Genomic DNA, 135,214 nt, shown 5'->3' on the forward strand with positions numbered 1-135,214 from the left:
TAGAAGCATTCTAGAGTCTTCCATGTTAGGTAGGAAATTATGGAGAATTCTAGAGAATCTCTCCCTACAGTAGGATCAAGTCAATCTCCACCATCCATTGAGGAGGTGTGAGGCTATAAATAGATGTAGAATCCTTATTTGTAAATCATCCAAGAGTTGTAAGCTTTCAAGCATATCAACAAGTTTTCTCTCAAAGTTCTTTCCTTTCTTGTTTCTTTGTCAATCCTTAGCACGAGTTTAAGGGAGGTTGACTTAGCTATCGCGAGGGGCGAAAATGAGCTAAGGCCGCACGAGGCTTATTGAGAGATTAAGTTCGTGATAGTTCGCTTTGGCAGGTTCAGTTGAAAATTAATCATAGTTGGGCATGGAAGAAAATTTTGGGTTTAAGGGATGACTATGCTCTTGTGGGTGGTTTAGATGGGAGCTTTCAAGCAAAGAAGGTTTGGGAATTGATTTGGTGCAAGTAGGATAAGGTTCCTTGGTGCAGGATTATCTGAGATGATTTGTTTATCCCCAAGCACTCATTCATTTTGTGGCTGGCTCTTCTTGATCGCTTGCCAACAAAGGTTCGCATGCTCCGTTGGGGGGTCATATTGATTCCTCTTATATTCTTTGTGGTTATAGTTTTGAAAGTATGAACCATTTGTTTGTTGAATATAATCTTGTTAGGCAGGTTTGGTCTAGAATTTTACAAGCTTATCATGTTAGTTAGTTTAGGGTTTGTTGGAGTGATATGGTGTAACACCTCCAACCCGTACCCGACCCGGATACGAGTTTGACGTGTCACATTGACTTTTCAAATCTTGACTCTTAAGAAAAATCCCGGGAAATTTAAAACTTTATTTAAAACAAAATACAGACTTGATCAGAGTGCTCGTACTTAATGACTTATTACATGCCAACACTTTATACATAACCAAATACATACTTTGTCAAATACTTCTGATCTGATCTTTTAGTAGTGATACTGTCTTTGCCACTTCTATTCTTTCACTTCTCGTTCTTGGTACCTACGTGTAAATCACTTACACGCTAAGTCATAGACTTAGTGAGGCATATAAAACATATAATATAACCATATATCATTTCATATAAATAAAAGACATACATATACAAACACTATCAATAATCCTTTCCAGTTACCATATATTCATCATATAACACATATAATTCATGTATGTGCATTCATATCATTGAATCACTACATATCAATATGCATGAATCTATGGTATGATAACAATATACAATCAGGTCATGCACACATGCAACTTACCTTCTTTTATCACTTTCACTTTCATTTGTCTTTCAATTTCATTGCCCATGTATATTATTGAGAATAGAGGTATGTGAGTACATTGAGGTTGTGCACTAATGCTGTCACCACAGCTCGTATAAATGTCCCGAAGGACCTATCCAGAGGTCACACAGACCCCGGTAACTATCCAGAGGTCATAAAGAACCTCGGCAACTGTCCATAGGTCCTAAAGAACCTAGGTAAACTGTCCATATGTTCCTTAGAACATAGGTATACTGTCCATATGTCTCGAAAGACATAGGTAAAACCCTCGACTCTTGGCATGCCAACTATACCTATAGCTCTCGTATCATATACTATGGGCATTTATTTATACATTTCGTATCACTTGTTCTTTCTCTTCTGTCACATATCACATGTATGTGTAACCATATATCTCATATCATATCACATGTATTATATATACATGTATTCATGTAAATCATTTCATGTAATTCATATCACGTATATCACATGTGCATATAAGCTTATAGCTTCTTTCACATATACATGTAGTCACATAGCTTTCTTTCATGTAACCATGCATGTCATGTCAACTAACATATATCATATGTTGCATTTTCACTTAAGCATATAATTCATATAACATAGCATCCATCTATTTCTATGTATTAATGCATACATGGTAATCACATAACAATTTAGAAGTTACTTCTTACCATAGTAACTCCATCACTGGCTCATCACAAGCCAATGTTAATTCAATAAAATAAGTACAAAATAAATTGCACTCACCTTAGCTTTGCTTTGATTCGTTTCTAATTCCTCAATTGTCCTGAAATGGATCACTTTCTATCTCTACATAACAATACACAGATTCATATCAATATTCCAATTGATATATTCTAAACTGTCACTTCTTAGGTTAAGAGAAAAGCCCATTTCCTCTTTCAATGAAGGTATGCATCGATGCACTACTTGTGCATCGGTGCATAAAATGCATTCGATGTTTTTATTTTAAAAGGATGCATCGATGCATTAGCTATGCATCGATGCATCAAAGGCATTCGATGTTCTTTCTTTTAAAGGAATGCATCGATGCACTTATGAATGTGCATCGATGCACCTTGTCCAGAAATTGCATTTCAAGCCCGAAATTCATCAATTCTTCATTCAATTCTTCTATTTTAATCCCCTATTATGACTTTAAACTCAACTATCATTATTGAAACCAACTTATGTCCATATAAATCATATTTATCTTTCATATTTCATCAAGATTCTTAAAATTAAGAATCTTACTAAACTTTCAAATTTGTTATAAATCTTTTCTAACTTCATAAATCTCTTATTCTTCTTGATGACAAGTCAAATTCCATCTTAAAAATCTCTTATTAACTCTTTTCCAAAATTTCCTTTAAAAACCCATTTTCTTTAATCTTTCATAACTTCTTTATCTTTCAATCTTAAGATAACCTAAGCTTTCCTTAAGCTTAGTTATTATCTAATGATCAAAACCCAACCATAAATTTAGCAAATAACCAACTAACAAAGAAACTCACCTTTGCAAGCTGGCTCTTCACGTTTGAGAGAAGATGAAGATGAAGATGAAGAAGATAAGTCTAAAACTTATCTCTTCAATCATACCTCTCATATATTATAATACCCATTTATTAATATTTAATATTATCTTTGTTCAATGACCATTTTGCCCTTCATCTACTTTAATAATTACTAACAACTTTTAGGAATTATTTCCAAATAAATCATCGAATTATTCCATTCTTCTACTTAATTCATCAAATTCTTAAACTTTACAATTTAGCCACTAACCCCTAGTTTGGGATGTTACAATTCTCCCCTCCTTAAGAAAATTCGTCCTCGAATTTTCACTTTATAACAATATGAAGCAATCCTTATATACCGTCCTCTTAATTACTCAATACATATCTCTTTCACTCATGCTATAAATAATCTAACACACTTATAACACTTATCCTACTTGATTCTTTAAACTCTATCATTCTCATATCTTTCTCTATTTATTCCTCATTATCAAGATTTCCTTATAGCATAACTAAACCATATATTTTCTCATGTTCTCATACGCTATTTAATCCACTCAAGTAACCACAAATCTTATTTACCTGAACATTATACCTTAATGGGTTTATATCAATAAAACTACTACAATTAACTCATAACTAAAATTAGTACTTCTCTCATCAATTTACTGTTCAAATGTAATTATGCTAGCCTAAATCAACCAATATCATAACGCATTTACTATACAACCGAAAAATACCTGCTAATAATTCTGGGTCCTCACAGTCTTCATTATCATTAAGATTATATATTCTAGCAGTGGAGCGCATCTCCTGTTGAGTAGAAGATTCTGTTTGATTTCTTTCTCTGCCTCTACCCCTACCTCTTTGAGACATCAAAACAGATCATTCTGATTGTGCAAGCTCTCTGTCCTTCAATGGACAATCTCTCATGAAATGTCCTATTTCCCCACATCGGAAACAAGCCAGATTTAATTCTACATATCCCACCATGATATCTTCCACAATTCTAACAATGTCTCAATTGCGCTCTTCCATCACCAGACTCTACAAATCGAGTCTGTCGATTTCTCATCTGACTTGATCCTCTAGCGGAGGATGTCATCGACTCTGATCATGCTTGAGATCGAAAATCAGAATCTCTACTTCTTTTGGGTGATACTAAACTCGATGAAGGCCCCGTTCTTTTAAAAGATTGAACTCTTTGATCCCCATAACGTTCATTTTGAGCTCTTTCAAGAGCTTTTGCACGATTCACTACCTCTTGAAATGAGGACAGATTTAACACAATCAACATCTCCTTTAATCTCGGGCGTAAGCCCTCCACAAACCATTCGCATGCATCTTTTTCTGTTGGAACTAACTCAGCCGCAAAACGACTCAACTTATTGAATTCACACTCATATTCATATATAGTGTGATCCAATTGCTTCAGATTCAAGAATTCTTGTTTCATTTGCTTGATGAACTGGTCTCCTATATACTTGTGTTTGAACTCTTCTAAAAACAAGAACCAGGTCACTTGGTCACTTGTCATTCTTAGAGTAACGTTCATCCACCATATTCTCGCTTGTCCACGAAGCAAGGAGACTACTCCGTCTAACTTTTCCATATCAGAACAATGAAGTCCATCTAGCATAATCTTTACGTCATTGAGCCAAAAGTCCGCTTCAACAGGAATCTCATCAACTTCACCTTTGAATTCAGGAGCTCCTAATCCTTTTAAATCTTTTGCTATATTCCTTCTCGGAGTAGAAGGAGCAGGAGATTGGAAACGCATCAACACCGCGTCTAACGTTCTAAAGAAAACGTATTGGTCTTGCACAGGCACTCCAGAAAGTGTCTGTCCTTCACCTTGCTTGGCCAGGGCAGGTGAATTACTACCTTAAGCTAATCTATCATTTCCCGCTACGTCTCGGGAGTTGTCTTGTCCAGACATCTAATAAAATACAATCATATCATTCTATTAGCAAAACAATATACTTACTTTCTATCATATCAGAAGTTTTCACTATTTTGTTGGCATGTATACTTTTTAAAACACTTTTGACTTCGTTTTTAGCCTAGAATCGGCTAAACCGTAGCTCTGATACCATTAAATGTAACACCCCCAACCCGTACCCGACCCGGATACGAGTCCGACGTGTCACATTGACTTTTCAAATCTTGACTCTTAAGAAAAATCCCGGGAAATTTAAAACTTTATTTAAAACAAAATACAGACTTGATCAGAGTGCTCGTACTTAATGACTTATTACATGCCAACACTTTATACATAACCAAATACATACTTTGTAAAATACTTCTGATCTGATCTTTTAGTAGTGATACTGTCTTTGCCACTTCTATTCTTTCACTTCTCGTTCTTGGTACCTACGTGTAAATCACTTACACGCTAAGTCATAGACTTAGTGAGGCATATAAAACATATAATATAACCATATATCATTTCATATAAATAAAAGACATACATATACAAACACTATCAATAATCCTTTCCACTTACCATATACTCATCATATAACACATATAATTCATGTATGTGCATTCATATCATTGAATCACTACATATCAATATGCATGAATCTATGGTATGATAACAATATATAATCAGGTCATGCACACATGCAACTTACCTTCTTTTATCACTTTCACTTTCATTTGTCTTTCAATTTCATTGCCCATGTATATTATTGAGAATAGAGGTATGTGAGTACATTGAGGTTGTGCACTAATGCTGTCACCACAACTCGTATAAATGTCCCGAAGGACCTATCCAGAGGTCACACAGACCCCGGTAACTATCCAGAGGTCATAAAGAACCTCGGCAACTGTCCATAGGTCCCAAAGAACCTAGGTAAACTGTCCATATGTTCCTTAGAACATAGGTATACTGTCCATATGTCTCGAAAGACATAGGTAAAACCCTCGACTCTTGGCATGCCAACTATACCTATAGCTCTCGTATCATACTATGGGCATTTATTTATACATTTCGTATCACTTATTCTTTCTTCTGTCACATATCACATGTATGTGTAACCATATATCTCATATCATATCACATGTATATATATACATGTATTCATGTAAATCATTTCATGTAATTTATATCACGTATATCACATGTGCATATAAGCTTATAGCTTCTTTCACATATACATGTAGTCACATAGCTTTCTTTCATGTAACCATGCATGTCATGTCAACTAACATATATCATATGTTGCATTTTCACTTAAGCATATAATTCATATAACATAGCATCCATCTATTTCTATGTATTAATGCATACATGGTAATCACATAACAATTTAGAAGTTACTTCTTACCATAGTAACTCCATCACTGGCTCATCACAAGCCAATGTTAATTCAATAAAATAAGTACAAAATAAATTGCACTCACCTTAGCTTTGCTTTGATTCTAATTCCTCAATTGTCCTGAAACGGATCACTTTCCATCTCTACATAACAATACACAGATTCATATCAATATTCCAATTTATATATTCTAAACTGTCACTTCTTAGGCTAAGAGAAAAGCCCATTTCCTCTTTCAATGAAGGTATGCATCGATGCACTACTTGTGCATCGGTGCATAAATGCATTCGATGTTTTTATTTTAAAAGGATGCATTGATGCATTAGCTATGCATCGATGCATCAAAGGCATTCGATGTTCTTTCTTTTAAAGGAATGCATCGATGCACTTATAAATGTGCATCGATGCACCTTGTCCAGAAATTGCATTTCAAGCCCGAAATTCATCAATTCTTCATTCAATTCTTCTATTTTAATCCCCTATTATGACTTTAAACTCAACTATCATTATTGAAACCAACTTATGTCCATATAAATCATATTTATCTTCCATATTTCATCAAGATTCTTAAATTAAGAATCTTACTAAACTTTCAAATTTGTTATAAATCTTTTCTAACTTCATAAATCTTTATTCTTCTTGATGACAAGTCAATTCCATCTTAAAAATCTCTTATTAACTCTTTTCCAAAATTTCCTTTAAAAACCCATTTTCTTTAATCTTTCATAACTTCTTTATCTTTCAATCTTAAGATAACCTAAGCTTTCCTTAAGCTTAGTTATTATCTAATGATCAAAACCCAACCATAAATTTAGCAAATAACCAACTAACAAAGAAACTCACCTTTGTAAGCTGGCTCTTCACGTTTGAGAGAAGATGAAGATGAAGAAGATAAGTCTAAACTTATCTCTTCAATCATACCTCTCATATATAATACCCATTATTAATATTTAATATTATCTTTGTTTAATGACCATTTTGCCCTTCATCTACTTTAATAATTACTAACAACTTTTAGGAATTATTTACAAATAATCATCGAATTATTCCATTCTTCTACTTAATTCATCAAATTCTTAAACTTTACAATTTAGCCACTAACCCCTAGTTTGGGATGTTACATATGGTGTTTGGGTAAGGAAAAATCTTATTGGGAACCATCATTTGGGTTGCTTGATGTTGTTATATTTACCATATTTGATAGAAGAGCAATGATAGATGGCATGGAGTTAGTCATAGAGGAATTTAGGGTATAGTTTCACTGATAAAGAGTAATGTTACGTTGAGATTAAAGGTGTGTACTCAGGGCAGGTCTTCGGTGCTTGGTGCTGAATGGGATCTATTATAGGATTTGTTTTTTTATTTCCATTCTTTATTATGGAGTTAGTCATAGTGGAATTTAGGGTATAGTTTCACTGATAAAGAGTAATGTTACGCTGAGATTAAAGGGGTGTACTCGGGACAGGTCTTCGGTGCTTGCTGCGGAATGAGATCTATTATAGGATTTGTTTTTTATTTCCATTCTTTAATATGCAGGATCTAAATATTATGTTAACATTTTAGTAATCACAAGAAATAAATGTAATCTAAAAAAGATAATGCTAATTTGGAAATATATAAATATAGGGTCACATTGATCAATCATAAATAATAATAGGGTTAAATTTCATTTCGACTCCAATTGTATCAGGTGGCACATAGTACTATATGTTTTTTTTATAAATATGAGGTGAATAAAATATAGTATATGTTAAAAGATAACTCTCAATCATTTGACAATGGACGTTCATACTCTTAGTATATATGATGCTCGAACCCGAGACTTTAAGATAATAATAAATTCTTAACTATTTAGTAACGAACGCTCGTACCTCTACCACATATTTAAAAGTTTTAAAAATATAAAAAGTAAAAAACAATCCAAAAAAATCACGAATTGTTTATTTAATAAATTGAGTTTTTTTTTTCGAATTTTAGAGTTCTTTTAATTAATTTTCTTACAATTTTTCAAATTCATTATATAATGTGTTACATGGCACATCCCTAGAGTGTCATGTGAGTTTTTTGTAATGGGAAATCGATTAACTTAACGTGCATCGTGATTGAAAAAGTTTAGTGGTTAAATTATACATAAAATTCTTTAAGTATCAAAATGATAATCAAATGCAATATTAAAGGCCAAAATGACATTTAACCTATAATAATATATGGAGTACATAAATAAGTATTGTCGGGTGTTTGGAGTGAGAAAAAAACAAGAGTTGATTGCTGAATACGCTGCGGAGACGAAGGTGAAGAGGAAGGAAAAAGAAGAGTGAAATGAGGTCGGAATCAAATTGAAATGCAAATCCCAAATGCAAATCCCACGCGTTAAGATGATTTAGATTACGTGCATCTCATGACCCATCTTTTTCCCAGACTCCAAATCTTCCCCCGTAAAAGAGGGCTATTTCGTTTTTCTACAGTGAGAAAACAAAGAAACAAAACAAAAAAGCGTCATTTTTTATATTCTGTTCTTTTTGTCAAAATATCTAGAGCGAGAAAACACTGGGACAATACCATCAACACCTTTATCTTTATCTTTCTCTTATTTTGCCATTTTGTTAATGATTTCATGATTTATTCTCCGAGAAACAAAGAGGGAGAAGCATTCTGTATTGTGTGTTTATGTGTGAGACAAAGAAGGAGCCTACCGCTAAATTTGGCTGAGATTTTCAAGGTACTTGAAACACACTACTAAATGATCTCAATGAGTTTCTTTGTTTATCTTCATTTACTGTTATCTTGTTCTAATTTCGGTTGGTTTGTACTTTACTTTTGTTTTCTTTTTGTTTTTTTTTGTATCTGGGTTTGATTTTGTTGAATTGTTGCTTGTTTTGGTTTGAACTGAAATGGGGATAAGCTTGAATTTGCTGAAGTTTTATCCTTTTTGAGTTTTTTTTTTGTATAGAAGGTATGATATTTATATTTTTGCCGTGTTTTTATTGGTAGGAAAAAATGGGTGATAGTGAAGAAAGTAATACTGATGTGATGCAAAGGATTCAATCTTCATTTGGAACATCATCATCTTCAATCCCTAAGCAGCCTTTATCAATGAATCACCTTGAGATACCTCAGTTGAATCCTAATCAAATGAGGTCTGCTAGCCATTTCTCTTACTTTGGCCAAAGCTTTAATGGTAGCGGCGGCGGTGGTACTAATAAAAGAGTTGGTATCCCTCCTTCACACCCTAACCAGATCCCACCCACTTCTCCTTATTCACAGCTCCCCATGTCCCAGCCGTCGATTCACCAATTGGGTTCTCAGAGTTTTAGTCCGGGACCGACTCATTCCCGGTCTTTGTCGCAGCCTAATTCGTTTTTTTCGTTTGATTCATTGCCGCCTTTGAGCCCTGCCCTTCTCATGATTCTTCGTTTATGGCAGTTTCGGACCGGATCACTGATCTGTCTATGGAAGATAGGGATGTTGCTTCGCATTCTTTGTTCCCACCCTCGCCTTTTTCCAAGGGTAGTTCTCCACGGGTTGGAGAGAGTTTACCTCCTCGAAATAAACATAGGCGGTCTAATAGTGATATTCCATTTGGATTTAATACCATAATGCAATCTTCGCCTCCTCCGCCCGTTGCATCGAGGGGTGTTGGTTTGGAGCGATCACTGTCTGGTATGGGGAATTCGGGGGTGCCTAGGCCACTCAGTTGTGAAAAAGGAGACGAGCTGGGAAAGAGGCAACAATGGCAATGCGGAAGGAACCGATGAGTGGAAATCGGAAGGGGAAGTTGTGGATGATTTGTTTTCTGCATATATGAATTTGGATAGCATGGATTCCATGAACCTTTCCGACAATAAGAACAACGGTAATCATGAAGATTTGGACAGCAGAGTAAGTATAACGAAGACCACCGGAGGTGATAGCAGTGATAACGAAGTGGAAAGCGGTGTGAACGAGAGTGGGAATAGTGCATCACGAGGCGGAATGTATTCTACGGAGAAGACGGAAGGGATCAAAAGGAGTGCAGGAGGACATAGTTCCTTCTTCTAGACATTATAGAAGTGTTTCCATGGATAGTTTCATGGGGATGTTGAACTTCAGTGATGAGTCGCCAAAACTACCAACTTCACCCGGAACTCGTCCCGGACAACTCTCACCAAGCAATTCAATTGATGGAAATTCACTTCCTTCAGTTTGGAGCTTGGAAGTGGGGAGTTCAGTGAGGCTGAAATGAAGAAAATTATGGCAAACGAGAAGCTTGCGGAGATTGCAATGGCTGATCCAAAGCGTGCAAAGAGGTATCCTACTTTTCTAATCTGATAACTTTCTTGATCATGCTAATGCATTGCACTTAACTTATTGGTTGATCCTTTTTAAGGATTCTGGCTAATCGTCAATCAGCTGCCCGTTCCAAAGAAAGGAAGATGCGGTATATTTCGGAATTGGAGCACAAGGTTCAGACTCTGCAGACTGAAGCTACCACATTGTCTGCTCAACTAACACTTCTACAGGTGGATAATTTTGGAACACAAAATATTATTTATATTTCCTATTCTTCTTTACCTTATCCTCAACTTTAAATCGATGCAGAGAGATTCTGTCGGCCTTACAAACCAGAACAATGAGTTGAAGTTTCGTATTCAGGCCATGGAGCAACAGGCACAACTTCGTGATGGTACGATCTGATTTCATTTTCTTAAACTTCAATCTTCTCCTTTTGACAGAAAAAGTAGTTAGATTTTTCAATGTAATGTATGCAGTTACCGAGATCAATTGGACGTATATGGCAATTTAGGTCTTGGATCAGCATGCTTTATTCTTCCAAGTCGTAGTATTCCATTTACTGTTTTTCGTGATACTGCGAATATTCATCTTCTACTTTTACAGTGCCATTGAGAATGAGAGATTCTTGAGACATATTTATGCGTGTGCAAGTATATAAGATATTTTTATCTTTTATAGGAAATGTATGGTTCTTACTTCTAATCCTTTGTTGCTACTCCTTTGCTGTTTGATTTTGGGATCAACTTACTGCATTATATTTCTTTGCCTCCTCCATCATACTTATTGTAATTGTCGTCGAGGGACAAAAATTTCGAAGACGGGAACCGGGAAGTGAAATCGTCAATGTTTATTATGCTTGTTTGTAAAACTCTATTAAGATGTTAGATTGATATTTATCTTATCGTGTTGCATTTGGACAGCTCTAAACGAAACATTAACCTCTGAGGTCCGGCGGTTAAAGCTTGCTACTCGAGAGCTAGGCAGTGAAGCTGATCAGACTAAGGGTATGGCCTCGCAGCGACTTCCGGTTAACCAGCAGATGTTCCAGCTACACCAGCACCAGCAGTCTTCCCAGCTTAACATTTGCCATCAGTTCCACCAGCAGCAGCAATCCCAACAGCAGAACGGGAACACGATGACGAAATCCGAGTCGAATCAGTAGCTCGTGACTTCTCGGAGAGTTGGAAAGTGACGCCGCGTATTTCACTATGTTATTATTTCTGGTTTACATGATGTAGTAAAACGCTTTGCTTTATTTTATTTTATTTTCACCCGTGTTAGATCTGCTTATACTATATAAAACTAAAAGTTTTACATCAATTTAAGTTCATTAGATTTAGATAAATAGTTTAGATTTAATTAAAATTTATAATCCATAAATAAATAATTTTTGTTTTTTATTCTTCAATTGTATACTGAACTATTCATTCTCAGCCGTCTTCTTGTCCTCCTATTAAGTATTAACTAGATAACAGGAGGTCAAGGTCGCCCATGTTACATGTTTCCTGTCATTGTTTGACAGATACATATGTCTCTAATGCAGCTTCTAACATCAATACCTAAATAGTACCATTCTTTTACAGGTCTCTAATCTAGCGTTTTATCCATCCATCCAGAATAGCAATGGCGATCCGCCTGCCTCGTATTGTGAGCTCTTAGAAAGTTCCCAAGGGCCACATCGTGGTTTATGTCGGAGAGAAACCGGAAGAGGTTTTGATACCGGTGTCGTTCTTGAACCAGCCTTTGTTTCAAGATTTGCTAGGCATGTCTGACGAAGAATTCGGATACACTCATCCTACTGGCGGTATCGGAATTCCCTGCAACGAAGACACATTTCTTGATGTTGCCTCTCGCCTGAACCGATTGTGGGAGAATTAACCCAAATCAACCAATACAATTTTGTAAAGCAAACATCTAATACTGTGTATACACTTTCTTCCATCCATTTTTCCTTGGGGAAAAATTATAGATGATGATTCTGTAACTATTACCAGTACGAAGATTTCATTTCTTTTCATAATTGCCTCTGATCTCATTCTTCTTGCTAGTTTCATATTTAATTCAAATTTAAATGAATAACATTGTTCCAAAATTTGTTTCCTTTTCTGTTTTTCTTTTCATACTTGGCATGTCCAGTTAATAAATCAAACTTTTCTGTCAAATTTCTGACCAAATTATAAGGGTTATAATTATTGAATACTCATCTTTTGTCCACATTATTGAATTATAAGGGTTATACTTTTCTGGCAAAAGTTGTTGGAGGCATGTTTTAATCTCATTTGTTGTTGTCTCCAAGGCTTGCATCCTCTGCTCCAAATCACGTTGTTGATGAAGCCACAAAGTTGGAATCGTTTCTGCTCCGGAGGACCCTTCTTGATCAGCAGGAATGATCGGCGGTGGATCATTGCGAGTCATTTGCGGTGGTTTTCGTGTTTTACCCAATTTGAAAAAAAAATATTTACTTTCGGATCAAAATAACATTGCTCTGGATACCAATTGTACAGAATAATGTTGAAATCTAAGAAAGAATTGAAGAAATAGAGTAGAATAGATTTGAGGAAAAAGAACTTTAGTGCATTTTCATCGATGATTTTATTTGTTGATTACAACCGGTATATAATTGAAGATTGCTCAAATAAAAGATTTCCAGTTGTATTGTCCTTTTCTAACAACTTAGATTCTTCTTAACCGTTGCTTCTTCTTCTACATTCATTTTCAAGCTATTGGGCTTGTTCCTCCTCCGGTCCATGACACCCATCTGGTCCTTGATCCCATTAGGTATGTTCAGTGCCTGCTGATCTTTGCTCCCATTAATTCCTTTTTCTCCAAAATCCCTAATTCGATTCCCCTTTTCTTTTCAATTGAAATCCCTAATTCCATCGTTTTTCCTAATTGCTCTTCATCATTTCTCATTTCCACCTCGTGGGTCATTACACTAAAGTCCATCTCCAATACCCAAATTCTTATCTCAAAATTTTCATTTCTTCCTCCAAAACAATCATTTCTTTTCCTTTTGTCCTCCTCCCTTTTCTCTTCCAAACCATTCTTTTTTTCCTTTTCTATCTATGTAACACCCTTAACTTGTATACGTACCCAAATACGAGTCAATAGCTTTACATACAATCTAAAGTAGAAAATCCAGTAAAATTTTAAAATTTATCCAATTTAATACTTTCAATAAATAATGTAATCACACAAAATCATATTATAGTATTTACGCCTTCAAATCAATATCAGCTTCAGACAACAACTAAACTACTCTATATTCTTCCATATCATAAAATAAACTGTCTAAATTAAAATATTTCTTTACTCTATCAAAATATAATTTTTATTTAAAACACATAACTTAAATTCGTGTTTATATCAATAATAACACATCTTAGATTTTTCTTATTCGTAAACATGCTATCTAGAAAAATTAAAATATTATGATGTCATTATTGATGTCTTAACTTTTTCTTTATTGATTGATGTCAACTCAACTCCTTACTTCACTTGCAGTTCTTTACCTACACGTGAAAATCATCATAAGCTAAGTATACACTTAATGAGGCATTATAAACAAATTAAATTGATATAAATATCAAACAACTTAACAACATCTAAACAACATATTCACTTATATAAAACTTAATAATATCATAACAATTTAAAACATCAACTTAAATTCCAATAAAATCACTAAATATCCAAACCGATTTATTCAAGCCATTTATAAGTTCATATATTCCTAAAATTTTAGAAGTTTGTTCATTAACATAAAATTATGCGTCCATGCATAGTTACAATCGAAAATATTATATTACGATGGGTTTTAATATAAAATATTATTTGTCTACTCTAAAAACGTACACAATTGATAATAATTTCGATTACAACCGATAATTTAGAATAAGTTATTCCCAATTGAGACATTATAATCAAAGTGTATCTAGTTCAGCCTTTTCGTTGATAATAGAATAATCGACTCATTCTGTCAATATTTTTCATTAATTAAACAAATTGATAGTTAATTAATAAAAGAATCAATACAATAATATCACGTGATAACTCTGAAGGTATCACATTATAAATTTTAAAAATTATAAAAAATAATTTCCTAAACATCAAAAATCTATTCAAAGCAATTTCTTTTTTAGAGAGTTTAAATTTTATTTCATCTGGTGAAGTTTCGATTCTATATTCGAATGATTGAATCAAATATAATTTAAAATTTCTTTAAAATATTAATCACTTTTGATATATCAAAATAAGTTCAACATAAACTATAACTTGTAAGTTGTAATAGAACAGATAAAACTTATAATCACCTTAGCTTAATTAAAAAAAATTGTAAATTGTAATCACACTGGATTAAAAAAAGAAATAGATAAATATACAATTCTTCCTTTTACATATTAATCTCAACATTAGATTCATGGAATTTATGGTGTTTTCACGTTAAATAGATACATGAATTCGTGTTTTGGAGGGTGCAAAAAATTTGATGAAAAAATTTGAGATCCATCAATCTTCGGTGGTGATTGGAATGACGAACGACACGTTACTTAAATTTAAATAAATTTATAGACAGAAAAATATGAAAGGAAACAAAAATAAAATAAGAAAAATACAAAATAACTTTGGTAGGAACACAAAACGACGTTGTTTAAAATACATGTGAAATTAAAATGATATCATTTTAGCACGTATTAATATATCGTTCGTTATTAACGGTAGAATGAGCAAAAATAAGTATAATTTGAAAGTTTTTATTTTAAATGATTAAAATAAGAGTGAGAAATAGTTGAATGGTAACATTTGTAATTTACCCTTAAAAAGGAACAACGGCACTCAATTAGAGCCCCAAGAGTGAAAAATCTTTAGTCTCATCCTTTCTCGTCATCAGAGCTTGTTTTCTCCGTCCGTTGCCCAAGTCTACTTACAAATCAAGGCAAAGTGATGGCGCCGCCGCCTCCATGTCCACACCCGACCAGAGATCCCCGCCGTCGTAATTTCTTTTTGCTCTGTTCGTTTGGCGCACAATGTTGAAAATTCATTTTTTAAATGTTTTTTTAAAGAATAATTCATCCACTTGAGATTTTTTTTTTACATCTGTCGAACTCCTGAAGTGTTACTCCATTTTTTGTTCGAACCGAATTCCCGGTTTAAAATTCAGCCATGGAAGGACCCGAAACGAGCTTGGTTGAAGTAAGAGAAGAGCTCATGGTCTCCCCAGGTTTCGAAACCCTAAACGCTTGTTCAAAAACAGCCCATTTCCTCAAACCCATTTCCGGTTCCCTCGAAACCCAACTTCCCAAGCTTCCTTCGCAATTCCTTTCGGATCTGGAACGATCTTCTTTTGAACCCAAAGATCCGCCCTTGAGTATCGGTTTCCATGGGTGGAGATGCAGGGCTAGTAACTGGTCCATCTGGGTCGACAAGATGAGGGTTTTGCACGAACCGACATGGAAGAAAGCTGGAATCTTTGATGCCATCTTGAATTCGACTTATCAGATTAAGCGAAACAGTGGTTTAGTTCTCGGGCTAGCTGAGAAATGGTGTTGCGAAACCAAAAGTTTCATCTTATCTTGGGGTGAAGCCAGTGTTACACTCGAAGATGTGATGATTCTCGGGGGATTTTCCGTTTGGGTTCCCCTGTCTTCGCCCCTCTGGAAACCGAAGAATCGAAGCAAGTCGAAGAGAGTTTAAAGAGTGCAAGGATCGAAATCGTGAGAAGCAAAGCTAAAAGGCCTGCCCTCGTTTGTGGATGCAGAGATTCATGGACAATGCCGGCGAATTCGAGCACGAAGCGTTTCTCGCCTTTTGGCTCTCGAGGTACGTTTTCACCAATGCGCACGAAACAATTAGGGAGCATGTTTTCTCCATTGCAGTTCATTTAGCTAGAGGGACAAAGCTTGCTTTAGCACCTGCTGTACTCGCTAGTATTTATAGAGACTTGTGTCTGTTGAAAGATGCAATCACTGCTTCCACCAAAATGGGGAAAGATGAGGTGTTCAAGCTTACCCTTTGGTCACCTTTTCAATTAGTTCAGGTTTGGGCTTGGGAGAGATTTACAGAGCTGAGACCTCAACCGAATCTCATAGCAAAAGGCGAGCCGAGGCTGGTTCAATGGCATGATGTGAGCTGCAAGGTTGAGAATGTGAGGTTAGCTCTAGAGTCAGCTAGTGGAAGTTTCGAATGGCGTCCTTATACCAAGCAGATCGATAACTGGAAACAACCTAAGTTTTATAGAGAGAATGAAGTTTGTATATGGACCACAGCTCGACTTGATAAAGAACTAGAGTCGTTTGTTCGATGCTTGAAGGTTAGTGAGCTAGTGGGACTCAATTGCATAGAACAGTACCTTCCTCATCGAGTTGCAAGGCAGTTTGGAATGGATCAGGATGTTCCTGGTTGTGTTCCTCAATCGAAAAATCAGACTCATGAGGTTGCCTGGCTTAATTACTGTGAATCACTTACTGGTGTAAAATTATACATTCCATCTCGGTTCTATAAAGCTGGTGTTACGGCGCGGTACTTGAAGTGGTGGAAGGATTCGGTTTTGGAGAGCAAAAGCACAGGTAAGCGTTTGAAGAAATCAGCAAAGAATCCTAAAGGGAAGCGACGGGAAAGTTCTTCAGGTTGCTCTGGCTTTCATCAGAAAATAGAGTGTTTCCATGGAAAGATGGAAGCTAATGATCCATCGGTTTCTCCTAATGGTGCCATGAAGATCTCAAAGAAACAAGGAGACGGTGTCAACAAGACTAAGAAATCTAAGAGTGTATCCCAGATTTTGGAACAAAAGCAAATTCGCGATGACGACTCTACTTCTCCTGCCTCTTGTAGAAAGAACTCTAAGAAATCAGTGAAGAATCCGAAAGGAAACAAAAATGGAAGGGAAGAATGTTCTTCTCCTGATGTTCCTTTGGGAAGTTCGAAAGAATCAGCACAAACTCTGAAAAGAAAGAAGAGAGACAACGGCGATTCTGCTTCTTCCAATGTTCCTTTGGGAAGCTCGAAAGAATCAGTACAGACTTTGAAAAGAAAGAAGAGAGACAACAGTGATTCGGCTTCTCCCAGTTTGAGTGAAAAACGCATGAAAAAGTCCACAGAGAAATCTAAAGGAATAAAGAAAGATGATCCTGTGTCTGCCTCTTCTAAACCTGCTTTTGGAAGCTCCAAAAAACCAGCATTGGCTATGAAAGATAAGGAGGAAGGTAGCAGCTATGTCGCCTCTCATGTTTTACCTTCAGCGAGTGCAAAAGAATCACCATGTACCCTAGAAAGAAAGAACGGAAATAGTTCCTCGGACCCTATCTGTCTTGAGCACAACGTTAACAGAAAGGAAGCGGAGGATTCTACTGAGGATTATAACCCGACTATTGCAGAAATTATGAGATCCTGCAAGAAGCGTCACGATATTAGAACAAAAGATTCCGATGATGATGGAAACCCATCAGGCCATTCTCAAGGTCTTTCGTCGACGATTGCGGACGACGAAGCTGTTAAATATTTTGAGCCGTTGGCAATGTTGGCAGAAAAGGTCATCGAGGACGAATCCATGCTAAGAGTAGGGGAAACTTTCGAAGGTCCCTACAGAGATCAGAGAACCAGAGATGGTGCAGGAGGAAGCTGCGATGGGAGAATCAAAAGAACAGCAGAACGTGAAAAGGAGGACAACCCCGAACAACCAGTTCACGAGATGCTAAGCATCAACGGTGTTGAAGGAGAGTGCAGTTGCTATGCGGTCGACATACCGGGATTAACGCTCGAAGCCCGGATCAGCAGGCTTGAGAAACTGGTTGAAGAGCTAAAAGCAATGAGATCGGCTTGCAAGTAGTCTCTTGCCATTAGCATTAAGATGTACTTTACTCATTTTTAATTTATATGATTAGAATGATGCTTATGATTTTCTTCGGTTGGGAAGAACAGAGTAAACTTGCGAAGCGCTGCTTTGGTTTTGACCAAACATTGTAGTAGAGTAAAAACATGTGTTTATTGATTGGTATAAATTATGACTGCTATGAATGTGTCTGATTATTGTAGTTTTCATCTACATTTTTACTATAATTTGATCAGTTCTTTTTACTTTTTGAAATTATAGTTTCTTATTCTACTGATAACATATATTATGACTGTCCACATGGTCTCTTATGATTAAGTCCGTTTCGATTTGATCACCGATTTAAAAGAGTGATTTCAATTTCTTGTATTATCGGTTCGTTCAGTTTTTGTCTTTCAATTCCCGCTAATCCATTAACGGAAGTATGAGTTGACAATTAAAAAGTAAAAAATTCTCTTGTCCATGTTTTTTTTTTTTTTGCATCAGAACTAACAAACAAAACGAGAGTTAACGAAAAGAAACTAAAATTACTCTTTTTCTTAGCGAATGATCAAATCGAACAAACCGAAAATATAAAGAACCAAATAAATTTAAATGATCAGATTATAACATAGACTGAAACCAGAAAACACAGTTTAATAACCTTCTGTAGAATGGGAATTGAATTTTTCTAGCATAAAATCATCAAATACAATAGCTGTCTGATACCAAAATATGGACCCATCATTACCCTAGCAAGCATTGCCGGTACTGTTTACAGTAATTATCCAACACTAACTATTAAAATTAGGGGTGCAAAAAGATCTGACCAGATCAGGGGATCCAATTTGAAATTTTAGATATCTGATTTAATTTTTAGTTTTCGGATTATTTAGATCAGATAATCGGATCAGATATGGATCAAATAAGTTTTAATTTTGGATTATTCAAAAATTTGAAAATATAATGGGCTTTTAGATTTTTCATACTCTCTAGCCCAATAAATGAATAATCCACTTACATATTAAGGCTTTAATCCAATAAAATTTAAGATATTTAATTATTTATTATGTGTGAGTAATTAAATATATATGAAAAATATAGTAGAAGTATCGAATAAGTTATATTAAATCATAAAATTTAAATTTTAAAATTTTTTTTTTGTCAAATTAAATTTTAAGTCGGATTTGGATATCCGATGCGAAAATTCGGATATCTAATTTTTTGGTATCAGATACATATCACTATTTTAGTATCTGAGATTTTTGGATATCCGAATTTCCACTAGGGACAGATCCATAACTAAATATTGACAGAGGCCGAAATATTAGAATATTTAAGAAAAATGTAAAGATGTATTAGTATTTAAACTCAAAATTCAGCATGAATCAAGTGACCTTAGTGATTAAAAGATTGTTATTATCATTGAGGTCTTGAGTTAGAGCACTGCGCATGTAGGGGTATGAGCATTCATTGTCAAATAGTTGAGAGTCTTTGTACAAATATTACCTTGTATTCTCCCTATATTTACAAATAAAAAATTAAAAAAAAAAACTCAAAATTCACAAGATAATACCTAATTTGTCTAATATTTAAACTTACAATGACTTAAATTGTTATTAGACCAAAAATTTGACAAAATCTTTTCATTGGTATAATCGAGCATTCAAAGAAACATCTTTATTTAATTATTACGAGAAACTTAAAATTAATATTTTCTTTAAATTTAAATTTAAATTTAAAGTGTACAGTTAACAAATAAGCGATCATTTTTTTCATCACAAAGGTCCATCAAACAATCTCAAATTAGTAATCGATTCTATGTTTGCGGAATCATCTTCAAATTACCTTAAATCATACTACCTTTTTTATTTTTATATTTTTTATTTATAAAAAATTGCTAATTTTACTAAAAATAGAAAATATACATAATTATAATAAAGATTTACGAGCATAATTGTAAACGTAAACTAAATTATAATTAGAACATTTTCCTATAAACATTAACACAAAAACTAGCCACCTAGATCATATAAGTACCATAAAAGAAAAAAGTTAAAAAACCTAACCAATACTCGAATAAAATAAATATATGAACAAATATGACTGCATCGGAAAACGAACCACAAAAGGGATGAAACTATTGAAAAACCACCGATAAATCGTAAATTAGAGTCAAGCGACGTGAGAAAACTATTTACGAGCACAAAACGTGTATCCAAATCAATCCGAGAGTCCAAAGCAAGGAAGATCAGTAGGATAACAAATAAGCATCTTCTTGATCAGTTGTAATGATGTCAAATCTAACCATGTGAAAAAAAATAAACGAAAAAAGGTAAAAATCCGTAAACTACCAAAAGGCAGAGAAAAATGTGTCACAAAGACAGAGATAAATGTATCATAAAGACATACAACATGTTACAAATACATAATTATTTTTTTTTAAAAAAAATTAAAAAAAGCAAAGAAAAAAGATAATTGACGGGCGACAACCTGCATCAAAACTGATGTTGTCACCAGTGAAATAAAATTAAATAAGAAAAAGTTGAATTGATCAATGAAATTGACATAAATTATAAAGAAAAAAAAAGGAGAAAGAGGAAGAGGAAGAAAGTGACTAGAGTTTTTTTTTATGTTTATATCTAAATATCAATTAACTAGCAAGGACGTAAGATTTTATTATGGGACGTGGATTTATAAAATTTTAAAATGAGTGAATTTATAAAAAAAATAGGAAAAAAATATACTATCAATAAAAAATATAAAAAAAATATTTAAAATACATGAGAGTTTAAAATTTCTAAAGACGATTGCCCGTCCACCCTAGATGATTGGGTCCATTCCTATTTCGAACCATTCTTTCTTTATAATCGTTGTAAAAATCATGGACCTACAACATTACATTTCTAAAGATAAGTTGTTTTAAGTAAAACATTTTCAAAAAAAAAATGTTTCATTGTTTTTCACTGTTTAATTCACGGAAAATAAGTTAGTGAATTTAAAATATTTTTCTGGTCAACTATTTTGAATTTTTTGAAAAATAACTTACGATCTAATTTTTCGAAAGTTATTTTTTGAATTTTTCATTTCAAAACATAAATACTTAAAATAATATTATTTCATGTATTCAACGCTAATATAATATTTTAATAGTGTTTTAATAAAAATATTATTTATTAAAATATTTTAAAAAAATATTTATTCATATTTTTAATAATTTTATATAATATACTAAATTATATTATAATAATATATGATTTTAATAATATATAATTTTAATAATATATAATTTATTATAAATTTATATTATTTATTAATTTCATAAAAGAAATGCACGAATTAAATTATCTCAGTAGTTACATGAATTGTTGTTGTTTTTAGAGGTTGCGAGTTTGAGCACCAGTAACTATAAGGGTGGTTAAGCGTTCGTTGTCAAATGATTGAGAATACTTATAACATATACTACTTTATAATCACATTGGCTTAATAAAAAATTATAAAAGAAATATTATTGAAATATTAATAATGAATAATATTATTTATATATTTAATATTAATATAATAATCTAGTAATATTTTAATAAAAATACTTCAAATATATTTATTTATAATTTTTTAAATATAATATAATTTTTTAAAAAATAATTAATATAATTTATAATAACTTTATTTGACTATAGTATACTATTTTAATATGTTTATTTTTAAATTTAAAGAAATATTATTTTAATAATAAAGTTGAAATAAATAATATTAAATAAAACATTCTAATATTTTAAAACTAATAATATTAAGTTTTATAATAAATAGTATTTTTTATTATATTTGATATTTTTATTGAATAATTTCTAAAAATACCAATTAGTATAAAATGATTTACACAACATCTTTCAAATATTGAAATATATTTTTCGAAAAATGTATCACAATATTTTTCGAAAAATATTTTCAATAAAATAAATATGCTATAAAATAAAATAAAAAAGTTTTTTCAAATTCAAATATGATAATTTTTACTTGCATTTATATAGAAAATCAACTTTTAGTCCAATATATTTGATAAATTACCCAAATATGGACACAATTTAATTGTAATTAAAGTAAATTACTTAATTACCTTGAGACTAAAAAGCCCTAGAACACTTGATTTTAAGAGCAAAAGCTTTGAAAACCAGACATAATCATTTGACAGCAGATCTTATGCCTCTGGTGATGACAGATTCAGCACGCTCACTTCTGTCAGATTATGAGTACCTGAAAATAGGGGTGTTCAAATAATCGAACTAATTCGGTTAACCGATCGAACCGAATTAGTTCGATTAATTCGGTTTGGTTGGTTAACGGTTAAGAAAATTTTTAAAATTCGATTAACGGTTAATTCGGTTCGAATTCGATTAATTAATCGAATTAACCGAAATTAAATTTTAAATATTAAATATATTATATATAACATATGGGCTCAACCCAAATCATTTAAAACCTAATTAATAATTTAAGATCCAATAACTTTTAAATTTAAATCAATATTAATTAATTAAAAAATTATATAAATTTTTTATTTTATAATTATATATTATTTAAATTATTTGTAAACTGTTTTTTAATTAAAAAATATTAAATATATTATATATAACATATGGGCTAAGCCCAAACCATTTAAAACTCAATTAATAATTTAAGATCAAATAACTTTTAAACTTAAATCAATATTAATTAATTAAAAAATTTATCTAAAATTTTTATTTTATAATTATATATTATTTAAATTAATTATAAACTTTTTTTGAATTAAAAAATATTTAATTTTTATATAAATTTGAAATTTTTTAAAAAAAATTCGGTTAATTCAAAATTAACCGAATTAACCGAAATTTATTCGGTTCGGTTAATATGTTCGAAAAAAAATTCGGTTCGATTAACGGTTAAAGAAAAAAAAAGTTTGATTAATTCGGTTCGGTCGGCCACCGTTTTAACCGAATGAACACCCCTACCTGAAAACAGCAGTAGGTCTTTTTTAATTAGCACATTAAACAAAAATAAATAAAAATTATGCTACTACTCCATGATTAAAGATCCAGGACCTTTCACCAATAAAAACAAAGATCCAGGACCTTTCACCAATAAAAACAAAGATCCAGGACCTTTCACCAATAAAAACAAAGATCCAGGGACCTGGTTTCAAAAGTTGTTTAACTTTTTATATAGAATCAAGTGACCTGGACATAAATAAAAAAGATTGCATAAATACAGATAGATGAATTTATTTTTTTATTCTTCACTAAGAAATGGGCGTGATGATTGCTTTGTAGAAATTGGGATTATTTTACGGTATAATTTTTCTTTTGGTCCCTGTATTCTTTATACATTTGAAATTTAGTCTCACTATTTTTAATTTCAAGAATTTGATTCAATACATGGACACATTAGTCACACAATAAAAAAATCACTCATTAAATTGAATCAAAGAAGCAGATCTAGGGTGTGTAAAAGTTCATTTTTAATCGAATCAAACTAACCCGATTAATTAATCAATGATCAAAATGATTAATTTTGAATGCCTGTTAAAATTTTTTGAATTTTTTTTATTTATTACTTTATTTTGAAATAGATTAAATAATCAAATTTTGAATATATAACTGATATATTTTAATTTTAAGATAAAATCTCGTCAATAATCCTTAACCTTTAAACCGATATTTATACTTTAATCTCAGTATTAAATCAACCCAAAAGGGAAAATCAAGATCAGAAGTAAAAGAATATATAACAAACGAAACTAACTTTGAATTTATTGATGTTTTGAATCAAAATTTAAAAACATTTAAAAAGTTGATTGATTCAAAAATCGTTCGAATTAACTGAAATTATTTTGGTTCGATTAATGATTTTCACAAATAATTTAATTTGGTTAACGGTTAAGTATTTTGAAAATATGATTAATTTAATTAATGTCTATTTGATTCAATTATTAACTGAACCATCCGTTTGAACACCCCTTAAGTAGGGCTAAATTCATAGTATTAGAAGGGTTAAATTTTAAATATGCAAAGGGTACATATACTAAAATTGTAATTATACCCAATTTTATATATGGAAATACTTATTAAAGTGATATATTACTTAATAGAAAGCTGTCAGTTTTATTTAAAATAAAAAAACATCCATAATTATAAATGATATTTACAAGCATAACCGTAAACTAAAATATAATTAGGACATTTTCTTATAACTATTTACACATAAACTAGTCACCTAGATCTCACAAGGATCAGAAGAAGGAAATGTTAAAAAAATCTAACCAAAAAACTCCATCAAATCTGACTGCATCGGCAAACGAATCACATAAGGGAATGAAGCTAAAGAAAGACCATCGAAAAATTACAAATCAGAGTAAAACGACGTGAGAAAACTATCCACAAACGCAAAACGTGTATCCAAATCAATCTGATGGTCTAAAGCAGAGAAGATCAACATAATAACAAATAAGCGTCATCTTGATCAGTTGTGGCGATGCCAAATTCAACCATAAGGAAAAGATAAATGAAAACAATAGACAAACAATCGAAAACTACAAAAGACAGAAAGCGTGCTATAATGACAGAGATAAACATGTCAAAGAGATATAATTATTCTTATTAAAAAAATTTATAACAGACAATTAATAATCAATATCAAAATCTGTGCCTTCGCCGACTAAAGAAAATCAAAGAATACGAAGTTAATTTATAAATAATCTATTTTGTTGGACGAAATATGATGGAATCTCAAAAACTGGTCTTTTCTTCAGTTCGTTATCTTCCTGTCAGGTTTTTGTTCTGGTTCTTTTTGTGTTACAACCAGACTTAGAACTGGTTATTCTATCTTGCCTTCACCACAACAAACATCAGTTCCAGTTCTGCTAAGGCTTAAAACCATGATTAAATATACGAAATTAAAGAACACGTCCTTTATTAGATTTAAGGGGATAAAAGCAACTTTTTAGTCTTTGAACTTTGTAATATTTTCAATTTGGTCCTTACATTTTTTCCATGTCAATAATATGGACAAAAAATAATTCAAGTGCTAAGTTGGAAAAGGTTATCACATTTTGATGACTGAAAATTACTTTGTCCTTATATCGGAAATTATAAACCAGCCATGCCTGCATCATAAACTTTTCAGATCATAAGCATGTAATGAAAATAATAATTAGTTACGCATGCATGTTTTAAACTAAATTTAACGGCTACAAAACATTTTATGTCCATGTAAAAATAATAACAACGTCTTTTTACTAATTGCATTTCATGTAGAAGAAATAAAATTCATAACATTTTCATATTCTTCTTGCATGTTCTATAATTTATATTCGATGCTTGTAATTATTTATCTTAAAAGTGTTGACTTCAACATATATGTACCCTCCGTTGAAATATACACACTTTGCAGACGCAGTTGCTCAAATTAAAAAAATTTATAAATATATATTCATTTTTACGATTGAAGTCCCTTAATAAATTCAATGTACCGATAATTTTAAAAGAAGAAAAAGTAATTTGGAGGAAAAATTATTATTGTCGGTTAGTCCCCTTTTATAAGAAAGGAAGGAAATAGATAAATTTGCATATTTATTTTTTTTATATAAAAATTCTGGTTCAAACTATAAGTCTATAAAATGATATTTTTATAAGAATAAATGAATAATACTCTATCATTCACTAACCGTTCACTTTTAGTTTTTAAAATTGTTTCGTTCAAAATATATTATTAGAAAAATTAATAAATAACAACACTTGTATTTTTTTTTTGTGATCTTATATGTCTCACTCTCTTACACCCATCAAAATAAATCTATCAAATATATCAATTACTTTTTAGTGACGATTTTATCGTTTTATTTGATCAAATATATATCCTAAAATTATATGCATAGTTAATATAGGACCATGGATGGACTGAGGGGAGACATGTAGGGGAAGTCGTCCTCTGAAATTTTAAAATTACTATATACTTTAAATTTTTTATGCATTTTTTGTTAAAATTTTGTTTTCACTCCTTAAAATTTTACAAATTCAAATTCGACACCTATAATTTTAAAAGTTTAAGTTCGTCCTTAAAATAAAATATTATGCCTGTCCTTGTATAAGACAAATTATGAGAAAGATGAGTACTTATTTTAAAATTCATTTGGATAAATGACATCCTTCTAATAAAAACGCATTATGTAGGTTGCGCTTTTTATCATATACTATTTGTAAGATGTGTTATTAATGTGATAATAATTTTGAATGTAACTTTTTTTTATTAATACGAGGTTAGTACAAAATAGGATATGTTGATAATAATTTTGACTTAATTTCTTTGTTAATACGAGATTAGTATAAAATATGATATGTTCAAAGATAATTCTTAATAAACGTAATTTATGAGAAGTGTGGCTTACGCAGTTACTAAAAAGATGTATTTTTAATATAAATCTTTTAAATATTATTTACTTAAAAAATTAAATGATTATTATTTTCATAAATAACCATGTCTATAACTTACTAACAACATACATCACATGGTCATGGCACAATCTCGTAATTATCCTAACACCAATGGCATTTTCTCTTATCCTTAACTTTATAATGCTTCCTTTCACTTCACTCTAAATTGAAGTTAACAATTCGTTCCCACTCGTTCACTATTTTTCCCGGCTAGTAGTTCATACTATTTTTTTTTTCTTTTTCTGTCACTCTCTCGGGAAAAAAATGCCTAACGGGGTAGGAAAGTCCCAGAAAATCAGTCACGTTGTCCGAATCCGACACATGCTGAAGAAATGGCGAAGGAAGGCCGACAACAACAGAAAAGGACAGGCGCCGTTCGATGTACCAGCCGGACACGTGGTTGTCTGCGTTGGGACCGGTCTCAGGAGATATCCGGTACGAACAACGTACCTGAACCACCCAATCTTCAAGAAACTCCTCGTACAAGCCGAAGAGGAGTACGGTTTCAACAACGCCGGACCGTTGACCATCCCATGCTCCGAGCCGTTCTTCGAAGAGATTCTCCGACTCGTGTCCCGTTCCGACTCATCATCGAACTCGGGTCGTTCGAGTTTCTCCACTTTCGAGGATTTTCAGAGGCGCTGCCGCCTCGGCTCGAAAAACAAACGCGAGAGTTTCAGCGGACCTCAACCTGTGTTTCAGCCGGCGGCAGATAGATCAGTCTACTAAAAGGATAATTATACATCTGGGTTGACTCACCCGAGTTGGAAGAATTAACAGCCATGATTTAAAATTGAGTTTGGTAGGTAATTTAATTGTAATATATTATCAGTCCTAATTTTTAATAATCATTTACGTCCCTTATAAATGCAATGTATTTGGAATTATAAATACTAAATTAAGATTATATGTCAATTTGAAGTGTCAAATGCCATTTTAACCAATTTAATTGTACAAATCATACAATTACTAAAAAGTTGTAGTTATTGTATTTAGGGGCATAAATAATATTAAAAATGATTTTTTTTAGAATAAACGTTCAACCACTCTACTGCAGTCATTGATATTTGAACTCGTGATCTCTAGGAATAATAATGATTCATTTAACGACTGAGGTAATATGATTTGTGCTAGAAAGGAAACTTTTTAAATCTTTCATAATTGCAAAATCCGCACACTTTGTACTTTCCATATAAATATATTACATTCATTTAACCCATCTTTTCCGTTTATCAAATGAAGAAAAACATTCAGTAAAATTATATCAAATCAAATAAAAATATTAATTAATTATTCAATTAAAATGTTTTTATTATAAAAATTAATGGTTGATTTATTGATTGACTAATTTAAATAAGATCTTATAAAAATTTATTATAAAAACTATTATTTCAATTTAATTTCCTTAATTTACAATATCAATCATAAGAGTCCATTTAGTTTATTGGTCGGCATGCTATGAGCTCCTAAGTCAAATACTTTGTAATTTAGCCCAACATCCAATAAAAAAACCGATGAAAGATTGAAATTATATCTAATTTAGCCCAACAACTTTCTAATTTAAAAAAAATCCAGAAATTATAATTATATTTGAATAACTTTTTTAAAATAAAACATCTATAAAAAACATAAAAATGTAAAAAATTAAAATATACTAGAAAAGTGACTAGTTTATAACAAAATAAATTTGACACCCCTAAAGAAATTTTCTAGCTCCACCCCTGAACATGATGACTAGATATGATAGTCGCTTGAGATTATGAGATCAAATTTTATCATTTCACAATCATCACGTTAATGTTCAGCTAAGAATGTCATTAATTTTTTAACGAAAAAGTACGAGTTTGGAACATATAAAGAAGTCGAGTGATTATTTTGTAACTTTTAATAGTCCATGCACTTAACAAAGCAACACTCCATAGTCAAATGATCATTTAATAACTTTTAATAGTTGAGGGGCTTAATAAAGCAATATCTTATGATCGGAGGACCGCTTGTGTACTTCATCCTATATTTTTACGAGTTTTATACGTGACAACTCCAAATGATATTCTTAAAAGTGATTAATCCTATCGAGATCGATATTTCTCGAGGATTTGGATCCATGCATCATGCATGTGTATCCCCAACATATCACGTTGTCGAGAGTAAGATTTGAAGTGACAAAGGCTCCTTCCATGAGTTTGATTAGAACGGGCGGGACCATTCATTGGAGACAAAATTGCACAAGAACCATGAACCCAACTAGACAGAGACGAACACATAAATTTATATTATATAATACAAATTTAATAAGTTATATTAAAAATTTTAGGACACAAAATTAGATATTCAACATAAAATATAAAAAAAATCTAAAAAATAATAAAATTTGAAAATTCTGAAAAATGCGACCGCACCGTAATAATTTTGATTTAGCGAAAACAATGTGATTGCAGCAGACAGTTTGTTAATTGCAGTTGAACTACAGATTAAAGGTGAACCGCTAGAAAATGAATAATTTATTATTATTATTAAGATCACCAAGTATATTAATTGAAATTAATGTAAAATATAAAAAAGTTATGGAAAATAAATCCATAATGATTGATATTTTAATGTTATATATAGTTTAAAATTCAGCACTTGATATTTGTACGGTTATGGATTAGACAAAAGAAACCTGAGCATACGTACTTGCTCACGTACCACCCACATTCCCTGTCAAACAATGTTTCTGCGACTGTTTGTCCACGTTCTAATGTTTTCCTTACACTTTGATTTCACCGAGGTAAAGGCTATATAAGTTTAATTATTTTGTCATTTTAGATTAAAAAAATTAATATAATAACTCATAATAATAACTCATAAAACCATTAAACTTCTCTCACAGCCATGGACAGTGAGGAAACATACTTTGTACAAATTATTAAACCCAGAGAAAAAGAAAACAGCATAGCTCTTGGGTTAAGTTAGAGTCACATCAAGAAAAAAAACCCAGATTCATGGGTTCAAATATGTTAAAAAGAGAAGCTTTATATAATGCTTCTCTCTTGGCCATCTTCATCTTCTCCAAAAGGAAAGCAACTGGTTGTCTTTGTTGTTGTTGTTCATCTGAGCATGGAAGTGAGAGATCGAAAAACGACTTCTTCACAAGGGATAGTGAGTCCCATATCGTGGCCGAACCCGAACTCTTCCTCGGCTCGTCGAAGCAAGCGCTGGAACTCGGGGTGAGTCAAGAACGAGATGGGGACAATGTACCTGCTCCTGTTCTCGCCGACGTAAACGGCGAAGTGGCCTTTGGGTACGTCGTCGTAGCCGCCGTGTTTCTTCCCCAGACTGGAACATCGCTTCAGGATTTGCTTCAGAACGGCGGTCTGAGGGAGCTTGGATAATTTTCTGATCGCCATTGTTGAGTTGTTTGAAGCAAAGGTAGAGATGGTGAAAAGAGATGGAGGAGGAGGGGTATTTATTTACCCAGAGAAGAGAGGTCATGTGATGAGAGAGTGTGGGGGCACTGTTATAGTACAGGGGCGATGCCATAGCCCGTTGGACAAACCACGGGTGTTGAAATTAGATTACATTGGTAATTTTTATATACGATTAGTATAATTATAATACGTGGTTATTAATGTGGTTTTCTTTTGATATTTAGGATTTTAATAATTACAGGATATATATGTATTATTAATGATAAAAAATTTACGAATAAAATATATATTATATTTTAATTATTCAGGCTATTAAAAAAATGAACGAAATAAATTAAAAATTGAAATAAATTAAAAATTCAGGATTAGTATAGTTATGGGCCGGTGCTACTTCCTTTTTGAAGTATCCCATTCCGACTTCTGTAAACTTTATTTACAGTTTATACGGTCAACTATTTAACAATAAATATTAAAATATTTAATAATAGCATCAATAAACGTTTAAATATCTAATAATACCATGATCTCTCTATCTCTCTCCAACCTGAAATCACGAACCGATGATGAGTTCATCGGAAAGCACAACAGTTTTTCTCTTGGTTTGAACATTCGGATCTTTGTGATTATTTTGTCTTGTGATTTCTTGTCTGAATGGCAGTAAAAAACAAAACACCACAAATCTTTTTTCAGGCACCCATGTGTTTTTTACTGCTGATTTTGCAGGTTTTGACCACAGTTGCACCGTTCTTTTTACATGACCAGTTCAGCTTAGAGATCAGTTTGGTATTCAACGATTAATTTCGATTCGACTTTATAATATTAACTTCAAAAATAAATCGAGTTGGAGATGAAATGGATCTAAACTTTTCTTTTTGTTTATTAAGTTAAATTGATTGTAAAATAATATGTATTTTAAATTTTGTTAATCATTTGACAATAAATATTTAATCACCATGTTATAATTATTGATGCTTAAATCTGTGATCTCTAAAAATAATAACGAGAATTTTAACTATTTAAATAAATTAATTTACGCTCGATATAAACTTTTAAATGATAGGGTGAGACCAACTGTTTTAAAGGTGAGGCCAACTGGTATGCAATATAGGTCAATTCCTCGACTTATTCCAAATCAAAAGCCGAATCTTCCCTTAATCAGCTGAAAGGAAAAGGCAGTTCAAATTACAGTACTGATGGACATTGTTATTTTGGATTAAAATGCATGATTTACGGCGAAAAAGAAGAAGAAAATGACAGCAATCAAATTAACCCCATAAGTCACTCTCTATGACAGGCACATTTGCATGTTATGTGAGGGAAGAAAAGGGATGAAAAAGGTAGCCGAGGCCCACCATTGCTCACCTAAATATAGTGCTCTGTTGAACCAGGAGAGGGCCGAGACAATGAGAGAGGGACCTTTGCCTTTTCGTGTAAGGGATGTTAGTTGAGTTGGACCCTTTGCGAATAGTTCGAGTTTGTTTCGATTCGGAATTTTAACGAGCTGAATCGAACAAGATTCAACTCGATAAATTCACAAATTGATGATTTTATAATTTTTTAAGATGTTGATTATTTTATTTATTTTGGATTGATTACATATTATTACATTTCTCTTTCAAGAACATTTGTAATATGATAGGTTTTTGTAGTTGAGGATTGTTACTTTATAGTTTAAGCTTTAAAAATACTATACACATTTTTTTGATAATTTTTTTGTTAAATTTATTAATTTATGTTTATTTTAAGTTTTATATAATATTATTAGATTCTACATGTATTTTTAAAAAATAAGACAAAAATTATTACGAATTTAACAAACAATTATTGAGTATGGAGTCAAGTCAAATATAATCTAACAATTTTTCAATCGAATCAAATATTACTCAAACTCATGATCAACCTCGCATCTAATACCCTACGTAGGACATGAAGGCCATGTTACTCTACAGAGTAGAGTGACCCTAAGCTCTCTTGTAAAGACAACATAGTAAGGTCACGTGAGATCATTCCCCCAACTGCTTCAAACCGCTAAAACATGTTTTTTTCTTTTCTTCAACCATCTCTTGAAAACTGTAAACTGCTCTCTGTGACTGTAAATCACCAGTTCCCGAAGTCATGTTTTGTCCTTTCTACCACCTGGTTTTAATAAATACTCTATTAACTGATATAAGGGTAGGGGTATGATGTATAATCCTGTAAGGACCTTCCGAATACCATAAAATAATGGAGAAAAAGTTGAAAGATTCATGATTGTGTTCAAGGTAGTTCAACTAGTTTCTTCAAAAGAAAGTAGGAGGAATGTCTCTATGCAACTTGCTGAGTTTAGACCCACTATGGGAAAGAGATTAAGGGGTAGGGCAGTACCTGGTATCCACAAAGCCTAGATGATAATGACAAATTCACAATGGAATTATATTGGGAGGACATTGACAGCAGAGACAAGGCCTATATAAAGGCCAGAATTGATGACCCCGTTTTCATATATATATATATATATATATATATATATATAAACGATGTTCGATGAACTGTCTGTAAATCGATCGTGTAACGTTCGTCTATTAAGCTGAATAAATGAGTATGAATAAACATTTATGTTCATTTAATAAATGAATAAAAATGTGTTCGATTGGTTTTATTCACAAATAATCTCATTTGAAAGTTCATTTATAAACTCATTTATAAGTTAATTTATCCGGTTCTCATTTTCTTTTTCTTTGTTACATTTTAAATATCGATGAGGGTAGAGATTAAATTGAACACAGGGTAAACTTTGGAGTTTAAACTGTGAAACCTAAAGAGCTAAAGGACTAGTGACATAATTTCAATATTCTTAATTTATTTTTTGTTTGTTTGTTTGTGTAGTTAACATTTATGAACATATTCGACAACATGTTAAAAGAACATGTTCACGAATGTTAAACAAACTCAACGTGAACACCTAAAAACTAAACAAACAAACACAAATGTTATATTAGAAATTTGAAGGAACACAAACCGAACATAAACATAAAACAAGCAAACAATCAAACAAACATGAATACTTGTTTGTTTAAGTTCGGTTTATTTACACCCTGACATGTACAACCTATAATAAGAGAGCATTTGTTGATGAAAAAATTGTCGGATCCGATATCCGAATTTACACACTCCTAATTATCGCAATGGCTTCTTAATAGTTAACGCGTACAAATATGCATGGACACTGGAAATGATCATCCTTTGTACTCACATATGCAGAGAGAAAGTGGTAAATCATATGACATGATTTTGGAACAACGTAATTCATGTACAATTCAGTTAAAGATTAAATTAGCAAGAAGAATGGGGCCATATTGATTAATAGAAGTTACAATATCCACCATCTCTAATTTCCCTCTTAGGGAGACTTGTTTCTGCTCCCCAAGGAAAAAAGATGGAAAAAATTGTATACACATTATTAGATGTTTGCATGACACTGTATTGGTTGATTTGTGTTAATTATCTCACAATCAATTCAAGCGAGAGCACAAACCAAGTGACCTCTATAATAAAGGAATTATTGTTATTCCTCGAGGACCCGGGTTCAAGCGCCATAGATGGCATGGGCGAGAGCGTTCAATGTCAAAAAGTTGAGAGTTATCGTTGACCAGATACTATATTGTACTTACCCCATATTAATAAAAAAAAATCAAGCGAGCGGTATGTAACACCCCAAATTAAAAATCCTGGAAATTGAGAGTTTTCCTTCGAATCCCAAAAATTGGGTTTAGGATCAAATTGAATTTTGATAGAATTGTAGTGACCAAATCGTAAGAAAGGAAAAGGTTGGCGACCTTTTAAAAAATCCTAAAGAATGAATGGACTTAGTTGATGATTTACCCATTGTTTTTAAGAGATTACTTCTCTTCAGAACCCTAGCCGCGCCTCATATCCCCTTTTCCCTTCCTTCCTTTCTTTACCACAACCGGTGCCGCTTTCAAGATACTGCAAACTCGCTTAAAAACTGTGCCATCATACTTCTTCAACGGTGATCAACTCAAACAAGCATCGACAGGCAACACGTACTTCCAAATTCTACATGGTGTATCCCAAATAACTTTGGTTGGTGACATAACCCATGATAATGGGAATTTACAGAACGAAATTGATTTTGCTCCAAGGTTGCAATGTTTTCAGCAAATTTAGCAACAACACCGTACTCTTGCAGACAAGCGCGATCACAATTTCGAAACAGCTCCACTTCATTATTGAAGGAGGTGTCAAAAGCCGAAGAACCCCGGCAGCCTCCAACCTCAGACACAAATAGGCCCCTTCGAGTTTTACTTAGAAATTCTCGTTTACACTCTGCCGCTAATCGACACTAGTTACTCGTTTCGTTTGGTTCATCTTTCGAGATGAATTTCATTTGGAAATATCAATGGATTCACTCATCGGGATGAATTTTACTTTAAAATATTAACGTATTCGTCCTTCTGGATGAATTTCATTTGAAATATTAATAGATTCACCATTCAGGATGAATTTATTTCAGAATATCAGTGGATTCATCCTTAAAGGATGAATTTCACTTCAAATTATCAGTGACTCCTCCCTTCAAGGCATGCACCACTTTAGATTGTGTGTTGCATAGAGTGGTTCTAGAGAATCTACTGTTCGAACGATGTAAAGCGATCAGGTACATTTACATTTGTACATCATTCACACCTTGAAATATTATTAATTTGAATTGTGAATATGATTTGTGATTTGAGACGTGTGTTGTTTGCACTTTAGAGTTCAAAGATTCACTAAGGTTAATAGCTTACAACCCCATTTAGTTCCCTTTCAGATTATCAAATTTATGCAACTTGGTACTTGGAGAGTTACATCATTTATTTTCAGAGAAATTATTATTTATAGTATGAAACTTTATTCGGATTTCTTACTTTGGATTTATATTTGTAATTTTATTTTAGAATTATTATTATAATTATGTAATTTGGTTGCATGACTTTAGAAATATTTATTATTTATATTTAGTTTTCATATTTTATTTTAGTAAAATTATGAAGTTCGAATTTGTGAATCGTTTCTTTAATACAAATATTAGTTTTAGTTTGAATGAAACACGATTTTCTCAAGGGTAAAATAATATCATTTTGGCTCTCTATATTCGACCTATTTCTTCAAAATAGTTAAAATAAATTTAATCATCAAATTGAATGGTGACACATGGCTCTATCCCATTGGAAGATTAATTTTATTTTAATTTATTAAAATTAAGACCAAATTGATAGAATGTATGAGTAAGAGTAACCAAATATGTAATTATACCAGTTTTACTAACTGCCACGTCCATACTTCCATTAACTGTTAACTACAAGTGATCTGAATGAATGTATTTAAATAGTTAAGTGACCTGATTTAATTTTTTTTAAAATAGTGGTCAAACTGGTATAATTTACCCTTTTTAAAGTTACAAGGATTCCGATGCCTTTTTGCCATGATTTACTTGAAAAATAACATCTTTACCAAAAACACACAGTCGTTGATTATTTGCCGCTGGGGAAACATCCGAGACACAGAAGACACTAAGCTCAAAGGGAATCTTAAAATGGGTGTCTTCACGGTTTCCCTGATGAGAAAACGTTTGTAATTGGAGTTTTCTGGTAACAAAGCATTCAACGATTTAGTCTAATTTGCATGTTATAGGAATGTTGAGAGTACATAGTTTTATACTAGTGAAACCCTTGTTCTTTGACATTGAAATTTGTTAAACGAGAAATCTCTATCCTTTATTTTGATGGGTGATTGATGTAGAGTTAAGGAAATATGTACAATCTCAGTTTCTAAACAAGTGAGCTACTCGTCATTTTTCCTTTATGATATATAGTTTCATCTAGAATATCTGTGTAAATTTAGTAAACAGATGGTGAACTAAACTTTTGGGTTCTCTTCCTGCTACGGAAGCTATTTAATTGTTCCTGCATCAGGCGTTTGTTAGTGTTAATAGTCAGATTCTATGAAGAAAAAGTCATCCAAAGAAGGTTACATGGGTTGATGAGATATCTGAAATGAAATTCTAGAATTGTGAACCCCCTTGTAGCTTGTATATGTCTACTAATCACAGGAGTTCCAGTTGAATACTTGGAACCAGGCACAATAGATTTCACAATTCATCTGGCTATTACTGCACTCGTTTATCCTGCATCGAATGGTGGGTTAGCTTGTGTTAATGCGTAGACAATTCTTTCTTGAACTCCAGGTTTTATTTTATATTGCTTGATATCACTTGAAAATTCCTATGGGGAATTTACTTTATGGATTTACAAAGTTATGTATTGCTTACAATCTCCTGGTACTGACGTCCTTTCTTGGACTTTTGAATGATGCCTGCTTATGAATAATGGATTTCTTTTAGAATTTATTCGAACTTCATCACGGAAATGCTGTGCAAAGCATGACGGTCCATTGGTTGTGGCTTGAAGACGCTCTTGCTGCCTTCTTCTTTGATGACTCTATCAAAGGCGTAAACCACTATTAGCAGTATAAGTTTTCATTCACTTTAATTAGTTTCTAATTTAAGGTTTTCAAAATTTAATTTCATGTTCATAATTAGGTCCATGAATACTTACATCTTTATTTGGAAGCCTTAATCAAGTCAAAGGAAATCCCTTTGTGATTTTTCATCGAGGGAATGTTTGACAATTGGCACATTGCATGGCACGGAAAATTAATGCAGATTCTTCCTTCGCTTTCCCATAAACGTCGTTCTCACTTAGTATCCTACCACAAGTTTTCTTCCTTCTTCACTTTTTTATTCAATTTCCCCTGACCATGGGTTACAAGAGGCACCCAAAGAAGAGAAATGTTGATCCTTCTTCTCGTGAGATGATTTATAATAAAAGCAGGGAAACCATTCTCAAGAAGGCCGCTGAATTATGTGATTTTGATGATACTGATGTTGGCCTTCTGATGTTTTCTCCTACAGGTGAATTGACCAGCTATGCTAACAAGGGAAGGTTGGTGAAGAATATCAAATTGATGCCACTGTTATTTATGTTCTTTCCATGATGTTTTGCTAAACTTCTTGTTATGCCTTTTATAGGGTTGAGGATATGTTTCTTCGTTATATTGAACAGCGTGATGATTTTGATGGGTGTGTTTTGTCAAATTTCTCTATTTTTGTTTCATAAAAGATTTCTCGAACAGTTAAGCTAAAGGTTTTTTCCTTGTCTGTGTATCTTCCTTGTTCATCCCCAAAATATGCTCTTTATGTCAGACCTCTTGAAAATGAAGAGGTAGTCTATCTTTCTCTCTTAGTATTCTTTCCTTTGCCTCCTTTGTTGAGATTGTTTTTGTCTTCATAACTCTTTGTTGCCTATACTTACAGTTCTTATGCCAAGGCCTGAAGCATTTGAAGTTCGAAGCTGAAATGATGGAAAGAATGGATCGGTGTGATGTCCTCCCTCTCTCTCACTTTCTCTCCAAGTCTGCAACATTTGCATGCTAACACAAACAAGCACAAGATGTTTATGCTTGGTTTTAATTTCTTTCGTTCTTACAAAACAATTTTTTTTTCTTATTTTATCATATGAACATGGTTTATCGGTTGCTAATGCGATGCATATTCAGTGTGGAGGTAAACAAACTTCTGTATAGCTTGCTGCCTTTCCTACCTAACGCTGCTAGTTCCGTGACACTCTGATTTTTTTTCGTCTTTTAATTTCCTAGGCTCTTGAGAGTAGACTCAATGAACTCAACCGGCTAAAATACGAAGCTGAAGAGAAGATGAGGTCATTGTTTTTCATTTTCCATTGTCCTTTTTCTTCATATTTTTGATCACTTTTGACAAGTTTGTTGCTGGTTTGGGACAGCTTGGGATGGTTCGACTAACATACTTTATTCTGCTTTGTACGGATTAAAAAAAAAAAACAGGTTTTATAAACCAGATGTGTCAAAGATCCACTCAGAGGCAGAAGCTCATTACCACCAGCAATTTCTTACCCATGCACTTCGAAAAATTGAAATGCTGAAAGTGAGTTAATTTTTACTCGATTTTTTTCGCTGATATAATGCAAGTTCAACAACATCGCCAATATTTCTTCTTTTCACAGATGACGAAGCTGCTTGAGGAAGAGGCTTCACCTCCGAACCGCACTTGTGATGGGGCTTCAACGACAAGCGGATTTGGCAGTTCTTAAGAGGTTCAATGGCTGTAAAAGCCTTTTTATGGTTCTTAGAAACACAAAATAAGGCGTTAGCGATTCCAGCCGCCATTAGGCAAGCAGTTGTTTCCTTAGAGCTTAAGCCCCTTTATCCTTAGAATTTCATTAAATGTACTGAAAAAAATACACCTTTCACAACTCCGGCGACTAGTGTGCCCCTTGACTCAAGTTTCAAACTTTGAAAATGGCTAGTTAGTTTACATATGGTTTTCCATACACATCCGGTTGCAATACAATGCGGCTGGCAAGCTGTTGAAAGTTGCCCTTTTTTGCACACAATAAATTGCAGTGTCGATTAGGGAGAGAGAGAGAGAGAGAGAGAGAGAGAGAGAGTTTTAAATATTGAAATCTGAATTTTTAAACTTATATTAAACACCATTTATTGGTGGTCGTGTGTGGACGGTTACATAAATTAAAATATACGATTTCGTATACAATATCGTATTAGGACGGTTACATGGATTAGTACTTGTGAATTGGTACAGGTGATCCGCGTTTGAACGGTTACATGCGGATAATTATATGAAATTAATATTTAAAGGAGTTCACAATTCACATGGTACAAGGTGTAGGATTTTGGCCTTCGCACATGTTTTGAGTCCATCGGTGGATGAACACGAAGACCAGTTGGCCCACATCCTTGAAAATGTGAGCACATTGTGCTTGGTACAGATCAAACGTTTCTGGTAGTGTTCCGGGTGATTATACAAAAGTCATTTTAAGATGGGTTTAGGGGTCACAAGCTGGATGGATATATAGGGGTTCAAATCAGGTGGATGGTGAAATGGAGAAAGAGAACAAAATTCCAATATATTCACCATACATGGAAATGATAAGCCAAGCAAAATATCATAGCCCATTGCAGAGTATCAACAGAACTAATACTAATATGAACCCTAGAGATGGAAAAACGTAACAAGAATTCAAAGATAATATGATTATACTATTAGAGCAAAGGGGTAGTTAAATGGCTTTTATTTTCATCACTTAATATCATCACCGCACAGAAATTCCTCTCCTTGGCCGAAACCAACTGCTCAGAACCAAAAACCCTGTCAACAAAGCATGGTCTGTCCCACGTGGCTGTTAATCAATACCCGCAAGAGCTGCTGCCAATTCATCCTTCCCAGCCCAGCAAAGCCGGCATTAACATGTTGAGCCGATGAGAAACTGAAAGTGATGGGCATAGATTGGAGAATGGAGACTTGAGCCTGCAAGAACCGAATGTACTTAGATGCTTGTGTGGGTGTCCACGGCCTTCTCGCCGAGCTTTTGCCTATCTTTCGGGTGAGCCTTCTGTACAAGATGATAGATCGAGGAGCATTGAAGTTGAAGCTCTTGACAACGGAATTTGGGTTTGGGAGTTGATGCGGCGGACACCGGGGACGTGAACAGAGCGGAAGATGTGGTTCGACTCTCGGTATCAGAGGAGTAACAAGAGTCAAGGAGCTGAGAACGGGAGGAGGAGGGAAACCAGTCTGGGTCATGGGGTAATGGGATCGTCGATGATGATGCTGTCGAACTCGGTGACAGTGGAAGCTAAAGGCAAAGGATGGTAAGAGTTAAAATGAGTAGTGCGACTGAAATCATGTTTCCATTTTGTTGCTTTAAATGCAACTGTATGGCTACTACTAGGTAGCTTGAGTTGAGATTGTAAAAATGAATGATGTTAAGAATTACAAAATACAAAGATGAAAACTGTACATAAAAAATTAATATAGATTTAAGTTAATTGGATCCTAAATCATAATGGGAAATGAGGTTGATGACACTTTCTTGTACAGGTGGTTTTTCTGGCAATATCGGTCACGACCCACATATTCTGTATACTCTTAGTGCTGTGCAAGTGCTTTCCCTTTTCAACAAGCTAGACGTTCTTGACATTGATAAGGTTGCAACTTGTATCCTATCTGGATTTCTTTTGATGAAGACATTGAAAAAGTTGCAATTTGTGTCATATTGTATAATTCTTTATGAAATTATCTACTCTTTGCTGGAGAGTGCTACTATTATGTTACTATTATCCATTTTCCATAATTGTTTTAATATATGATTTGCATAGCTTTGATTTATACTGTTCCTAGTTTTGTTGACTGGTCGGAGCTAACTGTTTAAGGGTAAAGTGTATTCAGGTGCTTCTTTTATTTCTTAAGTCTGTAGGTTAGACATTACTGGGCTGCAAAACGAAGACGGATCCTTTTCAGGTGAAATGTGGGGGGAGGTGGATACACGGTATATGTTCTTTCTGGATTTTTCATATTTCATGTCTTATTTTCAATGTAAATCCTTTTGTACTAGATTGATTTTCCTTGGTTTAGGTTCTCTTATATTGCCATCTGTTGCCTTTCAATATTACGTTGTCTGGACAAAATCAACGTTGACAAGGCCGTAAGCTATAGTCTGAGTTGCAAAAACCTGGACGGTGACTTTGGATGCACACCTGGTGGCGACTGGCGAGTGTCATGCAGGGCAAAGTATGTTAGTTTCATTGTCCACGTGGACATGTGTAAACTTTTACTTGCATACTCATAGCGAAGATTGCTAATTTATGGTGTTTGGTTCATTTACCAATGAGCTTAAAACAAAGTACTCTTAATCTCTGTTTTGAAAATCGGATCGGATCGGCCGGTTCAACCGAGAATCGTTGTTTAGTCCGGTTCAATCTAAATCGGTTGAACTGCTATTAGTGAATTGGTCAGAACCGCTAAACCGTTCGAACCGGACCGGCTGAAAACCGAAAAAAACCGAGAATTTTGTTTTTTTTAAAAAAAAATTAAACCAAACAACGTCGTTTGTTAAACGAGCCAAGTCGAACTCGAGTATTGTTGAGCTTGACTCGAACTTGAAAACTTTAAAAGTAAGTTCAACTCAACTCAAACTCACAAACTAAAAATTATCAAGTTAAACCCCAACTCGAAATATAATATTAAAACTTTAACTCAAAAGGCTTGAACTCAAAAAAATTTAGAAGCTCGGTTGAAACCTAAAATTCGAGCTTGATTGAAGTGAAAGAATAGTTCACTCAATGCTCACCAAAAGGCTCAATGATTTTGAATGCCAAATTACTTTTATTATTTATAGAAGTTAGTTGTGATGCTCTTCTATGTTTCTTAGCAATGTGATATTGTTTTGTTCTCATATTTTTACTCTTTAGACTTTTGGGATGCTCTTCTATGTTTCTTAGCCATGTGAGATTGTTTTTAAAAAAAAATTAAACCAAACAATATCATTTTGTTATGATTTTTTTAACCCCAAATTTATTTTTTAATTATAGTTATATAATTATATTTATTATTTAATATGTTTTACCTTAAATATTATGTTGTAGTTAATTTGAATCATTTTGTTTCACTTGATTTTATGGTTTTTAACTTATATATGTTATGACTTGCTTTGAATATGACTTGTAATATAAAAAATTATTTTTTATTAAATATTTTTGGTATTTTTATTTAATTTTTTAAATAATTATGACGTCGTCCGATTCTTCCGATCGATCAGACCAGTTCGATCGATTGAACCAATAAACCGATAATATGACCGGTTCGTTAACCGATCCGGTTCTGAAAACCATCCTCTTAATAACAATGATAGATAACCTTTGTTGAAAATGGGTTGATTTTCTGTGTATAATGACTGCAGTTTTCTGTTGTGTGGGTGCTCTTGCCATAACGGGATCTCTACATCATGTTGATAAGGACCTTCTCGGGCGGTGGCAGTTTTCTGGACCTTCTCTACATCATTATACTATGTTTATATATATATATATATATTTTATGTTTTTTTGTGATTGCTATTTTATATGTTATGCTATAAAAGTTGTGCTTTTTGTCTGGCAAAGGGTTGGGATGTTAAGTTTATAACTTGGGTTAATGGTCGAACTAAACTTCCAAAAACTAAATTAATTGAATATTAACTCAAAAATAATTTTAAATAATCCCGTTGGTTTCCATTTAATTGAATAGAATGATCTTTTATATATATATATATATATATATATATATATATAAATATTGTTATCCGATTTATTAATTAACTAATTTGAGTCGAGTGTTTCAAAACTTCAATATGGAACGATCTGCTTAATTTAACTCTATACACAGATATCAACATTCGAATTCTAATCTTGCTTAGGATTCGAATGTGACCTTGTTTAAGATTACAAATTTTTAATCTTAAGAATTTAGTACATGTCTTATTACATGAAGTGATTCAAACAAAATGTAAAGTGGTTCTGGGTGCCGGATGGTACTCACTAATAGGGCATTGGGATTTTCGATTGAGTGCCTAGTTTTCGTACTTATGTTAACTTTTTCCCGAGAAAATGTTAATAAAAAAATGAGGAAAAATAAAAGAATAAAAGCAGATCATGGAAGGATAAAACATGAGACATGCTCCTTTCAATTAGGGTTTATTTGGTTAGGGAAATGTGAGATTCTCAGGAGAATGTAATCCACATTTCCTGTTTGGTTGGTCGGGAATATCATTCCCGGTAATCTTACATTACTAATAGTGAATTTTTTTGGATATATTATCGAGAATATCATTACCTCTTTTTTCTTAGGTATTGTTGGATTACCGGTGTTTTGGACTAAAATGCCCTTAAAAAAATTTTCTTTCAAAAATATTCTTATTCTGTCATTGAATAATAAAAATTCTACGAAGGTTAAATTACAAATTTATCCTTAAACTATTTTAGATTTACAAAAAAGTCTATAATTAAAATATTATATGAAGTTAAGGGGTTAAAATAAAAATTTTACTCTTTCATTAAACCTTTTTATATTTTTAATTTTGTAAAAAAAAGTATATAAATTTTATGAATTTAAAATTTTTAAAGAAAATATATAAATATTTTTCAATTTGTTAAAAAAACAAATATATAATAAGGACAATTTGGTCAAATATACATTCTAATAATATTTTATTCCTTTAACCAAACACAGTAATCTTACATTTCTGCTAAACCAACCAACACAAAATACAATATTACCAGTAATCATATTCCCTGATAATCTTTTATTCGTACTTATAATCTTACATTCCGTGAATCAAATACACCCTTAGAGTGCACTCAATCCCCTGTGGAATGTGAGTGCTCAGTATTTATAACAAGTTAACAACATTATTTTTTTTCTCCATCAATGGCCTGACATTTAGATGCCCCTTTTATTCAATGAGCTGGCCTGGCCTGATTCTCTCTACTCCCACTATATCTCACCAGAATTACTTCTAAACCCAAACTTCACAATATTCATTAGGCTGTGACCTAAAATTGCTAATTTAAATTTAGTACCAACTACTCTTCATGCCCCTATGTGTATATATAACCCATGAAGGTAGATATAAGAAGTGGTATGTTGGGGTAAAGGTAAACAGTGGTAAACAAAAGGAAGAGAAAAAAACATTTGGTGGTCGTTGCATTAGGGATGTATATGAGACTCGAACCTAATAAGGTAAGATTTGTTTTTTAAATTTGGGTTTGGGTCGGATCAGATTAGGTTTTTGAAGGTTATATTCGGGTCGGGTTTAAAGTGAAAAAAATATCGATCTGATTTGACTTAAAAAATTTTAATTTTATCTTATATATTTTGGGATAATTGCAATAATATCTCTCTATGTATTTTTTTCTTTCAATTAAATCCCTATTTTTATTGAATAAAATAAATATTTTTTTAATAAAATATATTATTTTGAATCGGATCAAGTTCAAATTTTATCTCAGAAGACCTAATCGGATTTGGGTTGAGTGAAAGGTGTATAATTTTCGAATCAGATAAGGTAGACCGAACATCCAAACCGACCTAACCCATGTCCCTCCCTAATTGCCATCATGACAGCTCCATCCGGTTTAGTCTTTAAAACATTGGGCAGTTTACTCAGCTTGGGGGGATAAAAATTAAGGGACAGAAGACCCACACAACAAAAGACAACACCTCTCCTTGCCATTTTTATTTTTCCTTTTCCAAAGCTAATCATATCTACCACATGGTTAGTTTGCATTAATCTCAGCTCCCTCTCCATTGGCATCATATTCACTTCCATGCAAACCTTGTAGGCAACAGCTAAGCAACCTACCCTTGTTTCATGTCACATTCCACCACATCATAAGATTCTCTTATTTATTTGTAAGATGCAGAATTATGATTTATCATATATTGAAACAGTAATTAAATAATTAGACACTCCATTAAATATTAACATGGCCACATAGGCAATAGCCGATGCATATCGATTACAATAGTGACGAGTGCTGGCCGATGACATGAAATTTTAGTTGGATTAAAAGATGAAATTAATATTTTATTTAAAATTTAGAATTAAATTAGTATTTTACCTAAAATTAAAGGATAAAATTGAAAATTGATATATATCATCGCATGAGTTAATATCTTCTGGTTAAGTGATCAAAATGTAATAATTGACAACCATAATGATGAAAACACTTTTTTTTTAAATTTAGCAAGTAAAGTATACATGTAAAAAAGCTAATTAATTTTATAATTTATCAATTAAAAAAACACAAATCTCGAGGCTTAATAAAATAGCATTTCTAATTAAAAACTAATTTTTTTTCCTTAGAATAAATTCCCCCACGCTTTAATTTATATGAAAAAGGAATAATGGAGGTTTGTACAGTCCCAGCTGGCACTAACATCAGCAAAGTTAAACACACATAGAATAGGAGTGTAAATCAGCCTAATTAAGTTCGAGTATTGTTGAACTCGATTTGATTCGAAAACTCTAAAGTTTAAAATTTTCAAGCTTAATTCGAACTCAAAATCATGAACTGAAGCTCGTGAGCAGTTTGAAAAAAGCTCAAAATGAAAAAAAATCTTAAACTTAACTCGATTGAAGCCTCAAACTTGAACCTTAAATACATAAAAATCTTACTGTATTTTAAAAAAAAAATCAATACATAAATATTAATATTATCAATAATTTATTTTTTAAAAAATAAATCTTAATATATTATATTTTCGAGCTGCTTACGAGATTTTCGAGTCGAATATCAAGTAGCTCTTTTTGACTCGTTAAAAACTCGAGTCGAGTTCGAATCCATTCGATCTGAGTATTTATCGAATCGATCTCAAGTAGCTCATAATCTGTCTCATTTTATTTACGACACAAAATAGATAAAACGATAGATATTCATTTCACCAACTCACCGTCGGCTGCCCCGCTTGAGACTCACGCTATTCCCATCTGCCCAAATCCTCTCGTTTTCACAACGTGTCAACTAAATACGGCGAGTGATTTTTACTTGTACATATTTGCGAATAGTTGTGATTGTTTTGCTCTGAGAGTCCCCGCCGAAATCAAATGGTAGCGAGCAAAGATGGAAAAACAATCGAACCAATCGAGAAAAATCGAAATCGAATTAAATGGGTCTGGTTCGGAGATAATAAACGGAGATCGGAAAAAATCAAATGTTTTAAATGGAGACAGAGATAAGTTTGGTAATATTCGCCCTGATTACCCGAATACCCGATTAGATATCGGCCTGATAAATATTAAAATAATTATATATATATATAATATTAATAAATTTAATATAATTTAATTTAAATTATATATATAATATTTATATATTTAATTTAAATATATATACCTGACCCGATATCCGTTTAAATAACTATTTATGTTAAACTAAAATACTCATTTTACTACGATTTTCCTCGATTATCTGATGAAGACAACCGTTTAAATTTCCGTAATTTTTTAAATTGGGACGAATACTGATTTTTTACCCCCTTGCCATCTCTAACCCACACCACCAGTGACAATTGGGACAGCTAAGAAAACAGCTGTAGTTTATACACGTGGCAGATGATCCTTTTGCAGAACACAGACATGTCGTACCAAGTGGCCCTACCACACACAGTCCTCGGATTTGGTTCCGTTAAGAGGGTTAATTGCATGGTAACGGCTACATATTTTAAGATTGAGATTTTTGGGCATCTAATAAAATAAAATGTATTATCTAGATTAATTAAAACGAAATCTTGGAAGACGAAACAGTTGTATATTCATCAACTATAATTTTAAGTTCAAATCAGAAATGATGAATCATAAACGATCTATTTAACTCACCTATTCTCACCAACACTTACATATTTTGATGTTTTTTATCATTTTTCATTCAAAACTCATAATGAATTTTTTATACTCCCCTCAACTTGTGCTATTTTTCATAAATAAAATCTTGAAATCGTCCTTATTTTACACATTCTCAATTCAAATCCTTTGACGTGGCATTTCCAATGTGGCCAGCGGAATCAGTTCATTGAAGTGGCCCCCGTGTGGTCCTTGTGAAGCCAGCCAATGGAATAATTTTGGGCCTATAAAGAATGCCCTGAGTGAGTATTTTCAGAGCAGAAGCTCCACCATCTCTCTCTCTCTGCTTCTATCCCTTCCATAGCCGTCTCGTTTAAAATGTCTGTTGTTTTGAGTTTCTTCGTGGGTCTCACGGTTCTGGGTTTTGCAAGCTCGGCTCAGTTCCACGAGCTTTATCAACCCGGTTGGGCTAACGATCACTTCGTCTATGAAGGAGACCTGCTTAAGCTCAAACTCGATAACTACTCTGGTAAATAATCCGCCATTCCAAAGCTTCATCAACCTCTAAAAGCCTTTATGTAAAAAAAAATCACTCTTTTGTCCATAATCTATCTTTTACAGACCTTTTTTTTATAGATTAATGAAATGGTGCGTTGATAAATATTTCAGGCGCTGGGTTTGCATCAAAAAGCAAGTATTTGTTCGGGAAAGTTTCCATGCAGATTAAGCTCGTAGAAGGTGACTCTGCCGGAACTGTCACTGCTTACTATGTGAGTATATATAAATTTGACACATTCACTATCCAGTTTTATTCTCTGTTATTTCTACACTTTTTCCGGTTGCTGATGATAAAAAAGTTGGCCTTTTTCTTTTCTTTTTCTCATGTCGAGGCTAATAATGCCAAGCAGTAGCAGCTAGCTACCCACTCTAATGAACCACTTTAAAGTCAATTTATTTCTCCTTTGTCGTCCCCACCATGTTTATTCCATGAAACCAATGATGCTGCAGTAAAGATACTTTTATCTTCCTCTTAATCATGGATTTACTTTTTCACTTAATTTAGCTTTGAAATATTGTTTGACGCACAGATGTCTTCGGATGGTCCTTATCACAACGAGTTTGATTTCGAGTTCCTGGGCAATACCACAGGTGAACCTTACCTTGTTCAGACCAATGTGTACGTTAACGGTGTAGGGAACAGAGAGCAAAGGATGAGCCTTTGGTTTGATCCCACCATGGACTTTCACTCTTACTCTATCCTTTGGAACCAGCGCCAAGTTGTGTGAGTATTTTATACGTATACACTCTCGACGGACACAGTTGTGAACAACTCGGTTATGTACGGCCATTTGAATATAGGGCATTGCTTGATTAGTTTATGTTTTGTGTTTGATCCAGGTTCCTAGTGGATGATACCCCAATAAGAGTGCACACCAACATGGAACACAAGGGAACCCCTTTTCCCAAAGACCAAGCCATGGGTGTATACAGTTCAATCTGGAATGCTGATGATTGGGCCACACAGGGCGGCCTAGTCAAAACTGATTGGAGCCACGCACCCTTTGTCGCCTCCTACAAAGGGTTCGAGATCGACGCGTGCGAGTGCCCCTTGTCGGTGACAGCAGACGAGGTCGCCAAGAAATGCAGCAGCACCGGCGAGAAGAGGTTCTGGTGGGACGAACCGACGTTGTCGGAGTTGAGTTTGCACCAGAGCCACCAACTCGTGTGGGTGAGAGCCAACCACTTGGTCTAGGACTATTGCGCCGATACCGCTAGGTTCCCCGTCATGCCTGTTGAGTGTGAGCACCATCGCCACTAGTGGGGCAAGAGCAAGCTATGGAAAAGGGGTTCATTTGGGCACAATGTGTATGGGGGTGCACGGGGGCAGTTGAAGAATCATTGTCATAAAAACAAACATGTACTCCATGTTTTCATAAAAACAAGCACTTATGTTACACGTGTCAAGTACTATATCATTAATTATGTACAAGTTACATTTATCACATTATCACTTTGAAGTTTGGATAAATATGACTTGTCATGTTATTGAAAACCGTAAATTATAGTTAACTTATAATTTTCATCCAATTAAAGATTAGTTTACTCCAAAACAAAATATTAAAAGTTAAAATATATAAAAAGAAAATAAAGATCAAATTGATTATTTTATTAAAAAAATTGAGGACATTTCTTTTACATTATGTGACTAAAAGATAGTGTACTTTATTTACATTGTCATTCAAAAATTAACAATATGTTTATATTTCTTAACTTTTCCGAGGATTGTAAATATGAAAAATAAAAGGAAAATTTAAAAGTTTTGATGGAATATCAACAATTTTTAGAATAAATGACTAAAAGTTCTCAATTGATACATTTTTTCCCTTTTAGGTTGTGAGTAATGCTTATTAAGAGCAAATTTTCTTAGGAGGATATAGAATTATTACAGGAGGATGTATCGGGCAGTGGCGGGTGCACTAAGCCCCTATAGGGGCCAAGTGCATTCTCATTATTTTGAAAAAATGGTTAAATTTAACTTAATGTTTTAAGGAAAAAAGAAAAAAATTACATTTTTTTGCATACCCATTATTTTTAAGAAAAAAATTTAAAATTTTGGATCCTCATTCTTAAATTTCTGGATCTGTCACTGGTATCGGGATCAATTCAGTGTGACGTGTAATGGGTAGAATTGTTGGTTTCTTTGTTGGATCTTGTTATGTTTTGTTCTTTCAAGAGTGAGTTATGTATGCATTTTTTACTCCATCTAAATTTAGAGAAGTTTTTAATGGGACACACATAATTCTTCATGTGTATGATTTTATCATTTAATCATACATTTTTTATCAAAAAAATAATAATAATTTTGAAATCAATGTATTGTAGGAATATTTGAAATTCTTTAACAAAATCCGTTAATTATTATATAATATAATAAATTTTAAAAAAATAAAAAATTAAGATAATATTTTTAATAACTTATACTCTTTTGAATAATTACGATAGATGTTAGGGAATTGTTAAAATTTACATAATTAAATAAATAGATATATAAATACATAAAAGTGGTACTTTTATGTTATCTAAGACATATTGAGTTATAACTTTGATTCCCATGTTATCAAATAGTATTTATTCTTATTAATCTTATATAATACTATTATTTTAGATATACATATATATTTAAGAAAATCACCATTACACGAACCGAACGATCTCATTAGTAAATGAATTGTTGTTATTTATTGAGGTCCCGAGTTCGAGCACTAGGAATACCAATTATGGAAGCGTTTAATGTCAATTGGTTTTGTCTTCTTGTAGAGCTAAAGTTGTGAGGGCATCTAATATGTCATCAATCCTTGAGTGAGAGAAATCACCAACTGTGAATTTTTCAAAACCACCCTTTACTTGAACCATGCTATGACCAGCTTCCTTCTTCAGTCCACTCCCCTTCATCTTCTTTCTCGCCTCTGCAACACCATCCCACATCTCATCTGAAGCATACAAGTTTGACAATAGAACATAGGGTGATGTGCTCACTCCTTCATGTTTCAGAAGTTGTTTAGCTAATCGTTCCCCCATCATCACATCTCCATGCAGCCTGCACGCAGATAGCAGGCTCCCTAACAACACCACATCTTCCCCGAATTCAGATCTCCTCATGTAATCTTCTGCCTCGTATAATCGGCCAGCTCGTCCCAGCATATCGATAAGACACGAAAAGTGTTCTATATCGGGAGCAATGCCGTAGGTTTCTTGCATGCAATCGAAAACAATAAGGCCTTCATCCACCATGCCAGCATGATTGCATGCCATCAGAAGTCCCGTAAATGTCACACGGTCTGGCTCCAATCCGTCCGCCCTCAGCTGCTCAAAATGCTCCAGGGCTCTGCTTCCAAGCCCATGGTTCCCAAATGCAACAATGATGGTGTTCCACGACACAAGATTACGATGGGGCATCCTGTTAAATACATTATAAGCATATGCAATGGAACCACATTTCGCATACATGTTGGTGAGAGCATTATCAACTCCCACATCTTGATTCAGCCTTGTTCTTATCAGATGAGCATGAATCCGCTTGCCGAAAGATAACGAAGCGAGTGCAGCAGCCGCAGAAAGGACAGTAGAAAAAGTGAAATCATCTGGTCTCATGCGATATGCATTAAACATCTCCCCAAAAGCTTTTAAACTTTTTTCATGATTTTCACAATGATAGCAGGCGGCTATGAAAGTGTTCCAGGAAATGACATCCTTTTCCTGGACTAATTTAAAGGCTTTCTCTACGTCTTCCACCAAACTAAACTTCGAGTACATTGTCATTATCACATTACCTATAAAAGCGGTGGAGTCAAGCCTGTGTTTGATTATCTGACAATGCAATGTCATTCCTCTGTGTAAAGCATTTGAGTCGGCACAACTCTTGAGTAACCCAACAAAAGTAAAGTGATCCGGCAAAAGGCCTTCTTGATGCATATGTTTAAAAACTTGAAAACCGTTTTCAGCTTGCTGGTTTTCTATGAATCCTGTAATTAAAGCATTATAAGACACGCCATTTGGTTCAAAAGCCTCAGAATAGACTGACAAGGCATCACTAGAATGACCGCATTTCATGTACATTGAGATAAGGGAGTTAGAAACAAATGATACAGATGTGTGCCCGGACTTGAATGATTGAGCATGAATTTGCCGTCCTTCCCCTAACAACAAGAGGCTGGAGCAAGCACTAATGGCACTGGAAAATATGTACTCATTGGGCGCAAGGTGCATTTGGAAAAACAAATCAAGTGCTGATAAAGGGATCCCAGCCTGGTCATAACCAGAGATCATGGCAGACCATGAAACAAGGTTTCTTTCAGACATTTCATCAAACACCTGTCGAGCAAAGTTGATGCGGCCGCACTTCGCGTACATGTTAAGGACGTGGTTATAAACGAGGACATCGGCCTGAATACCAACCTTGAAAACGGCAGCATGAAGTGAAAGTCCAGAACGGAATGCCTTAGTTTTGGAGCAGTGGTGCAACAGCGAGCCGATAGCTTCAGGAATCATTTAATCTAGGCACCGGATACAACAGCGAGCTGATAGCTTCTTTCTTGGCTCTACGATTCTTTTTTCCTTAGAAGCGATAATTGTTGTTAATGAAGAAACGGGCAGCAGAAGACAATTTTTTGGTGATGGGTGGTTGAGTTTGTCAATGAAACCAAGCTGAGATTCAATGTCACCACCATGGGTAGGGTCACCGGGGAAGAAAAAGAAGAAGAGTTGGGTCCGAGAAAGCATTCGAAGGCCATTACTAACAACATAGAGATGAGAATAGCGGTAGCAACAAAGCCTAAAGACAACAGTGACTGGGTTATCGAACATGGTCGTTTTTTCTAATGTACAAGGACCTTTTTGCTGATTATTAAAAGTATAAGGATTAAATATAATAGGTGCTATAACATGGGGACATTAAGAGGATTTTTACTATAAAGTAAAAGAATCCATAAAGTTTATAAAAGTTCAAACCATTCATACATGTGAAGTGAAGCAGTTCTTCCATTGTTTTTCTTTACAGAGAAAAGATGGTCAATGCTCAACTCGTTCAATTTTGAGTGCACCATTTCTTGTGACCGGGGCTCCATCACTGAAATAACTCGAAACAACTCTCGAATTCAGAAGCAAGATAATGGGAGCATACTTGACGCACCTTGGTGTCTTGTACTGGTTTATTGATGCACCCTGCGTTAGAGCGAAGTCCATGAGCATGTCGAATGTGCCATTCTCCACTACCCTTATCTCCAATGGCCCGATGGACTTGTCCGAAACCCGCCCTTGCCGGTACACACTGTCGAGCGATTCTTCAACCGTGAAGCAACAATTCTCGAAAACCGACGAAGGGATCAAATTCACATCTTTAATACTGAGTTCCCAGTACAGCACGTAGTGACCGGGAGTCGCCGATGTGTCCGCATAGCTGGTGTATTCCACCAGAGATGCTTCAAATTGCCCGAGTTGGTTCGTGGCGTTTTTCACTGCGTTTTGGAGTTCAGCCTCGTCGGTTTTATCTGAATCAATGCTGAGGACAACGTTTTTCCTACATATGAAGTTGAATTGTGGGGCGTTGTTCTTGAATCCGGACACACGAAGTATGTCTCCGACTCGGTATCGATAAAGACCTGCCAACATAAAACATTTCCCTTCTCAGAAACACCAAAAACAAGTAACGTATCAAATCAAACATGTTTTCAAGGCCCTGCGTTACCTGCATATGTTGTGACGGCGAGCTCGTAATCTTGTCCCATTTCGACGTCGACAAGATCGACGAGTTGTTGTTTCTCTTCGTCATTCAGGGCCGTTGGTTCGGAGATGGAACTGGTTAACTCCTTTTCCCTAGTCACCGGCAAGAACTCGAAATACGCCATGGTGGGGATAAGGGTGTAGGATACCTCACTAGGCTTGCAAAGCGGGTCAAGATTGATTCCGAAATAACATTCGGACGAGGCGTACATAGTGCAAACAAGGGGGAGGGAGTTGCTGTAATAATCTAATGCAGGTATGTACTGAGACATGGTACCTGTGACAATAACATCTATGTACTTAGTGTTAGGCCACAGTCTAGTTATGATCCCTTTCCATGACCCATTGCTACATTCTGCCTCAACAAAATCAGCCAGCTTGGGGTTCAGTTTCAGGATTCTCGAGACGGCTTCTCTTACGGAAGGATCGGTGATCTTCGAGTCAATAGTTCCGGTTCGGATATCGTTACAAAGAATACCCCAATTTTTTTCAAGGAAGTGAATTGCTCGAATGAAACCGGAGGCGAAAACCGCACCGACCCGAACGACTTATTCGTTTTGACATAGACCGCAAAGCAACTGAGAATACATGCTCTGGTAAGAATCCAGGCAGAGAATGGTGGTGTTTGGGCTTGTATAATTGGTGTAGGGATCGTTAGGCTTATTTTTAAAATATGAGCTCTTGTAGTAGCTGGTTAAAACGGGACGAGGGACGAGCCACGAGCCCACCCGTGGTCTTAGCTTCTGATTTCACAAACAAAAAGTACATTCCCTTCCCTTTGTCCAAACCCGGGACGAATTGACTAATCACAGGCATCAACAAGCTATAAAGCAACGATCTCCTCTCGAGTTCCTCGTCGATCGTCGGCATCAGCTTCCGCTCGCCGGCAGACGTACCCGAGCTATACCATTAAACAACCCCACGCAAAACATCATAATTCATGACCATCTCCAAAAAGAACACACATAATTCAATATTTAAACACCATGGACTGACTTTGTTAAGAACTCTGATATAGGATGTGAGCAAAGAATCTGAGACGTATCGCCATTTGCGATACGCTCGATATCCGGCTTCAAATCTTCGTACGTGACGACTGGCATCACCTTCTTGAACGTTCCTCTATCGGTACACCCGTTAAGGCCGCTCCTCCGCAAGTACTCGGTGTCCGCGCTACGTGAGAGAATCTTGGATAGAACTCGCTTCTGCACTTCATCAGCGTTAATGGTAACGTCCTCGATGAACTTCAACGCCTTGTCGTTGTTTTCGAGGACGGTACCCTCGTTGGATAAGGCACTGGGAGCTTCCGGCATGGCTTTCTGAAGCAGAAGAAAGGCAATATGAATATGCAAAATATGATATGAATATTGAAATACGAATTCTGTGCAGCAAATGAAGTGAGAGCAAAGGAGATATATATAGGCCAAATAGAAGACTAATCCCTACAAAATGTTACAATCAAACAGTAATCAATGCACTAACACAGGAGAAAAAGGTAAAATCTCAATTAAGGTCTCGAGTTTGAGTCTTTGTAAATGCATAAAACTCTTGCTGGGAGACTCACCCAACAAAACCATATGTACGACGTCAATCAATCCGAATTAATCAAGACAAAATCTTAGAACGAGAAAAAAAAGTAAACAAATAGTATACTAATTTTCTCTTTATATTTTTTTATATAATAAAGACGAAGGATCGTATTTGACTTGGGCAAATCTTGCGGGGTAAACTTGCAAAGTACAAAATGTTTTGGGACTGGGAAAAGTAAACTGGGCACATGCGTGCATGTATTGTGGTTGTTATCCAAAAAACCAGCAGCGGCTTCAAGCTTCTGCTTAAGTAAGATTACGTGAATCCCTCTACGCAGACGCTTCAATACAAAGTATATTCATAGATAAACATTGGGTAAATGAACTTTTCTGGTGTGATTCATTCAATCATCTTTAGTAGATGATATTTTGTAAATCTAGATTCAAATAATAAATTTATATTATAATTCAATAACCTACTATGTAATTAAATTACTATGTAATTAAATAAAATTAAAAATAAAAATAATGATTAGATCATCAAATTTTCTTAAAATTGATATGGACCCCTATGTGTGTTTATTAATAATTATTAATGTAATATTGTGACACATTAACAATCAATTTTAAAATATAAAATATATTTCTTAAAAGATAATTTATTATAAAAAAATATAAGATGACATCAACAATGAAACATATATAAATTATTATGTAAATTGTCAAGTTAATATATTAAATAAAAAGGTTGATGTCAAATTTAAATTTCATAATTTTAAAATTAGTTTCTAACGTTTATTAATAATTATTTTTTGGTGTACTTTATTTTTAACGTTTTATTTTAGGGTAAAAAGACACTTAACATATTATCAAATAGTTATTTTAGTCCTTATTCTTTTTGTTCTCAAATATATTGACCCCTAATGTTTCATTGTAGGATAAAATTACCCCTATTTTAGAACGATAACCGTTTGTTAATTGCACGAACCGAACGACCTCATTGGTAAAAGAATTGTTGTTATTTCTTGAGGTCCTAGGTTCGAGCGCCAGGAATGCAAGGTATGTGAGCGTTTAATGTCAAATGATTGATAGTTATCTTTGAACAGATATTGCCTTCTACTTATATTAACTTGAAAATAAATCAAAAGATATATTTTGATTTCAAAGTATTGTAAAGCGAGGTAGATTCCATATATGTGTAAGCCTTTGAAAACCATGTCTCGGATACATGTGGATGCCAATACAAAAGTCGCTCGAGAGTTTCGTTTTAGCTGACAAATAGAAGTTGACAAGGAACAAACAAACAAAATGAGTTTGTTTGTGTATATATACGAACCGAACACGCTCTCGACATGTTTGCTCATTTATTAAAATGAACTGAACACGTCCTCGTTCGTTGCTTGAACGCTGTACGTGTTCAAGCTCGGTACACGACTTGGTGTTGAGCCAGATGTAATTGGAGTTGCTCGGTGCCTAACCGGCCACCTAGGCGGCTTGTGGATGTGATTATATCGTTATACACTATCTTGTATCGTATATGAATGGCCACAAAAGCTATTATATTGTATCGTATATGAATATTCGGGTTTGAACTTGTCAAAGTGTTGAAATTGTTAGTTATGATAAGGACCGTAAAACCTCTATAAATCAATAATGTCATAATTAATTTAAAAAGATTTTTTTTCGATTTAATAAATCTATATTTTTCTTCATAAATAAAACGCTCGTAGCGACAACAACTATTCACAATTTTTTGTTGCAGTATGAGAATGTAACACCGAAACTCTTGGTCTTTGGGTGCAATAAGGAAAGTTAGAGATAAATACAACTAAATTTAAATTTTAAGAAGAAGCAAACAATAACATAATCATATTTTGGTAAGTTGTCATAGTTATGTTTGTAATTTTATAGAACTATTAATTTATAATATTGGAGGGGTCATAAATTTATATAACGGTGTTTCGAAAAATTATTATGTTATTAATTTATAGAAATTATTAATTTAGACATTGGGCCCAAATCCGGACAAAAAATATTATTTTAGAGAGATTATTAATTTATCGAGTATTAATTTATAAATATGCTGATATATATTGTATATTGATTGAATATAGTATTCTTAAAATTGTTTGAAATTTTACTCATCTGCCATCCTCAAGAGAAAGTGAGGTGGAATAAAATGAAATTTGAAATTTCATTGTAGAAATTACCTTTTTGTCATTTTGGACGATAGGTAAAGAATAAAATGAAATTTGATTGTTTTAGTAATAAAATCAAATCAATATATATATAAAAGGACGGAGCCAGAATTAAATATTGGCAGAGGTCGAAATATTAGACTATTTAAGAAAAATATAAAGACTTATCATGTATTTAAACTCGAAATTCAGCATGAATCAAACAACCTTAGTGATTAAGGGATTGTTGTTATCCTTGAGGTCCCGAGTTCAAACACGTATGTAGGGGTATGAGCGTTCATTGTCATATAGTTGAAAGTCTTTGTACATATATTACCTTATATTCACCCTAAATAAATAAATAAAAACCTAAAAACTCAAAACTCAAAAGACAACTTCTAATTTATCTAATATTTAAACTTACAATGACTTAAATTATAATTTGACAAAAATTTAAGAACACAAACTTATCGTTCTTTAGTTCAACCCCTTATATAATTAAATATTTAATAAATATTTATATATTTTTAAATTTAAATATTTACTTTTATATGAACTAAAATAACATTAAACTAAAATTATATTAAATATATAAATTTTAATAGGGGCCGAAATTCCCTTAAACTTCATCCCTATATATATATATATAGTCCAAATAAAAATGCCTGAAAAAGTATAGGTGATTTGAAAAAAGAGCTTTTAGCAAAGATCCAAAACATAGATCCTAAACAGCCTGAGATACATCTCTTCACTGTCATTTCTTGCAAGCAAATTGGCTGGCATATGGGGACATTCAGCTACCCAACAATGGCTTGCCCTTGACTCGTAACATTCTCAGTTGTAGCCGAATTTATTAATAAATATATAATATTTTAGAATAGATAAGGTAACATTTTAAGTTAAAACCCGTCCTAATATAATATTCTTAGTTGTAATAAAAACTATTATCAATTATGTAAACAAAATAATATTTTAGATTAAAATCTATCGTAAATAAGTCTCGAATAACTACGGGAGACATCTAGGTTTTCACAGTGACAGATAATTGGGAGAGTCCAGCAAAGGTGGGGAGCACATTAATAGAGAAGTTGATAATATAAACATACGCTGACAGCTTATAACAACGGTGATTACATTTGAAGATATTCATTTTTTTTCATTTTAATTTTATTTATATTATTATTATTATTATAATTATTATTATTAATATATATTATTTATTTATTAATATTACAAAACCCGGAGCCCAATAATCAGGCCCATATTACAAGCCCAAACCATATGGAAACCCTAAAATATTTAGGGTTTCAGCTAGGGTTTCTAACCCTAGCTTCCAGCCGCCTCTGCCTCCAGCCGCCTCAGCCAACGGTCCAGCCTCCAGCCGCCTCAGCCAACGGTCCAGCTTCCAGCCGCCTCTGCTGCCAGTGCCACGTCCCAACCGAAGGCTCCAGAAGCTCCAACGCCAGCCGTCCACGATATGGCTATGGGGTGAGTCACCACTGGGAGTCTGGTGACTCACTGAGACCCGCTCTTCGGACTGGTCCGATGGCCACACCGGTGATGGCTATAAAGCCATCACCCCATCTGCGAGCAAAGGAGAAGACAGAGAGAAATACAGAGAATAACGGGGAGAGACGAGGAAACAACAGAAACAGAGAGAGATACAAAAACTACCAACGATCTCAACAACAACGCAGTAAAGAAACAGAAAAGAAAGAAAAGAAAAAAGAAAGAAGAGAAACTTACCGAGGAAGCCCCGACCACCGGACGTTACCAAAACCTTCGGAAATCGAAGGTACTTCTTTAGATTCGCTCTGATCAGGAGCCATTTAGAGGAAAATAACACCGGAACCATCCTTAGGACGGTCCGATCTATCCTTTAATGTAAAAATAAAATTTTCCGGCCACCGGATGTGGTGGCCGGCGGTGAGGGTCACGGCGGCAGACGGTTGCCGTCCGGTGACCGGCTTCCCTCCGGTGAGGGAAGCTAGAGAGAAGGGAGAGCTTTGTTCATTCTCTCTCAGTTAGAGAGAGAATGAAAATTGAAAAATGAAAGAGATGGCCTGAAGGGCCGGCTGTCTTGGGCATTAAATAGCCCTTCCCAAACGACGTCGTTTTGGGGAGGGCTATTCGTGTAATTAAAGAATAGTTAAATCATTTCCGCAGCCATCTAAACTTGTAAACTTTCCATTTTAGTCACTAAATCAAGTTTATAATACTTTTAATTTGATCTTTAAATTTTAATTTTATTTATTTTAGTCCTTTATATTAAAATAATATATTTAGGATAAATAACAGATTTAATCCCTTAATTTTAATAAATAATATTTTAATCCCTAGTTTATATTTTTAATTTATTTTATTCTAAAATCTGAATTTTAGATAATTTTATTTTAGTCACTAAATAAATAAAATAAAGAAATAGCATGTTTAATCCCTATAATTTTGATTAATTATGAATTAGGTTTTTAATTTTACTTTTACTATAATTTAGTCATTTATTTTAAATGTTTTCATTTATTTTACTGCTTTTAAATATATCGTTCTAGTTGTATTTTTATTGTTTTAATTTTACTTGTCTATATTTTTAAATATTTTTATTATTATGTATTCATAAATATATATAATAAATAATATTTTTTTAATAAATTATTTTAATATTTATTTTTCAATATCGAAGAAAAGGACATTCTTAATACAACTGGATGTCCTATTCTGGTATTTTAAAATTAAAAAAATATAAAAAAATATTATTTAATTTAAATATCAAAGAAAAGAGCTGTCTTAAGGCACCTAGAAGTCCTTTTCAGATATTTTTAAATATTTTTTATAATTTTGAAATAATAGTATTATAAATTAAATATATTTTTAATTTTTTAATTTTTAATAATAGAGACAATTTATAATTAAAAAGTACCAATTTTGGGCGTTGTAGGGGTGCTAATCCTTCCCTAAACGTAACCGACCACGAATCCCTTTTTATTATTAAAAAGAACGAATTTTTGGTTATAAATGCAGATCAGTTCATTTTTTTATTGGTGTTTTCTTAAAACTCTTTAAGAAAATAATTTTTAGGTATTCGACCTACCTGACCCAAAAGGCCGATGGCGACTCCCAAATTATTTTCAAAAACATTTATTTACATCAATTTTCCCGCCAAGTATAATATTTCGTGCCCGAACGAAAACCGGTTACGACAGCTTGGCGACTCCGCTGGGGAAGGTCAAACTTTAAAATCAATTATAAATTGTCTCTATTAATTAAAAATTAAAAGTTCATATATTTAATTTTTAATTCTTTCTTTTCAAAATTTTTATATTTACTTATTATTTTCATAATATTTATATGTTTTATTTTATTTGCAAGTATTTTATTTCATTATTTATTTTTCTGTCAAAGGTTTGAATATTTCTCCTCACACACAACACTTGCATTGCATAACATAAAGCTCTATAATTGAGTTGTCCTTTTTAAGTGGGAGTGAAAGCGACGTCTTCGTGAGAATTTATTCTCCGTGTTAGACCTAGCAAGTAACTTTCGGGGTTCATATACTCTATGTCTTCGTGAGAATTTATTCTCCGTGTCAGGCATAGAGAAATGTATCCCCTCGAATTGAACTCGATCCATTTTAGTCTGTAATGGACTAGGATTGAGGGTTAGCAACCCAAGGGGGCACTAACAAGGACAATTCGGGTACCTTTATTCTTAGATCTGAAACCCCGCATATAATAAACCCTAGAAACTCTTCCGATTCGAAGTCATACCGAAATTTTGTCCAAAATAGGTGTACACACAGGAGAAATGAATTCTGATTTTCCTGTTAATTTATTTATTTTCTTTACTGATTAAATTACATGTTTATTTAAATTATTTAAATTTAGAAAAAGCATGTTTAAATAAAAAAATATTATGTAAATGTTATTATTAAATTTCTTTATTATGTAAACTAATTTATTTTCTTTTTGTGTGTTCTTTATTTTTCTGTTTGCATAGCATCATACAGGATAAAAGGCATTGATCCTTGTGTTAATTGTCTCATTGGAAAGCCTTCATCCATGGATAAAAAAGGTTCAAATCAAGTAATTCTAAACTCAGAAGTAAGACAGTGGGCTGAGGACTTACAAAGACAAGAAGGAGACAGTCTGCAGGATGATTATGTATATGACTTAGCCAGTTATGCTCCAGTTTCGCTAAAAAGAAATGATATGCAAGATTTGCGAAGTATTTGGGAAAGTTGGGATTCAAACAAAAAATTGCAGTTTTATCAGACTTACGGAGACATCCCATATTTGCTCTATGTCGAAGTTGATGATGAATTACTCAGAGCCCTAGTTCAATTCTGGAATCCAGGGTACAATTGCTTCACTCTCAATAAAGAAGATTTGGTCCCTACTATTGAAGAGTACACAACTTTGTTACATATCGAAGGGGCTTTGGAGAATCGAATCTATTCAAAGTCAATTAAAACTCAACCATTTCGAGTTAAATTAGCAAAGATTGCCGGGGTACGAGAAGAATGGGTGGCATCCCGTACAAAACAAAAAGGCGAAAGCGAAGGCATTGCTTGGACCAACATTAAAGAACTTATTCAGAGTCATCCAGATATTAAAGTACGATTCGATTTATTTGCTCTGGGTATGTATGGTATGGTCATCTTCCCAAAAGTATTGGTATATGTTGAAGCTGCAGTGGTAGATTTGTTTGAACAGCTACCGAAAAAGATTAATCCCGTTTCTGCAATCCTAGCAGAGACCTTCAGATCGTTAAATGCTTGTAGAAAGCTAGGAGGTGGACGATTCTCAGGGTGTACCCAGTTGTTATATGTTTGGATCCGTAGTCATTTCTGGAGGACAGAAAAAGTTTCATACCGACGCTTTAATACGGATTATTCACCATTAAAAGAATTTCTGGAGCAGGAATGGCCGAAAGAAATTAAGAAAGATATGTGGATTAATGCCTTTCGAAATCTGCAAAGCAATGACATTGTTTGGCGAGCCCCGTGGCAAATACAAAGGGAATTCATTTACAAATGTGGAGATTACAACTGGATAATGCTGCTCGGATTATGGGGAGGAATTGGATATGCACCACTTCTGGTCATAAGACAGTATGAAGGTCGTCAATTTGTACCTGTCACTGCTGGATTACAGTCGTCTGAATTCGTATTCCACAGCAAAAATTATAAAAGAAATATCATGAAAGCCATTACAGCTTGGAAAACAACTTTTTGTATCCGAGCTAAAGCAGCAAAAGAAATGCTAACTCCTGATTATGAAGAATGGAGATCTGCCAGGAAAAATGAAAATATTCCTCTACCAGATCAAAAAGAGGATATCTCTATGGAAGATCGCATTAAGGTGGTTCCATCAGAGATTGAAATCCTGAGAGCTGAGTTTGAAGCAGAAAGAGAAGGCTGGTCGAAAGAATTAGAGCAAATGAGACAAGATAAAGCTATGTTGGGTGTTGACATTGACTTTCATTCATCACAATGTGCAATGTTGAGAAAAGATAAAGAAAAAGTTGATGATGAATTCAGAGCATTACAGAAAAATTATCAGGAGTTATATAAATCCCGGAAAGCATCAGGATCAAGCCAGGCAACAATACAAATGACCAGAGAATTGAACATTGAGAAAAGACGAGTTGAAGATCTGAGAGGAAAGAATAGCCGTCTACTCAAAAGCCTTGAGAAAGGAAAGCAAAAAATGGAAGATTTTGAGGTTGACAGAAGAGAGCGAATTATAAAAAGCAAGGCTGAACACCGCGAGATCATGAATGAAATGCAAAAAGAAAGGGATCGAGCCAAAGATTTAGAAGAAATGAAGAATGACATCTTTGTTAAATTTGAAGGTGAGAAAAATATCATGTTCAAGGGATTTGAATCTGAAATGAACCAGCTGATTGCTGAACTTGAAGTTAGAGGCCAAAAGATGGAAGAATACAATATTGAAAAAGAAAAATGGGAGCTAGAAAGAAAAAATTTCAACACCAGACTTGAGGTAGAGCAGGAAGTGGCTAGCAATTGGATGCAAAGATGCAGAAACAAGGATGTTAAATCCAGAAGCTTAATCAAAGAACGCAAGAAGCACGAACAAAACTTGAAGAAGATCTGGATCAATCTAGAAACAAAAATGCAGAGTTTAATGCTTACATTTTGCAACTTGAAGAATCATTGTTTCAAGAAAAGGTTCGTCTAGGACCTAATGATCTCAAAGAAAGTAATGAAGAAAGTGCTTCACTGCGAAGACGCATTAGAGATCTTGAAAAAATTCTGCACAATTGTCAAGTCAGAATCACTGAGTTAGAGCAAACTCTTGAAGGAACGAATGAACAATGGCAAAAGTCAACTGATTTCTATGTTGAAAGAAGTGAAGAAAGAAGTAATATGGTGTTCGAGGCCATGGTACAAATGAGCGAAGTTGCTAGATATGTTGGGGAATTAGCTGTTGAAGCCAAAATAATTGAACATCATGTTGATCCAGTTTCTAAGGGCGGAAAGAAGGTGTCATGGTTAATGAAAGAAATTATAGAGCTTAATAGGAAAGCTATGCCTTATCTGTAGTTATGAATTATTATAAAGAAACTTTTGTATGCCGATGAAAGTTGTTCTATGACAGTTAACTTTTTGGGATCAATACCTTTTTGCATACATACATTTTGCATACATTCATCATTCATTTCATAATTTTCTTTATGAATAATTTATTATTTTATTTATTAAGATAAAATTCATTAATTAAAATTTGGAAAAAATATTAAAAGATTTTTCAATCGCAGTTATTCTGGCCAAAAGAGAAATACAACATCACTACGGTACTAGACAAGCTACTAAGAGAATTATGGAGGATAAAATACAGCGTATTGAGGAACATCATAATAAAGAACAATCAGAAATGAGAATGAAGCTGGAGAAAATTGAAGCCAATATTGCAAATTCACAAGACAGCATGATGCAGAAAATAGAGGACATGTTTAAAAGACAGGCTATCATTGGAAAAATGCCTGAAAATCCTGTATCTTTCGACCAAGAACCTATGTATCCTCTAGGTTTTCCACCAGAACCTATGTATCCTCTAGGTTTTCCACCAGAACCAATTTATCATTCTGGTACTACACTATACAAATCAATGCTCGTACATCAGCATTTCAAGAAGCCAAACCACAGGAAAATCAACAAGTGGATCCTGCATCTTCAAGCAAAAATCCGCTTATATCAGATGTGAAAATAGGGGATTTTAATACTGAGCATTTAATCCCAGATTTGAATGAGCTGAATGAGAAACAAAAAGTAAATGAAGAATTGACCAGACAAATCAAGAGCTTAGAAGAACGAATGAAATCCGTGGAAATAACTGAATCATTTTATGGGTTTGACGCCAGTGAGTTGAGTTTGGTTCCAGACTTAATCCTCCCCATCAAGTTCAAAGCTCCCGAATTTGATAAATATGACGGTACTACATGCCCTTCATCCCACATTACTATGTTTTGTCGCAGAATGGCAGGATATGTGAAGGATGAGAAATTGTTAATTCACTGCTTTCAGGATAGTTTGACAGGACCGGCTTTAAAATGGTATACTCAATTGACCAAAGCCAACATTAGATCCTGGAAAGATTTGGCTAAAGCATTTTTAGAGCAGTACCGCCACGTAACAGACATGGTTCCTGATAGATGGACTCTCCAGAATTTGGAGAAAAAGAATAATGAAACATTCAGACAGTATGCCCAGAGATGGTGTGACACAACAGCCCAAGTTCAACCACCTTTGTCAGAAAAAGAGGCCACAGTAATATTTGTTCATACATTGAAAGCTCCTTATTTAAATCATTTAATGGGGAATGCAACCATAAATTTTGCAGATTTGGTCATTTCTGGAGAACTCATTGAAAATGTCTTGAAAAGTGGCAAAATTGAATCAAATGAGGGGTCTAGTTCCAAAAGACCTATGTACCGGAAAAAAGAGAATGAAGTCAACAATGCAAATTCTTACAACAAGGATTCATCGAAAAGTGTTACAATAACCCAGCCAAGGGTTAAGAAAGAGGAAACAAACACTAATCGAACAGAGTCCAGAGGATCTCGAAAAGAAAATGAAAGGTTGTCTTTTACACCTTTACCAGTACCATATGCGGAGATCTATGATTCGCTGTTAAAAGCAGATGTCATACGACCCTATCCTTTGGTTCCTATGCAACCACCATTCCCTCCTTGGTATGATACAAAGGCACACTGTGTTTACCATGAAGGAATTACGGGTCATTCTATTGAAAACTGTTTGGCATTCAAAAGGGTGGTCCAAAATTTGATCAACACTGGAAAGTTGGAATTCAATACACCATCTGCATCAAATCATCCATTGCCAAATCATGGAGATAAAAACGTGAATGCAATTCAGGAAGAGAACAGAAATAAAGCAAAAACTGACATTTCTGAAATTAAATCTCCTTTTGTTTGGGTATTCCAACAACTCTCTTTAGCCGGTATAATTCCACAACAATTCAGGCCAAAGCAGAATGAAGGCAAGAATTATTGTGAATATCATCAGGAGAAAGGGTATAAAATTCAACTATGTCTTGAGTTTAGAGATTTGGTGCAAAAATTGATGAACAACAGAGAAATAGAATTCTTTGAAGAAGAACCAGGGAAAAAAGAGGATGATGTTTGCTCATCAGAAGATTCTAAACCTAATCAAATAATAAATGATCCTGTGATCATTAATGTGAAATCATCTACGGCGATTCCTGCACCAATAAAGCCGAAAGTAGTTATCAACACTCCTCTACCATTTCCATACAAAAATACCCGCAGGGTAACTTGGAATTATACTACCAATGTTTCAATGGTAGGAGGATCTGTTTCTCTAGAAAAAAAACAGAAGAGAAAATACAGAATTTGGATACAACATCGAAATCTGAAGCAGTGAGCGAAGTCGGTTTCTTTATAAGAAGTGGGAGATGTTACTCTCTCGAAACATCCCATGCTTCAGAACAAGTGAAAGCAAAAGGAAAAGCCATGGTAATACCTCAGAAGGTATTTGATGATGAATCCCCTCCAGCATTCAATGAGCCTGTGACAGAAAAACAAGCTCAAGAATTTTTGAAATTCCTGAAACATAGTGAGTATAGTGTGGTTGAACAACTACACAAACAACAAGCGATAATTTATATTCTTGATCTATTGATGAATTCAGAAGCACATAGAAATGTTTTGATGAAAATTCTCAATCAAACATTTATCCCTGAAGATATATCCCTCAATAAACTTGACAGAATTGTGGGACATATAGCCGCTGACAATTACATAACGTTCACGGATAATGAAATACCGGAAGGCAGAATGGGGTCAGTAAAAGCTTTGAATATCACGACACATTGTCATGGTCATGTGTTGCCAGGAGTATTGATTGACAATGGATCCGCTCTCAACTTGATGCCTCTAGTCACACTTCAAAGAATGCCTATGGATCAATCACACATGAAGAGTTATCAGAATGTAGTGCGAGCATTTGATGGTACTCAAAAAGAAGTGCTTGGGAAAATGGAAATACCGTTGTTAATTGGACCAGTCGTGTACAATATTGACTTTGTGGTGATGGACATCCACCCTACATATAATTGTCTATTAGGGAGGCCATGGATTCATTCAGCAGGAGCCGTTCCTTCTTCATTACATCAGAAATTGAAATTTGTTGTTGATGGACAACTAATATGCGTCGGAGCTGAAGAAGAAATCATTGCGTCAGTAACAAGCGATGTTCCATATATCGAAACCAATGATGATGCTCTGGAATGTTCTTTCCGAGCTCTTGAATTTGTCAATGCAACCTTTATTGCAGAAGGAAGCAAAATTCCATATCCCAAATTATCTGATTGCACCAAGATGACGGTACGACAAACTTTAGGCATCGGAGCTAAAGCTGGGAAAGGGTTAGGAAAGAATCTTCAAGGGATTTCAGTTCCTGTCGGTATAAAGATGAAGAAAGATCGTTTTGGTCTTGAGTTTAAGCCCAATTTTCAGCAAAAGAACAAAGAGATGAAAAGAAGATGTGAAGACAGAAAGGCAAAATTGAAAGGGGGAGAAATCCTTTGGAAACACATGTCATTCCCACAGTTGAAGACCATATTCAGATCAGGGGGAACAATTAATGTAGAAGAGCAGCTTGTTGAAGCCTTTAAAGAAGAAAAGTTGATGAAAGATCAAAACATAGTTGAAGAAGCTATGAATGGATTATTTATCAACATGATCATGAATGACAACAAGACTGGCAAATACTTGGATAGGATTCGCCCATGTTTTCCTGGAGAAACACTCAACAATTGGACCACTGAAGATCTTCCTATAGTTTTTAATATTAACGCAGAGTAATATTCAGAACTAATCTTTATGTTTAGCTCAAAAATATGAAAATTTTTTGTTATCTTGTAAAAGAAATTATGTTAAATATAAGAAATTTTCTTTAAAATTTTCAGATGGCAATCATTATTTACATTTTCTTACATTTTTACATTTATTTATTTCATAAATTTACTATATTCTTTCGGAAATATGTCCGACTTAAATTTGCAGGTGTCACCATGTTAATAGCATGTTTATTCCTAAATTTAATCAAGAGATAAATTTAGAGCAACCTATATGTCTGGAAGAAATCAATGGGTGTGAGGATGAACTGGAATGTGATGTTCCTACTGAACTATTAAGATTGGTAGAAAAAGAAGACAAACAAATTCTACCACACAAAGAAGAGATTGAGACTGTGAATTTGGGAACAGATGAAGAAATGAAAGAGGTGAAAATTGGTACTACTCTGACAATCCAGATAAAACAAGAATTGATAAATCTCCTTCAAGAGTTCAAAGATATCTTTGCCTGGTCTTATCAAGATATGCCTGGTTTAAGCACAGATATAGTGATACACAAGCTTCCAATCAATCCAGAATATAAACCGGTCCAACAAAAGCTCAGACGAATGAGGCCAGAAATGTTGTTGCATATCAAAGAGGAAGTGATGAAACAGATCAATGCATGTTTCCTACAGGCATCTAAATACCCAGAATGGGTAGCCAACATTGTTCCCGTACCAAAGAAAAATGGAAAAGTTCGAATGTGTGTAGATTACAGAGATCTCAATAAAGCTAGTCCGAAAGATAGCTTTCCATTACCCACATAGACACATTGGTAGACAATACTGCAGGGCACACATGGTTTTCATTTATGGATGGATTTTCAGGATATAATCAGATAAAAATGAATCCTGAAGACATGGAAAAAACAACATTTGTAACCATGTGGGGCACATTCTGTTATAAAGTGATGCCATTTGGATTGAAAAATGCAGGGGCAACGTATCAAAGAGCCATGGTAACTTTGTTTCATGATATGATGCACAAAGAGATTGAAGTATATGTAGATGACATGATTGCCAAATCCCGAACTGAAGAAGAACATGTTCAAAATCTGAGAAAGCTTTTCCAGAGATTGAGGAAATATCAATTAAAGCTCAACCCCGCAAAATGCACTTTTGGGGTAACTTCTGGAAAACTTTTGGGATTTGTGGTCAGCAAAAGAGGAATCGAGATTGATCCAGATAAAGTAAAAGCAATTCAAGATCTTCCACCACCTAATACAAAAAAAGAAGTTCGAGGCTTTTTGGGAAGATTAAATTATATATCTCGGTTCATTTCTCAATTAACTGACAAATGTGATCCAGTGTTCAAATTACTTCGAAAGAACAATCCTGAAGTCTGGAATGAAGAATGTCAAGAAACTTTGGATATTATTAAGAAATATTTATCCAATGCCCCAATTTTAGTATCACCAATACCTGATAGACCATTAATTCTCTACTTGACGGTCTTCGAAAATTCGATGGGATGTGTACTAGGACAACATGATGAATCTGGAAGAAAAGAAAAAGCTATTTATTATCTGAGCAAGAAATTTACTGATTGTGAAATTCGATATCCACCAATACAAAAATTATGTTGTGCCTTGGTGTGGGCTACTCGAAGACTCAGACAATATATGTTATACCATACTACTTGGCTGATATCAAAACTTGATCCTTTGAAATTCTTAATGTAATCACCAGCTTTGACAGGCAGAATGGCTAGATGGCAGATGTTATTATATGAGTTTGATATTGTATATGTCAACCAAAAAGCAATAAAAGGAAGTGTAATAGCTGATTTTCTGGCCAGTCGTGTATCAAATGATTATCAGCCTTTGAGTTTCAATTTTCCTGATGAAGATTTGTTATGTATATCCATGAATGAAGAAGTCAGAACAAATGACACATCTGCATCTTGGAAGCTTTACTTTGACGGAGCATCTAATGCCTTGGGACGAGGAATCGGGGGCAGTGTTAATTTCTCCAGAAAATGTTTATTATCCCTTTACAAGTAGACTGGAGTTCTTTTGCACCAATAACATGGCAGAATATGAAGCTTGTGTCATGGGATTGAAAGCAGCTATAGAAAGAAAAATCAAATGTCTCAAAATATATGGAGATTCATCGTTAGTGGTGTATCAATTGTGAGGAGAATGGGGAAACAAAAGATCCCAAATTATTGGAATATCGAAATTTTACCCTCAAATTAGTGAAAGAATTTGAGAGAGTTACTTTCAATTATCTCCCTCGAGAAGAAAATCAAATGGCAGATGCTTTGGCTACATTAGCTGCTATGTTTCAAGCAACTAAGAAAGTTGATATGATGCCAATCAAAATGCAAGTATATGAAATTCCTGCACATTGTTATAGTGTAGAAGAAGAAGTAGATGGTAAACCATGGTATCATGATATTCTGCAATATATCAAAAATCAAAGTTATCCACCAAATGCATCGGAAATTGATAAAAGAACCTTGAGAAGAATGGCTGCTGGATATTTTCTTGATGGCGAGATTATGTATAGAAGAAGCAATGATCAAATGCTATTGAGATGTTTAAATACCAGCGATGCTAAAAGCATCATTGAAGAAGTACACAGTGGAATATGTGGAACACATGCAAATGGTCTTTCCATGGCCAGAAAAATAATGAGATATGGATACTATTGGGCTACCATGCACACAGATTGCATTGATTATGCAAGGAAATGTCATAAATGCCAGATATATGCAGACAAGATTCATGTACCCCCATCTCCTTTACATGTAATGACAGCACCCTGGCCATTTTCTATGTGGGGAATAGATGTCATTGGTGCAATTACACCAAAAGCATCGAATGGACATTGTTTCATTCTTGTGGCAATTGATTATTTTACCAAATGGGTTGAAGCTGCTTCATATGTCAATATTAAGAGGTCCACAGTCTGTAAATTCATAAAGAAAGAGATAGTTTGCCGATACGGTCTACCAGAAAGGATCATTACAGATAATGCTCTGAACCTGAACAACAAAATGATGACCGAACTTTGTGCACAGTTTAAGATCAAACATGCAAACTCTGTGGCGTATCGTCCAAAGATGAATGGGGCAGTTGAAGCAGCAAACAAGAACATCAAGAGAATCATTACAAAGACCACTGAAACTTACAAAGATTGGCACGAGAAGTTACCTTTTGCTTTATATGCATACCGAACTACTGTTCGAACATCTACTGGGGCAACACCATTTTCTTTAGTCTACGGGATGGAAGCAGTCTTACCAATTGAAGTTGAGATTCCATCGCTTCGAATATTGAGAGAAATAAAATTGGATGAATCTGAATGGATCCAAGCTAGATTTGATCAATTGAACCTTGTTGAGGAGAAAAGATTGAAAGCTATTTGCCATGGACAGATGTATCAGAAACGGATGATGAAGTCTCATGACAAAAAAGTACATCCAAGAGAGTTCCAAGAGGGTGATCTAGTACTAAAAAAGATCTTGCCTATACATAAAGATTTCCGTGGGAAATGGATGCCTAATTGGGAAGGGCCATACGTTGTAAAAAAGGCCTTTTCCGGAGGAGCATTGATCTTGGCAGAAATGGATGGAAAAATTCTGAGAAATCCAATAAACTCGGATTCTGTCAAGAAATATTATGCTTGAAGAAAAAGAAAAAGAGAGAAAAGAAAAAGAAAGAGATGAAAAAAAAGAAAAAGAAAAAGAGAAAAAGAAAAAAGGGGTCAAGGTGAAAACCCGAAAAGGGCATCTTGTAACCAAATGAAGGATTTGAGTTGAAAACCTGAAAAGGCGGCTCAAATGCAGGTTGATATTAGGCATCTGGCAATTGAATCCTCTTAAGATTTTGACAGTTTGGGAGAAACTTCACATCTACAAGCATTTTGACAACGTTTGAGATCTTCCAGACAAAAGCTTACATCATTTCTCTAAATTGTGTCAACTTGATTAATTTAGAAATACTTATGCTGATAATTTGTTGAGACATTTGAATTTTTATCATTCTTATGCTTGCCATAACTTTGAATACAATTCTATCTATTTCAAGTTCAATTTATTTGAGATTCAATTTATTTTCGAAAATTCAATTTATTCTTTTATTGAATTAACATAATTTTGAAATAAGTTAAAGATTTCTGAATATCACTTTATGTTAATACCTTTTAAAAGCATGGAATACAAAGTAAGCAAATCATCACCATCTTAAAGCCATGAACAATAAGGTTGTTATGCTGGATGCCACTGACAACAAGGTCGAGTCCATTAAAACTACTCATTAATTGCTCCAACCGATCATCATTCAGTTCTTGCACATATGTTTTTAAAGATATGCTAAGACAGTAGAAGGCGACCTTTGCAGCACTAATTCCAGAGAAAAGAGACAGGACATTGATATCACTGGAAAACATGTCTCTATACAGATCCTTGTGTATGGTTTTTAAGGAAACCAAGAAGCATTTCCACCTCATCAGGTTCAAGTGGAGCAAAACTTTATTCCTTCCAATCCATACTAGATTCCATTTTCAGCACTCATCAAGAACATACTTCTGGACACGCGAAAGTGGCTCTTTGTCATAAGCTTCAAGAGCCTTACAGATCCTTTCTGTCAATTTGGCACTTCCTGTACATGTTTATAAACAGTTCAACTTTGTTTTTGGATTCCAAGAAGGCCATCATTTCTTTGTCAATGGAAAAGCATCAGCACATGGAGGAAACATAATAAGAGAAAATCTGTTCTTAATTGACAGAATTATGAATATAGCCCTTTTTAGTATAGTAGCATGAAAATGCTTCGAATCTACAAATTCTGGCTTTACATCGAATAAGTATTGTGATATTACAGTCCAAACATTAACTGGAACAAATGCCAGGTGCTCATAGCATCTTCTGGAAGTGTTCTTTGAGTTATCTGATCTGGTTTGGTAAAACCAATCATTGAAGTTGGAAAATGAATATGCTCATAGCATCTTCTGGAAGTGTTCTTTGAGTTATCTGATCTGGTTTGGTAAAACCAATCATTGAAGTTGAAAGATGAATATGCTCATAGCATCTTCTGGAAGTGTTCTTTGAGTTATCTGATCTAGTTTGGTAAAACCAATCATTGAATTTGGAAAATTAATATGCTCATAGCATCTTCTGGAAGTGTTATTTGAGTTATCTGATCTGGTTTGGTAAAACCAATCATTGAATTTGGAAAGACGAATGTGCCCAATAGCATCTTCTGGAAGTGTTCTTTGAGTTATCTGATCTGGTTTGGTAAAACCAATCATTGAAGTTGGAAAATGAATATGCTCATAGCATCTTCTGGAAGTGTTCTTTGAGTTATCTAATCTGATTCAGTAGGAACCCCAGAACCGATCGTTGGAATTGAAAGATGAACTGCATGATCATCTTCATTAATAAGCTTCTTTTCAAGCTTCATCTGCTTCTTCCTTTTCCACAAATCATAGCCCAAGTTTCGCCTTTTCTTGTAATTGTGATCATTGCATAATGGCTTCCCATCTTTTACCTGAAGAAATGTGTCGGCAGCCTTAGCCATTTGAGCAGTACATATAAAATTTATCAATTCTGCAATTGATGAATCTGGACCACATCTCTCCATGGCTATTTGAATTTTCAGCCTCTGAGAATCCCATTTTTGTCAAGTATAACAGTTTATTCTCCTCATCAGAATCAGAATTCAAGATTTCTTGGTATTAAAAGAACTATCGATATCTGTGAAATCATCTTGAAAAGACATTTCATAATCCGATGAGTTGTTATCAGAATCAACATATCACATGAAGGCAAGCTTTTCAAGAGCCTATACTATTGAGTTTTATTCTCAAGAAGTTTTGTATCTACATCTACATTTGTCAAAGATGACAGTTTCTCTGATTTGAAGAAGAAAGATTTATTGGTTTTTTTTTACAATTGAAGAAATACTCAATTCACCAATCTGAAATCAAATAAACTAAACATTCATGCATCATATTTAGGTGTTTGCAAAAATAGGTGCATTTTAATTCATTTTCATCCATGTTGAATATTGACAGGAAATTCAAAGATTTTAGCAAAGAATCAAATCCATCATTCGATGGATCAACTTTTCCAGGGAAAGTTTATAATAAGAAGAACACATCTGAAGAAGGAAGAATAAGTTCATAATGAGAAGAATTTGTTCAACCTTTTGTTTAAATTCATCATATGATGGATTAACATTGCCAGGTCGAGTTCCTAATGAGAATAACTCATCTGAAGAAAGAAGAAGAAATTCATAATGAGAAGAATTTGTTCAATCTTTTGCTCAAATCCATCATTTGATGGATCAGCTTTTCCAGAGAAAGTTCATAATGAGAAGAACTCATCTGAAGAAGGAAGAATAAGTTCATAATAAGAAGAATTTGTTCAACCTTTTGTTTAAATTCATCATATGATGGATTAACATTGCCAGGTAGAGTTCATAATGAGAAGAACTCGTCATCTGAAGAAGAAGAAATTCATAATGAGAAGAATTTGTTCAACTTTTTGATTAAATCCATCACTTGATAGATCCGCTTTTCCAGAGGAAGTTCATAATGAGAAGAACTCATCTGAAGAAGGATGAAAGTTCATAATGAGAAGAACTCATCTGAAGAAGGAAGAATAAATTCATAATGAGAAGAATTTGTTCAACTTTTTGATTAAATCCATCACTTGATAGATCCGCTTTTCCAGAGGAAGTTCATAATGAGAAGAACTCATCTGAAGAAGGATGAAGAAGTTCATAATGAGAAGAACTCATCAAGAGCTTATTCAACCTTTTGAATGACTCCATCACAGAAAGAAAGAGGTCAACATCATCCCCAGCGGAAAGTTCATAATGAGAAGAACTCATTTGAAAGAAAAAGAAGAAGTTATTCAACATCTCCATACATAATCAAGTGAAATCAAATGAAAAAAACTTATTATCTTTTCGTCTTTGCTCTATTCTTATTAAGAATAAGCAAAGAGGGGCAGCTGAAGATATTCATTTTGTTTTATTTTAATTTTATTTATATTATTATTATTATTATTATTATTATTATTATAATTATTATTAATATATATTATTTATTTATTAATATTACAAAACCCGGAGCCCAATAATCAGGCCCATATTACAAGCCCAAACTATATGGAAACCCTAAAACATTTAGGGTTTCAGCTAGGGTTTCTAACCCTAGCTTCCAGCCGCCTCTGCCTCCAGCCGCCTCTGCCAACGGTCCAGCCTCCAGCCGCCTCAGCCAACGGTCCAGCTTCCAGCCGCCTCTGCTGCCAGTGCCACGTCCCAACCGAAGGCTCCAGAAGCTCCAACGCCAGCCGTCCACGATATGGCTATGGGGTGAGTCACCACTGGGAGTCCGGTGACTCACTGAGACCCGCTCTTCGGACCGGTCCGATGGCCACACCGGTGATGGCTATAAAGCCATCACCCCATCTGCGAGCAAAGGAGAAGACAGAGAGAAATACAGAGAAGAACGGGGAGAGACGAGGAAACAACAGAAACAGAGAGAGATACAAAAACTACCAACGATCTCAACAACAACACAGTAAAGAAACAGAAAAGAAAAAAGAAAGAAGAGAAACTTACCGAGGAAGCCCCGACCACCGGACGTCACCAAAACCTTAGGAAACCGAAGGTACTTCTTTAGATTCGCTCCGATCAGGAGCCATTTAGAGGAAAATAACACCGGAACCGTCCTTAGGACGGTCCGATCTACCCTTTAATGTAAAAATAAAATTTTCCGGCCACCGGATGTGGTGGCCGGCGGTGAGGGTCACGGCGGCAGACGGTTGCCGTCCGGTGACCGGCTTCCCTCCGGTGAGGGAAGCTAGAGAGAAGGGAGAGATTTGTTCATTCTCTCTCAGTTAGAGAGAGAATGAAAATTGAAAAATGAAAGAGATGGCCCGAAGGGCCGGCTGTCTTGGGCATTAAATAGCCCTTCCCAAACGACGTCGTTTTGGGGAGGGATATTCGTGTAATTAAAGAATAGTTAAATCATTTCCGCAGCCATCTAAACTTGTAAACTTTTCATTTTAGTCACTAAATCAAGTTTATAATACTTTTAATTTGATCTTTAAATTTTAATTTTATTTATTTTAGTCCTTTATATTAAAATAATATATTTAGGATAAATAACAGATTTAATCCCTTAATTTTAATAAATAATATTTTAATCTCTAGTTTATATTTTTAATTTATTTTATTCTAAAATTTGAATTTTAGATAATTTTATTTTAGTCACTAAATAAATAAAATAAAGAAATAGCATGTTTAATCCCTATAATTTTGATTAATTATGAATTAGGTTTTAATTTTACTTTTACTATAATTTAGTCATTTATTTTAAATGTTTTCATTTATTTTACTGCTTTTAAATATATCGTTCTAGTTGTATTTTTATTGTTTTAATTTTACTTGTCTATATTTTTAAATATTTTTATTATTATGTATTCATAAATATATATAATAAATAATATTTTTTTAATAAATTATTTTAATATTTATTTTTCAATATCGAAGAAAAGGACAGTCTTAATACAACTGGATGTCCTATTCTGGTATTTTAAAATTAAAAAAATATAAAAAATATTATTTAATTTAAATATCAAAGAAAAGAGCTGTCTTAAGGCACCTAGAAGTCATTTTCAGATATTTTTAAATATTTTTTTATAATTTTGAAATAATAGTATTATAAATTAAATATTTTTTTAATTTTTTAATTTTTAATAATAGAGACAATTTATAATTAAAAAGTACCAATTTTGGGCGTTGTAGGGGTGCTAATCATTCCCTAAACGTAACCGACCACGAATCCCTTTTTATTATTAAAAAGAACGAATTTTTAGTTATAAATGCAGATCAGTTCATTTTTTTATTGGTGTTTTCTTAAAACTCTTTAAGAAAATAATTTTTAGGTATTCGACCTACCTGACCCAAAAGGCCGATGGCGACTCCCAAATTATTTTCAAAAACATTTATTTACATCAATTTTCCCGCCAAGTATAATATTTCGTGCCCGAACGAAAATCGGTTACGACAACATTCATGGAGAGATTTATGGATGATCCAAGCTTCCAATTTAAACAGTAACAAGATAATTATGATTTTTAAGGAGCATGTTTGCTTTATATGTTTCTTTTCAGTGTCTGTCTGCTCCTCTAAAGTGTATAAATTACGTATATGGGTGGGGTCTACTCACAAACCAGATGAACAAATTTGACTGTGAATTTGGATAGGGATTGTAAAATTGTATCATATTATATATATATATATATATATATATATATATATATATATATATATATATATATATATATAGTGGTGTTCTTAGGTTTGTTCCAGTATTGGATGTTTTAGATGACTATGTTTTGGAGGTGTCGATACCAACACTGTTACTATAATCATCATAACTTCCATTATATAATATAATACCAAAATTTACCTCCAGCGGTTATACATTATTGGATCATTCTAACTTTCAATGTTTTGATTTTTTTGTCAAAATAACCCTTGTTGGATGTAAATAATTAGTTGTCGAACAGTCAACATATGTTGTCAATATGTCATTTCTACGTGTACTTAATTGTTGATATGATATTTTTACATGTGCTTGATAAAAAAATAATTGATGTGATAAATACTATATCATCACTTTGGGTGATGTGTTATGTCACGTCATCATTTTAGGAGATATGACAACACTTAACACATGTAAAATTTTTACGTTAATAACATGTATTAATAATAGTTAATTAACTAATGATTCATCTAACAGGAGTTACTTTAACCAAAAATTAAAACATTAAATGTTGAAAAAAATATGGATCAAAATAACCATTTAAAAAGAAATAAATCGTAAATAAAAACAAAAAAGAGGTGAATAAATCATTGTATTTTGATCATACAAAGTGAAGAGGGGGAAGGGCATGATTATCATGTTAATGTCGTCCATGTAATACCCTTTTGTCCCCCTGTTTAGAGGCCATGGATTTGATGCCTTGTCTTCATGTCTGTCATACCCACAGCCATTTCCTGTTTCACCATTAACATCCTTTCTTTACGTACACTGTGTATTTGGAGAATTTTATTAGCACAAATAGTTGCATGCATTTGTCTCCAGCTTTGTGAATTTCATGGACATTTGGGAACGAAACTTTTGACACAATCATCGTTGTGGAAAAAACGATTTTAAAGTCAAAGTGAATAAGATAAAACAATCATAAGAAGAAAGAAAATCATGGCTCCATTTTCTCCAACAATTCCTTTATCTGTAGCCTTTGCCAGGCCCAGATAATTAGATAGGTTTATTAGTGGACCCTTCGGTTGGGCCGAATATATCATTTCGAATTCGGATTAGTTTAAAATTTGGTTCGGTTCGAATTCGTGACACGGAATAAATGCAGAACCAGAGGTAGTAGGAATTACAAAACGATCAAAACATATAAACTTAGTAGCGTTTGTTACCTACCATGTTCCAAGGTAACCGTTAGCTCATTCTGGGAAAATGCCTCTGGCTTGCTGGACGAAGAAGCTTTGCTAGAAGGGCATCGCCTGACTACGAATGCCAGTTGTTTCGGAGCTGGGACCTAAGCGTTTTCGCTTCCGAGCATGAAAAGTACCTGCGACATGGTGGGACGATCGTTGGGGTCTTCTTGTACGCACAGCAGCCCTACGTTTAGACACTTTAGAAGCTCGTCTGCTTTGCAGGTCTCACGCAGGGTCTGGTCCAACAAGTCTATCGCCTTGTCTGCTTTCCACATATGCCACGCCTGGGAACAATTGTACAAGTTACGCACATAACATTAAGTAGATGATAGGTTAAATGAGGGTGACTAAAATAGTACATACTAATATAACTTACATATCCTAGAAGGCTCAAAGATTTTTCAGGCTGATAAAATCCGGTGTTCCGTTTCCCGGTTACGATCTCAATTACGACAACGCCGAAGCTAAAGACGTCTGATTTGAATGAAAAAAGTCCGTCTAGATCGTACTCGGGTGACATGTAGCTGCTGCATCATCGGAACTAAGGGGTGAAAAGTTAGTTTAGTGATATAATTGTACCATCACATTCAAGTAAAGTCAGAGCTTACTAGGTTCCCACTACTCTGTGTTTGCAGAAGTTTCTTTGCCATCCAGAAATCGAAAATTTTCGGGTTCATCTATTCATCGAGTAGAATGTTGCTCGTTTTTAGATCTCTGTGAATTATCCTCAGCCTTGAATCTTGGTGGAGATAGAGAAGGCCTCGAGCGATTCCCAATATTATGCGGTATCGCATGTCCCAGTCCAGCAGAATGCATAGCTTCGGATCTTGTTAAGGTTTGTCATTTCCATTCAAGTACATTTTAGTGACTATTTAGTGATGGCATATGAATTCATATATTTGAGAAGACACATTTAGCTTACCAAAAATGGAGGTGGTGTTTGTTTTTGCAGAAGTAAAAGGTATGCAGTCTGCGGATCACATCTGCAGGCATCTGCAGCAGAAGAGGTGGACCAAAAGTCTACAGTCTGCAAGAAGAAGACTGTTTGTTTTTTAACGTCTGCAGACTGCTAAAATGAACTGAAATATAAATAAACTGATTTTTAAACTTAAAAGAGTTTTGCAATACTGAGATTTAAATAATTTTAGTTTTACAATACTGAAATTTAAATAATCCATACAACTACAATAATAAATTATTTAAAATAAATCAATCCATATTTTAAAATAAATCAATCCATACTAATAAATTATTTAAAATAAATCAATCTATACAACTACAATAATAAATCAATCCATACTAATAAATTATTTAAAATAAATCAATTCATATTAATAAATTATTTAAAATAAATCAATCCATACAACTACAATAATAAATCAATCTATATTTTAAAATAAATCATCCATACTAATAAATTATTTAAAATAAATCAATCCATATTTTAAAATAAATCAATCTATACTAATAAATTATTTAAAATAAATCAATCCATATTTTAAAATAAATCAATCCATACTAATAAATTATTTAAAATAAATCAATCCATATTTTAAAATAAATCAATCCATACTAATAAATTATTTAAAATAAATCGATCCATAAAACTACAATAATAAATCAATCTACATTTTAAAATAAATCAATCCATACTAATAAATTATTTAAAATAAATCAATCCATATTTTAAAATAATTCAATCCATACTAATAAATTATTTAAAATAAATCAATCCATACTAATAAATTATTTAAAAATAAATCAATCAATATTTTATAATAATTTATTTTAAAATAAATTATTTTAATAAATAATCATATTTTATAATTGTTCTTGAAGAGGTTTGAAGACCTTTGAAGACATAAAACCATGTCTGCACCAAGAAGAGCTCGCGCAGACGCTAGAAGAGCTTATGTCTTCTAAAAAACAAACGGTCTGCGAAGCCTCATGTCTGCGCGTGGTCTGCGCGGCACAGACATAAGAGGTTTGAAGAGGTTGCACAGTAAAAACAAACTAACCCGCTTTTGTTAGGCATATACTCATAGAGCAGCATATTTTCATCTCCTGCAACACAATAGTCTAATAGTCTAACAAGATTTCGATGTTGAAGTCTCGCAATCGGCACGACCTCGTTTTTGAATTCCTCTAAGCCTTGCCCCGAACAGCTAGACAGCCTCTTCACAGCAATTTCTTGCCCTCCAGGAAACTTACCCTGGTGATATAGGTTACGGTTTCAAGCAATTGGTTTTGACGTAACGAAACTAGAAAGATGTGATTCAAACAGTAGTGGAATAAGAGCCTATTACCTTGTAAACCGATCCGAATCCCCCTCGTCCCAGCTTGTTTGCGTTTGAGAAGTTCTTTGTTGCAGCTAGAATACTTTCTAAATGGAAAAATGGTACCTCTATGCCACCCGTATCGTCATCTTTAAACCGTCCCGAATCGATCAGGTCTTTGACATGTCTCTCACTGCCATACAAGTGAAGTGCAGAATTTCTGAGTGCTTCCCCATATCCCTGTATTTTAAATAATCTTACTTTTGTTAACCAAATAGAATGATCCTTGAAATATCTGTAGAAATTTTGTTGTTAATTACCTTCTCCCTTGGTCAGTTTCTTCCTCTTCAAGTAAACATAAACAATGGCACCTGACACAACGATTAGAACTACTACGCTAATGCAAGCTATCACCAGGATCAGAGATAAAGCCATCTTTCTAGTTGAAGACTTGTATCTCTTCTTTCTATAACCATTATCTGCAGGAATAGAAAAAGGTCCTTTATTAAGTTTTAAACATGTAGACTCGAAACTTGTACGTTTTGCTCGACTAATGGTATTGTTCTACCTTCAGTGCAATTTAGACTCTTATCCCATCGGAAGTTTGTATGGCAGAGGCACCTTTTATTTCCCTCGCTTGCTGCATTACAAGTTGAATTTGGCCAATCTTTGCAATCTGTAGGTGAAGAGCAGGTTGGCTCCAATGGAGGATCCCAGCCTTTCTCCACTTCATCTGTAGTACATCTGCTAGTAACATGAAATGGAGATGGTTGCTTGAACTGAAAGAAATCATCACACGAATTTCCTTCCTTGCAATTGTTTGCATCGTTGGTTTGAATGATGAATTTCCGTGTTTCTGGATCTATGCTTGTCACTGTGTAGGTGCCACTGGGAACATCAAAGGTAACTTCCCCTGAAGTGGTGTTGCATCGAAGACTGCGGTACAGTGCATCACCGCATTTCAATCCAGTACTAAGTGGATACGGAATCAGGTTTGTGACACAAGTCTCACAGCTTCTGGTTGATTCTGCAGAAATAGAATGGATTTTAAATTCAGATAGAGGATAATCATAAAGCAAAGTGTATAATTAACTTGTAACGAATCACGAAATCAAGTAAATTTCAGAAGGAAGAGAATTGTACCTACATCAGAAACGGCTAACCGGACATTAGCGTTCCGGCCACCTTGATACTCCTCCTGGATATTGTGCAGATCTTCCAACCGTAACCAGCAAGCAGCAATGCTGCTACTACCTTGTCGCATAACATCAGGCTCTTCATAGGAATAAGCCTGGCATTGACAGTTCCTAAGACACTCGAATTTGCACTCCATTTCATTCATCGCATTAAACTGAGAGGCCGGATTCCAGACTTCAATCATTTTCAAACTCAATAACCTGTCGATCTTAGCGTTCTTGTTGCATATCCTCTAGTTCCTAGTGCATCCATCAGAATAATCCTTTTTTATTCCAATTTGCAGGGGAGCTAGGTGAAAATTCAGGTAAATATTCACATCAAGTCATTGTTAGTATTGCAGCTATCGAAATTTCCACACGCATTGTAGATACTGCATTTATCTCTAGGCTCTGTCCAAATTATGGACCATATCTTATTAGAATCCCACTTGAAATACTGAATCTGTCCGAAGAAACCGATAATCATCCTCGTATCGCTATACAACGGCGATGTAAGATGAGGCATGGACTCGTTGTGCAGTACAACTGAGGTGAAATTCGACAAAAAGAAAGAAATTACCGATGGCATGGCCGAGGGAATACCATCGGGGCCAATGAATTTGCCCGAAACACCACTTTTCCAATACCTAGTAGTTCTTTTCCGAATAATGAACTGGTTTACCCTTTCTTGGTCTATCTGAAACTTGAAGTTCCCTGGAGCTGGATCATCGAAACTTCTCCATGATGTTAGTATTGTTGGTTTTTGGCAAAAGTCCCACATTGGTTGTGTATAAGGAGGAGGGGAAATTCTTTTGTTATAAATACAACTCTCCTCCTCCTTAGTTAATCATCCCACAAATATAAGCCTTCTTCTATTTTAAAGGCTATTTGTATTCTTTCTCTCTTTGTAATATTTCCTCTATTAGTGAAATATTTTGGTGTTCTCTTTTATGTCTATTTAATAGCTATTGTCGGGTATAGTTGTTGTCAATTATTGTCCTATTAAAATTACTTGTCTTGGTAGTTCTGTCTAAGGAAAGTGGGTTTTAAGAGGGACCATTGTGACCCCTCCTCTTTCCTGGGAATCTACCTTGGGATGATTTTTAGTACAATCGTTTTCACACTAGTCACCTAGATAATAGTTTTCAAGGTGAATCTGTTATTGGTGGAAATTAACCCGAATTTCACAACAATTGGTATCAGAGCTCTTGGTTTATTTTAGTATGCTCTGTGGTTGCGGCTTAGGCTGATCTTCCACATCAGAAAAATTTCCTTGGGATAATTGACATTCTGCATTGGCAGCTATTAAATAGAATTTGTAGCAGAAATGACAGACGCTTCTTCATCTTCAATTTTGGCAAGAAATGCTGTGACAAATGTTAGATTTGCAGTGGAGATTTTTGATGGCACCGGTCATTTCGGCATGTGGCAAAGCGAGGTTCTAGATGCCCTATTTCAGCAGGGTCTAGACATTGCTATTGAAGGAGAAAAACCAGATGATGTTGAGGAGAAAGAATGGAAGATGATCAATAGAATGACATGTGGTACTATTCGATCGTGTCTTTCTAGAGAGCAGAAGTATGCATTTTCTAAGGAAACTTCTGCAAGTAAATTGTGGAAGGCACTGGAGGAGAAATTTTTGAAGAAAAGCGGTCAGAACAAACTCTACATGAAAAAGAGACTGTTCCGCTTCAACTATGTACCAGGTACCACTATGAATGATCACATTACTAGCTTTAATCAGCTGGTGACTGATCTGATGAATATGGACGTGACTTTTGAAGACGAAGATCTGGCTCTGATGTTGATGGGATCACTTCCTGATGAGTTTGAGTATCTTGAAACTACTCTACTTCATGGGAAGGTTGATGTGTCTCTCAGTGAAGCAACTGCTGCCTTGTATAGTTATGAATTGAGAAAGAAAGACAAACAAGAAAACACAAGTGTCGAAGCAGAAGCTCTTGTTGTTAGAGGCCGTTCCAAGAGTCAGAATAAAGGAAGCAGAGGGAGATCGAAGTCAAAGTCCAGATTGAGCAAAGATGAATGTGCCTTTTGTCGAGAAAAAAGGCACTGGAAGAAAGAATGTCCCAGGCTAAAGAATAAAGGCAAACCTGAAAGGGGGAAGGCTGTCTCAGAATCAAATGTGGTCGAGTATGATGATGGAGATTCAGATTTCGCATTCGCTGCTACGCCATCAACCAGCTGTTCCAGTTCATGGCTGTTAGATTCAGCTTGTAGCCACCATATGACCCCCAATAGAGAATGGTTCTTTGATTTTAAAGAACTAAAAGGTGGAATTGTCTACACAGCAAATAATTCCCCTCTTGACACACTTGGGATTGGTTCAATTCGCTTGAGGAATCAGGATGGATCAATCAGAACCTTAACAGGTGTCCATTATGTACCAGATTTAATGAGAAATCTCATCTCTGTGGGAACCTTAGAGTCAAAAGGTTTAGAAGTGAGGGCAAAAGATGGGATTATGAGGATTATCTCTGGTGCACTGGTGATAATGAAGGGAATCCGAAAAAGAAACAATGTGTATTACTTTCTGGGTAGTACAATTGTTGGGACAGCAGCAGTGGCAGCTTCTACTGATGAACAGGAGTCAGAAGCAACCAGGTTATGGCATATGCGCTTGGGGCATGTTGGTGAAAAATCCTTGAAATTACTGATAGATCAAGGATTATTGAAGGGTGCTCGGGCTTGCAAATTAGCTTTTTGTGAGCATTGCATCAAAGGGAAGAAGACGAGGGTGAAATTTGGAACATCAATCCATGATACTAAAGGTATTTTGGATTATGTTCATTCAGATGTATGGGGGCCTTCCAAGACAACTTCATTGGGAGGAACACACTATTATGTCACCTTTGTTGATGATTTTTCCCGGAGAGTTTGGGTGTATCCAATGAAGACAAAGGATGAGGTGCTAGGATTTTTCCTTAAATGGAAAAAGATGATGGAGATTCAAACAGGCAGAAAAATCAAACGTCTCCGTACAGACAATGGTGGAGAGTACAAAAATGATCCATTTCTGAAAGTCTGTGAAGAGGAAGGTATTGTTAGGCACTTCACTGTCAGAGGTACACCACAGCAGAATGGAGTGGCAGAGCGTATGAACCGGACATTAGTGGAGAAGGTTCGGTGTATGTTGTCTAATGCTGGGTTAGGCAAAGAATTTTGGGCTGAGGCTTTGGTCTATGCTTGTCACCTTGTCAACCGCTTACCATCGACTGCTATTGGTGGTAAAACACCATTAGAGAAATGGTTTGGAGTACCTGCTACAGATTATGATTCCTTACATGTGTTTGGTTCCACTGCATACTACCATGCTAAGGAGTCAAAGCTGGATCCAAGAGCAAAGAAGGCGATTTTTATGGGGATCACCTCTGGTGTGAAAGGCTATCGTCTTTGGTGTCCAGAAACAAAGAAAATAATCTTCAGCAGGGATGTTACCTTTGATGAATCTACCATGTTGAGAAAGGTGACTTCAGAAAAATTGGAGCAGACAGATGGAACTCCCAAAAAGGTGGAGTTTGAAGGAAGCAAATTTGTCCCAACCAGTAAAGAAAATGATGTTGACTCTCCTATGGTAGAAGAAGAGTCAGATGAAGAAGAGGTTCAGACCCAAGAACCTCCACAGCAACATGAATCAATTGCACTCAGAAAGGGAAAGAGGACCATTAGACAACCTGCTCGTTATGCTGATATGGTCTCTTTTGCATCACCAATTGCAATTGATGACGTTCCTGCCACTTTTAATGAAGCAGTTCAAAGTTCAGAACATAAAAAGTGGAGGATTGCCATGAATGAAGAAATGCAATCCCTTCAAAAGAATCAGACGTGGAAACTAGCTAGTCTTCCGAAGGGAAAGAAGGCAATTGGGTGCAAGTGGGTATATGCAAAGAAAGATGGATTTCCTGACAAGAATAACATCCGCTACAAAGCAAGATTGGTGGCTAAAGGCTACGCTCAAACGGAGGGAGTTGATTATAATGAAGTATTTTCTCCAGTTGTAAAACATTCCTCCATCAGAATTTTGTTGGCTTTGGTAGCGCAGTTGGATTTGGAACTAGTTCAGATGGATGTAAAAACTGCATTTTTACATGGAGACTTGGATGAGGAAATCTACATGACTCAGCCAGATGGAATCAAAGTTGCTGAAAAAGAAGAGATGGTGTGCAAATTAGAAAAATCGCTGTACGGATTGAAGCAATCTCCAAGGCAGTGGTACAAGCGATTTGACAAGTTTATGATAGGGCAGAAGTACACAAGAAGCAAATATGATCATTGTGTGTATTTACGCGAGCTAGAAGACGGATCCTATATATATCTTCTTCTTTATGTTGATGATATGCTGATAGCTTCCAGGAGTCAGACAGAAATTGCGAAACTAAAGACTCAATTGAACAGGGAGTTTGAGATGAAGGATCTTGGTGAAGTGAAGAAGATTCTAGGCATGGAGATATCAAGGGATAAGAAATTGGGGAGGCTTTGTCTCAGAAAGAATATCTGAGGAAGGTACTAAAACGTTTTGGCATAAATGAGATGTCAAAACCAGTTAGTACACCTCTTGCTCCTCATTTCAAGCTCGGTGCATCCATGTCACCTAAGGATGATGCAGAACGGGAATACATGTCAAAGGTTTCGTATGCAAGTGCTGTTGGTAGCTTGATGTATGCAATGGTGTACGAGACCCGATATTTCACAGGCAATTGGGGTTGTGAGCAGGTATATGCATGATCCTGGAAAGGAGCATTGGCAAGCTGTGAAATGGATTCTGCGGTATATTCTGAACACCGTAGATGTTGGTTTGGTCTTTCAGCAGGACAAACAAGATGGTCAGTGTGTAGTTGGGTATTGTGATTCAGACTATGCAGGTGAGTTGGACAAGCGTCGATCAACTACTGATTATGTGTTTACATTTGCAAAGGCACCAGTCAGTTGGAAGTCCACCTTACAGTCAACAGTGGCTTTGTCTACTACAGAGGCAGAGTATATGGCAGTTACAGAGGCTGTGAAGGAGGCAATTTGGCTTCAAGGGTTGCTTGGTGAATTGGGAATGGAATAAAAGCACATCAAAGTGCACTGTGACAGTCAGAGTGCTATTCATTTAGCAAAGAACCAGGTTTACCATGCAAGGACGAAACACATCGATGTTCGATATCACTTTGTACGAGAGATTCTAGAAGAAGGTGGAGTCATAATCCAGAAGATTCGGACCACTGAGAATCCTGCTGATATGTTGACAAAAGTGGTAACTGCGGTCAAGTTTAAACATTGTTTAGATTTGGTCAATATTGTTACAAATTAAAAGATTGTTTTTTTAGAGATGTGTGTGGAATTTGCCAAGGTGGAGATTTGTTGGTTTTTGGCAAAAGTCCCACATTGGTTGTGTATAAGGAGGAGGGGAAATTCTTTTGTTATAAATAAAGCCCTCCTCCTCCTTAGTTAATCATCCCACAAATATAAGCATTCTTCTATTTTAAAGGCTATTTGTATTCTTTCTCTCTTTGTAATATTTCATCTATTAGTGAAATATTTTGGTGTTCTCTTTTATGTCTATTTAATAGCTATTGTCGGGTATAGTTGTTGTCAATTATTGTCCTATTAAAATTACTTGTCTTGGTAGTTCTGTCTAAGGAAAGTGGGTTTTAAGAGGGACCATTGTGACCCCTCCTCTTTCCTGGGAATCTACCTTGGGGTGATTTTTAGTACAATCGTTTTCACACTAGTCACCTAGATATGGTGGAAATTAACCCGAATTTCACAACAAGTATCATGTCACCATCCATTTTCATGCCCGGAAGAAATGTATCCGTCTGGTTATCGAAGCTCTGCCAGACAATGTTTTCTTCATCGTTGAGCACCAGGTTCCTGTATCACTCAGTTTGGCCTTTCTTGTTCCGCAAGGCTCTGCTTCAAGATTCGCCGACCAGAGAGATTTCCCATTTCGATCCAACACCTTGAGATTTCCGTCTTCCGCAACGACAAAGACTCCGCTATCATCGAAAAGCGGCTTGTCCTGATTGGCAACCCACACCACTTTTTGTGAATTTGAACCATAACACCGTATCCTCAAGTATCTCCTGGTGTTAGATTTGGAGCTTCCATTAGGTGTATAAATTCCGAGCTCGAACTTTTTCTCCGGTGAAACCAGGCTTTCTCCTTCACCATCACTGATCGAAATGTTCACTGTGACGACATCTTTAGCAGAACAACAACCAAAAAACAGCAAGAATACAAATATTGAACTCATTGGCTTTAGAAATCATCTGTTTGTGCAGAGATTTTCATAGTGTCTTGTCTATGGAAGAAGTTGCCTGCTGCTGTTTTCCATTATGTAAAAAGACCCCACAAGAACGAGGGCAGTTAATACTGTGATTTAAAATATGGATTTTCCCTCGTGATCTGAAACTTTGTGGAAAGGAAAAAAGTTTAAATGGGGGGTTAATCTTTTGCTTTTCCTGCAAATAATCTTTAGTAAAAATAAAGCACCGCCAATGCTCTTTAACTGTTTTTCGTCGTATTGTGTGATTGAATATTTGATTACTGATAACGCGGCACTCCATGCGGTTGCTGTTTTTAATTTCAGGTTGATTTTATATTAAGACGAAAGCGACTCCCTTTAGACTATTGTTCTATGTTTTCGGCTTTTGTTTTAGTGAATGAAACCAGCCCTGTCCCAAATGTGTTGCCGTCGCTATCATCAAATATTTTCTTTATATTTTTTATTAGGACAATTTCTAAAGATTTTGTAAAGTTTAAGGACTAAGTACATAATTTCTATATAGTACAGGTACCATACTAATGATGGAATTTGACACATGATAAGGATCATCGGCCTTCTTCAAGAGATGCGGTGATTTCGGTATTGTTGTCCGCCTGACTAGACTTAGAAGCTGTGCTAGAAAGTGTTCTCCTCGTCAGAAAAGCAGGCTGCTTCGGAACCGGAAGGCTCACGGTTTGACTACCGAGCAAGACAACATCGTTGGACATGTTGAGGCGTTCGCCGGGATCTTACTGCACACATAACAGCCCGACTTGCAAGCACCTCGACGCCTCATTAGCTTCGCAACTCGACCTCAATATCTCGTCCGTTAAATCCAACCCCTTGCATTCTTGCCACAATGTAACACCCCAATTTAGGGGCTAATTTTTAGGAATTATAAAGTGATGAATTTAATTGGTATTTTGAAAGAAACGATGGATACAATTATAAAATTTCAAAGTTGGCAGACCGTTTTATAAAGTTAAGGAAATTCAATGATTAAACTCATGATTTACTTATTTTTATTATGAGTAATTATAAACCCTTTTCGTGTTGTTTTCAGATTTATTTCTCAGTTTTCCCTCTCCATCAACCCTACTTTTAACTCCGATCTACTCGTCGTCCGACCTTCGATAGACGAACCGAAATCACCATTGTGTTCGTTGTCGATCGAAAAACAAAATCTCTGAAACCTTTCGTTATGAATCGTCGCCGTTCGTCGTTAATTTCAGTTGGAAGTATCGTCGGTAATAACTCGATTTCAGTTGGTTTTTTGTCGATTCACGACGATCCGACAATCCGTTTTCGACACTTCCCGCACCATCATGTTCCTTGCATTGTTCCGCGTCCACCGGTTTTTTCCGTTTCTCCGTTGTCGCTGGCGCGTGAAGGGGTGAGACTGTCAAAGTTTTCGACGTTTCGGAATCGAGCTCTTCGTCGTTCAAAATTATGAACCGAGCTTTGTAAATATCTCAAAATGCCTTAAAATAATTTTTAAGAATTTTTTCTGGAATTTTCCGACACTGTGTTACTGTTCACGCGCCACCCCCCGAGAGTTGGCATCGTGTGGGTGTTAATTTTGTAATTAATTTCTGTTAGGGTGATATTTGTATAAAATGATCGACTGTTGACTGTTGACCGTCGTTGACCACAGTTGACCAAAACTTTGACCGGACATTAAACGACCTTTGACCGAGTATACCTATCCTGACGTTTTTCGAAGTTTCAAATCCGATTCCGCAATATGTTTTTCGAAATTCGGACCCGAAGGCCTCGAAATTGTCTGTCAAACCCGTTGACTTTGATTTTGACCGAAAATTCTAAATTTTTGAAAAGTCATATTTTATGTTTTCGACGTCTAGAATCCGTTTTTGGGGTCTGTTTCGCCAAACTCGAACCCGGTAAGTTATTTTTGACTGATTTATCACCCGATTCGATCTGTTTTTCGGAATTAAGTTCCGTTTTGATGTAATTTCTGTTGATATAGATCCGAGGAAATATTGAAAGATGATTTCAAGATTGAAGGCGTTCGAATGGAATTTAATGGTCGATCAGTATTGCACGGAAATCGAGGTAATACTTTATTATCTCTTTATGCTTTATGGAATATGTTGATATTGGTAAATGCATGAATAAGATAATGTTGGTCACTTTTGTGGAGTTGAATAATTTATACACTCGATATGAATGTGGTAGAAATTCTGTAATTGAATACGGATCGAATGACTAATATAAGAGATTGAGGAATTGTTAGAATTAAATTACAAGTTTGTGATTAGTGATCAAGAAATCAGTCATGGATTTGTAACTTATATTTTATATCATCAAATGTTAAATGTTAAAGGTACTTGGATGGGAAATTATGAGAATATTCTGGTAAGGTAAAATTATGAAAATACCCTTATGTTGTAGGATGACAAGAATTGTCCATGGAAGTTGGTTAATAACTCTGAAAAGACATATTGATCCGATATAACTACTGATGTGCATAAGAAATGTTAGTTTTACTTGGAAATTTTGGATAACCGGTTTTTAACCCCAAGAGGGTTTATGCAATATATTAGAAGTCTGTTAAGAAATCATTTCAAGATCAGAGAAAGTTCGGGAAAGAAATTAATTATAGGATCTCCAAATTATATTATTTTTTGTTAAGAGTTAATATCGAAATTATTTGGTTAAGAAATTACGAGAATGCCCTTGAGAGGTAAAATAATCCGAGTTGACCCTGAATAAAAAAGTACTTTGAGGATTTGTACTTAACTCGATTAAGTACGGATTTGATTGTTAAGATCCTGACTTAGTGAAGAAAAATTCCTGATATTCCGTTGGTAAAAATCTGAGAAGGTACTTGACCTGAAAATATTTGAGTTATGAGTAAATACCTGAAGAACAAATTATCGGGGGTGTTCTTTTGTCAGAATTGTTTGAATGGACTGAAATAAATGATAAGTTTGAATTCAATAATAAGATCGGACGGAAAAAAATGATTGTAATACATTGGATCTGTAAAATGACCAGAATACCCTGTAATGAAAATGACCCAAGAATACCACCAAACAGGAATGATGGGATATCCTCAAGCTCTGTAATTATTAGGATAAAACTAAACACCAAAATGACCAAAATACCCTTCTGGCCTATATTAAGTAAATGTCTTGAATTAATTAAGGAATCCAAATAAGCATAAGTGTTGGACTACCTTTAAAAGTTATGGAACACAGCTTAAGTGAGCTGATCAACCTTAATGATATGTCAGTACCTGAACGTCACAAATATTACTTGAATGCATGTTTGTCTACTCAAGTTTGGCTCGATGATAATTTTGGAAGTATTTAACTTAGCTCAACTCTAGATCGCATTCAGTACTAAAAATTTGATATTTGTTCGACAAATCAACCACGAAGACCGAATTGAACTGAACGAAAGTACAATATGTATCCGAAATTCAAAAACATCTGAATTACTCTGAAAAACCCCGAAGTAACTAAAACGAACTTGATTGCTAAATGAGCTAAGTAACATCAATGATTAAATATTAAGTAAGTGATTTAGATAAGTCTGGAAACTCTGATGAGTTTATAAGATGTACTGCCTTTATGGGTAATGAACTACAAATCAAGCACGTCAGTATTTCATGATATCGTGGAAGCGTGGAAATGAAATAAAGACCATTGGAAGATCTATTCAGCAATGATTCCGAAGATGATTTATGAACAAGAATTTGTGGTATTAAAGAGTAAATATACTGAAAGAACAATGAATTGACAAATCGACAAGCATTAGTTCTAGGAACTATTCACCTAGGAGTTGTTCGATAATCAGATCAAACGCCATATTTTGCAAAAAGGTTTCTGAACATTTTCCTGATGCACATGAATCATGTTAGAATTCTAAAGTATCAACCTTAAATGTCGGAATAGATTGGTTAACAAACGATTCCCTTCAATAGGACCTCATTTTTAGAATCTGATCAAATTACATCAGTTTCATGTTATCCATTCTTATAACTAATAAGTGTCTCTGAGAAATACTTGGATATCCTAGTGTGTTCCACATGTACCACATGACGATTTTATATGTTTTTAAATGAGTTTCACCGAAATTATTGATTTACTGGTTTATGAACCATGGCAACATGTTATATGTTTTCTAATTACGGGTTTTACCGAAAAATATGAATTATTCATGATTTATGACATCATGAAATCTACTGGTTTTATGAACTTTTTTTACTTGAAATATGTTATCGGGTTTCCTATTTTCATTGGAAAATATGATCTTGATAAATCACATACTGAATATTTTTATGAGACAATACCTGATGTTCTGAATACAATTTATTTTGATATCTGATTTACCACATATTTTGATATGGGTTCTGGTTACGATATTTTTGTACATGATTTCTAAATATGAAACATTTTCATATTTTAATGGATTAATTACCGTTACAGTAGGTCCCTTTGCTGTGTGCAAGGGTAAGCCTTACAGTTTCCCCCAGGTCCCCTTGCTGTGTGCAAGGGTAAGCCTTACAATTTTCCCCAGGTCCCTTTGCTGTGTGCAAAGGTAAGCCTTACAGTTTCCCCCAGGTCCATTTGCTGTGTGCAAAGGTAAGCCTTACAGTTTCCCCAGGTCCCTTTGTTGTGTGCAAGGGTTACAGTTTTCCCCAGGTTCATTTGCTGTGTGCAAGGGTGAGCCTTACAGCTTCACAGGTTCCTTTGCTGTGTTCAAGGGTAAGCCTTACAGTTTACCCATGCTTTTTTGTTATGTGCAAGGATAAAACCTTATCGTTTTTGCATACTCCTCTGCTTTGTGCACATGGTAAATATGTTTTAAACTGCTACTGTTTTAAAAGACATGTATATTTTCACTGGTTTAACGGGAACACACTAGATAACCTATTTCGATCCCTGAACTCAATCATACGAAATATTTCTCTGAACTGAAAGTTCATTATCTGCTAACATCTGAAATATCAGTAGGATTTCCGCTCAACATAAAGATCTGTAGATGTCTGAACTGAAAAGGAAATATATGTTTATCTGTATTTGCACATTTTTCAGCATCATCTGGTAGTTCTGTATTACTGAGATTTCCGAAGCTCACTCTGTTACTCATCTTTTCAGGTTAAAAGAATTGTACCAGTGCAGTTATCAACTTCAGTAAGGGAGTTCTTCCGGCGCTATTGCAGAGTATGGTACATGTGATTATGGGGCATGTAATTGTATTTTGTTTTATAAACAAGTATGAAAATCTGTTTTATTTCGAATATTGATAACTTTTATTTTATACTCATAAATGATTTTATGAGTTTACAAGTTTTAAGAAAAGTTTTAAATTTCCGTTATTTTTATAGTGGGTCACTCCGGTGGCCCTAATGTGACACTTCAGATCGGATTGGGTTATCCGTATCGGTTTGAGGGGGTTACATTTAGTGGTATCAGAGCTATGGTTTGAGTCAAAATTTTCAAGATAGACCGATCGGTCGAATGTCAAAATATGTCTGATCAGTACATGCCCCTAGACTAAAATCATACCTCTATGAGCCGGAACTTCAGGGCGAGTCCCTATCTGTAACGCGTAAACCAAAGTTTCTATCTGTTAAGGCTATACTTGTACAAAAAGGAATACCAGTAACATCTGTCTAAACGTTGTGAAGTACCTCACAAGCCATATGAGAGTTATTTATCTGAAAAATTCTGACTCGACTCCATAAATGAAATTGGGATATGCTGCTGCTCTATGAGCCTATTCACGTAACCAAGGCTGAATTAATTTCACAAGGATAAAGTTGTTTTGATTATTTACTTGGACTGAGGGAGAATTCTGATAAGAATGTATACTTAGTCAGTTAAGGATTACTATAGGACACGTACTTTTGTAAAAACTACTTGAAGATATAAAATAACTGATGGCAATTTCATTTATGTAATTATGTGACATGAATGAATTTCGAAGACGAAATTCTTTTAAGAATGGGAGAATTGTAACACCACAATTTAGGGGCTAAATTTTAGGAATTATAAAGTGGTGGATTTAATTGGTATTTTGAAAGAAACAGTGGATAAAATTGTAAAATTTCAAAGTTGACAGACCGTTTTATAAAGTTCAGGAAATTTAGTGACTAAACTCATGGTTTACCCATTTTTATTATGAGTTGAATTATAAACCCTTCCCGTGCAGTTTTCAGATTTATTTTCCAGTTTTCCCCTCCATCAACCCTACTTTCAACTCCGATCTACTCGCCGTCCGACCTCCGATCGACGAACCGAAACTACCATCGTGTTCGTTGTCGATCGAAGAACAAAACCCCTCAAACCTTTCATTATGAATCGTTGTTGTTCGTCGTTAATTTCAGTTGGAAGTATCGTCGATAATAACTCGATTTAAGTTGATTTTTGTCGATTCACGACGATCCGACAATCCGTTTTCGACACCTCCCGCACCATCATGTTCCTTGCATCGTTCTGAGTCCACTGGTGTTCTCCATTTCTCCATCGTCGCTGGCACGTAAAGAGGCGAGGTCGTCAAAGTTTTCGACATTTTAGAATTGAGCTCTTCGCCGTTCAAAATTGTGAACCGAGCTTTGTAAATGTCTCAAAATACCTTAAAATAATTTTTAGGAATTTTTTCGGGAATTTTCTGACACCGTGTTACTGTTCACGCGCCACCCCCGAGAGTTTATATGTTTTTAAATGAGTTTCACCGAAATTATTGATTTACTGGTTTATGAACCATGGCAACATGTTATATGTTTTCCGATTACGGGTTTTATCGAAAAATATGAATTATTCATGATTTATGACATCATGAAATCTACTGGTTTTATGAACTATGTTTACTTGAAATATGTTATCGGGTTTCCTATTTTCATTGGAAAATATGATATTGATAAATCACATACTGAATATTTTTATGAGATAATACCCGATGTTCTGAATACAGTTTATTTTGATATATGATTTACCACATATTTTGATATGGGTTCTGGTTACAGTATTTTTGTACATGATTTCTAAATATGGAACATTTTCATATTTTAATGGATTAATTACCGTTACAGCAGGTCCCTTTGCTGTGTGCAAGGGTAAGCCTTACAGTTTCCCCCAGGTCCCCTTGCTGTGTGCAAGGGTAAGCCTTACAATTTTCCCAGGTCCCTTTGCTATGTGCAAAGGTAAGCCTTACAATTTCCCTTAGGTCCCTTTGCTGTGTGCAAAGGTAAGCCTTACAGTTTCCCCAGGTCCCTTTGCTGTGTGCAAGGGTAAGCCTTACAGTTTTCCCCAGGTTCCTTTGTTGTGTGCAAGGATAAGACCTTATCGTTTTTGCATACTCCTATGCTTTGTGCACAAGGTAAATATGTTTTAAACTGCTACTGTTTTAAAAGATATGTATCTTTTCACTGGTTTTACGAGAACATACTAGATAACCTATTCCGATCTCCTGAACTCAGTCATACGAAAGATTTCTCTGAACTAAAAGTTCATTATCCGCTAACATCTGAAATATCAGTAGGATTTTCGCTCAACATAAAGATCTGTAGATGTCTGAACCGAAAAGGAAATATATGTTTATCTGTATCTGCACGTTTTTCAGCATCACCTGGTAGTTCTGTATTACTGAGCTTTTCTAAGCTCACTCTGTTACTCATCTTTTCAAGTTAAAAGAATTGTACCAGTGCAATTATCAACTTCAGTAAGGGAGTTCTTCCGGCGCTGTTGCAGAGTATGGTACATGTGATTAGGGGGCATATAATTGTATTTTGTTTTATATACAAGTCTGAAAATCTGTTTTAGTTCGAATATTGATAACTTTTATTTTGTACTCATAAATGATTTTATGAGTTTACAAGTTTTAAGAAAAGTTTTAAATTTCTGCTATTTTTACAGTGGGTCACTCCGGTGGCCCTAATGTGACACTCCATATCGGATCGGGTTATCTCCATCGGTCTGAGGGTATTACACACAATCTCAATGCCTGCAACATCATTTACAATTTCCAATTGCAACACAAGAATACATGGCAAGGTCGAATGAACTTTCATCTCTACTTACATAAGCAATTAGGCTTGGTGTATTTTCCACATGATAAAACCTCACGTTCTTTTTCCCGCTAATGATCAGCATCACTACAACGAAGCTGAAAACATCCAATTTTACTGAGAAAACTATGTCTAATGCATATTCCGATGCCATATATCACTGCATTTCAAAACAATCTGTACGTGGAAATAAAAATTTCTTGACCTCCTTGAAAGTTACCCTGGGATCATAATCACTAGCCTTTTGTAACGTAGTAGCACCATCACGTTCCCACTCCATTTGGAGTTTATAATGGGCCTTCGTTAAGGGTACTATATAATAGGTAGTTTTTTTTGAGTGGTTTTTGATAGGAACCACACCTATAAATACACATCTAACCAAGGTCTCTGAGCATAAAAAATCATTAATTCCAAAGCATTTGATAGAGAGCATTTGAAAATCTATTTCATCTAACTGAGGTTTTTGAGTGCTTAGAAGATATTTGACGGTTCTAGTTTTTTGTGCAGCCAAGTTGAAGAGGACTCGACAATTGTTTGTGGTGGTTCACGGTGGTGCAATCGAACCCCGGATTTCGACATAAGGTGTAGGCAATGGCTGAAGGTATTTATAATTATCCTTTTCCGTTGCGTTTATGCTCAATGTATGAAAACATGTCTAACATTTGATATCAGAGTATGATTAAATATTTGCCTTGTCGTTTTGGATAGGGATGGTTAATCGATTAAAACGGTGGCCAATCGAACCGAATCACCATTAACCGAAGTAATTGAACTTGTTTTTTGAAAATATTAACCGAAAAGAATAAAGTTCGAATATTTCGATTAGTTAACTGAATTAATCGATTTTTTATAATTTTTAATTAAATTAATTTCAATATAATAGAAGTATTTTTTAAATTTGGGTTAAAATTTAATTAGGTATTAATAATTTAATGAGTCTATTGTGCTTAAAAAATAATTGAGTCTTAATTCTTAATGGTTTTGAGCTTAAAATATATATTTAATATATTTAATATTTAACAATTTCGGTTAATTCGGTTAATTAACCGATTTCATACCGAATTAACCGTTAACCGAATATTGAAAAAACATTAACCATTCTCCGACCGAACTAATTCGGTGGCCGACCGAATTAACCGAACTAATTCGATTCGATCGGTTAATTCAATTAAAACTGAAAAATAAACACCCCTAGTTTTGTAGTTGTGAAATTCTCAAAATATGATGCTATGTTTATTTTGATTTTAAGATTTTGAGATTTTATGTTGCAAACTTATTGTTAAAATCGTTGAATTTTATTAAAGAGATATTTATAAAATTAATAATGTTTATAATAATTATATAATTTTTTATAAATATTGTATGATTTTATGTGCCTAAATTATGATTGAATGTATGTGAATTTTGTGATTATTAAAATAACATATATTTTAGGTGCATGAAACTTTAATATTATTGCATAAATTATTTAGCAATAAAACATTATATTATATGTCTAGAGATCTAAATAATTTTATGAAATTAGAGAATTAGCCTTAACAACTTTGGTTAAATGAAATTATTTATAATGATAATGATCTCACCAGGACTATATATATAAACATGATGAATTAGCAACAATTTTAAATAAAATTTAGTGTTAATATATAGCTAAGTGATTTACATAATTTTATTTAGTTAAAGACTAGCCACATCATCTTTAGTTAAATAAAATTAGTAAAGTTAAAAAATCACATACATAAATCTTATGTATTAAATTCTATTAAATAATTTACTAAGGTAAAATTATTATATGCCTTACATAGTTACTCACAAGAATTATGAAAGTGAATTTAATAATTTTATCCAATGGATAGAAAAAAATCATATCATAAGATGAATCTAATTTAATTAAAAATTCGGCCCACAAATAATTATTATGTCATTAAATTCATTGTTTACATAATTTGCATTGGTAAATTATGATTTATATTTGCCTCGAATTTTTTATTAAGCGTATATGTTAATTATTTCTTACAATTTTACAACTTGTGAATATGTCTGATAATCGAGTAGATATTCTTGAATTAATAAGTGATAATTTTAAGATCTGGAAGGAGAGTATTCTTCTTCAATTGGGGTGTTTGGATATTAACTATGCCATAAGGAAATCTGAGATACATATCTCTAAAACCAGCACTCAAGTTGATCTTGTTCTATATAAAAAGTGAGAGCGATCTAATCGCCTTAGCATTATGTCTGTTAAGAGCAAGGTTCATACTGATGTTCATGACTCAATTGAGCATTATGAGAATGTACAAGAACTATTAATGGTTGTTGAAAAACAGGTCAAAACTTTTCAAAAATCCTTGGCTAGCACCCTAATTATGAGGTTCACATCCATAAGGCTCACTACCATGAAAGGCGTACATGACCACATCAATAAGATGCAAGATTTAACAGCTCGACTTAGAGCATTAGAGGTTGAAATGTCTGATTCTTTCTTGGTGCACTTTATACTGAACACTCTTCCACCTCATTATAGGCCATTTAAGATCTCTTATAACACACATAAGAATAAATGGTCTATCAATGAACTTTTGATCATGTGTGATCAAGAGGAGGCTAGACTCATAATAGATATGGGAGAGAGTGCATTGATAGTTCAGGGAAAGAGATCAGTCCAAGCTAATCCAAAGGGGAAAGTTAAAATCCAACCTCAAGCTAACATTAAGAAAGAGTCCATGTAACACCCCCAACCCATACCCGACCCGGATATGAGTCAGAGATACTACATCGACTTTAAAACATAACTCTTAATAAATAATAGTAAAATATTTGAACTTATATTAAGAAAATACAATAATATACATACTGTAATATAAGTTTACAAAAATATTCAGAGCATACACAACTTAACCCTTTAATTACATGCCAACTGCCATTTACATAACAAAATGACCTACTGATTAAGTTGCTTCTGATCTGATGGTTGCATGAGTAATACTGTCAAGCTGTTTCACCTGTCTCGTCTAATTCCTCGGATCCTACGTGTGAAACACTCACACGCTAAGTCATCGACTTAGTGAGGCAATAATAATAAGGCAATGTAATGTAATGAAAATGTCAGGATCATATGAGATGAGATGCAAACATGTACTTAATCAATATAGTATACTTCATCAATATCCATACCTGTAAGCGTATGACTGTAACATTCATTATTCTGTACTAATAAGTTTATTGGCCCATGATAGCATATTGAGAACCTAAGGTATTTGAGTAATGTGAGGTTGTGCACTATGCTGTCACCACAGCTCGTATAAATGCACCGAAGTGCCCCGTAGAATTGCACCGAAGTGCCCGTAGAATTATGTCCATAAGGACCACGTAGAATTCCTTAAGAATCATATACATATACTATAGATCAAGTATGTGTCTTTCAAGACTTCACACAGGTTCCAAAGGATATACATATGTCCTAAAGAACCGAGTATACCCTCTACCCTTGGCATGCCAACTATACCTATAGTTCTCATCTACATAACATGGGCTTATACATTTCCCGTAGTTCATATCGCGTAGTCATATTATTTCCATACCTTTATCACATAGACATATCATTTACATACCTTTATCACATAGCTCATATAACTTTTTCTGCATATTCATGTCATGCAATACACATAATATAAATTCATGTCATGTATCATAATATGGAATGTGATCATATGTCAAAATATGGAATCTAGACTTATCACAAGTCTAGAACTGAATATAATACTATATTCATGCTATGCATATGCACTCACCTATACTTCTTTGCCTTTTCCTCGATCGATCCTACTTGTAGATTGTTCCCGAACTCGAGTAGGCTCGGTATCTACATAAACATAATTTTTAAGATGATCATCAGACGTCTATGTCTTGAAATTAAGCTTTAATAGCTTACTAATTTAAAGAATTTATAGCTTAGTCTTGCTTTCTTTTCTTTCTTCTTCTTTTTCTCATGGGGGAATCGGTTCCCCCCCTGGGGGTATCGATTCCCCTCAAGCAATCTGGAATTTCATATACGATGAGGGGGTATCGGTTCCCCCCTGGGGATACCGATTCCCCTCTAGCATTCTGGAAATTCATTTCGTTGAGGGGGTATCGGTTCCCCTTGAATGGGTACCGATTCCCCTAACCCAGAAATCCTAATTTGAGCTCGGAAATCATCCCATTTCAACTCAAACTTACATATTTCAATCCCTTTAATATTCTTAGCTCTCATACACTTACTTAAACTAGTTATTATCCATTAAATACCTCTAAAACCTAGAAATCTAATTCTCCATGTAGAATTTAAGAATCCAACCCAAATTCCAATATGTTCTAATTTGAATTCTAACACCTCATACTTCTTAGTTAGCTTCTTGACAAGTCAAAATCTGATTTAAACATCAAAAACTCATCCATATCAAAATTTCATCTAAAAACTCATTTTCCAAATCATTCTCTAAATCACTTATCTTGTTGTTTTAATGACGTATAAGCTTTCCTTTAGCTTATATAACATACAAACTTTCATTTCCAATCTTAACAATCAAAGAAACTACCAATTTCAGTTTCTTACCTTTAATTGCAAGCCCACGTTGAGAGAAGGAAGAGAAGAAATAAGAAAGAAGGAATGAGAGTATTCTGGAACCTAATACTCCACGTGGTTCTCATATATCCCCCTAAAATTTTATTTTAATTAAAATTTCCTTACAAATGACCATTTGGTCCCTACCTCCATCTCATATTTACTAACCATACTTTTTAAACTATATAATTATTCTACTTTAATCACCAAATGTTGAAACTTTGCAAATTAATCACTCACCCGACATGGAGGATGTTACAAATCTCTCCCCCTTAAGAAAATTCGTCCTCGAATTTTCATTGCACGAACAGATGAGGGTATTGATGTCGCATATCCTCTTCACGCTCCCACGTTGCTTCTTCTACTCTGTGATTCCTCCACAACACTTTGACCAAAGGAATGGTCTTGTTCCTCAATTGCTTAACTTCATGTGCTAAAATTTGAATCGGTTCTTCCTCATAAGTCAAGTCAGGACGAACCTCAATCTCTTCTGGTGTCACGAAATGAGAAGGGTCAGATCTATATCTTCGAAGCATTACAACGTGAAAAACATCATGTATCTTTTCCATCCCAGGTGGTAAAGCTAGCTGATATGCTACCGGTCCTACTCTCTTTACAATCTCATATGGTCCAATAAACCGAGGACTCAATTTTCCTTTTCGACCAAATCTCAACACTTTCTTCCATGGAGACACTTTTAAAAACACTTTATCTCCAACTTGAAATTCAATTTCTTTCCTTTTAAGATCAGAATAGGACTTTTGCCGATCAGAGGCCACTTTAAGGTTATGCTGAATTTCTCGAACTTTCTGTTCTACCTCCTGAATTAAATCCGGACCAAGAACACTTCGGTCTTTGAGTTCATACCAATTTAATGGAGTACGACATTTTCTTCCATATAATGCTTCATATGGGGCCATCTTTATACTAGACTGATAACTATTGTTGTAAGCGAACTCTGCCAGCGGTAAATACTTTTCCCATGATCCTTTAAATTCCATTACGCATGCTCTCAACATATCTTCCAATATCTGAATAGTTCTCTCTGATTGCCCATCAGTCTGAGGATGAAAAGCCGTACTAAAGTTTAAACGAGTCCCCAACGCTCCATGCAAAGATTTCCAGAATCTAGAAGTGAATCGAGGGTCTCGATCAGAGACTATGGAAACAGGTACTCCATGCAATCTAATCACTTCTCTAATATACAGCTCTGCATACTTTTCCATAGAGAAATCCGTTCTAACAGGGAGGAAATGCGCTGACTTAGTTAATCGGTCAACAATTACCCAGATTGATTCTCTTTTGTTCGGAGTCAAGGGTAACCCCGAAACAAAATCCATCGTAACATTTTCCCACTTCCATTGAGGAATGAAAAGCGGTTGCAATAATCCTGATGGAACTTGATGCTCGGCTTTGACTTGTTGACATATCAAACACTTAGACACAAATTCTGTGATGCTTCGCTTCATCCCTGACCACCAAAATCGATCCTTCAAATCCATATACATCTTGGTTCCACCCGGGTGCATCGTTAACGGACTGCAATGAGCCTCTGTTAATATTTCTTTCTTCAAGTCGTCATTGTCGGGTATTACAATTCTTCCTTTACAATATAGATTTCCATCTGACTTAATCTCAAAGTCTTTAATCTCTTTGTTCTTTACTTGCTCAATTCTTTTCAAACACATTTCATCTTTACCTTGCAATTCTCCTATTCGTTCCAACCATGCTGGTTTAAGGGTTAATTCCGCACAAAGACCACCGTCTCCCGTTAAAGATAATCTTGCATCCATAGCTCGTAAAGCTGCAAACGTCTTTCTACTCAGAGCATCTGCTACCACATTAGCCTTTCCGGGATGATAGTCAATTATCACATCATAATCCTTTAAGAACTCTACCCATCTACGTTGCCTCAAATTCAATTCTTTTTGAGTCATCAGGTACTTCAGGCTCTTATGATCCGTATATAAGTAGCAACGTTCCCCATAAAGATAATGACGCCAAATCCTGAGAGCGAATACTACAGCAGCCATTTCTAAATCATGAGTGGGGTAATTCCTTTCATGTGGTTTCAACTGTCTCGATGCGTACGCTACCACTTTTCCTTCTTGCATTAATACACACCCCAACCCGTTATGGGATGCGTCACTGTATACTACAAAATTCTTGCCAGATTCCGGTTGAACCAATATCGGAGTTTCCGTCAAAATTCTCTTTAAAGCTTCGAAACTTTCTTGACATTCAGAAGTCCAAACAAATGGTACGTTCTTTCTCATTAGCTTTGTTAGAGGCAGCACAATCATCGAAAAATTCTTAACGAATCTTCGATAGTAACCGGCAAGTCCCAGAAAACTCCGAACATCAGACACATTCTTAGGAACTTCCCAATCCATTATAGCTTTAACTTTCTGAGGGTCTACTCTAATCCCAACTGCCGAGATCACATGCCCCAGGAAAATTACTTCCTTTAACCAGAACTCACATTTGGACAATTTGGCATACAACTTTTTATCTCTTAAAATTTGCAAGATGATCCTCAGATGTGTGCTATGCTCTTCATGGGATTTCGAGTACACCAGTATGTCATCAATAAAGACAACAACAAACTGGTCCAAGTAGGGCTGAAAAATCCTGTTCATAAGATCCATGAAAGCAGCAGGTGCATTCGTTACTCCGAATGGCATTACGATGAATTCATAATGACCATATCTCGTTCTGAAAGCTGTCTTCGGAATATCTTTCTCCTGGATCTTCAATTGATGATAACCCGAACGTAGATCAATCTTCGAAAATACCGAAGCTCCTTTTAGTTGATCAAACAAGTCATCAATGCGCGGAAGGGGATACTTGTTCTTGATGGTCACCTTATTGAGCTGTCGATAGTCAATGCAAAGACGCATTGATCCATCCTTCTTTTTAACAAATAACACCGGAGCTCCCCAAGGCGATACACTTGGTCGGATAGATCCCTTCTCTAGCAATTCTTGTAATTGATTCTTTAACTCTTGCAATTCTTTCGGAGCCATTCGATAAGGTGCCATTGCAATCGGAGCTGTTCCCGGCATTATTTCAATTTGGAATTCTACCTCTCTATCCGGAGGTAATCCTGGCAATTCTGCAGGAAAAACATCAGGGAACTCTCGAACTATTGGAATTTCCTCTAACCTTTTCTCTTGAGCTCTTGAATCAATCACATTTGCAAGAAAACCCTGACATCCTTGTAGCAATAATTTCTTGGCAGACATCACTGATATTACATTTGCTAAAGGATTAAACTTTTCACTGCTCACACTTATCTCTATTCCGTCTGGACTTTTCAGAGTTACCTTTTTCAATCTGCAACTAACATCTCCATAATACCGGAACAACCAATCCATTCCCAGAATCACTTCAAACTCGTCAAAGGGTAATTCCATCAGATTAGCATGGAATTTAATTCCCTGAATCTTTATGGGACACCCCTTACAAACTTTATTCACCCGGGCACTATTGCCTAACGGAGTTGTTACTATAATCTCATTACTCGTAGCTTCTAAGGGAATCCCCAACTCCTTTACTAACTTACTTGTAATATAAGAATAATTAGAACCCGGATCAATCAGTACCAATACTAATTTATCATACAACTGAAAAGTACCTGCTATAATATCAGGGTCATCACGGTCTTCACTTGTCTTTAGGTTGTATACTCGAGCAGTGGATCGAACTTCAGGTTGAGCAGAGAATTCAGACGGGTTCCTTCCTCTGCCTCTTCCTCGTCCTCTTTGTGAGAAAGAACCAGCTCTTCCAGATGGTGCCGGCTCACCAACAATCAAGGGACAATCCCGAACAAAATGTCCGGCCTCTCCGCATCGAAAACAAGTCCCAGCTGCCATACGATAATCCCCATAATGGTTTTTCCCGCAGTGCTCACACTGTTTCCTTTGACCCGGAGTAGATCTCCCAGCACCGGATTCCACTGACTGCGTCTGTCTAGTTCTTGCCAGACTTGCTCCCCTAGCAGACGATGCAACTGATTCTGATCTAGTTTGTGATCGAAATCCCGAGTCTCTTCCCCTTTTTGTTGGTGCTGAGCCAGAAGAAGTAGTCATCCTCTTTGATGTCTGAACTCTTGAGTCCCCAAATCTTTCATTCTGAGCCCTTTCAAGAGCTTTTGCACGATTGATCACCTCCTGGAACGAGGACAGGTTTAATACTATCAACATTTCTTTAAGTCTAGGGCGCAAGCCCTCCACGAACCATTCACAAGCATCTTTCTCAGTAGGCACAAGCTCAGCTGCAAACCTGCTCAGCTTATTAAATTCACATTCGTACTCATATACAGAGCGGCTCATCTGCTTCAAACTCATAAATTCCTGCTTCATTTGGCGGATAAACTGATCTCCAATATACTTGTTTTTAAATTCTTTTAAAAACAAAGACCAAGTCAACTGGTCGGTTGACATTCTCATGGTGACATTCGTCCACCATATCCTCGCCTGACCCCTCAATAAAGATACAGCTCCATCTAATTTCTCCACTTCGGAACAGTGGAGACCATCTAGCATGATTTTCAAATCATTCAACCAAAGATCCGCTGACACCGGACCTTCCTCAGCTTCTCCCTTAAATTCGGGAGCTCCTAAACTTCTCAACTCTTTTGCTACATTAATTCTTGGAGTTAGTGGAGCAGGAGGTTGAAGACGCGTCAGAATAGCGTCTAACGTTCTGAAGAACGTATCTTGATCTTGCACAGGCACTCCTTGAGATGCCTGTTCTTCACCTTGCCTGGCCAGGGCAGGTGAATTACTGCTTTCAGCATGCCTATCTTCTCTCGCTTCACTTCGGGAGCTATTATGTCCGGACATCTAATAAGAATAAACACATTATCCTATTAGCAAAACAGCATACTCATACTATACCAGATCAGAAGTTCTCACTATTTGTTGGCATGTATTCCATTTAAAGACTCCATAGACTCTGGTTTATGCCTAGAATCGGCTAAACCATGGCTCTGATACCATTAAATGTAACACCCCCAACCCATACCCGACCCGGATATGAGTCAGAGATACTACATCGACTTTAAAACATAACTCTTAATAAATAATAGTAAAATATTTGAACTTATATTAAGAAAATACAATAATATACATACTGTAATATAAGTTTACAAAAATATTCAGAGCATACACAACTTAACCCTTTAATTACATGCCAACTGCCATTTACATAACAAAATGACCTACTGATTAAGTTGCTTCTGATCTGATGGTTGCAGGAGTAATACTGTCAAGCTGTTTCACCTGTCTCGTCTAATTCCTCGGATCCTACGTGTGAAACACTCACACGCTAAGTCATCGACTTAGTGAGGCAATAATAATAAGGCAATGTAATGTAATGAAAATGTCAGGATCATATGAGATGAGATGCAAACATGTACTTAATCAATATAGTATACTTCATCAATATCCATACCTGTAAGCGTATGACTGTAACATTCATTATTCTGTACTAATAAGTTTATTGGCCCATGATAGCATATTGAGAACCTAAGGTATTTGAGTAATGTGAGGTTGTGCACTATGCTGTCACCACAGCTCGTATAAATGCACCGAAGTGCCCCGTAGAATTGCACCGAAGTGCCCGTAGAATTGCACGAAGTGCCCGTAGAATTATGTCCATAAGGACCACGTAGAATTCCTTAAGAATCATATACATATATTATGGATCAAGTATGTGTCTTTCAAGACTTCACACAGGTTCCAAAGGATATACATATGTCCTAAAGAACCGAGTATACCCTCTACCCTTGGCATGCCAACTATACCTATAGTTCTCATCTACATAACATGGGCTTATACATTTCCCGTAGTTCATATCGCGTAGTCATATTATTTCCATACCTTTATCACATAGACATATCATTTACATACCTTTATCACATAGCTCATATAACTTTTTCTGCATATTCATGTCATGCAATACACATAATATAAATTCATGTCATGTATCATAATATGGAATGTGATCATATGTCAAAATATGGAATCTAGACTTATCACAAGTCTAGAACTGAATATAATACTATATTCATGCTATGCATATGCACTCACCTATACTTCTTTGCCTTTTCCTCGATCGATCCTACTTGTAGATTGTTCCCGAACTCGAGTAGGCTCGGTATCTACATAAACATAATTTTTAAGATGATCATCAGACGTCTATGTCTTGAAATTAAGCTTTAATAGCTTACTAATTTAAAGAATTTATAGCTTAGTCTTGCTTTCTTTTCTTTCTTCTTCTTTTTCTCATGGGGGAATCGGTTCCCCCCCCTGGGGGTATCGATTCCCCTCAAGCAATCTGGAATTTCATATATGATGAGGGGGTATCGGTTCCCCCCTGGGGGTACTGATTCCCCTCTAGCATTCTGGAAATTCATTTCGTTGAGGGGGTATCGGTTCCCCTTGAATGGGTACCGATTCCCCTAACCCAGAAATCCTAATTTGAGCTCGGAAATCATCCCATTTCAGCTCAAACTTACATATTTCAATCCCTTTAATATTCTTAGCTCTCATACACTTACTTAAACTAGTTATTATCCATTAAATACCTCTAAAACCTAGAAATCTAATTCTCCATGTAGAATTTAAGAATCCAACCCAAATTCCAATATGTTCTAATTTGAATTCTAACACCTCATACTTCTTAGATAGCTTCTTGACAAGTCAAAATCTGATTTAAACATCAAAAACTCATCCATATCAAAATTTCATCTAAAAACTCATTTTCCAAATCATTCTCTAAATCACGTATCTTGTTGTTTTAATGACGTATAAGCTTTCCTTTAGCTTATATAACATACAAACTTTCATTTCCAATCTTAACAATCAAAGAAACTACCAATTTCAGTTTCTTACCTTTAATTGCAAGCCCACGTTGAGAGAAGGAAGAGAAGAAATAAGAAAGAAGGAATGAGAGTATTCTGGAACCTAATACTCCACGTGGTTCTCATATATCCCCCTAAAATTTTATTTTAATTAAAATTTCCTTACAAATGACCATTTGGTCCCTACCTCCATCTCATATTTACTAACCATACTTTTTAAACTATATAATTATTCTACTTTAATCACCAAATGTTGAAACTTTGCAAATTAATCACTCACCCGACATGGAGGATGTTACAGTCCAAGTGTTTCTTTTTTAAAAAGAAATGACACCTAAAAAAAGACTATGTAAAGTTCAAAAGCTGGCTTGAGAAGAAAGGTAAATCAATCTCACTCGTTTGCTTTGAGTCAAATATGGTTGTTATTAATTATAACACATGGTGGATTGATTCTGGTTTTACAATTTATGTCTCAAATACCTTATAGGGATTAAGAGAACTGAGGGAACCAGTGGGAGCTGAGCGATACATCTATTAGGGAAATAAGATGCAATCTCATGTGGAAGCTATCGAGACCTACTAATTAATGCTTAGTAATGACTTTGTTTTAATTTTAGAAAAGACTTTTTATATTTCAAGTTTTTTATAGAAATTTATTTTTTGTTTCAAGACTTGCATCATTGAGTTATTATTTTAATTTTTCAAACAATGAATTCAATTTATTTTATGAATCATAAATTGTTGGAAATGAAATTTTATTCAATGATCTTTACTTTTTAAATTTGCAAAATGATGCCACTCATAATGTTATGCACATTCAAACTAGTTCTAAACGTTGTGTTATAAATGAAGATTCCTCTATTTTGTGGCACCAGAGATTAGGACACATCTCCATTGACAGGATAAAGAGATTAGTAAATGATGGGGTACTTAGTATCTTAGATTTTTCTGATTTCGATACTTGTATAAACTACATTAAGGGTAAAAAGACTAACATGTCAAAGAAAGGTGCAGAGAGGAGTTCTGTCACATTGAAAATCATCCATTTTGATTTATGTTTTCTAGATATAGATGTACAAGGACATAAATACTTCATCACTTGTATTGATGATTACTTATGATACATTTATTTCTACATGCTTCATCTTAAAAGCAAAGCATTAGAAACCTTTAAAGTTTTCAAGGCTGAACTAGAGAAACAATGTGGTAAGCAAATTAAGATTGTGAGAACCGATAGAAGTGGTGAGTATTATAGTAAATATACTGAAGATGGACAAGCACCTAGTCCATTTATGAAGTTTCTTTCTTCAAGATAACGATATAGTTGCCCAATACATCATGCTAGGATCACCTGATCAAAATGGTGTTGTGGAAAGAAGAAACTAAATTTTAACATATATGGTGTGAAGTGAGAAATTATAATCCACAAGAAAAGAAATTGGATCCGAGGACCATTAGTGGGTATTTATTTGGATATGTAAAAAAATCTAAAAAATACAAATTCTATTGTCCATCACATAGCTCTAGAATTATGGAATCAAGAAATGCAAAATTTCTTGAGTATGACTCAATCAGTGGGAGTGATCTACCTCAACATTCAGTTCATGTAGATCGACCTTCCACTTCAAGTAAGAGATGGTTATCATACAGACCACCCCTCAAATACAACTGGGTGTTGAACAACCAAATTCCACAAGCTCCTGAAAATATTCTAGTAGATCAAGTTGTTCAAGAAACTCCATAAATTATTGAACAACCAGTTGAACAACATGATCCACAAGAAAATATTGATTAAACATTAAGAATATCTACTAGAGAAAGAAAATCATCAAATTTTTAGTGACTACATTGTGTATCTACAAAATTCTAACTTTAATGATGGAGTTGAAAATGATCCCAAGTTATTTTCACAAGCTATGAGCTGCAATGAATCAATTAGTGGTACAATGCTATGGAAGATAAGATGAATTCCATGAAAAGTATCGATGTTTGGGATCTTGTACCATTGCCCGATGGTGTAAAACTCATTGGATGTAAATGGGTCTTTAAAACAAAAAGAGACTCAATGAGCAAAATTGAAAGAAATAAAGTAAAACTCGTTTGAAGGAATTCATTCAGCATGAATGAATTGATTACACTGAGACTTTTAGTTCAATATCTAAGAAAGATTCTTTACGCATTGTGCTCATTTTGACCTTGAGTTAAAAAAATGGATGTGAAAACTATATTTATTAATGTTAACCTAGAGGAAGAGGTATACATGAAACAACCTAAAGGATTTTTCTCTAATGATGGTGAACACTTGGTATATATGTTAAAAAAGTCAATATATGGATTGAAACAAGCCTTCCGACAATGTTATTTAAAGTTCTATGAAGTAATCTCTTCATTTGGTTTTGTTGAGAACATCATGGATCAATGTATATACCAGAAAGTCAATGAGAGTAAAATTTGTTTCCTTATCCTATATATGGATGACATTTTACTTGCGACAAATGATGGGGGTATGCTAAATGAGGTGAAACAATTTCTTTCTAATAATTTTGATATGAAAGATATGGGTGATGCATCTTATGTCATTGGCATTAAGATTCATCATGATAGACATCGAGGTATCTTAGGTCTATATAAAAAAACCTATATTAACATAGTTTTAGAAAGATTTCGGATGAAATATTGTTCATCTAGTGTTGTTCTTATCGTGAAGGGCGATAAGTTCCATTTGAATCAATGCCTAAGAACAATTTTGAGAGGGAGCAAATGAAAATTATTCTATATGTTTATGTTGTTAGAAACCTGATGTATGCTCCAGTATGTACAAGACCTGACATTGCATTTGTTGTTGGATTATTGGGAAGATATCAGAGTAATCCGGGTTTTAAACATCGGAAAACTGTAAAGAATGTTTTGAGGAACCAGAAAGGGACAAAAAACTACATGCTTATGTACAAACGATCATATAGATTGGAGGTGATTAGCTACTCTAATTCAGGCTTTGTTGGCTTTGTTAATTCACAGAAATCAACATCAAGTTACATATTTATGTTTTCCAGTGGAGCTATATCTTAGAAGAGTGTCAAGCAAACCTTAACTGTTATTTTCATCATGGAGGCTGAGTTGGTTTCATGTTTTAAGGCTACCTCACTTGGAGTATGGCTAAAGAGTTTCGTTTCTGGGCTTAGATTTGTGCACTTGGTTTCTAGGCCATTGCTGATATATTGTGACTATTTTGTTGCTATCTTTATGACTAAAAATAAAAAAGTTGAAGTCGAAGTAAACACATCGATATTAAGTATCTAGTCATAAGGAAACATGTTAAAGAAAAGAAAGTGGTCATTGAGCACATTAACACTGAGTAGATGTTAGTGATCCTTTAACTAAAGGCATGCCACAACATACATTTAAGGATCATGTTCTCACTATGAGACTTGTTTCCACTTTGTAATTTTTCATTGTAAGAACGATTTTAATGAAATTCTATCAAGTTCGATGTTTCTCATATTTGTTGTGCGGACATTAATTTAATTATTTCGAGAAACATCACTAAAGTTTGGACCTAGAATAAACATTGGGTTTATTCATTAAGAAAGTTTGCTAAGTGTTGAGACATGATACATTGTGGTACATGGAAGATATGACTCAACTGTAGGAGAAAATATTGTCATAATTCATGCATTATGTTTTGATTTTAAGTTATCTTGGAAAATATGAACCAAGTGGGAGAATGTAAATCATTAAAGTAACAGTTTTAACAGTAAATTAAATTAACCCTCAAAATTGGTTCATGCCCAACTCCCAAGCACGTTCCCACTCCATTTGGAGTTTGTAATGGACATGCATTAAGGGTACCATATAATGGGTAGTTTTTTAGTGTTTTTTTGATGGGGAATCACACCTATAAATACTCATCTAGTTAATGTCGCTAAGCACAAAAAAAAATCATTCATTCCAAAGCATTTGAGTGAAAGCATTTGGAAATCTATTCCATCTAAGTGAGGTTTTTGAGTGCTTAGAAGATCTTTGACGGTTCTAGAATTTGTGCAATCAAGTTCGAAGAGTGCTCGACGGTTATTCACGGTGGTCGACGGTGGTCCGACATATTTGACGGTGGTGCAATCGAATCCTGGATTTCGACATAAGGTGTAGGCAATAGCTGGAGGTATTTATAATGATCCTTTTCCGCTGCCTTTATGCTCAATGTATGAAATCATGTCTAACAAACAAATCATATAAACTTATGAAAGTCTGAAAAAATGTTACTTGTAAACAGGCCCGAACCCTCCTTTTCCAAGTTTATGTTCATCTGAGAAATTATCTGTTGCAGCTTCGAAATCAAAGAAAGGCACGTCTATGCCTCTCCCATCTTTTCCTTCAAAATGTGAATGCTTTTATATCTCTAAATTGGAAGAAGACGAAAAAAAAATTAACCTTCACTAAATTGCGACAGATTCAAGCTCAGCTAATGAACAAGTAATTTATTATAACCTCAAACCATGATTTATAGTTGAAGGTTGATGTTCCAATCAAGGATTCAAATAGCGGTTGGATAGTGAAATAGCGGTTGTGGCTAAGTCGAAAATCATTATAACGGAAAATAGCAGTGTGAAACGGAATCACACCAATAACCATAGATCACGACCACTATTTAACAAGCAGTGGAAATAGTGGGCCACTATTTACGCTACTGTTCTGCTATGAAGGTAGAGTTGGGATGCATTAGTCTACAATGCTATTAGAATAGAAGGCACAAAATTCCTTGCTATTGCCATAAGTCTGCATTGATAGCAAATTTATTGCAAGCCGTGGTATTTTAGCATTTGAACAAAGCCATTTATTCCTAGACAAGGCAATAGTGGCTTGCTCAAATCCACCAATGCAAGACGAGCAAACTGCCCCCTCTCACATGGTTTTGTATTATAATCAACAGTAATCACCCACCTAATGAACAATCAGATAACTACCATACATAGGCCATGGATATGAAAAGAAATAGGCCATGATAGTTTTGATGAACTTTAAAAATAATTTTAAAAATGCTTGATGTGAATTGTAACATCCCAAACTAGGGGTTAGTGACTAAATTGTAAAGTTTAAGAATTTGATGAATTAAGTAGAAGAATGGAATAATTCAATGATTTATTTGGAAATAATTCCTAAAAGTTGTTAGTAATTATTAAAGTAGATGAAGGGCAAAATGGTCATTGAACAAAGATAATATTAAATATTAATAAATGGGTATTATAATACATGAGATGTATGATTGAAGAGATAAGTTTTATACTTATCTTCTTCATCTTCATCTTCTCTCAAACGTGAAGAGCCAAGCTTGCAAAGGTGAGTTTCTTTGTTAGTTGGTTATTTGCTAAATTTATGGTTGGGTTTTGATCATTAGATAATAACTAAGCTTAAGGAAAGCTTAAGTTATCTTAAGATTGAAAGATAAAGAAGTTATGAAAGATTAAAGAAAATGAGTTTTTAAAGGAAATTCTGGAAAAGAGTTAATAAGAGATTTTTAAGATGGAATTTGACTTGTCATCAATAAGAATAAGAGATTTATGAAGTTAGAAAAGATTTATAACAAATTTTAAAGTTTAGTAAGATTCTTAATTTTAAGAATCTTGATGAAATATGGAAGATAAATATGATTTATATGCTTAAGTGAAAATGCAACATATGATATATGTTATTTGACATGACATGCATGGTTACATGAAAGAAAGCTATGTGACTACATGTATATGTGAAAGAAGCTATAAGCTTATATGCACATGTGATATATGTGATATGAATTACATGAAATGATTTACGTGAATACATGTATATATATAATACATGTGATATGATATGAGATATATGGTTACACATATATGTGGTATGTGACAGAAGAGAAAGAACAAGTGATACGAAATGTATAAATAAATGACCATAGTATATGATACGAGAGCTATAGGTATAGTTGGCATGCCAAGAGTCGAGGGTTTACCTATGTTCTACGGAACATATGGACAGAATTACCTATGTCTTTCGGGACATATGGATAGTATACCTATGTTCTAAGGAATATATGGACAGTATACCTAGGTTTTTGGGACCTATGGACAGTTTCCAAGGATCTTTATGACATCTGGATAGTTATCGAGGTTCCTTGTGACCTCTGGATAGGTCCTTCGGGACGAATACTGAACGAATGTTCGGTGCCCCATGAGAGAATTTATACGAGTTGTGGTGACAACATTAGTGCACAACCTCAATGTACTCACATACCTCTATTCTCAATAATATACATGGGCAATGAAATTGAAAGACAAATGAAAGTGAAAGTGATACAAGAAGGTAAGTTGCATGTGTGCATGACCTGATTGTATATTGTTATCATACAACATATTCATGCATATTGATATGTCATGATTCAATGATATGAATGCACATACATGAATTATATGATGTTATGTGTGTTTCTGGGTATAGTGATATATGTGTTATATGATGAGTATATGGTAAGTGGAAAGGATTATTGATAGTGTTTGCATATGTATGTCTTTTATTTATATGAAATGATATATGGTTATATTATATATTTTATATGCCTCACTAAGTCTATGACTTAGCGTGTAAGTGATTTACACATAGGTACCAAGAAACGAGAAGTGAAAGAATAGAAGTGGCAAAGACAGTATCACTACTAAAAGATCAGATCAGAAGTATTTGACAAAGTATATATTTGGTTATGTATAAAGTGTTGGCATGCAATAAGTCATAAGTACGAGCACTCTGATAAAGTCTGTATTTTGTTTTAAATAAAGTTTTAAATTTCCCGGGATTTTTCTTAAGAGTCAAGGTTTGAAAAGTCAATGTGACATGTCGGACTCGTATCCGGGTCGGGTACGGGTTGGGGTGTTATATTTAATGGTATCAGAGCTACGGTTTAGCCGATTCTAGGCTAAAAACGAAGTAAAAAGTGTTTTAAAAAGTATACATGCCAACGAAATAGTGAAAACTTCTGATCTGATAGAAAGTAAGTATACTATTTTGCTAATAGAATGATATGATTGTATTTTATCAGATATCTGGACAAGACAACTCCCGAGACGTAGCAGGAAATGATAGATTAGCTGAAGGTAGTAATTCACCTACCCTGGCCAGGCAAGGTGAAGGACAGACACTTTCTGGAGTGCCTGTGCAAGACCAAGACGTTTTCTTTAGAACGTTAGACGCGGTGTTGATGCGTTTCCAATCTCCTGCTCCTTCCACTCCGAGAAGGAATATAGCAAAAAGATTTAAAAGGATTAGGAGCTCCTGAATTCAAAGGTGAAGTTGAGGAGAGTCCTGTTGAAGCGGACTTTTGGCTCAATGACGTAAAGATTATGCTAGATCGACTTCATTGTTCTGATATGGAAAAGTTAGACGGAGTAGTCTCCTTGCTTCGTGGACAAGCGAGAATATGATTTAGTTATGCTATAAGGAAATATTGATAATGAGGAATAAATAGAGAAAGAAATGAGAATGATAGAGTTTAAAGAATCAAGTAAGATAAGTGTTATAAGTTGTGTTAGATTGTTTATAGCATGAGTGAAAGAGATATGTATTGAGTAATAAAAGAGGACTGTATATAAGGATTGCTTCATATTGTTATAAAGTGAAAATTCGAGGATGAATTTTCTTAAGGAGGGGAGAATTGTAACATCCCAAACTAGGGGTTAGTGACTAAATTGTAAAGTTTAAGAATTTGATGAATTAAGTAGAATAATGGAATAATTCAATGATTTATTTGGAAATAATTCCTAAAAGTTGTTAGTAATTATTAAAGTAGATGAAGGGCAAAATGGTCATTGAACAAAGATAATATTAAATATTAATAAATGGGTATTATAATACATGAGATGTATGATTGAAGAGATAAGTTTTATACTTATCTTCTTCATCTTCATCTTCTCTCAAACGTGAAGAGCCAAGCTTGCAAAGGTGAGTTTCTTTGTTAGTTGGTTATTTGCTAAATTTATGGTTGGGTTTTGATCATTAGATAATAACTAAGCTTAAGGAAAGCTTAAGTTATCTTAAGATTGAAAGATAAAGAAGTTATGAAAGATTAAAGAAAATGAGTTTTTAAAGGAAATTCTGGAAAAGAGTTAATAAGAGATTTTTAAGATGGAATTTGACTTGTCATCAATAAGAATAAGAGATTTATGAAGTTAGAAAAGATTTATAACAAATTTGAAAGTTTAGTAAGATTCTTAATTTTAAGAATCTTGATGAAATATGGAAGATAAATATGATTTATATGCTTAAGTGAAAATGCAACATATGATATATGTTATTTGACATGACATGCATGGTTACATGAAAGAAAGCTATGTGACTACATGTATATGTGAAAGAAGCTATAAGCTTATATGCACATGTGATATATGTGATATGAATTACATGAAATGATTTACGTGAATACATGTATATATAATACATGTGATATGATATGAGATATATGGTTACACATACATGTGGTATGTGACAGAAGAGAAAGAATAAGTGATACGAAATGTATAAATAAATGCCCATAGTATATGATACGAGAGCTATAGGTATAGTTGGCATGCCAAGAGTCGAGGGTTTACCTATGTTCTACGGAACATATGGACAGAATTACCTATGTCTTTCGGGACATATGGATAGTATACCTATGTTCTAAGGAATATATGGACAGTATACCTAGGTTTTTGGGACCTATGGACAGTTGCCAAGGATCTTTATGACCTCTGGATAGTTATCGAGGTTCCTTGTGACCTCTGGATAGGTCCTTCGGGACGAATACTGAACGAATGTTCGGTGCCCCATGAGGGAATTTATACGAGCTGTGGTGACAGCATTAGTGCACAACCTCAATGTACTCACATACCTCTATTCCCAATAATATACATGAGCAATGAAATTGAAAGACAAATGAAAGTGAAAGTGATACAAGAAGGTAAGTTGCATGTGTGCATGACCTGATTGTATATTGTTATCATACAACAGATTCATGCATATTGATATGTCATGATTCAATGATATGAATGCACATACATGAATTATATGATGTTATGTGTGTTTTCTGGGTATAGTGATATATGTGTTATATGATGAGTATATGGTAAGTGGAAAGGATTATTGATAGTGTTTGCATATGTATGTCTTTTATTTATATGAAATGATATATGGTTATATTATATGTTTTATATGCCTCACTAAGTCTATGACTTAGCGTGTAAGTGATTTACACATAGGTACCAAGAAACGAGAAGTGAAAGAATAGAAGTGGCAAAGACAGTATCACTACTAAAAGATCAGATCAGAAGTATTTGACAAAGTATGTATTTGGTTATGTATAAAGTGTTGGCATGTAATAAGTCATTAAGTACGAGCACTCTAATAAAGTCTGTATTTTGTTTTAAATAAAGTTTTAAATTTCCCGGGATTTTTCTTAAGAGTCAAGGTTTGAAAAGTCAATGTGACACGTCGGACTCGTATCCGGGTCGGATACGGGTTGGGGTGTTACATGATTTTAGTAACTTAAGTTACATTATTTTGTAAATGAGTCGAGGCTTAAATTCATATTATCGATATGGATCATAGAACTATGGATAGTGCTAACCAGTAAAACCACATAACTCATTGTTTTATCTGAAACCATGATCGCATCTGCTAATTGTCAATAAGTCTATACAATTAGAAATTGAAATATGTACCAATAACTTAGGAATCAAAGGGTCAAAGAAACAAGGTAAAACTAGACCTAAGCTATTTATTGCTAAACCTAGACATGCTACATGAGATTTTATCATATCCTTTCTATACCTTGAGAACTCATTCCGGGGTGAAAGGGTCTTAGTCGGAGTAGCAACGGCTAAAGCTTGGCATGTGCCTTTGGACTGACGCTTGTGTTTATGTCGGTGAAGAAATATATGTGCTCCGGTCATTACCAATTTCTTGTAGAAATCGTGGCATCGGGGGAATGCTTACATCGAAAAATCCTTCCAAAATCTGTACTACCTGACCCATTGATGGCCTCTGGATTTCATTCTCCTGGATACACCAACAAGCTACTTTACAAATCCTACACACCTCTTCTAAATCCACATTTCCATGTAGTCTATCGTCAAGGAGGTTGAGGACATTCACGCCTTCACTCACTTGTCTAGCAGCCCAAACTGGAAAGAACGTTCCTTCTTTGTCATTTGCGGGCTCAAAGTTTCTCATTCCTGATACAAGTTCCAAAAGCATCATTCCGTAGCTGTATACATCAGCTTTGGGTGTTATGGCCACTCCTGAAATCCACTCTGGTGCTAGATAACCCACTGTTCCTCTCATGGTAGTCAGGACTCGACTGAACTCGCGTCCTAGAAGCTTTGCTAGCCCAAAATCCGCCAGTTTTGGAAAATTATCAACATCTAAAAGAATGTTTTCTGGCTTGATGTCACAGTGAATGATACTGTCTACACAATTCTCATGGAGATAAGCAAGGCCTCTTGCTACACCCAGAGAAATTTGATATCTTGTTTTCCAGTCTAAAGGTTCTGAAGCTAATCCATGGAAAAGATGTCTGTCCAACGATCCTTTTGAGACGTAATCATATACCAACAATTTTCTTGAACCCTCTGAGCAAAACCCTCGGAGACGGACCAGATTAACATGATTGATCTTTCCAATTATACTGACCTCTGTACGGAATTGTTTCTCTCCCTGGTTGATGCTCTCAAGCTTCTTAACAGCTATAATACTTCCATCTGGCAGTGTTCCCTTGAAAACAAAACCAAAGCCTCCTTTTCCCAATTTCTCAGAGAAATTCTTGGTTGCCTTCTCTAAATCTCTGTATTCAAAAGCCACAAGTGAACCTTTTGCTGATTTTGGACTGATAATTGTTCTCCTCCGCTTCATGATTATGAACATCATAAGGCCTAATAGGAGTAGCCCTGTTGAAACCGCAATTGGAATGACAATCACCCTCCTCTTATTTGTGGGACTAGATTCACTATCAATCTCAGAAGCCGCCAATTTGATATACAGAAGTTTTCCCGTAATATCATCTTGTTCAAGTTGTTTCAGATTGAAGAGATCTCCTATCCAAATTGAGCACTGATTGTTCTCGAAAGCATAGGCAGTACAAGAGCAATTCTGTATACAGGTTGCCTTGCATTCCATGCTGGTAACTGCCATCGTATTTTGTGGATTTGTAGGTAAATTTGTATAGCGGCTTTCTAAAAATTGGTCCCCCTTTCCAGTACCCACACTATGATTGTCACATCCCAGTTTGGTCTTCCTTGCACACCCTCCTGAATAAACCTCCTGATCCCAATTCTGTGGAGAAGTGGGCTGAAAGCCATTCAAACAGTTACAAAACGGCTGATTCTCATTGCAGCTGCCAAAAGCCCCACAAAACCCATATACCTCGCATTGCTGTCTTGGTTGTGAATAAAACACAGTCCACTGCTTTATGTTTTCCAACCATGTCATTTCCTTCATCTGCCCCGAGGAATCCATGAAATATTTAGCTATAGTAGAAGAATTATAATAATAATAAATGAAATAGCTCTCATTCTCTTCCGAAACATAGCTGAAGTTGAAGGCCAAACTCGACAGCGCCACCATTCTCATCTCCGGAACTAAGCTGAAGCTCATTGTCTGTTGATCCCAAGTTCCACTGAACCAGTAAGTTTGTGACCTGTTCCATACTGTAACAATTTGATTAGTTTGAAATGGATCAATCTCAAAAGAGAAGAGACCTGGTGCAGGATCATCAAGACTTTTCCATGAAATAATACTTTGGCTTTGATTGGTTCGTTTATCAAATCTAAGCTTACTACCCGGGAGCCAAGTGTCTGCAGGGTGATCAAAACTTTGCCACAGTATGGTCGACGAATTGAGCCCGTCTCGCAAAACAAGGTTCCCATCGTCTAAAAGCACTGCTACTGCAGAGTTAGAGATGACTGAGCCTGAGCTTACATATGTAGACCAAATTGGCACTCGGGACCCGTTCGACAGAACCAAGTTACCATCAGAGATTTTCAAAACTGATGAATTTATGTCATGGACTGGTTTTTCTCTGTTTGCAACCCAAACTATACTGAGTTGGGAGACCTTCCTGTACCACATCCCTATGTAATAGTTGGAGGAATTTCCTGGTCTGAAGAAACCAAGCTCGAAGACTCCGCCAGAAGAGACAACTGTTTGGTTACCAGAAAGAGATTGGTCGGAGGAGATGGTATCAACTGCAAAGCAGACATGGGATTCAAGAGAAAAACACATGAACAAGAACAACACTGAAAACAGGAAACAGCTGGGACTGATGTTCTCCTTCTTCATGGCTACAACTGCAAGATAATTCAGAGTACTTGAATTAAGTGTTATCTTTCTCGGTAGCTATTGTAACAGCAATCTTAAATGAAGAACATATGATATACCTGTGAAAAAATCATTGCAGCTGCAGGTTAAAAGTAAGATCAGCAATTCTCAAGTAAACTCCAGCAGCGGTCTCATTACGGAAAATTGAATAAAATAAAATAAAAAAAGGGATAGAATGATTTCGTATTATTAAATACATGTTTCTCTTACTCAAATCATCAAACTTTTGATGACTATATCAATATATGACTGAAACAATGACCAAATTCTTGTTTAAATTATTTTAGCACTAAAATTAATCCAACATTATAGACGCGCACAAAAGATTCTAAAGAAATTCAGTAAATTGAGCTTACCAGGTCAAAACCCAACTTATGATCAATGAAATTAGCTTAAACAATAAGCTAAAAGTGAAAGATCGACCTCACCAAACCCAATAGAAAATCTTGATGTCAATATCTTTTCCTTTTGGTTTGCTTGCACCCAAATTCACTATCGGCTAGCTTTTAGTCGTTGGTATAGATTTTAAAAATAAGAAAGATAAGAAATTATCCTTTCTTTTTATAATAGAATTAGGCATAATGGTATATAAGTCCCTCATATATTTTGGGGGAAAAAACAATATGACCCTTAAATTTATTTTGTATTTAATATAATCTTTAAATTGAGAAACTGAATCAATTTAGTCTTTTGATCAACAGAATCGAAATGTTGACATACGAGCCAATGAGAAATTAAATTTAAAATAGCGTAGACTGTTGTATTTAGGGTAAATTACATAAATAATTCTCAAATTTTTAGGATGCTTGTATTTCAGTCACTCAACTTTTAAAACTTGCAATACAATCATCAAACTTTTAGTTCATTTCCAGTAAGGTTACTGACATGGTGCTGTTATTTTCATCTTAATAAAATATCTTTTTAACCCATTTCAGCATACTAAAAAATTTATCTCACCCAAAATTAATTGAAAACCCTGAAAATCAAAATTCTCTCTCTCTTATTCTCTTTGTTTGACCAAGCAATAAGTCGTAAAACCCATGCCTTGGCTTGCTGCAGCTAACATCAAGGTTGATAATCATCTTTGTTAGTGTTGCATTTGCAGCAAATGGTGTTAACCAATAGCACTAACGAGGCTAAGAATATTTTACCGACATTGCTTGGCTTGATAAGAACCGATCGAGATAATTGACAGCAAAATACAATATAAAAGGATCGAATTTGCAGGCAAACTGAAACAGAAAAGAAAACTGACCACATGTTCTAACATACGATAGAGAAGAGTGTCATCCAGTTATTTCCATCTTCAGTTTCAATTGCCATTCATCAATTGACGTTGATTGGCATAAGCCAAATTGTCAATCATGTAACAAGTTTGTTCTGTTCATTTTTCTTGCAGGACATTGCAGAGCAAGAGCTCATCTGAACTTAAACGATGATAAGGCCAGTGATGCACCAAACTCCAACATTGGAATAATTTTCTACTATTTAATTATTAAAAATAAAATAATATTTACTCTGAAAATGGTACCATAATTTACATTTCTCTCATCCTATGAAGTCACGCTTCGCTCAACTTATGCAAGCACCATGCTCCAATCTCTATTAAGAAGGCAGCTACTAATAAACAGTGGCTTGCGTATCAGGAAACTGATGCAAAAACAGCTTTAAATTTTTACATATTAACATGATGAAACCAAACTACCTTAACTTATTTCGAAGACGATGCTGTTCGAGATTCATGAACTCATTGATGATGTGTTGCTCTTAGCCTGAGAAGACACATTTGAAGTGTTGCTCCGTGTCTGTGAACTCTGGCTTGCAGATGACTCTGTGAAGAAGATTATATGCTCCGAGTTGTCTGCGAACACGTTTAGAGACCTCGGAACCGGAGGCACGTTCACATCCAAAACACCCTCTAGGATCTGAACCACCTGACCCATTGATGGCCTCTGAGTTTCATCATCTTGGATACACCAGCAAGCCACTTTACATATTCTTGATACCTCCTCCACAGGAGCATCTCCGTTCAATTGGGTGTCTAACAGGCTAAGGACATCACCGTCTTGGGTTATTACGCGAGCTACCGAAGTTGGAAAGAATCTAACCTTTCCGTCTTCATGTTGTCCGGAGTTTCTTCTTCCCGAAACAATCTCAAACAGCATCATCCCGTAGCTGTAGACATCGGCTTTAGCTGTAACAGCGACTCCTGAAATCCACTCTGGTGCAAGATATCCCCTTGTCCCTCTCATAGTTGTCAGGACCCTACTGAAATCCCGCCCGATAAGCTTTGCCAGGCCGAAATCTGCGACTTTGGAACAGAATTCGGCATCCAAAAGAATGTTCTCTGGTTTGATGTCACAGTGAATAATACAATCTCTGCATTTCTCGTGAAGATAAGTTAAGCCTCTAGCCGTACCGAGTGCAATCTGGTACCTTGTTTTCCAAGCTAGAGCTTCAGAATTCTCTTGCTGGAAAAGATGGGCATCCAAAGAACCATTTGGCATGTAATCGTATACCAACAACTTCCGCATACCTTCAGAGCAGAAACCCCGAAGCCGCACTAGATTAACATGTTGAACCATCCCGATCGTGCTGACCTCCGAACGAAATTGCTTCTCTCCCTGACTGATGCTCTTAAGCTGCTTCACAGCTATGATACTCGAGTCCAGCAACGTTCCTTTGAAAACAAAACCGAATCCTCCTTCCCCGAGCTTTTCAGAAAAATTCTTCGTTGCATTCTGTAAATCCCTATATCCGAAAGCCAAAAGTGAACCTTCGACTTTCGGATTTATCATCCTCTGCCTCCTCCATCTAAAGACTGCAAATATTACAAGGCATAGGATTAAACCAACTGACCCTGCAACAGCTCCAATAATTATCCTATTGTTGTTGCTGGAACTCGGAAACTCAGATGCCGCTAATCGGATGTATATAGTCTTGCCATCGCTGGTATCCTCCGAATATTGTTGCAGATCCAAGAGTTCTGTCATCCAAATTCTACAACCATCACTATCATAAGCATAAGCAGTGCAATTGCAATACTCAAGACAAGTCGATTCGCATTCTGAAATGCTCCCAACGCTCATAGACCGAGCATTTTGAGGCAACTTTACATTGGGGCTTTCCTGGAATTTATCGGTCTTTCCAGTAGCAAGGCCGGGATCTTCTTCGCATTGCAGCCTGGTTGTCCTTTCACATCCATCAGAAAAATCGCTCAGATTCCAATTGACATTCGATTTCGGAACGAAACCTCTCAAACAACTACAGAAAGGTAGGCCTCCTTCAGTGCAGCTGCCGAAAGCCCCACAAAAAGCATAAACCTGGCATTGTTGTCTCGGTTGTGACCAAAACAAGTTCCACTGCTGGCTACTTTCCAACCACGACAGTTGCTTAATCTGCCCCGAGTAATCCATAATGAACCGAGATATGGTCTCGGGATTATAAAGAGAATAAGTAAAATAACTCTGGTTTTCGTCCGAATAAAAGCTGAAGTTGTAGATATAATTCAATCTCATTTCCGGAACTAAGCTAAAAATTTTCGACTGGGGATCCCAAGCCCCACTCGTCCAGTACCGCCTGGTTCTGTTCCACAGAATGATATATGAATTGGTCCCCGACGGATCTAGCTCCAGAGAAAAAAGACCCGGCGCAGGATCTTCTGAATTCTTCCATGAAGTAAGAAGCTGGCTTTGATTGGTTCGTTTGTTTAACATAAGTTTACCACCTGGAAGCCATGTGTGTGTGGGATGATCCAAGCTTTGCCACAACGGCGCCGATGAATTGGGACCATCTCGTAAAACAAGATTCCCACTATCTTCAAGAACTGCCACCACAGAGCCCGAGCTGGTCGAGCTTATATTTGTGGACCAAATTGCAATTTGGGATCCGTTGAACAAAACTAAGTTGCCATCGGATATTTTTAGCTCAGAAGAGTAGATATCCCGGACCGGTGTCTCTCTGTTTGCGACCCAAACTGGGGTCTGTTCGGACACCTTTCGGTACCATATGCCTATGTAATAGTTGGAAGATTTACCTGGTGTGAAGAAACCCAACACGAAGTGTCCGCCCGATGAGACAATGGTTTGATTACCGGACAGAGACTGATTTGCTGAGATGGTGTCTGCTCCCAAGGAGAGTTGGCAACCGAGGGAAAACCACATAACCAACAGTACGGTAAGTTTCAGCCATGGGTTCCCCATGTTGTCGGTGGCTGTAAGTGGATTTCTATTTTCTGGCAGGGAACCAAGAGAGATATTTTTAAGGACAATAAAGAAGATGGTTAAAATATAAAACAAGGAAGAACATGCCAAGGATTTGCTACAGCATAACACGTTTGCGGAAGTGACGCCACTTTTCTCTCCTTACAGAACAATGAACATGGGCACTTTGGTTACCTGGAGTCCAAAGAGCAATCCTTTTCGAGCACATCTATCAGTCATCATCGACACTTCGAAATTAGGATCAAATATCTAAGAAAATTAAATCATTAAATATTATATCAATTGATTGGGTGCTGTTGGGTTTACGCCTTCAAATCAAAGCTAAACCCTCTATCTACCTTAAACTCAATTGTAGATTTCATCAATTGATAGAAAATTTTAATATATATAATTTATTCATTATTAAAGTATCATATCATTATATATTAAAATAATTAAACTTAAATACTAAATACTTTTTTACGGTTTAAAATAGTCATGTAAACGAACCGAACGTTCAGCGAACCATTCGTGAACTATTCGCGAGAAATTCATTTATCTATTAAACGAACGAAAATGAACAAGATTTTGTGTTCGTTTAATTAAATGAACGAACACGAACAGATGGCTCGTTCGTTCATTTACGTTTGTGAACGTTCAATAATATGTTCATTCGTTTATGTTCGTTTATATTCATTTACTTTCGTTCGTTTATGTTTAGCCCAATCTTTCCAGACCTATTTAAAATATTAAGACCCGATAAATTTTAATTTGATACCCATTAATATTTTAAAATTCAACTAATTATAAATACAAATAAAAAAGCCCAAAAATATTAAATACAAATTAATTATGAAGTTGCAATTTATACTAACGAATTTTATGTGATTATTGTTGTTGTGGTTTATGTTCGTTTACGTTCTTTTATTGTGTTCGTTTATGTTTGTTTACGTTCGTTTGTTTGTATTCGTTTATCATTTAAATGAACGAACATGAACAAACACGAACAAACTACATTCCTTAACGAACGAACATGAACAAAATTTTTTTTGTTCGTTTATATTCGTGTTCGTTCATTTGTTCGATTAAATTTAAACGAACGAATATGAATATATATCGTTCGTGTTCGTTCTATTCATTTACATATTTAGTTTGAAAAGTATATAAACATCATATTTATAAAATATAACAAATTTAGATAGCACTTATATTTATCTTATTAGTTAATTGGTAGATTAACAAACGTGAAATGACCATCCAGCTCAGTTGGTAGAGCACAAGGTTCTTAACCTTGAGGTCGTGGGATCGAGTCCCACGGAGGGCATTTCATAATTCGGAGGTCTCTTACGGAAGTTGCTCTCAACTTAGTGTTGGGCGTAACCTACTATCTTACCTCCCCTTACCTCATACATATGGGAAAAAAGGACAGCCATTTGGTAGATTAACAAACGTGTTTGACCTTTATTTCTCCCTCCCTTGTCCCACATACATTAACCCAAATGATGCTAGACACTACCACCAAGACTTTTCTTCCTACAAGTTGGATCAATGACAGCCCAACAATTCGATTTTATTTAAAATATAATTCACAAGACTCGTTTCATTATCAAATAATTCCTCAATTTCAAAAAAAAACAAAATAAAGAAGTACAGTGAATTTCAAGTAAAAATGAGGGAATTTGTTTAAAAGAAAATTAATAAAAATAAAGAATAAAATCTAAGTAATTTAAAAGAATATAAAAGTTGATATGAAAAATCAATTTGGTAAAAGTAGCCGCAAGCTTCGCTTTGCCTCAATTTTCGTCGATCATTGAATAAGATTTTTCGCTTTAGATTCATGTTGGTTATAGTTTACATGCCCAATCTATGTAACTTATTTTTCTCTCTGATAAACAGACAATCCAAAATCTATCTTTGAATTTCAGTCCTTTTGTGGACTAACCACGACTATCGTCGTCAGCGCCAACCTAGTTTAAAGATTTCGAAAAAACCCGACTCGGACTATGTTGTCTCAATGAGAATTGAATTCGATCTCAATTTCCCTTAGTGGACTACCGCTAAGTGTGTTCACAAGAAGTCGAATGTGCTACAAGCCGATCATTCCTCTCAACTTTAAATCGAAACACCGATCAAATCAACGAGCTCTTTTTTTATTTTGAAAGTGTGAAGATTTTTAAAGGAAAAGCCAATTGTCAATCCAATTTTGCAGAAAATTGAGAATGTAATCTGAAGGGTATTAGGTGCTTTTCAATTCTCACGATCTGAATTGAGTCATCGCTTCAGCCTTTGGTTTATGAAAACCTTAGCTAAGTATGATAGAAATCATACTTAAGATTTTTAAAGAAAGTAAATAAAAACTTGAAAAGTAAAAAGAAAAAAAGAAAAGAAAACTTTTATAAAAGAAAGCAAGAACAAAAGTAATTCAAGAAATATGGGATATGTTTGATGCTTACCTAAATGGGTATTTATAGTCTCATAAAACCTTAAAAATAACTTAGAAAGTGATACAGATAAATCCTAAAAATTACAAAAGATAAAACTTGAAAATATTCAAATTAAATCATAAAAATAAAATATACTTTCTAATTTGAATTTAAAATTACGGCCGAGTCATCCGTCCTTCTAGAAACGCTAACTGGACCTTCTAGAAGCTACTGAATGGATGTCACGTCAGATGCAATCATGCCCCAAGTCATGCTCATTAGTCCAGCCTAGATTCCAGAAAAATAAAAATTACAGAACTTCACATTTTTAGCACTATTTCTGGAATTCAATGTCTTGCACTGAAAATGAATAAAAACGCCCAAATCAGTAGCAATAAAATATACAACAAGGAGTAATTAAAAGTAAAATAGTGATGAAATTAAACACTCATCAAATTCCTTCTCACTTATTCAATGCTTGTCCTCGAGCATTTCTCAATCAATACATCAAAATCACAAGTTATCATCCCTTATTTCACAACATTCCCAAGATACCAAAATAAATCAAGATCAATGCAATTATCAAAAGTCAAGAAACAATCAACCAAAGGCAAGACTAAGAACAAATTTAAGTAAAACTAGACACCTCAATAATCTATCAATTTCAATGTTGCAAAACTCAATACCTCACAAGGGTTCACTCATGCCGCTCAAAGTGTTTCGGGTAAAAGAATCGCTCAACCCGAAACTAGTCAAAACATTTCCATAAGCTTGTAACTAAATCCAATCTCCACTACTAGAAATGAACATGATGCGAAAATCAAGGGGTCTTTGAAAATGGTTGTAATAGGCCTTAAGTTCGGGTAGGAAACATGGCAAAGTATCAGGTTAAAAATTCAAGACAAAGAGAAGATCATTCCATAAGTTATTTAAAAGGAAGTAAAAATGAAAGAAAGGAAACAAGAAATCAAATGATGAAGGCTTATATTTTTTTTCTTTTTTCTTTTTCTTTTTTCTCTTATTCAAATATGTTTTTTTCCTGCCATGTTTTTTGTTGCTCATTCGAATCTGCACTGCATTGTTCAAAATTTTTTGCACAGCATTTTTTTGCACTATTCGAATTTTTCTCCATTGTTCAAACATTGTATTTTCTAACTTTTTTTTTTCAAATTCTACTTCCTTTTTCTATTTTTTTGTTTGGAATGATTTTTCTCATGTCCTAAAAAAGGGTGACAAAAAGAGGGGAAAACAAAAATAAAATTGGCCCGGGTTAATAATGTGGTAAACAAAGAAAATGTTATAAAGCTCAAAATTGGCTAACTAAAGGGAAAATAAACAAAGGGTGGGATTTTTTTTTTGGAAGAGAAAATGGTTAAATCCTAATGCCCTTATCATACTAAAACATCATATTTAAGCGTGTAGTCTCGACAAATATTACGCTAGAAGTTCTAGAATGTAAAGAATTAGTTCGGCACACTCAAGGAAACAAAGAGCGAGAATGAAAATATATGTTCGTTAGGCTCAAAGCTCACATCAAAGGTTCAGTTTGTACCCAGTCATGCAACCAATTCAACTAATAAATGAATGCAATGTCAAGAATAATTTTGAATAAAATCAATTAATCATGTCAATTGCTATCATGCACCCTAAATTCCAACAAAAGCAAGATCAAAATTCTCAAGGAAATAAAAGAAACGAGGTGAAACATGAGATGTGCAACAAGAAATTTCAAAACATCAAATCAAGAAAAATACAATTTCAATCAATTAAATAAACAAGTTAAAAATTTAACGCAAATCTACCCCACTTAAATCATATTGTTCCAATATGAGAATTAATGCATAAGAGAGGTGGTAGAAATACTCCCCATTTTAATGACGATCACAACGAGAGGTGCTAGATTGGACTCGATCATTTAAAATAGAAGTTATCAGAGTACCAATCAATGTCAAAGTTTCTTGCAAACCCAAAAGGAAATACCATTAGTAATGAGTAACAAAAATAAATTAGTCTGTTTACCTCAAATTTTCTGATTCGACAATGGGCGATGGAGTCCACGATTAATCGATGAAAGGTAATCGTCGGTTTTTTGATTCCTTGTTCGAACCATAGTTTCTTTGAGAGATGAATGAACGAAGATGAAGAGATGAGAAAGCATCAGCGTGGAACGACAGTCGATGGTGTGGTGGGAAACACGGCAACGATGGGTGTCAAAGTTGTGTGGGCCTAGGTGGGGTGATGGTATTTCTGCCGCGCAATTTCTCTTTCTTCAGGGAAGAATTTTTGCTATGTTTGAATCAAAAAATTACTCTTGACTTCATTCAAACTCGATTATAAATAGTGGGGTACCTACAAAATTAAAATTAAAAACAAGTAAAACACTTAAACAATAAAAAACAAGAATAAACAAGAATAAAAAATAAATTCAAAATTTTAATGAAAATGAGTTGCCTCCCATAAAACGGTTTATTTAGCATCGTTAGCTCGACGACCTGATTCTGATTACAGGTTTTACGAGAGATACTTCATATGCTTTTTCCATCGAAGAAATTTCTTACGAGAAATTCTATGATCATAAAGTTCATTCAATTTGTCCATGTAGCTTTGAACAATATCATAAGCATTTCTTCGGATTTTTTTGGCTTTGGAAGCTTGTCTGAAATAGTGGTTGACAATACATCTTTATCAAAAAATGAGTTCTGCAAATGTTCCTATGATGGTTTCGACTTCATTTTTTGTGCCTGTAAAATGAAAAGAAGAATTTTAGATTTAAAAAAACCAAACAAGAATCAAAATGAATAGATTTTTTTTATCAAACTCTCTAATTTCTTTGTCATAGTCCTTCAATTACTTGCAAAAAAATCATCGGACAAGTTATTTTTAAAAAAATTTGTTAGGATTTTGGAAGCTCGATTCGACAACTGGAACGGTTTGCAAAGAGGGGTCGGAACGGTTTTTGAGTTTAGGGAGTAAGGAGATTGAAAGATAGAAAATTGCACAGCGATTTAGAGTGGTTTGACTTTCTAAACCAAAGTCTACGTCCACTACCTTAGTTCCTCACCAAGGATTTTCCAACAAATTCACTATTTTATTATTTCTTTTGAGGACAAAGAGATAACCTTACAACTCCCTAGTTTTTCCGGGCTAAACTAGAACATTTCCCTAGCTTTTACACGGGATATGCTAGAACATTTCCCCTTTACAAAAGGATAAAATAAGTAAACAAGAAAACCTCTCTAAGGTAGGTGTTTACAAGATTGAGCTCACAAGAACACAATATTTACAAGAGAGAGATGAAATAAGATTGAAAAACTCTTCTCTTGTGTTTGATTGCTTAGATAGTTGTTCTCTTACTTCTTCAAGTGTCCTTAGCTTGTATTTATAGCTTGGAATGTGTTTGATGTCGTATATAACCGTTGGGGATGTTTTGGAGCCGTTTGGGGATGATTTTTCTACTAAAAAAGGTTGCCCATAACATGGTGCATCGGTGCACTATCAAGGTGCATCGATACCCCTCCATTAAATTCAAATAAACTAGCCGTTGCAGCCTTGGTGCATGGATGAACAGCAGGATGCATCGATGCACAACAAGATCTATCGATCCACTAATTGCATTCGAAATGGAGTGCATGGATGCATTATATGGTGCATCGATGCACTAGTGGCAGGTGCATCGATGCACTGCAGGGGTGCATAGATGCACTTTGACACCCTTTAGCATTTTTGTTCAAATCCGAATTTAATGGACTTTGAATTATTTTTGAAACCTTTTTAAAACTTTGAATAAATTCAATTCAAGTCCAAAAACATTTTGCCTTTAAATTTGTTATATCGAAACATAATTCAACAATCTCCCCCTTTTTGATATAACAAAATATTTGAAAATTTGTTTTTGACAAAACTCCCCCTTAATAAAATGTTTAATGAAAAAGATATCAATTGTTAACAAAATGATATCAATTGTTACCAATTGTTTGAAAATATATGAAAATGTTAAGCTCCCCCTTTTTCATTAAGAAATTGAATTTTTCAAACCAAAACTTCTCCCCCTTTTTGTTATATCAAAAATAATTCAATCTTTGAAGTTTAAAATAATTTTGGAGAGTAAGTAGTAATTTTGAAATTTTAAAAATCATTTGAAAAATCAAAGCTCCCCCTCAATAAATGCATTCCAAACAAAATTAAGCTTTTAGGATCATGACACTTAAACAAAATTGAATTTCAACAAAGAATAACAAACATGTTAGTAGTACATGAAATTCAATATATCCAAGTCTAAAATACTTTATGCAATATTAATTATTGAAATTAAGTGCATATGCATAAAGTTTTCCAAAAATGTTATGCATTTGAAAATTTTGATATCAATTGTTAGAGAGATATCATTTTCATTTAAATCACATGCATAAACATTTAAATTTAAGTCAAAAAAAAATTTGTAAAATCAAAGTTTTTTGAAAAATTGATATCAATTGTTAGAGAGATACCATTTGCATTAAAACCAATTTTGACCAAAATTTTATTATGATGAACTAAAAATAAAAAAAATCATTAAAAATTTAAAATGTTCATCATAACCATTTTTTGTAAATATACATGAGATTAAAATAATGCATAATCATTTAAAATCAAAACTCATGCATGCATAAATCCTATGAGCAACCAAATAACTAAAATTAAAAACATTAAGCTTAGAGGTTACCCATTCCTTTTCATGTGTGGCTAGAGCATCTTGAATACCATCATCTTCATCATCATTGCTCCCACACACCTACAAGAGACATTCATTTCAATTTTGGTATCCAAATTGCTTTGGATCCTTGGACATTAGTTTCAATGCCCTTTGTTCCCTTAGAAACCCATACTTGTCTAATTTTAAAATGTTTTCCTTTCTTTAAAGGACATGTTCCAAATGACCATAAAAATGACAATGTGAGCATTTTGCCATTTTTAAACATAATAGGTTATTTTTAGAAAAAAAAAATTCTTTTGTTAAGCCTTCAAGCTTAACTCCTAACTCAAAATTTTCTTTTTCTAAATCATTTATTTTGATTTTTGAAAGCTCTAATTTTTTTTTCAAAATTTCATTTTGATTTTCAAAATCAACTTTTGCTTTCAAAATCAAATTATCTTTAATTTTGAGTTTTGAAATTAATTTCGTATATTTGGAATTCATAGTCTCAAATCCCAAATACAACCTATTATAAGCATCTTGTAACTCATCAAAAGTAAATGAATTAAATTTATTTGAGTTAGAAGATACCTCGAATTCTTCTTGAGTAGTCATGAGGCATAGGTTGACTACTTCATCTTCATCATTGGAATCATCTTCATCACTCCAAGATGCAACAAATGTCTTCTTCCCCTTTTTTCTTTAGAAGAGGATATTCATACTTGACATGCCCATTTCTTTGAAAATTGAAACATTTCGTGGGACTCTTCTTCTTGGTTGATTCATGTTTTACTTCCTTGGAAATCATGAATCTCTTGAGTTCCTTCAAGAGCTTGACCATCTCTTCTTCTTGTTCATCATCGTCTTCATCCACCTCATCACTTGAATCTTGATAGCTTTCATTGGTGGATTTGAAGGCAATGCCTACCTCATTCTTCTTCTTGTTTTTCTTCTATTCCCTTTCTTCATTTTCCTTCACCATCATCTCATGAGTGAGAAGGGAACCAATTAGCTCGTCGAGAGTGAGAGACTTTAAGTTTCTTGCTTCGATAATGGTTGTCTTCTTCGATTGCCACTCTTTTGGAAGAGAGTAGATCATCTTCCTCGCAAGCTTCTCATTAGGGATTACTTCTCCATATCCCTTGAGACTGTTGACAATCACAGAAAATCTATCCGTCATAGCTTGGATGTCTTCATCGAGTTTCATCTTGAAGTTCTCGTAGCTATGGTTGAGAAGACTTTTCTTTGATTCCCTCACTTCGTCGGTTCCTTCATGAGTGACTTGGAGATTATCCCAAATCTCTTTGGCACTGGAACAAGATGAGATTCTTCCATATTCATTTTGGCCTAAAGCACATAATAGAATATGTATAGCCTTAGAGTTAAGCTGAAATTTTTTTTTGCTCTTCTCTACTCCAATCGTTGTACTTGCCGGGTGGATAGGAGTAACCATCCATGATTGAGTTCTAAGCTTCTAGATTGTAGGATTGAATAAAGTACATCATCTTATTCTTCCAATGTGCATAATTTGCTCCATTGAAGAAGGGTGGCTTGTTGACCCGTTGTGAATCCATAATAGGATATTCTTCAAGATAATAAGCACCGGAGGAAAAAGTCATTTCTTTGTCAGTTGCTTCGGAAATTGGTAGAGTTTCTTCGAGAATCGTCTCAAGGTGGTTAAACCTTCTTAACGAGTTAGGCTATGATACCAATTTTTAGGATTTTGGAAGCTCGATTCGATAACTGGAATGGTTTGCAAAGAGGGGTCGGAACGATTTTTGAGTTTAGGGAGTAAGGAGATTGAAAGATAGAAAATTGCACAACGATTTAAAGTGGTTCGACTTTCTAAACCAAAGTCTATGTCCACTACCTTAGCTCCTCACCAAGGATTTTCCAACAAATTCACTAATTTGTTCTTTCTTTTGAGGACAAAGATATAACCATACAACTCCTTAGTTTTTCCGGGCTAAACTAGAACTTTTCCCTAGCTTTTACACGGGATAAGCTAAAACCTTTCCCCTTTACAAAAGGATAAAATAAGTAAACAAGAAAACCTCTCTAAGGTAGGTGTTTACAAGATTGAGCTCACAAGAACAAAATATTTACAAGAGAGAGATGAAATAAGATTGAAAAACTCTTCTCTTGTGTTTGATTGCTTGGATAGTTGTTCTCTTACTTCTTCAAGTGTCCTTAGCTTGTATTTATAGCTTGGAATGTGTTTGATGTTGTATATAACCATTGGGGGTGTTTTGGAGCCATTTGGGGATGATTTTTCTACTCGAAAAGGCTTCCCATAACATGGTGCATCGGTGCACTATCAAGGTGCATTGATACCCCTTCATTAAATTCAAATAAACTAGTTGTTGCAGCCTTTATGCATTGATGCACAGAAGGATGCATCGATGCACAGCAGGATGTATCGATGCACAGTAGGATACATCGATACACTAATTGCATTCGAAATGGAGTGCATAGATGCACTACATGGTGCATCGATGCACTAGTGACAGGTGCATGGATGCACTGCAGGGGTGCATAGATGCACTTTGACACTCTTTAGCATTTTTGCTCAAATCTGAATTTAATGGACTTTGAATTATTTTTGAAACCTTTTTAAAACTTTGAATAAATTCAATTCAAGTCCAAAAACATTTTGCCTTTAAATTTGTTATATCGAAACATAATTTAACAAATTTACTTGTCAAAGGATCAATAATATCAATAAAGTTAAGGCTCACAACATTGTTCGAGTTTTTCATAGCTTTATACACATCAAATTTAATGATCTCAGCATTAAACTCCATTGTGAGAATATCGCTTCAAACATCAATTTTTGTGTGTGTTGTGCTCGGAAAGGGATGGTTGAGGAGAATTTTAGAATCAGTGTTGTTGCAATCATTTTCCATATTAATAATATAAAAATAAATAGCAAAAATTAAGTCATTTACCTTTACTAGAACATTTTCTAAGAGACATTCGAAATAGATAATCGATCTGTCGGTGAGCTAAATCGTAACTCTCATCTCCTTCAAAGGCTCAGAGGAAATTAAATTATAGACGGAGAAATACATTACATTGATAGAGGCGCCTAGATCGCACATAGCTCGCTTGATTTTAATCTCACCAATTTTACAAGGTATTGCGAACATACCTAGGTCTTTATACTTTAGTGGAAGTCGTCATTGGAAAACTATTGAAATCTTCTCGCCTAAATTCACTTTCTCATTTTGGGTAAGTCGTCTTTTATTAGTGCAGAGATTTTTAAGGTCTCTGGCATACCTCAGCACTTTCTAGATCACCTAAAGAAGCATAATATTTATTTCCACTTTCTGGAACACATAAAAGATTTCATTCTCTTCAGTTTATTTATCTATTTTCGTCAATCTTGATGAAAAATGTGGTAGTACGACATATGGAGATGGTGCAGAATCAGATTATGGTGTATCTTTTTTTTTTTGGGATTCTACGTCAACTCCTCTTCCTCTATAGGAGTTTGCGTCAACTGTTTCTTCTTCCCTCCGGTATCTCAGTTTTTCTTCTTTCTTCCGAGATTCTGTACCAATGTCCTCCGAGATTGGTTGTGTGATAATTATCTCACTCCAAAGGGTGATTGCGCTAACATTCTCCCGTGGGTTCACCTCAGATTGTGATGAAAGCTTTCTATACGATTATAAATGTCCCACGATTTTAGCCAGTTGACTCATTTGTTTTTCAAGCTCTTAAAAACGAGTTTTAGTGTGATTCTGAAATTGCTCCTGGGATAGATCCAACCACTCGACGATTGATTCGAGTGATGATTTTTGTAGCTAATGAGGTTTTATTAGATGTGGCCTCGGTTGATAGGCTTGATTTGGTCCGGGATTTGGTCCATAGCTCAAGTTTGAATGATCCCTTCATCCTGGATTGTATGTGTTGATATAAGGATTGTAAGGACTTTGGGGAGGTCATGGAAAATTGTCCACTGCATTTACTTGTGCGCCAATATCTCCTTGTAACATAGGGCAACAATTTGTTAGATAATTCGACATTGTGCATATTCTGCAGAGTTTTGTCATACCAATTTTTCCTACAACAAGATAATTAACCACATTAGTTAACTTGTCGATTTTGCTTTCTAGAGAAATAGTATTTATCTCGTGAACCCGCCAGCTGGGTTCACTTGAAAACTATTGAAAATTCACCATTATTGTAAAAATTAACTCTCTTGCTATATTTGGGGTCATGTTGATTAGAGTTCCTCCACTGGCAGCAACGACCATTTTTATCTCTAAGGGAAGCAATCCTTCGTAGAAATACTGGAGAAGCGTTTGCTCAATTAATCAGTGTTGTGGACAACTTGCGCAAATCTTTTTAAATTGCTTCCAAAAGTCATATAGCGATTCTCTGTCTTTTTGTCAGATTTAAATTATGCTTCTTCTCAATTTGCTTGCCTTTGTTGCTGGGAAAAACATGTCAAGAAAGATTCGATTTAAGTCAACCCACATGTTGATAGAATTTGGATGTAAGTAAAATAACCACTCTTTAGCTAAACCATATAAAGAAAAATGGAAAGCTCATAATTTAATTTGGTCTTCGGGTACTACCTACGGTTTCATGCTTGAACAGACTATATGGAATTCTGTAAGATGCTTATGCAGATTGTCACTGGGAAGCCTGTGGAAGATAGAGGATGAATAAGCCCCGTTTTAAGCTTGAGGGAAAACAATACATAGTGGTTGTTGAATGGTATGTGCCACAGTTAATTCCTAGATTGTTTGTACAACCATCGGGATTTGTTCTTCTGGCGTAAAATGTGTATCAGCGTTGAAAGTACTTCAAGATTTAGATCTGGTTGTTCTTACCGTTGTACTTCTTGTTGTTTCTTCTTTCCCGAAGTTATAGTCTATGTAGTCTTCGGTCTAGTGCTTCAATTTCAGGTTCAAAATCTACTAGTTCTCCGGGATTTTGCCTGGTCATAAATCATAAAACAAAACTAAATCAGTAATTTGTCGAAGTCTCCGGTAACGGCGCCAATTTGACAAGCGTCATTTTATTGTCAAATAAATTCTTTAATCTCAATATGAACAAAATAAAGAAGTATAGCAAGAAGAAGGGTTGATCCATTGGGA

The 135,214-nt window shown here is 34.7% G+C and overlaps 10 protein-coding genes and 3 pseudogenes across 10 annotated transcripts; 7 read left to right on the plus strand and 6 right to left on the minus strand.

The window, feature by feature from the left end:
* Nucleotides 1-8,554: 8,554 nt before the first annotated feature.
* Nucleotides 8,555-11,731, plus strand: LOC120178167 (annotated as a pseudogene).
* LOC120178170 (auxin-responsive protein SAUR50-like) lies at nt 11,115-30,127 on the minus strand. The gene is made up of 2 exons (XM_039184108.1): nt 29,758-30,127; nt 11,115-11,127 (listed from the first exon to the last, which is right to left on the minus strand). The coding sequence occupies exon 1, from the start codon at nt 30,077-30,079 to the stop codon at nt 29,780-29,782; it is 300 nt and encodes a 99-aa protein (XP_039040039.1). The 5' UTR covers nt 30,080-30,127; the 3' UTR covers nt 11,115-11,127; nt 29,758-29,779.
* On the plus strand, nt 15,279-16,142 carry LOC120178168. The gene has a single exon (XM_039184106.1). It carries the CDS (start codon nt 15,579-15,581, stop codon nt 16,107-16,109), a length of 531 nt encoding a protein of 176 aa, XP_039040037.1. The 5' UTR covers nt 15,279-15,578; the 3' UTR covers nt 16,110-16,142.
* Nucleotides 16,180-18,240, plus strand: LOC120178215. The gene has a single exon (XM_039184142.1). It carries the CDS (start codon nt 16,180-16,182, stop codon nt 18,238-18,240), a length of 2,061 nt encoding a protein of 686 aa, XP_039040073.1.
* Nucleotides 26,911-27,458, plus strand: LOC120178169 (auxin-responsive protein SAUR50-like). Its single transcript, XM_039184107.1, has one exon. The coding sequence runs from the start codon at nt 26,955-26,957 to the stop codon at nt 27,417-27,419; it is 465 nt and encodes a 154-aa protein (XP_039040038.1). The 5' UTR covers nt 26,911-26,954; the 3' UTR covers nt 27,420-27,458.
* Nucleotides 30,128-35,623: 5,496 nt separating the features above from the next.
* LOC120178159 (agamous-like MADS-box protein AGL66) lies at nt 35,624-38,470 on the plus strand. Its single transcript, XM_039184098.1, has 7 exons — nt 35,624-37,083; nt 37,170-37,220; nt 37,344-37,362; nt 37,455-37,523; nt 37,796-37,857; nt 38,000-38,099; nt 38,179-38,470. The coding sequence occupies exons 1-7, from the start codon at nt 36,899-36,901 to the stop codon at nt 38,263-38,265; spliced, it is 573 nt and encodes a 190-aa protein (XP_039040029.1). The 5' UTR covers nt 35,624-36,898; the 3' UTR covers nt 38,266-38,470.
* A 1,575-nt stretch (nt 38,471-40,045) lies between these two features.
* On the plus strand, nt 40,046-40,821 carry LOC120178216 (geranylgeranyl transferase type-2 subunit beta 2-like). Its single transcript, XM_039184143.1, has 3 exons — nt 40,046-40,190; nt 40,455-40,521; nt 40,608-40,821. Exons 1-3 carry the CDS (start codon nt 40,046-40,048, stop codon nt 40,819-40,821), a joined length of 426 nt encoding a protein of 141 aa, XP_039040074.1.
* A 5,858-nt stretch (nt 40,822-46,679) lies between these two features.
* On the plus strand, nt 46,680-48,213 carry LOC120178076 (xyloglucan endotransglucosylase/hydrolase protein 9-like). The gene is made up of 4 exons (XM_039184026.1): nt 46,680-46,876; nt 47,017-47,117; nt 47,436-47,629; nt 47,746-48,213. The coding sequence occupies exons 1-4, from the start codon at nt 46,726-46,728 to the stop codon at nt 48,098-48,100; spliced, it is 801 nt and encodes a 266-aa protein (XP_039039957.1). The 5' UTR covers nt 46,680-46,725; the 3' UTR covers nt 48,101-48,213.
* A 1,428-nt stretch (nt 48,214-49,641) lies between these two features.
* On the minus strand, nt 49,642-51,651 carry LOC120178217 (pentatricopeptide repeat-containing protein At3g53360, mitochondrial-like). Its single transcript, XM_039184144.1, has one exon. The coding sequence runs from the start codon at nt 51,394-51,396 to the stop codon at nt 49,642-49,644; it is 1,755 nt and encodes a 584-aa protein (XP_039040075.1). The 5' UTR covers nt 51,397-51,651.
* Nucleotides 51,652-51,931: 280 nt separating this feature from the next.
* Nucleotides 51,932-53,939, minus strand: LOC120178077 (annotated as a pseudogene).
* A 23,242-nt stretch (nt 53,940-77,181) lies between these two features.
* LOC120178218 lies at nt 77,182-86,916 on the minus strand (annotated as a pseudogene).
* A 29,231-nt stretch (nt 86,917-116,147) lies between these two features.
* On the minus strand, nt 116,148-118,939 carry LOC120178177 (G-type lectin S-receptor-like serine/threonine-protein kinase At2g19130). Its single transcript, XM_039184113.1, has 2 exons — nt 118,869-118,939; nt 116,148-118,778 (listed from the first exon to the last, which is right to left on the minus strand). The coding sequence occupies exon 2, from the start codon at nt 118,768-118,770 to the stop codon at nt 116,353-116,355; it is 2,418 nt and encodes an 805-aa protein (XP_039040044.1). The 5' UTR covers nt 118,771-118,778; nt 118,869-118,939; the 3' UTR covers nt 116,148-116,352.
* A 1,416-nt stretch (nt 118,940-120,355) lies between these two features.
* Nucleotides 120,356-123,128, minus strand: LOC120178258 (G-type lectin S-receptor-like serine/threonine-protein kinase At2g19130). The gene has a single exon (XM_039184171.1). It carries the CDS (start codon nt 123,009-123,011, stop codon nt 120,549-120,551), a length of 2,463 nt encoding a protein of 820 aa, XP_039040102.1. The 5' UTR covers nt 123,012-123,128; the 3' UTR covers nt 120,356-120,548.
* Nucleotides 123,129-135,214: the final 12,086 nt, after the last annotated feature.

This window comes from Hibiscus syriacus, unplaced genomic scaffold (assembly GCF_006381635.1).
Source record: "Hibiscus syriacus cultivar Baekdansim isolate YM2019G1 unplaced genomic scaffold, ASM638163v2 tig00112344_pilon, whole genome shotgun sequence".
Classification (NCBI taxonomy): Eukaryota; Viridiplantae; Streptophyta; class Magnoliopsida; order Malvales; family Malvaceae; genus Hibiscus; species Hibiscus syriacus.

What these genes read in the sequence shown, in the direction of transcription:
- LOC120178168 (XM_039184106.1), top strand. Translation starts at nt 15,579, where the DNA reads ATGGAAGGACCCGAAACGAGCTTGGTTGAAGTAAGAGAAGAGCTCATG.
- LOC120178215 (XM_039184142.1), top strand. Translation starts at nt 16,180, where the DNA reads ATGGACAATGCCGGCGAATTCGAGCACGAAGCGTTTCTCGCCTTTTGG.
- LOC120178169 (XM_039184107.1), top strand. Translation starts at nt 26,955, where the DNA reads ATGCCTAACGGGGTAGGAAAGTCCCAGAAAATCAGTCACGTTGTCCGA.
- LOC120178170 (XM_039184108.1), bottom strand. Translation starts at nt 30,079, where the DNA reads ATGGCGATCAGAAAATTATCCAAGCTCCCTCAGACCGCCGTTCTGAAG.
- LOC120178159 (XM_039184098.1), top strand. Translation starts at nt 36,899, where the DNA reads ATGGGTTACAAGAGGCACCCAAAGAAGAGAAATGTTGATCCTTCTTCT. An exon ending in AGCTATGCTAACAAGGGAAG is followed by an intron (nt 37,084 to 37,169) that starts GTTGGTGAAGAA and finishes TGCCTTTTATAG; the next exon opens with GGTTGAGGATATGTTTCTTC. An exon ending in GAAGCTGAAGAGAAGATGAG is followed by an intron (nt 37,858 to 37,999) that starts GTCATTGTTTTT and finishes AAAAAAAAACAG; the next exon opens with GTTTTATAAACCAGATGTGT.
- LOC120178216 (XM_039184143.1), top strand. Translation starts at nt 40,046, where the DNA reads ATGAGGTTGATGACACTTTCTTGTACAGGTGGTTTTTCTGGCAATATC. An exon ending in CATTGATAAGGTTGCAACTT is followed by an intron (nt 40,191 to 40,454) that starts GTATCCTATCTG and finishes TCTGTAGGTTAG; the next exon opens with ACATTACTGGGCTGCAAAAC. An exon ending in TGGGGGGAGGTGGATACACG is followed by an intron (nt 40,522 to 40,607) that starts GTATATGTTCTT and finishes TCCTTGGTTTAG; the next exon opens with GTTCTCTTATATTGCCATCT.
- LOC120178076 (XM_039184026.1), top strand. Translation starts at nt 46,726, where the DNA reads ATGTCTGTTGTTTTGAGTTTCTTCGTGGGTCTCACGGTTCTGGGTTTT. An exon ending in CAAACTCGATAACTACTCTG is followed by an intron (nt 46,877 to 47,016) that starts GTAAATAATCCG and finishes TAAATATTTCAG; the next exon opens with GCGCTGGGTTTGCATCAAAA. An exon ending in GAACTGTCACTGCTTACTAT is followed by an intron (nt 47,118 to 47,435) that starts GTGAGTATATAT and finishes TTTGACGCACAG; the next exon opens with ATGTCTTCGGATGGTCCTTA.
- LOC120178217 (XM_039184144.1), bottom strand. Translation starts at nt 51,396, where the DNA reads ATGATTCCTGAAGCTATCGGCTCGCTGTTGCACCACTGCTCCAAAACT.
- LOC120178177 (XM_039184113.1), bottom strand. Translation starts at nt 118,770, where the DNA reads ATGAAGAAGGAGAACATCAGTCCCAGCTGTTTCCTGTTTTCAGTGTTG.
- LOC120178258 (XM_039184171.1), bottom strand. Translation starts at nt 123,011, where the DNA reads ATGGGGAACCCATGGCTGAAACTTACCGTACTGTTGGTTATGTGGTTT.